The following is a 144,179-nucleotide window of genomic DNA, read 5'->3' on the forward strand; positions in this document are numbered from 1 at the left end:
TCTTTTTACTCTTATTATTAAAGTGTGATTTAATTGTACTTCTGCCTGATTTCAAGGTTTCTGACAGTCTTAACCCATTTCTGGATACTTTTTGACATGTGTTTTCGGTCATTGTGCTGCTATAAGACCCATGACTTCTGACAGAGTCCAAACTTTCTGACATTGGGCCCGACATTGCACCTCAGAATTCTTTGGTAGTTTTCAGATTTCATAATGCCATGCACACAGTCATCCAGTGCCTGAAGCAGCAAAGCAACCCCAAAACATCAGGTGACCCTCCACCATGTTTGACTGCAGGGACTGTATTGTTTTGTTGGCCTAATTTATTTTTTCTAAAAACAGTAGATTGATGGGCTTTACTAAAAAGCTGTAATTTTGTTTTGTCTGTCCACAGCACATTCTTGAAAAAAGGATTTTGGCTGCTTCATTTAGGTTTTGGCAAACTCCAATCTGGCTTTTTTATGTTTGTGTGTCAGCAGTTGGGTCCTCCTGTGTCTCCTACCATAGTGTCTCTTTTCATTCAGATGCCTGAAGTTCAGCTCAAATTTGTCTGGAAGTTGATCAAGGTTCTTTATCCACAATTCCAACAATCCTTTGTTGAAATCTTTGATCAATTTTTCTCTTTTGTCAAGGGAGATTAGCTACAGTGCCATGAGCTGTAAACTTCTTGACAATGTTGCGCACAGTGGACACAGGAACATTAAAATCTCTGGAGATGGATTGTAACCTTGAGATTGTCCATGCTTTTCCACAATTATTGTTCTCAAATCCTCAGACAATTCTTTGCTGCTCTTTCTCTTCTCCATGCTCTGTGTGGCACACAGAGACACATAACAGAAAGGTTGAGTCAAATTATAAATTATATATTGTTAGCACTTGTTAATTGATACAGGTGAGTTTAATCACAAATTAAAGGAGCATCACAAACTTGGAATGTAATTTTTTCTTACAATTTTGAGAAGGTGCTAATAATTTTGTCCAGTCCATTTTTGGAGTTTTGCGTGGAATGTGTCAGATTTGTCTTTTTGTTTCTTCACTTTTTTGTGTCATTCCAATTTTGGCCATGACTGTATAGAAGTGGTAAAAATACTGCTTCTATATATAATTCTCAGCTCCCACCGAGCAGGAGACTGGATGGGCTAACCCATCAGCTTATTCCTAGCCCCCAAGTGTACTGTACATGTCCAGATCATTATCAAAAGCATCAATAACACTATGGCTTCAGGATCAGACTGAGGGGTAGGCAGAAGAGGCAACTGCCTTGGATGCTTCAGCAGGAATGGGTTGCAAAAAGTACAGAATCTCCCACCTATGCTGCTGAAGTAGTTTACAGCTTTTTCGGTGGGGGACACACTTAGACCTTTTTCACCTTGGGTGTGAAAGGACCTTATCCCACCACTGTATGGTTTACAAAATAAGCTACCTTTTATATGGACAATGAGAAGACATGCATGAAATACAAACAAGGACAAAGAAGTCATTGAACAGCTTGGTTGGACTTGGAAAGAAATCTCCATTAATATAAAACAAGTGTGGGCTTACTTCCAATCCTCCCAGGCAATTTTTAAATTATTATGCCATCACGAATTTTAACATTTGAAGTCCATTAGTGATAGATATTTGAAAGCTCTCCAGCACCGTTTTCTAGTTAATGGTCCTTTTTTGCTTAAGAAATGAGCCATGCAATCACAGAGATCTGACCAAATCAATCCCAACAAAACACAGTGGAATTATTTATCAGAAAGTGTATTTCGTAAGAACTGTCCTTATTGCCACAGAACTAGCAATCGCATCCAGATTAGCACTGAAGATGAAAAGTAAAACTTGAAGTGAAACTCACAGTAAAAAAAAAATTAAATAGATGAGTAAAAAGAAAAAATCAAGGATGCCCATTCTCCCCTCTTAATTTCGTAAATATACAAGAACTGTATTTGCGCATGGTGAGATCCAGCCCTGACATGGCAAAGCGTTAGCATACATCACCCCCCGGAAAGTTGCAGCCTAATATTCTTAAAACCTTATTTCTGCTTATAGTTTGTAACTGTAAATGTACATAGGGACAGCCATGTTTGTTGATTAGGAAGACAGACTGGACTTTCTGCTTTGCATTGCTGTGCAGGTTTTATATACTGTTCTTCCCCCAGTAAAAGCATATGAATCACTATGGGTAGATAAAGATAGAGCAAAGTAAAAGTATTCTGCTTTGAAGGAGTGTTTTTTCGGATTTGAACTTCAGACTGAGACGGCCAATAAGGGATCAGTCACTGCTCTGACTAATTCACTTGTGTTTAAGTTTCAACTTGAGCTATTGGGGTCTGTAAACTACAGTGTTTATAATAGGGAAGCATCTAAGAGCTTAAAAACTTGAAATCTTTAGCTCCAACCGCTGTTTTAAAACGATAATGCAAATAGTAAAGTGGATGTAAACCCAATTCATGAAATTTGACCTGGGCACATCTATATGTAGTGTTTACTTATCTCTCTCCAAAGCCCTGAGTCCCATGTCTTTCTGCTGTATCGTTCTTCTGTTATCCGCATGATAACTTCTGACAAGTTCTTCGAGACAAGAGATAAATCCAGCCTGAAATTTGTGTCAGGGGTGGGTGCTATAAATAGATTAGCAGAGAGCTTGTCTTGTTACAGCACAGCTCTGAAAGTATCTCTGTTCTTCTGCCTATGTGGAGCGAGGGTGTGTGCCTTTCCTCCAATCAGCTGTCACTCAGTGTAAGCCAAGAATACACTCTTACAGCTGAATAAGGAAGTGGAAATTCTAACTTGATGCAAGAATTCTAAAGAATATACAAAGGGAAAGACAGCAGATATGCATGTAAAACTTAGGTAGGGAGATTTGTTTCATCCTTGTGTATCATCAGAGGCTGTTCACTTCACTGGGTATATGTAAGGATTTACATCGACTTTAAATATTTAATATTTAAGTATTTTTAAATTGTATTTATTTTACATGAATAAATAAATTATGTACATAACTGTGATACATTCTTTAAAATATATTTCTACATACATCTCATGTAAGTACCTGAATCTGTCTTCATATCAGCCTCCCTTGTGTAGCTGCACTAAAATTAGGAGATGGAGTGTCAGCATTAGGAGCCAATCAGGCTCTGCCGCATATACCGGTGCTGACAGGAGGAGAGAGCAAAGTGTTGACTGAGAAAGCTGATTTCTTCTCAGTACATGGCTTCTTAATACCTAATCAGCAGGCTGCATGTAAGAAAGTGATCATTAAAGTGTTTGTTACCCCAACATTTCATAATCCGGATATGTGTCTGCTGTACCATTTAGGCTTTCAAAACCTCTCCCAAATGGTGGAACTTGAATGCTAGTAACTGATGTTTAAAAACGTCTGTTTCGGAGCTTTTACATAACGTGTTTTGCGGTATTCATGAGCGTTTGCGTTTAGAAGCGCTTTTGACAGATAACAGATTTTACACATTAGTAAACCCTACCAAATGCATTCAATTCAGGAAAAAAGTCTCTCTCTCTCTCTCTCTCTCAATGCCTATAGACAAAAACACTTATAAACACAAGTTACCACGTTTGGATGCGTTTTAAAAACATTCAGTGTTTCAAATGCCCCTGAACTAACGTCCTGAATGCATTTTTTTTGCTTTAAAAAAATGCTTCTAGCCTCAACTGCCTGGAAGGGAATATAAACAAGCACATGTGTACATGTACTGATAAGATAACAGAGGAGAGTTCAGAGGCTGCTGAAAAAAACGCCCAACTGCTTCTAAACGTTCGTTTATCAGCTGAAGTGTACATGAGGCCTTAATTGTATGAAAAAGTATCCTCTTCTCTTCGTATTGTTTCCTTTATGTGAAATCCCTGGTGTTCCTCCCAGTCCCTCTGCTTTCCTATTAAAACCTGACCACACTAAGCACGAAAGCACAGTGCAGTCAGTTCCCTAGCTATACTGGGAACTCAGCCTGCTCTCCTCCAATAATCAGACTTGTCCTGGCATGCCCCCCCTGCACAGCCATTCACTGGGAAGATCAGTGTGCTGTTGCTTCACCTCCCCCCCATGTCGTATGCAGTTGAGAACAGAGGGAATGCGATCACTTATAAAAAAAGAGAAAATATATATATATATATATATATATATATATATATATATAAAATTATATCTATACACAAATGTTTTGCCTTTCATTTCTATTTTAAACTGAATGGGTTGATTTACAAGGTGATCATTTACAATGACTTTAAAAGTAGGGTACTGTGGTGATGCCTTCTTAGCACACGTTCACACGGTTGGAGATTTTGCCAACCAAATCCGTCGGATTTTGCCCGTCGGATTTAGTCCGACGGATTGTGTCCGAAACTGTTGCATACACACGGTCGGGCCAAGTTGGCGAAAAATCCGATCTTTCAGAACGTGATGACGTAATGTCGTTACGATGGGACTACATTCAGGCTAGTAGCCAATAGCTTTGATGTAGGAATTTGATCTGAGCATGCGTGGCACTTGGTCCGATGAAAATGCTCTACACATGATCGGATTAGGTCCGTCCGGCCCAGTTGGTCGGGAAATATTTCCAACATGTTGGAAAATTGTATCGGACGGAGATTCGGACGGAATCAGTCTGATGCATACCACACACAGTCGGATTATCTGACGACACGGTCCGATAAGACTCATTCCGACAGATTCTCCGACCGTGTGTACAAGGGCTTAGAGGGTGGGTTCATGACTCCCTACACTCACAGTATGCCCTCTGTCTTCTGGGTTGAATGACACAGGGCATTACTCAACCTGTAGAACTGAGGGCATCTAGAGGTGGAATTGAAGTAGTGCAGAAGTCAGTGCTGAAAAGGAGGTGAGTTATAGTTTTTTTGTGTTACAACACTTTGGGCGTCTTAAAAGAAAACAGCCCAAAGTTGGGCTTTGAGAAAAACTCAATGAAAATTACTTTGTTTAGCAAATCACTAATTTTCTTTTCTTGTTGCTCCCTCATGTTATATGAAATTGTCTGCAGTCTGAACCTTTGTTTGTTACACGTGTGCACGAAAGCCACCAAACTGCTGCAAGTCATTTCTTTGCTATGGCAATCACTTGATAAATGGAATCCATAACAAATGCAGCACATGAATGAGATACAGATGATTCTAATAAAAAATAATATTATTAACTTAAAATGTTGCAGGGCTGTATGGAGGAGAAAAGAGTGGCGGGGCTGGTGAAGTACAAGGCATTCGAGGACAGGCACCAGTCCTTTGTTTTATTCCTTGAGAATTTGGTAGAATTGAGCCCAAAGATTTATACCTTAGCCCTTGTACACATGGTCGGACATTCTGACGGAAAATGTCCGATTGGACTGTGTTGTCGGATAATCCGACCATGTGTGGGCTCCATCGGACTTTTTCCGTCGGAATATCTGACCGACAAAGTTTTAGAGCTGGGCTATAAATTTTTCCGACAACATAATCCGATCGGACTTTGTCCGTTCGTTTTGTAGAGAATTCCGATCGGACAAAGTGCCACGCATGCTCAGATCAAATTCCTAGACCAAAGCTATTGGCTACTAGCCTAAAAAATGTCATCACGTTACGAACGATCGGATTTTCCGACAACTTTGTCCGACCGTGTGTATGCAACACCAGTTTCGGACAAAATCCATCGGACAAAATCCGATGGATTTTGTTGTCGGAATGTCCAACCGTGTGTACAAGGGCTTAGATTTCTGAAATTTTCTGAGAAAATTAAAGTTTTGTCTGATAGGAGACTGAAGTATCGAATGTCTGCTGACAAATAGGGCCCATTTATACTGACCAGCTCCATTGCAGTGCAGCAAACATGCGTTGCGTTAAGACAGCTCATTGATTTGAACAGCTATCTTATGCACTGCAAAAGACCTAGACTCATACCTGCACATTTTTTGTATTGCAACAAGTGGTAGCGCATTACCATGCATTGCATTAAAACATAATTGGGTTGTGAAGGTGCGTTGGGGTGCCATTTGTTACAGTGCAATGATGTAAAGGAAATTAAAGTGACAGAAAATCCAATATCTTGCTTGGGCTTCAGCACACATTAATGGCTAGTTTACACTTGATTCTAAACATCGCTTTGGACAGGCTTTGTTAACCTCTTCAGCCTCAGAAGGATTTATCCCCTTCCTGACCAGAGTGTTTTTTGCGATTCGGCACTGCGTTGCTTTAACTGACAATCATGCGACGTGGCTCCCAAACAAAATTGGCGCCCTTTTTTCCCCACAAATAGAGCTTTCTTTTGGTGGTATTTGATCACCTCTGTGGTTTTTATTTTTTGCGCTATAAACAAAAAAAGAGCGACGATTTTGAAAAAAACACATTATTTTTTTACTTTTTGCTATAAAAAATATCCCCCAAAAATATATAAAAAAACATTTTTTCCCTCAGTTTAGGCCAATACGTATTCTTCTACATATTTTTGGTAAAAAAAAAATCGCAATAAGCGTTTATTGATTGGTTTCCGCAAAAATGATAGTGTCTACAAAATAGGGGATAGTTTTATGGCATTTAAAAAAAAAAAAAATCCTAGGAATGGCGGTGATCAGCGATTTTTATGCAACATTTTGGCAGACACATCAGACAACTTTGACACATTTTTGGGACCACTGGCATTAATACAGCGATCGATGCTATAAAACTGCATTGATTACTGTAAAAATGTCACTGGCAGTGAAGGGGTTAACCACTAAGTGGCAGTGTAGGGGTTAAGTGTTCCTAAGAGAGTGTTTCTAACTGTATGGGGGCGTGGCTGTGTGTGACACCACACCGATCGCTGCTCTCGATGACAGGGAGCAGACGATCACTGTGCTGTCACTAGGCAGAACGGGGAGATGCTGTTTACATCGGCATCTCCCTGTTCTTGAGCTCTGCATCACGATCACGGGTATCCCCACAGTGATCGAGTCCGCGGGACCCGCGACCACGGCCACGGAGCTCTCGGCAGGTGCACACAGTGGGCAATTCAAAGTAAAGTACTTTTCCCAGCCTTGTCCGGTTAAAGCTCTCTAAATGCCAGTCAAAGCCCCTGTCACTAAATTAAATGGTTAGCTTACAGTTCTGTTTACACCTTGCTTTTGCTTTACTTTGTTTTGCTAGGGATTTGTTTAAACCCCATGTAGCTTTAGTGGTGTTTCAAAGCGTCTTCAAAGTCTCCATAGAATCTATGGCAAAGCTAGCTTGAAGCCCCACGGAAGCCTTACAAAGCCTCATCAAAGCCCCACCAAAGCCCCATGAAAGGATCATCGAAGCTCAATTGAAGCCCTATCAAAACTCCACCGAAGCCTCATCGAAGCACCAAGCAAAAGCAAGGTGTAAACAGGACTGTAAGCTAACTATTTTATTTAGTGACAGGAGCTTTGAGTGGCGTTCAGCTTTAACAAAGCGTGTCTGAAGCCATGTTTCCATGTTTTGAAGCAAGCCCTGTTTTGATGCAGACTAGCCATAAGAGTGGAAGAAATTTGTGTGCCCATTGAAAATTTTCTCATCAGTTTAGGCCGATATGTATTTTTCTACATATTTTTGGTTAAATAATAAGCGTATATTGATTGGTTTGCGCAAAAGTAATAGCGTCTACAAAATAAAATATTAATGGCGGCAATCTGCGATTTTTATCAGGACTGTGACGTTGTGCCGGACAGGTCGGACACTTTTGACAATTTTTTGGGACCATCGACATTTATACAGCGATCAGAGATAAAAATAGCCACTGATTACTGTATAAATGTCACTGTCAGGGAAGGGGTTAACACTAGGGGGGCGATCAAGGTGTTAACTGTGTTCCCTAGGTGTGTTCTAACTGTGGTGGGTGGGACTGACTAGGGGAGGAGACCGATCAGTGTTCCTATATACTAGGAACACACGATCTGTCTCTACTCCCCTGACAGGATGTGCATTTGTGTGTTTACACACACAGATCCACGTTCCTGCTCTGTCATGAGCAATTGCGGGTGCCTGGCAGCAGTGGCGTCACTAGGGGGTGGCTTTTGGGGCTATAGCCCCAGATTTGGCAAAGGTATTGAATTTATTCTTCTCCTCAGTCTTCACAAAGGAATCGGGTGGCTTCAGTAACCAAAACTGCAGTGTTTATCCTCATGACACATCACAGGAAGCACCCTCATGGCTAACAGAGGACAGAATTAGAAATAGACTTGAAAAACCTAACATTAATAAGTCACCGGGACCAGATGGCTTGCACTCGAGAGTCCTTAGGGAACTCAGTCAAGTAATTGCTAGACCATTGTTCCTAATTTCTACTAACAGTCTACTGACTGTAATGGTACCAGCTGATTGGAGAAAAGCCAATGTAGCACTAATATTTAAAAAAGGGCCAAAATACATCCTTGGGAATTACAGACCAGTTAGACTAACATCAATAGTATGCAAGCTCTTGGAGGGGGTGATACACAAGATTTTAGTAATGAAAACAGTATCATTAGCAGTAATCAGCATGGATTCATGTAGAATCATTCTTGCCAAACCAATCTATTAACCTTCTATGAGGTTGTGAGCTGCCATCTAGATAAAGGAAGGCCCGTAGACGTGGTGTATCTGGATTTTACAAAAGCATTTGCTACAGTTCCCCATAAACGTTTACTGTACAAAGTAGGTCCATTGGTATGGACCATAGAGTGAGTACATGGATTGAAAACTGGCTACAAGGGTGAGTTCAGAGGGTAGTGATGAATGGGGAGTACTTGGAATGGTTAGGGGTGGAATGTGGGGTCTGTCCTGGGACCAATCCTATTTAATTTATTCATAAAGGACCTGGAGGATGGGATAAACAGTTCAATCTCTGTATTTGCGGACGGTACTACGCTAAGCAGGGCAAAAACTTCTCCGTAGGATGTGGAAACCTTGCAAGAAGATCTGAACAAATTAATGGGGTGGGCAACTACATGGCAAATGAGGTTTAATGTAGAAAAATGTAAAATAATGCATTTGGATGGAAAAAATATGAATGCAATCTGCTCACTGGGGGGAGAACCTCTGGGGGAATCTAGGATGGAAAAAGACTTATGCCGCGTACACACGGTAGGAGAATCCGTCGGAATGCTTCTTATCGGACCGTGTCGTCAGATAATCCGACTGTGTGTGGTATGCATCGGATTGATTCCGTCCGAATCTCCGTTGGACCCAATTTTCCAACATGTTGGAAATATTTCCCGACCAACTGGGCCGGTCGGACATATTCCGATCATGTGTAGAGAATTTTGATCGGACCAAGTGCCACGCATGCTCAGATCAAATTCCTACATCAAAGCTATTGGCTACTAGCCTGAACGTAGTCCCATCGTAACGAAATGACGTCATCACGTTCTGAAAGATCGGATTTTTCACCAACTTGGCCCGACCATGTGTATGCAACAGTTTCGGACAAGATCTGACGGACAAAATCCGACGGGCAAAATCGGATTTGGTTGTGGAAATCTCCGACCGTGTGTACGGGGGCTTAGAGATCCTAGTAGATGACAGGTTCAGCAATGGCATGCAATGTCAAGCTGCTGCAAACAAACAAAGCAGAATCAACAGAATACTGGCATGCATTAAAAAGGGGATTAAGTCAAGAGATAAAGCGATAATTCTCCCACTCTACAAGACTCTGGTCCAGCCGCACCTGGAGTATGCACCAGTCCTCAGGAAGGATGTGCTGGAAATGGAGCGAGTACAAGGAAGGGCAACAAATCTAATAAAAGGGACTGAAGGATATTAGTTATGAGGAAAGGTTACGAGCACTGAACTTATTCTCTCTGGAGAAGAGATGCTTGAGAGGGGATATGATTTCAATATACAAATACCATACTGGTAACCCACAATAGGGATAAAACTTTTCTGCAAAAGGGAGTTTAATAAAACAAGTGGCCACTCATTAAAATTATAAGAAAAGCGGTTTAACCTTAAACTACTGTACAGAGAGGGTTCTTTACTGTAAGAGCGGTAAGGATATGGAATTCCCTTCCACAGGTGGTGGTTTCAGCGGGGAGCTTCAACTATTAGATAATCACCTGAACGACCGCAACATATAGAGATATACAATGTAATACTGACATATAATCACACACATAGGTTGTATCTTTTTTCAACCTCACCTACTATGTAACTACAGCGCCTTGCAAAAGTATTCACCCCCTTGGCTTTTTACCTATTTTGTTACATTACAGCCTTTAGTTAAATGTTTTTTTTTTTATCTGAATTATGTAATGGATCAGAACACAAAATTATAATATATATATATACACATAAAACTATTTTTCAGAAATAAAAAACTGACAATTGGCATGTGCGTATGTATTCACTCCATTTGTTATGAAGCCCATAAAAAGCTCTGGTGCAACCAATTACCTTCAGAAGTCACATAATTAGTGAAATGATGTCCACCTGTGTGCAATCTAAGTGTCACATGATCTGTCATTACATATTCACACCTTTTTGAAAGGCCCCAGAGGCAGCAACACCTAAGCAATAGGCACCACTAACCAAACACTGTCATGAAGACCAAGGAACTCTTCAAACAAGTAAGGGACAATGTTATTGAGAAGTACAAGTCAGGGTTAGGTTATGAAAAAATATCCACATTTTTGATGATCCATAGGAGCACCATCAAATCTATCATAGCCAAATGGAAAGAACATGGCACAACAGCAAACCTGCCAAGAGACGGCTGCACACCAAAAACTCACGGACCGGGCAAGGGGGACATTAATCAGAGAGGCAGCACAGAGACCTAAGGTAATCCTTGGGGGGGGGGGGGGGGCTGCAGAGTTCCACAGCAGAGACTGGAGTATCTGTACATAGGATGACAATAAGCCGTACGCTCCATAGAGTTGGGCTTTATGGCAGAGTGGCCAGGAGAAAACAATTACTTTCAGCAATAAATCACAATGGCACATTTTGGGTTTGTGAAAAGGCATGTGGGAGACTCCCACAATATATGGAGGAAGATCCTCTGGTCTGATGAGACTAAAATTTAACTTTTTGGCCATCAAAGAAAACGCTATGTCTGGCACAAACCCAACACATCACATCATCCAAAGAACACCATCCCCACTGTGATATATGGTGGTGGCAGCATTATGCTGTGGGGATGTTTTTCAGCAGTTGGGACTGGGAAACTGGTCAGAGTTGAGGAAAAGATGGATGGTGCTAAATACAAGGATATTCTTGAGCAAAACCTGTACCACCTGTATCACCTTCCAGCAGGAAAATTACCCTAAACACACTGCTAAAGCAATACTTGAGTGGTTTAATAGGAAACATGTAAATGTTTTGGAATGGCCTAGTCAAAGCCCAGACCTCAATCCAATAGAAAATCTGTGGTCAGACTTAAAGATTGCTGTTCACAAGCGCAAAACATCCAAATTGAAGGAGCTGGAGCAGTTTTGCAAGGAGGAATGGGCAAAAATCCTAGTGGTAAGATGTGACAAGCTCATAGAGACTTATCCAAAGTGACTTGGAGCTGTGATGGCCTGCAGAAGGTGGCTCTACAAAGTATTGACTATAGGGGGTGAATAGTTTTGCACATTTTACTTTTTCTGTTATTTTGACCTATTTGTTGTTTGTTTCAAGGGTAGTACTCTTGATAAAGTCATGTGACATGGGACGCAACGTGTCGGGAGAAGCCAGTGATGACATCTGATGTGTCTGTATGCAGCACAGTGGATGCGGTATGAGGATAGGAATTTCCCATGAGCGTATAACTGTTTGTATTAAGAGCTGGTATTTCACAATTATGTGAGTGGATCCGCTTGTGCTCTTGATTGTGTGCTATATATGTTGATCATTGCGCAATGATTTATTTCCTTTATTTTCATGAGAACAATAATTTAAACAGTGAAACTGTCAGGTGGAGCAGGATGAACAAGCAGATCACTATTTATGCTGTGTAAGTCTGCTGTGAGTGGTTCCCTGCTGAACTACACCGAGGAAGAACCTTCTTTCCCTGTGAACCATTTTTTTTATTCATAATCTGTGACTATTGTGATCTGAGTAATCATTTCTGAATCTGGAGGGGTGATGTATGTCTACCCCCAATATTGGTGTTTAAAGACCTCTACATAATACTCATTGAAGACATTTCCATATTTATTTGTTTATTATTAGTACAATTTACTTGCTATTATCACTTTATGCACTTAGTATCAGTACTCTACAGGTGTTTGTGCGCTATATTAGAAAGTTAATTGCAGTGAACTATTACTTGATATCCATTATTTTATTTTATGTGTCAGAACGCTATGAGAATGGTTGTAGCGTAATTATTTGGGTGTTTTCAAATTTTACTCACTGTTTACTCACTGTATTTAATTACTGTATCAGCGCTTTAGTACACTTCTTGCAGTTGCTGAGTTGTTTATCGTTGTAATCTCTCTGCCTTATATCCGACACTAATAATAAAAAAAAATTTCCCTCTAGTTATGAACAATCTATGGAGAGACTATGGTCCCTTTCATTGTTGACTTCTCCTCCTGAAAATGCTAGCAGCCTGGCTGATTGTGCTACTTCCATACTTTCTGGTGCACAAACATGGAAACAAAGATCAAGATTGGCATAACTGGCTTCATTCTGTCTTTCTAATATATGTTTGTTCCAGGTCAAAATCTTAGAAACTATTGGAACTAGAGACAGCCAGGCTACTAGCATTTGTAGAAATAGGCCAGCAATGGCACCTCCCGTATTTCTTTTGGTTTCCATTAAATCCACTGTGCTGATTTGCTTTACCATCCTGCCATCTAGTGGCCACAGTCAGGTTTGCAGGTCTTCTTAATAAAAGTGTTTAAATTATTGGTGGTCAATTTACTGTGGCCTCCGACACCCCTTAATTTTCATTATAGGTAGTGCTACAGAGTGTACACTTTGAGTGTACACAATCTGATTGCATGATTCATTTAGATCTAGCAACATTATGTAGTGCAAGAGACTGATTAGATATATTGTAGACTGGCGGCTGGTGCTATAATTTTGGGGGGGCAGCAAACACTTAAAAAGTCTACAGCATGAAATTATCAGCCCCTGATATTTACTGACAGTTGTGAAAAAAAATCACAGATTTTTTTACAAACTGTCAGTAAATTTACTGGCGGTTGGCAACCCTGGTGGACAGGCCCCCACTGGTAGATTGATAGGATAGATTAGGCAGGTCCTCATGTTTTTAGATTGATTGATTTTTTAGAACTGGGTTGATTGTATTAAGATTGTATGGTCAGATTGTAACATGTATGGAGAGCCTAGAAGTTTTGTTATAACTGATATGTCCAAAAAACAGAATGCCAGTTGATCCTGCCAGAAATGCAGTGAGCTTAATTCAGTGATGCTTCTGTGCCCTCTGCAGTGTTATCTTAGAAGATAACTCCACTTTCATGGTAAAAAAAAAAATTTGCAAATAAAAAAAATAATATAGTGTATACGCTTGCGTCAGAAGCCATATTGTATTTTAAGGTTTTTAAAAATGACCTTTCCTTTTCAATCTGCAGTGTTGTCTTTTTCAGTAAAATACAATGTGGCCACCTAGATGCGTTCTGTACACAGTTGGGGTACAGAACGCCCTCCAGAAATGGCATTTCCTGTTTGTCAGATTTTGAGCATCCCCTGACACAAACATTTTTGGTGAGATTCTCTAAAAGGGAAACCACATCTAAAGGGATGCAGGCTCTGACACTTTCCTCATTAGAGACCTGCAGGTGCAGCAGCTGATTGATAATTATAAAATCACCCTCATACAGATTCACATGGACACAGACAAACAAACAACTATTTCTTCAGAATAACAAAAGGTAAGAATCTGCAACAAAGTTTGTTAAAATCCTTGGAATGTACATAGATCACCAAAAGGGGAATGTTTTTTTTCTCAACAAAAGTGGGGTTAGTCTTTAACCACTTGCTTACTGGGCACTTAAACACTCTTCCTGCCCAGACCAATTTTCAGCTTTCGGTGCTCTCACACTTTGAATGACAATTACTGATTTTTTTTGTCCTTTTTTTCCCACAAATAGAGCTTTCTTTTGGTGGTATTTGATCACCTCTGGGGTTTTTATTTTTTGCGCTATAAATGAAAAAAGACTGAAAATTTTGAAAAAAAAACACATATTTCTTTGTTTCTGGGACAGAATTATGCAAATTATTAATTTTTCTTCATAAATTTTGGCCACAATTTATACTGCTACATATCTTTGGTAAAAATAACCCAAATTAGTGGATATTATTTGGTCTTTGTGAAAGTTAGAGAGTCTACAAGCTGTGGTGCAAATCGCACAAAATTGATCACATCTGATGTACTGGTGGCCTATCTCGCTTCTTGTGACCCGAACAAGTCAGGAAAGTACAAATACCCCCCAAATGACCCCTTTTTGGAAAGTAGACATTCCAAGGTATTTAGTAAGAGGCACAGTGAGCTTTTTGATGTTGTCATTTTTTTCCCACAATTCTTTGCAAAATTAAGATTTTTCATTTTTTTTTCTCCACAAAATTGTCATTGTAATAGGTTATTTCTCTCACATGGCATGTGTATACCACAAATGACACCCCAAAAAAACATTCTGCTACTCCTCCTGAGTATTACAGGCTTTTTCACAGCCTGGCCACATAGAGAGGCCCAACATGCAGGGAGCGCCATCATGTGTTCTAGGAACATAAATTACACATCTAACTTGTTGACTATTTATTACACTTTTGAAGCACCAGGACAATGACACGTGACACTGATGACAGATGGCACTGATACGTGGCAATGATGACACTTATACGTGGCACTGATGACACGTGGCACTGATGACAGATGGCACTAATATGTGGCACTGATGACACGTGGCACTTATACGTGGCACTGATGACACGTGGCACTTATACGTGGCACTGATGACACGTGGCACTGAAGACACGTGGCACTAATACGTGGCACTGATGACAGATGGCACTAATACGTGGCATTAATACGTGCCACCGATGACAGATGGCACTAATACATGGCACCGATGATGCGTGACACTGATGACAGATGGCACTGATAAGTGGCATTGATGACACGTGACACTGACAACAGATGGCACGTGACACTGACAGGTGGCACTGATGACAAATGTCACTAATACGTGGCACTGATGACAGATGGCACTATGTGGCACTGATGACAGATGGCACTTATACGTGGCCCTGATGACAGATGGCACTGGGGACAAATGGCACTGGGGGCAGGTGGCACTGGGGTGGATGGCACTGGAGCGGATGGCACTGGGGCAGGATGGCACTGGGGCAGGATGGCACTGGGGGAGGATGGCACTTTTTTTTACTTTTTTTTTTTAAATCAAATCAAAGCAAAGCAGCTGCAGCCGTTCATCTCTCCCCTCTCACACTCTGTCTGTGTGAGGAGGGAGAGCGGCGCTGAGAGATGATCTCATATGTTTACATATGAGATCATCTCCCATTGGACACGCTGATCGCGCTGTAAACGGCCGCTGTGATTGGCCGTTTACAGCGATCTGTGTTTGCCTGTCCCCGGGGGACACGGCAAACACAGAACTTCCCTGATGCGCGCCCGCGGCGGCGCGCATTGCGGAAGTAAACATTAGGACGTCCAGGAAGGCCACCCGGACTAAAGCGCCTGCTCTACGGCCGTCATTCGGCTATAGGGTGGGCGCGAGGTGGTTAAAGCTCAACTCCAGGCACAACAAAAAAATACCCTTGCAATGGGGCTCCCTGGCAGTGCAAGGGTAAAATGATCGTTAAGTCTAGGGTTGCAGGGATAAGTTGTAATACTTAGCTGATTCCTGGTTCTAGCAGGATCCCTCCAGTTGTTCGACTGGTTCTACAAAACATTCTCTCTAAGGAGCTCCCGGTTGTGGTCGCACTTCTGCGTCCTCCTTTTCAATCCGGAGCGCTGGAGCCTGCTGGAGTGGGGAGTTAGGCTGGAGTTATACATTATATAATGTATGGCGAGCCTAAAGACTTGTACACACGATCGAATTTTCGGATGACTGAGCGTCCGTTTTTTGTGGCATGCTAGTCTCATGTCGAAAGTGAAGAGGTTACTCACCATACGCAAATTCTTGTATCACAGGATACAACTTCAGAAGTGACGTAATGTGTTGACTAGTTTTGAATGTATTCTTTAGTTTCTGAGCATGCGTAGTCTTCGGCTTACGATTTTTTCATACGCAAACCGTACTAATTAAATGAAAATCGGACTGTGAGTTCACATACGACAAAAATTTTATAGTCTGCACACAGTTTTTCTCTGACGAAAAACTTAATCGGCTGTCGAAAGCACCATACTAATGATCTGAAAACTGCAGATCAATCGTTCGATGGGTTGCAGGAAAGAAGTTTGCACAACTCCCCCATCAACACAAACAATGTAGACAGGGAAATCCCTCCTAACGAGAAATTGTCTTCTCCCAGCGGGGCGGGTGGGGGAATCTGTCTCTGCCAGGAGAAGAAAGTGATTATTGCTAGGCTATACCAGCCCCTTCGATAATTGCAAGCAAATCCAGCAGGCTGGTTGTACCCAAGTTGATTCATCAATCAACTTGGTACATTCAGTTGCCCACTAATGGTTCAAATCTCAGCCGGTTCAGCATTCAAACCATGAATGGCCAGCTTTAGGGTAGGTAATATAACTAGTGTCTCTAAACCCTAAACATAGAGAGCATTTAACCCTTGCAGTGCGGGCAAAGGGGGGGGGGAGAGGGGAAAGTCACTGCAAGGGTATATTTTGGGTGGCCATACATTATGCAATTCTCTCATACAATTTTCCTTTAGATTTATGAAAACCATACTGTAAGGGAAAAAAAGTATTTGATCCTCTGCTGAATTTGCATGTTTGCCCACTGACAAAAAATGATCAGTCTCAAATTTTAGTGCTAGGTTTATTTTAACAGTGAGAGACTGAATAACAACAAAAAAATCCAGAAAAACGCATTTCAAAAAAGTTATAACTTGATTTGCATTTTATTGCGTTGAATAAGTATTTGACCCCTTCTCAAAAAAACATGATTTAGTACATGGTGGCAAAACTCTAGTTGACAATCACAGGGGTCAGACGTTTATTGAAGTTGGCCACCAGGTTTGCACACATCTCAGGAGGGATTTTGTCCCACCCCTCTACAGATCCTCTCCGAGTCATTAAGGTTTTGAAGCTGAGGTTTGGTAACTCAAACCTTCAGCTCCCTCCATATATTTTCTATGGGATTAAGATCTGGAAACTATCTAGGCCACTCCAGTGGTTGTAAACTCTCCCCCACAACTTTGTCCTATGTAAATCAGCATAAAAAACCATAATGAACACTGCTTGTAGATATCTCCTTACTTGCTTAGTATTGTTGTAATCCTCTTCGTTCTTTAGAATGACGTCACTGAGCATGCCCAGATCTCCCCTGATTTACGGCACACTCTCTGTGTGCTTATCTATCTGTTATCAGGACTTCCTACGGCACAACACTGAACTTGCAAGAGGCTGCATAATCACTCAGATCTTCCTCCTACACCCCCCATGTGACCATGTGACATCACATGCAGTATAAACCTGGCCATTACTGCAGTCTTATCAGCTGAAGCTGATAAGACTGACAAAGGCAAACATTAGACAATCACAAGTAAATACTATGAAATAAAACAAGTCAGCTATGAACAGGGAAGCAGGGTTGCCATAGAAACGTTGGACTGAGAAGGAGGCTTGGTTAACAGTACAGGAAGTGCTCAATGTTAGGGTGGAAATACACTCTACTGTGGACCCAGGAAACAATACTTAAGATGGCGCTGCCTAACCCCTGGAAACAAGGTTTTTAAAGTTTCTTTAAACAGTAAGTAATATGCGATTTGGGTTGGATTACAGTGGCTATAGTTTGATAATTACTTATTATAATAGACTAAATTAAAAGAAGCATCAGAGTGGGAGAGTTTACTTCCTCTTTAATGTGCTTCTTCTTGAGCCACTCCTTTATTGCCTTGGCTGTGCTTTTTGGGTTATTGTCATGCTGGAATACCCATCCACGGCCAATTTTAAATGCCCTGGCTGAGGGAAGGAGGTTCTCACCCAAGATTTGACGACACATGGCCCTGTCCATCATCCCTTTGATGCAGTGAAGTGGTCCTGTCTCTTTATCAGAAAAACCCCCAAAGCATAATGTTTCCACCTCCATGTTTGATGGTGGGGATGGCATTCTTGGGGTGATAGGCAGCATAGGCAGCATTCCTCTTCCATCAAACACAGTGAGTTGAGATGATGCCAAAGAGCTCGATTTTGGTCTCATCTCACCACAACTCTTTCACCCAGTTCTCCTCTGAATCATTCAGATGTTAATTAGCAAACTTCAGACGGGTTTGTACATGTGCTTTCTTGAGCAGGGGGACTTTGCAGGCGCTGCATGATTTCAGTCCTTCACGGGGTAGTGCGTTACCAATTATTTTCTTGGTGACTATGGTCCCAGCTGCCTTGAGATCATTGGCAAGATTCTCCCATGTAGTTCTGGGCTCATTCCTCACGGCTCTCATGATCATTGAAACTCCACCAGGTGGGATCTTGCATGGACCCCCAGACCGAGGGAGATTGATTTTGTGTTTCATCCATTTCTGAATAATCGCACCAACTGTTGTCACCCTCTCCCTCGCTTGGCGATGGTCTTGTAGCCCATTCCAGCTTTGTATAGGTCCACAGTCTTGTCTCTGACAACCCTGGACAGCCCTTTGGTAGGGATGAGCTCGGTGTTTGAGTCGAGCATTGTGGCCAATTATAGCTCAGGGGGGTCTAGTACACACCCCATACTATAGAAGGCCGCCAGTACGGCGGCCTTGTATAGTGTGTTGCGGCGGTCAGGGAAAGAGCACAATAGGCAGGGACAGTGTCTGTATTGCTTGGGAACCTAGCGCTTGTTCAGTGGGTGTTGTATGCCTCCTGCACAGTATACACCTGAAGCTACCCTTTATGACTGTTTTTCTGTTTCTGTAATACAGGCATCTGCAGCAGTTAAAGTGGGTGTTGTGTGCCTCCTGCACAGTATACACTTGAAGCTACCCCTTATTGCTGGTGTTGTTCTGTTTCTGTAATACGGGCATCTGCAGCAGTTAAAGTGGGTGTTGTGTGCCTCCTGCACAGTATACACTTGAAGCTACCCCTTATTGTTGGTGTTGTTCTGTTTCTGTAATACAGGCATCTGCAGCAGTTAAAGTGGGTGTTGTGTGCCTCCTGCACAGTATACACCTGAAGCTACCCCTTATTGCTGGTGTTGTTCTGTTTCTGTAATACAGGCATCTGCAGCAGTTAAAGTGGGTGTTGTGTGCCTCCTGCACAGTATACACTTGAAGCTACCACTTATTGCTGGTGTTGTTCTGTTTCTGTAATACAGGCATCTGCAGCAGTTAAAGTGGGTGTTGTGTGCCTCCTGCACAGTATACACCTGAAGTTACCCCTTATTGCTGGTGTTGTACTGTTTCTGTAATACAGGCATCTGCAACAGTTAAAGTGGGTGTTGTGTGCCTCCTGCACAGTATACACCTGAAGCTACCCCTTATTGTTGGTGTTGTTCTGTTTCTGTAATACAGGCATCTGCAGCAGTTAAAGTGGGTGTTGTGTGCCTCCTGCACAGTATACACCTGAAGTTACCCTTTATTGCTGGTGTTGTACTGTTTCTGTAATGCAGGCATCTGCAGCAGTTAAAGTGGGTGTTGTGTGCCTCCTGCACAGTATACACCTGAAGCTACCCCTTATTGTTGGTGTTGTTCTGTTTCTGTAATACAGGCATCTGCAGCAGTTAAAGTGGGTGTTGTGTGCCTCCTGCACAGTATACACCTGAAGTTACCCCTTATTGCTGGTGTTGTACTGTTTCTGTAATACAGGCATCTGCAGCAGTTAAAGTGGGTGTTGTGTGCCTCCTGCACAGTATACACCTGAAGCTACCCCTTATTGTTGGTATTGTTCTGTTTCTGTAATACAGGCATCTGCAGCAGTTAAAGTGGGTGTTTTGTGCCTCCTGCACAGTGTACACCTGAAGCTATCCCTTATTGCTGGTGTTCTGTTTCTGTAATACAGGCATCTGCAGCAGTTAAAGTGGGTGTTGTGTGCCTCCTGCACAGTATACACCTGAAGCTACCCCTTATCGCTGGTGTTGTTCTGTTTCTGTAATGCAGGCATCTGCAGCATTTACAGTGGGTGTTGTGTGCCTCCTGCACAGTATACACCTAAAGCTACCCCTTATTGCTGGCGTTGTTCTGTTTCTGTAACACAGGCAGGCAGTTGCAGTAATTACAGTACTGTGTCATCTGCTCAGTGTGCACCTAAAACTACCCCAATTACTGGTTTTCCCATCTCCCTGCAGGCTATTACTATGTCTGGAAGGCCAACAAGAAGAGGCAGACAGTCACGAGCCAATAAAAGAGGGCAAGCAGGCTCTGTGTCTAGAGACAACAGTGCTGGTCGTGGACGCCGTGCATCATCATCAGCGTCTAGTGGCTGGACGTGTTGAGCCGCATTATGCCAAAGATTTGGTAGAGTGGATGACCAAGCCCTCCTCATCCTCTCTCTCCCAGGCTCAGGGTACTAGTAGAGCAGCTGCCAACGCGTCCTCTTCCCCGTCTCAATGTCATCAGTCACTCCTTCCCTAGACCCACCATGTCCTCCTGAGGAGTCCCCCGAACTGTTTGAGCACAGTGTTGGGTACATGCTCCAGGAGGATACCCAGCGTTTTGAAGGCTCTGATGATGATACCCAGCTAGAGGAAGGCAGTAGCATGAGTGCAGAGAGAGGGGATGCTCAAGAAGGACAGCAATCTGGCAGTCATGTTCCATCAGCTGCAGCATACTGCCAGGTTTGCTCCCGTGATGAAGAGGGGGGGATGATGAGGTCACTGACTCCACGTGAGTGCCTGATAGGAGAGAGGAGGAGAAGGAGGCACATCTCCAATGAGGCAGGATGCCCTCAGGGGGCCAGCTTAAGGGCAGCACACCGACTGAATCACACCACAGAGCTCCGCCTGTGCAGGGCACTGCCTATGCGCATTATTCCAAAAGTTCTTTGGTGTCGCCCTTTTTTAAGACCAGTGCATCAGATCGCACCGCTGCCATTTGCAACATATGTCTCAAGCGTATCTCGCGTGGCCAAAACATCAGCCGCTTGGGCACCACATGCTTGACCAGACATAAGTGGACCTGCCATGCAGCTCGTTGGCAAGCATACCTTAAAGACCCACACCAAAGAACAAAGCGGACCTCTCCTTGCTCCTCATCAGCTGGGATCTCCAACCCCATTAGACCTTCAGTCCTCTTTGAAACCTGCACTGAGAGGAATGAAGGTGTAGAATTAGGTGTGTCATAGCCAAGTACTTGCGGGCACTCTGCTAGCTGTAGACCAATGTCCGATTGTAGCAGGCAAATTTCCCTACCCCAGCTGCTGGACCGACGAAAGAAGTTCACTCCCAGCCATCCACATGCTCAGCGGTTGAATGCTAGCTTAGCTAAATTTCTAGCACTTCAACTGCTGCCTTTTCAGGTGGTAGACTCGGCCCCCTCCCAAACGCCACTTTTTCTCACGGAAAGCGATTCCGTCTCTCTACCGGCACGTGGAAGGCAATGTCCATGCCTCGTTGAACAGGGCAGTCAGCGGTAAGGTGCATATTACCACTGACTCATGGTTCAGCAGGCATGGACAAGGATGTTACCTAACTTTCACGGCCCATTGGGTCACTGTTCTGGCAGCTGGGAAGGATGCAGGACAAGGTGCAGTAGTGTTGGAGGTTGTTCCGCCACCATGCCTCCAAAATGCTACTACAGGTTGTGACACACCTCTCTCCTCCACCCCCTCCTCTTCTTCTTCCTCCATGACCTCTTCCAGTGCTTTATCCTCGGAACCAGCGGTGCTCTGTAGGTGTTCAAGGGGCTACTCAAGTATGCAGGCAAAAAGATGCCATGCCGTGCTTGCGCTGGTTTGTTTGGGGGACAGGAGCCACACTGGGGCAGATATTTTGTCAGCTCTGCCGGGGCAGGCCGAGAGGTGGTTTACGCCACGCCAGCTTAAGCCAGGAATGGTGGTTTGCGACAATGGCACCAACCTCCTCTCCGCCCTCTGACAGGGACAACTGACCCATGTGCCCTGTGTGACTCACGTCCTTAACCTGGTGGTACAGCGGTTCTTGGGCAGGTACCCGTGCTTACAGGATGTCATGAGGCCGGCCAGGAAAGTCTGTTTGCATTTCCGCTGATCATATAATAGCAGTGCTTGGCTGGCTGAGCTCCAAAAGGAGTTGAACCTGCCCAAGAACTGCCTTATATGTAACATACCCACCAGGTGTAACTCAACGTTGGCCATGCTGCAGCGGCTGCACATGCAGCAGAGGGCCATCAATGAGTACCTGTGCGACTACCGCACCAGAACAGGGTCAGGGGAGCTCGGTTTTTTAAGGAGGAGGACTTCTTTGCATCTCAAGGCCCCCTTTATCCAGACAGTGTTCCTGCAGTCCCACCCATCACACAGGACGAGGAGGAGTAGGATTGTGTCAGCATGGAGGTGGAGCCTGGCACTCAGCATCAGCAGTCTTTTAGGGATGATTTACTGTCCCTTGAAACCCGTGGACTTGTACGTGGCTGGGAGGAGGTGGCTGCGAATCATGTTGTCCTTAGTGACCCAAAGGACTCCGGACTGAATGCCTCAGCTAACCTACACTGCATAGCCTCCCTGATCCTGCAAAGCCTGCGGAAGGATCCTTGTATTCTTTGGATCAAGGAGAGGAACCATTACTGGCTGGCCACTCTCCTTGATCCACGATACAAGAGTAAGGTTGTGGACCTTATCTTACTGTCGCAGAGGGAGCAGAGGATGAGACATCTCCGGGAGGCCTTGCAGAAAGGTCTGTGCAACACGTTCCCAGAGACTGGGAAGTTACAATCTACTGGTCCTGGACAACGTGTTGATGAGGCTTCGGTCAGTCACAGAAGGAGCGGTGGAGAAGGTGGCCGTCTGACCGATGCATTCAGACAATTTTTTAGTCCGCAGCCCCAAGGTATGATCGGGTTCCAGCAACCATCGCCAGCGTGTGATCTACATGGTGGAGGAATACCTAGGGGCAAGGTCAGACTTGGACACCTTTCCCACCGAAAATCCACTGGCTTACTGGGTCTTGAGGATGGATCACTGACCAGAGCTTGCACAGTATGCAATTGAGCTACTGGCCAGTCCTGCATCAATCGTTCTTTCGGAACACACCTTCAGTGCTGCTGGAGGCTTTGTAACCCATCACAGGGTGCGCCTGTCCACCGACTCAATTGATCGACTGACCTTCATAAAGATGAATCAGTCTTGGATCACCACCAGCTACCAAGCACCTGAAGCTGATGTAACCGAATAATTTTTTTTGAAATATCGCATCTCTTCAAGCCTATGCTGAGTGACTGTCCTGTTATGTTGACTGACTATCCTCTTCCTCCTCAATGATCCTGCTGATAGCTTAGAACATTTTTGGTGCTGGGTGACGCCACCAGTGGCTAAGGCCTAATTTTTCAGCCCCTGTGTAATTACAATTTATGATGCAATGCTTTGCAGCAGGGCTCATTCCTGCACTCCAACTAGAGTATCTGGGAGAGGTTGCAATGTTGTGGCACCAGCACCAGTACCTAAGGTCCAATTTTTCAGCCCCTGTTTAACAGGGGCATGTAATTACAATTCTTGATATAATATTTCACAGCAGGGCCTGTTCCTGCGCCCATCGAGAGTAACTGTGAGGACTTATAGTGTTGTGGCACCAGCACCACCACCACCACCACAACCGCCAAAGGCCCAATTTTTCTACCACTGTTCAAGAATGGCATGTAATTACAATTCTTGATATAATCGTTCACAGCAGGGCGCTCCAGCGCCCAATAAGAGTCACTTTGAGGGCTTGCAGTGTTGTGGCAAGGCCCACATTTCTGCAGAGCATATAGGGCAGGCCCCTACTTTCAAACATCCAACTTACAAACGTCTCCTACTTGCAAACGGAAGGAGACAACAGGAAGGAAGATGAAAAAAGACGGATGGCAAAAAAAAATTATACAGGGGTGATAACCCTTCCCTATGTTTTCCAAAAAATAGATTTTTTTGACTGGAGCTACACTTTAAAAATGTACCAGTTCAAAATTACAAACAAATTCTACTTAACACAACAAACCTACACAGTCCCTGTCTTGTTTGCACCGCCTGTATACTGCTGTTCTGAGTATATAGGGCTTGGGGACCCCACGCCTTTACTTTTTTTAATTTGGGTATGGGGTTCCCCTTAATATCCATACAAGACCCAAAAGGGGCTGGTGATGGGCAGGGGGGGGTCGGCTACCCATGCCATTTTTCTCAATGATTTTCATCCATATTTTGCCGGAACCAGATATTACATTAAAACCGCAAGCAGTTTTAAATGACTTTTTTTTCTGTTAAATGTCATTTTGTGCAGGGACTGTTCTAAGCATGGGAAACATGTACCACTTCACAGGCATTATATGGACACCCCCCAGTCACTTTAATCGTCATTAAAATCAGTGCTCCTGAAAAAACGTCCGTTTTAAAAAAAAAAAATGGCATTGATCCATGTCCCCTGGGGCAGGATCTGGGTCCCCAAATCCTTTTTAGGACAATATCTTGCATATTAGCCATTCAAATTAGCACTTTTGATTTTGAACGTTCGAGTCCCATAGACTTTAATGGGGTTCTAAATTTCGTACGAATTTTGGGTCCGTCGAAAGTTCTTGTGCGAACCGAACCGGGGGTGTTCTACTCATCCCTACTCTTTGGTCTTGGCTGAGGTGGAGAGAATGTAATCTCATTGATTGATTGCTTCTGTGGACAGGTGTCTTTTATACAGGTAACAAGCTGAGATTAGGAGCACTCCCTTTAAGAGAGTGCTCTAATCTCAGCTCATTACCTGTATAGACACCTGGGAGCCAGAAATCTTGCTGATTGATAGAGGATCAAATACTTATTTCACTCATTAAAATGCAAATCAATTTATAACTTTTTTTGAAATGCGGTTTTTCTAGATATTATGTTGTTATTCTGTCTCTCACTGTTAAAATAAACCAACCATTAAAATTATAGACTGATCATTTGTTTGTCAGTGGGCAAACATACAAAATCAGCAGGTAATCAATTACTTTTTTCCCTCACTGTTTAATATGAGGTCAAACCAGGGGCATAACTAGAGCATTTGGCACCCGGGGCGGATTCTATATCTGGCACCCCTCCCCTCATCCTGCACCCCCCTTCACTGATCATGCCTGTATGCAATCAGTCCCCTCACACCTGTACACTCAGCCCCTTCATCACATGTCTACGCACTCAGCCCCCCTCACACGTCTACGCACTCAGCTCCCCCAACACACCTGTACATACCCAGCTGCCCCCCCACACACACACCTGTACACACTCAGCTGCCTCACCCCCACACACTCACACCTGTACACACTCAGCTGCCCCCCCCAACCAAACACACACCTGTACACACTCACCCCCCCTCAACTACACACACCCCTACCTGTACACACTCAGCTGCCCCCCCCCCCCGTACACAAACGACATCCTACTTTCACTTGTACTTACAGCCCCCACTTGTAAGGTGGTCTTCCTAGTCCCAGGTTCTGTTTCTACATGTCCCTGTGCGACACAAGAGGAGCTGCAATCCAAAATATAGTACATACAGGGGATGCACATGCACAGGGCTGGTGCAAGGATTTTTGACACCCTAGGCGAAATCTCATTTTGCCGCCCCCCCAATTCGCTTCAGCCCTGACTCCACCCCCTTTGCCCTGCCCATGTATACCCCACCTTTTTAATGAAGTGCCCATCAAATGGAGCCTTTACCAGCGCCCATCAATCTAGCCACACCAGCACCCACCAATGAATGTTTGCTTGCTTCCATTCATTTGGGAGTCAAGACACAAACACAGTCCTCAACCGCTGCTGCCCCTTTAACACTATGCGAACAAAGCAGTGGCTGCCTGCAGATGCTGAGACTTAGTTGCTTGCTGCAGAGAGAAGAGAGTAGGAACATCAGTGGCCGGGCGTCCCTAGGCAGCAGTGCGTCCTAGGCAGCTGCCTAGTTTGCCTAGTGGTAGCTATGGCCCTGCGCAGGAAGCAGCTAGATGGGGCAGTAAACAGCCCCACTGTGAGCTGAATAACACAGAGGAGCAGCCACTGCTGACACACATGAATATAGAGAACCAGCCACAACTACAGTGCACTCGCCCTGCCTTGTCCTGTCTCTGATAGCTGGTCTGAAATCCCGCCCAATGTGTGGCATCCAGTCCCCATCCCCCCTACCCCCATGGGTCACCCAGTGGTGTATTTGGGTTTTGTGCTGCCCGAAGCCTGACTAAACTCATGCACCCCCTAATTTAAATTTGACCCGCCCCTTCCTGTCAAGGCCACACCCTCTTTCTGTTTAAAACCATCCCTGAAATTTTCCAGTAGGGACACTAGTTCTGAGGGCCTTGGGGGCAATGGATTCCTTTAATTTGCAGAGATTTCCTCTCACTTCCTGTTTGGCTATGGGGCAGGAAATGAAGGGAAAGCTCTGTAAAGCCCCATACACACTATCAGTTTTTCTGCTGAGTTTTTCCTTCCGATTTACCAAAACCATATAATATGAGGTCAAACCTTAGGGGTTTCAATTTGTGTGCAATCAGGCAGGCCCTTGCACTACATGGTTTTGGTAAACCTGAAGGAAAAACTCAGCAGGAAAACTGATAGTGTGTATGGGGCACAATGGGACAGGGATGGCAAAAAATAAACTCACAGGTGCTATAACCCTCCCTTACTCTATCCAAAATAAAGAAAAAAAAGTGTTGCCTCTAGTTCTGCTTTAAGCACAAATTTATGGAGAGGACTAAGAGAATATAACCATGTCAGTGATGTAGTAGAAAACATATAGCACAGTGATGAATGTATGAGGTCCACGCATTGAGTAAAGAAAAGATTGAGGCAGGGACAAATAAATCCCTCTTTTTATTTTTCTCATCAGCAATCAACAGAAATAAAATGAAGCTTACTTAAAGCTGGAGTCTGCCGTTTTTTTTTTTTTTTTTAAAGCCAGCAGCTACAAATACTGCAGCTGCTGACTTTTAAAATAATGACACTTACCCGCCCAGCGCGCCCACGATGTCGGCACCCGAAGCCGATCTCTCGATCTTCTCTCGGGTGCTGCCGCCTCCATCTTGGGTATGGGAATCAGGAAGAGTCGCGCTGCGCAATAAGGATGGCCCCCGCTGTCTCTGGGATCCGTGTGTTTCCCAGCAGCGGGGGACCTTCCGAAAGGGGCGTAGATTCTGCGGAAAGGGGCGTACCTTCTGCAGATATCTATGCGGGAAGTGGGTGCAGATACCTGTACTGTACAGGTATCTGCACCCCCCTCCCCCCTGAAAGGTGCCAATTGTGGCGCCGGAGGGGTAGAGGGTTCCAATGAGCGGAAGCTCCACTTTAGGGTGGACCTCCACTTTAATATGTACAAATGACACAAAGGATTTCAGGAGAGTCCTACTACCTACCTGCCAGGTATAGATGACCACGTCAGTGTCCCTTGTGTCTGCACCATCACTAAATTAAAAGTCCTTTGCCAGCTAGGTAAGTGGCATGCAAGTTTCACCCAAATAATGTAGCTTTCCTTCTACCCTGGGTACCCCATGCAATATAATTTAGTCAGCTACTGTATAAACATTAACACCTACCATCTATATAGGTTAGCAGTAGCTGATATCTATGGTAAGTCACTATAATTTATGGAAACTCCTCTGCCAAATGGAAAATAAATAAGCTTTCCTAATATTTAACTGTCATATGAATCATTGCAAGCTTGAAAGCCCTAAGGGGTTCCTAGTGTATACAGTATATACACTGTATATTAGACGGTGGTGGCTGGTGAAGTTTTATAATGGTGGGGCGACAGATCCTGCCCTTCCTTTTTGACCCCTCCCACTTGGTGAAAATGGGTGTGGTTTCAGTGAAATAGTGGGCGTGGCTCTAAGGTGGTGTGGTTAGTGTCTGAGATGAACGAGGGATGGATGGAGATTGAGAGAGGGATGGAGGGACAGCAGGCCCAGATCCTACACAACAATAGAAATATGTGTATTCTAGAAAGTTTAACAATCAGCAGATAAAGATATTACAAACACCTAATGTTAGCACTTCCATCATCCCGGCACCATGGTTGTTATGGTTTCAGGATGATTGAAGCTCATTATTTCTATTATAACATTGTAATATAAAATGAAATCATTCAACTCACCATAATGCAGAATTAGTGGGAGCCCTGAGCATGTCACTAGCCACGTCACCTGCTACCAGATGCCATCAGGTGTCCCCAGCGGAGTCCCTCCTTACATGCAGCCTGTGTCACATAAAACGCAGCCTGTGTCCCACCAAATGCCGCAGCCTCTGTCACCACCAAATTGCAGCAGCATGTGTCACCGCCAAATTGCAGCAGCATGTGTCACCGCCAAATTGCAACAGCTTGTGTCCCACCAAATTGCAGCAGCATGTATCACCATCAATTGCAGCAGCATGTGTAACCAAATTGCAGCAGCATGTGTCCCACCAAACTGCAGCAGCATGTGTCAACATCAATTGCAGCAGCATGTGTCACCATCAATTGCAGCAGCATGTGTCCCACCAAATTGCAGCAGCATATGTCACCACCAAATTGCATGCAGCATGTGTCACCATCAATTGCAGCAGCATGTGTCAACAAATTGCAGCAGCATGTGTCCCACCAAATTGCAGCAGCATGTGTCAACATCAATTGCAGCAGCATGTGTCCCACCAAACTGCAGCAGCATGTGTCACCAAATTGCAGCAGCATGTGTCACCATCAATTGCAGCAGCATGTGTCCCACCAAATTGCAGCAGCATGCCTCCCACCAAATTGCAGCAGCATGTGTCACCATCAATTTGCAGCAGCATGCATCACCACCAAGTTGCAGCAGCATGTGAACCACCAAATTGCAGCAGCATGTGTCACCACTAAATTGCAGCAGCATGTGTCACCATCAATTGCAGCAGCATGTGTCACCACCAAATTGTAGCAGCATGTGTCACCATCAATTGCAGCAGCATGGGTCACCACCAATTTTCAGCAGCATGTGTCACCATCAATTGCAGCAGCATGGGTCACCACCAATTGCAGCAGCATGCATCCTGCCAAATTGCAGCAGCATATGTCACCAAATTGCAGCAGCATGTGTCACCACCAAATTGCAGCAGCATGTGGCACCATAAATTGCAGCAGCTTGTGGCACCACCAAATTGCAGCAGCATACGTCCCACCAAATTGCAGCAGCATGTGTCCCACCAAATTGCAGCAGCATGTGTCCCACCAAATTGCAGCAGCATGTGTCACCACCAAATTGCAGAAGCATGTGTCACCACCAAATTGCAGAAGCATGCGTCCCACCAAATTGCAGCAGCATGTGTCCCACCAAATTGCAGCAGTATGTGTCCCACCAAATTGCAGCAGCATGTGTCCCACCAAATTGCAGCAGCCTGTGTCACCATCAATTGCAGCAGCATGGGTCACACCAAATTGCAGCAGCCTGTGTAACCATCAATTGCAGCAGCATGTGTCACCACCAAATTGCAGAAGCATGCGTCCCACCAAATTGCAGCAGCATGTGTCCCACCAAATTGCAGCAGCATGTGTCCCACCAAATTGCAGCAGCATGTGTCCCACCAAATTGCAGCAGCCTGTGTCACCATCAATTGCAGCAGCATGGGTCACCACCAATTTTCAGCAGCATGCATCCCACCAAGTTGCAGCAGCATGTGCCACCACCAATTTGCAGCAGCACGTATAAGCATCAATTGCAGCAGCATGTGTCCCACCAAATTGCAGCATGTGTCCCACCAAATTGCAGCAGCATGTGTCACCACCAAATTGCAGCAGCATGTGTCACCATCAGTTGCAGCAGCATGTGTCTCACCATCAGTTGCAGCAGAATGTGTCACCAAATTGCAGCAGAATGTGTCCCACCAAATTGCAGCAGCCTGTGTCACCATCATTTGCAGCAGCATGGGTCACCACCAATTTGCAGCAGCATGCATCCCACCAAGTTGCAGCAGCATGTGTCACCACCAATTGCAGCAGCATGTATCACCATCAATTGCAGCAGCATGTATCACCATCAATTGCAGCAGCATGTGTCCCACCAAATTGCAGCAGCACGTGTCACTACCAAATTGCTGCAGCATCAGTCACCATCAATTGCAGCAGCATGTGGCACCACCAAATTGCAGCAACATGCGTCCCACCAAATTGCAGCAGCATGCGTCCCACCAAATTGCAGCAGCCTGTGTAACTATCAATTGCAGAAGCATGTATCACCATCAACTGCAGCAGAATGTGTCACCATCAATTGCAGCAGAATGTGTCACCATCAATTGTAGCAGCATGCGTCCCACCAAATTGCAGCATCTTGCGTCCGACCAATTGCAGCAGCATGTGTCCCACCAAGTTGCAGCAGCATGTGTCACCACCAATTGCAGCAGCATATGTCCCACCAAATTGCAGCAGCATGTGTCATCATCAATTGCAGCAGCCTCACATCAAACAAGCAGTGTGTTGTCCTCTCCAGCGGTGTCTCCTGTGGAGAGGTCCGTCCTCTCATACTTCCTGTTTCCTCTCTCCTGGGCGCAATTGGAGGGAGAAAACAGGAAGTGACATCAACTCAGATGTCATTCAAACCGCCCGGCCGTAGTAATATATACTACGAATGGGCAGAAGCTACTCGGCGCTTCAGAAAGCGCCGCAAGGCGGGCTAAACTCCCGCAAATCAAGTGCCACCTCTGCAATCTTGTGATTGCATAGATGTGGCACTTCCCAAAGGTGTACTGTGTCTGGCGTCCAAACACAGTGCACTTAAGGACCTTTTTTTTATTTTTTATTTTTTTTAAAGGGCCAGCTTTAAAAACTATGTGATGCATAGTAGCTCATTATGCTTTCCCTTTGCAGGCAAAGGGAAAGTAAAACCCATCAGCAATCTTCAGGCTTAGAATGATTTTTTAAGCATGTGTGAAAAAAACACAAAAGTGGCTCTGGCAACAAAAGGGTTAAAGCAGTATTAAAGCGGTAGTAAAGCCGCTGCCTTTTTTTCCCCCCTATGCCTGTAAGGGAAATGGCATAATGATCTAGTATGTACCGCATACTAGCTCATTATGAAATACCTACCTTAGAACGAGCGATGGTATCTCACCCGATCCACGCCGAGGGAGCTGACATTTTCCCTCGGCATGTCTTCTGGGTATTGCGGCTCCAGCGCTGTGAGTGGCCAGAGCTGCGATGTCGTCACTCTTGCGCATGCATGCGGGAGACTTCTTTCCAGCAAGGTCCAGCGTTTGCCGGACTTTCAGACGAGAATACCCGGACCGCATACGCCGTTGAAGTCATCGGCTCAATGCAATGGGAATATCTCCGAAACCATACAGGTTTAGGAGATATTCTTTTTACCTATAGGTAAGCCTTATTATAGGTAAAAGTTTAAAAATTGACTATACTACAGCTTTAAATGCTAACAAAAAAAGAAAAGAAAAAACTAAGAATGGCTCCACCATTTAAGTTTATCTAACCTGTCCTTTCACTCTTGTGGACTACAGAATACCTTCCCCCCATGTTACAGTGATGGAAGAGAGTTTATTTTTTATTTTTCTGTTTTTCTTATTTACAATACATACAATTATATTTTTATACATGTGTCTATAAAAGAAAAGCATATTATAGAGATAAACTAAACTTTTTACTCTGTCACCCTGTAGGCATTTCAGTGGTATAGATTAAAGCTAAATTAGAGGGTGCAATCATACAAAGAAAGAGTACAGAGAAATAATTCTCATTGGAGCCTACAGATACAATGGTAAATCTGTAATCTGAGCTGTAGGCTTATAGAAGAGCTGGAAGCGGAAGGGGAAGCAACTGACGAGGTGGCCGAGTGGTTAAGGCGATGGACTGCTAATCCATTGTGCTCTGCACGCATGGGTTCGAATCCCATCCTCGTCGGATTGTCTTTTCCTACATCTCTTGACACTGATATTTTCTCCCACACTTAGATGTTCAGGAGCATTTATTTATTATATAGTTAAAAGTACTCATAGTTAGTATTAGGCAAGAATCTATGTTGCATTGGGACTGACTTATAAAAACTAGCTTTATTGTTTCACTTTGGCTGCTCTTATAAAATGACTCAATGTTGCAAATTGCAATTACAAAAACAAATAAAATAATGTAATATTATTTGCTGCATTGCCATCTCTGAGCCTTTGGTCAGTCGGCCTGTGCACTGAATGAGATGCTGTATGCAGAGCAGAGTTTTGTGCATGTGGATTTTAATTGTAAGCTCTTTGGTCCAGTACACACTGCACTCTTTTTGCAAGAAATAGTGAAAGCTAAAGCCTAACTCTGACCTCAGGACCCCCAACTGAAGTAGCTCCACCCACAACCCTATAACAAAAACTTTACACGTACATTTTAGGGACTTCATAAAGGATACCTTAACCGCTTCAATACAGGGCACTTTTACCCCCTTTCTGCCCTGGCTAATTTTCAGCTTTCAGTGCTGTCACACTTTAAATGACAATTGCGCGGTCTTTACTGTATCCATATGAAATTTTAGTTATTTTTTTTACATGAATAGAGTTTTCTTTTGGTGATATTTAATCACCACTTTTTTTTTTTTTTTTTTTTTTTGCACATTAAACAAAAAAAAAAGACTGAAAATTGTTTATCCACTTCAGCCCAGAAAGAATTTATCCCCTTCCTGCCCAGAGCACTTTTTGCGATTCGGCACTGCGTCGCTTTAACTGACAATTGCGTGGCCATGCAACGTCATACCCAAACAAAATTGACGTCCTTTTTCCCCCAAAAATCGCGCTTTATTTTGGTGCTATTTGATCACCTCTGCAGTTTTTATTTTTTGTGATATAAACAAAAAAAGTTACAATTTTGGGGGGAAAACATTTTTTTTGCTATAAAAAATATCCCAATTTAAAAAAAATAAAATAAAAAAAAAAACACATTTCTTCCTCAGTATTCTTCTAAATATTTTTGGTAAAAAGAAATAAAAATATCGAAAAAAAAAAAAATGCAATAAGAGTTTAATAAGAATTGATTGGTTTGAGCAAAAGTTATAGCGTCTATAAAATAGGGGATAGATTTATGGCATTTTTATTATTACTTTCTTTACTAGTAACGGCAGTGATTTTTTTTATCAGGACTGGAAAATTGCGACAGACACTTTTTACACTTTTTTTGGGATCATTGACATTTATACAGCGTTCATTGCTAAAAAAAAAAAATGCACTGATTTCTGTATAAATGTCACTGGCAGGGAAGGGGTTAACACTAGGGGGCGGTCAAGGGGTTAACTGTGTTCCCTAGGTGTGTTCTAACTGTAAGGGGGAATGTGGCTGACTAGAGGAGGAGCGAGATTGTTGTTCCTACTTAGTAGGAACACACGATCTGTCTTCTCTCCCCTGACAGAACCGGATTTGTGATTTTACACACACAGATGCCAGTTCTCGCTCTTTCACGAGCGACCCTGGGTGCCAGGCAGTCATCGCACCCGCCAGGCACTCGGCTCGGCTCCAGCGACCATAATCGTGGAAGTGGCATACTGTATTGAAATGACAATACTGTATAGTATAAAGTACAGCTACTCATTCACTTGCTTCATTTCAACCACAGATTCACTTAATCCCCTTCACACCTTAGCATTAATTTACCGCAAACTGGCACACATTGAAATGTGACTTAACTTGTGTTCCAGTAAGGCAGGCCATTATTCAGCAGTTACCATACCTAAAGATAATTATTAACACAACATATGTGCATTGCATAATGTAGAGTGGTGTGTGATGATTAATGTGAGATAAAACATGCGTTTTACCATGCGTTTAGGGCAATATAGAAGTGTGAAAGGGGCCTCAAGGAAACCTGAACTGAGGACACATGTATGACATAACTGCTCAACCCTCCTGAAAATACCACAACCCTGGCTTTCACACTGACCCAATGGTTTCAGTATTTTCTCAGTCACTGACCTGGAACTAATAAGCAGAGTAGGCATTCTGTATGTTTGTTCTGGGTCAGTTATAAGTACAACGTATTGAAGCCAAAGTTGGCCAGGCAAATTGTATTTTTAGAAAGTCATCAGTAATGCTAGCATCTATTCTTCTCCTAGTACAGGTCTGTGGACCTAGCATTGAAAAAAAAAAATAGGATTTGTGTACTCAGCATAGGACCTTTCCTTGGATCTCATTGAAGGACACAGGAAGCCTTCTACTGCCAGGTTATACTGTTGCCTACAGGAGGATTGGACAATGGCAAACAAAAACTGTAGGCCTACCCAGAGTAACTCCTCCTGCTCCCACAATGCCACAGTTTTGTAGCAAAGTATTACCAAGAGTATGATTATAAATAAAGACTGCCGCAACTTGTATTCCCGCAATATTTACCACTGTCTGGGTGCCTAGGCACTACATTAGAGCACAGTCACTAGAACACTCAGCTGTACTAACCTAAAATACAGCCATGTCTCAGCGATAATGTGAACCACGGAATCTCCAGAAGACCCCTGCAGCTACACCATACAATGGCAGTACAAAATTGTTAGCCATACCTAATGTATATGTTGGTAAGAAAAATAAGCTGAAGCAGGTAACCACTGTGCTTACTACTATATACCTAGTATGGGTTCACCCCCCCCCCCCCCCGTACAACTGGCATTTGTTTGTTTGGCATATTAGACAGTACTGGCCCCATTACACAGTTTTTGGCCCATAAAGCCCATCTTCAAAAACCCACTCCAGCCGGAATAACGGTGCCTCAGAAAATTCTCATTGGTCAGCATGGTCCCGTGGCCAGCACTGATTAATGAGCACTCACCATTGCAAGAAATATGCTGCTATGCAGCCTCCAGTGCTATTTTCTGGAGTTCTAAAGAGCTGGACTGTTACACCTGCTGGAGAGAGTGATGGAAGCTTTCGATCATATAAGATACATGTACTGAGGACCTTGTGAATTAAACCTTTAATAAACAGATCATATCCTATGAAGAGTGTTGCGTATGAAAACAGGAACTGTCCCCATAAAATTTGGAGCCTGTGGTATAATTCAACTCTTACCCTAAACTCAGAATGACCTACCCTGTTCCAAAATTCATAACTATTGCAATCACATTTGCCTCTCTCTATGTCAGATACTGTGTGAGCACAAGAAAAATAAAATAAAAAATCCAGATGATTTTGCATATTCATCATACCTGTACCTATTTATACAATTTAATACTTACAAACAACTGTTTGAGTTTAATAATCAGTTTTTTATAACAATCTGTAATGAGGAAATACTGCATGAATTGCACACCAACAACCAATCTGTATTACTATCAGTAGCTATTTAGCCATCCACCTCTTACAATGGGACTGTTCCCAGCTGGAAGTCATGCACACACACCTGCAATTCTGATGTACTGCTTATGTGTGAAAGGCAATATAGTGAGCAGGTAAGTAGTCATGCAGATAAACTCTCAGGAAGGAAGACAGAGTGGATGATGCTACTCCTGACCAGACCTCCTGAAAACAGGCAGGACAAATGAAAACAAAATAATCCGCAGATAGGGGAAGTGGAAATTTCAATTACTGAGATGTTCAAATGCTGATTGCATAAATCTTCAGTTAAATAATAACAGCTCAGCTTGTTTAATTAAATAAACTCTTCCACCTTCTCCATTGCTGTCCCTTATCCACTTCTACTCACCTTTGCTATACCTCCCTGACGATCTGTCAAATATCTGGTGGTCCTGATCCTCTCAGAATGCAATGCTTGTCCCTGAACAGCCAGGGAACAGGCCTGAACACCGTCAACTGAAAAGTGGCAAAAGTGTTGTCAACCCTGCATAAGTTCTGACACTATATGGATCTTACACAGGGTTTAACTGTAGTTGAGATTTAGAGAGCAGAGAAGGTAAATGTGTTGGTAATGGAGTGAGCTAGTAAGAGCCTGGATGGACAAAATACATTTTTTTAAGCTACACTGTTTTATAAAACTTAATGCAGCACTAATCTTTCAGCAGAAATGAATGGATACTCCTATTTCAAGACTGCTAGTGACTCCAGTACATTGAGTTCCTTGCCTATTAACCACAACTTAGTCAACCTGCAGCTTTTCAGTTGTGGACCTGAGGAACCAAACATGGCTCCCAGCATTCCTTTTTATTGGATTTTCCCTACCACTGTTCCCATCTATGCAATGGACAGGAAGTAAGGACAGTAAGCAGGAAATATATTTACCTTTACTGGTAGAAGGAGGTGACTAGAAAGATATAAGCACAATCTGTCTACTCTCACACCATTAATGTAATAGAAAAAAAGAGGGGTAGTAGGGAAATTGTTGACTGCCACACTGTGCTGCCATCTTGGCTCATTGCAAGCATTCCTCGTTCCATTATACTTTGTTCATTCTTGTATATCTTTAGATAAATGCTTCAGCCTATAAAAGTATACAGTATCCTTGATAGTTTGTACAATCGCGATTGGCTTACAGGCTTCATGAAGGTCCACCTCCAGCTTTCGTAGTCACCAACTTGAAGACCATCATCCCTTTCACATAAATTAATTTGTGACTTTAACTTAGTCTTGAGTTTGTGTGTGGGTTAAGATCCTCTGACTATTTCTCATTCAGACTAGCGTTGGACTTATGAGTCTCCGAGTCTAGATGATATTTGTCTTCTGCATCCAGTGATGTCTCCTGGCTTTGAATGGTTCCATATTCCATGCTCTGCATCTGTAAGTGATCCTTCTCTCTCAGGACATTTTTATCTCCTATTTCTTCAATATAAGTACCATCATCCTCTTCATCACTGTCCTGAATAACAAAAAGCATATTTAGAGAAAAAGTGGACAATCATGCTTCTGAATAATTACCAGCTTGTATTGGAAGTTTAGGCCTCTAATTAGCTTTTTAAGGATGACAAAAGTTGGCCATACATGGGGAGATGGGTCTGAAATAATTTCTCCTTTGAGCCAACTGAAGGCCTAATCTGACATATCTGATGATCGGATTGAATAGAGATTGTTGGAAAGACTAGAAGCCCAGCTTTAAGAGGCAATTTGACCTTAGAGCAGCCGTAATGCTGCTTTTAAAAAATAAATGGCGGCTCCTGCACATGATCCGATGGACGGATCGGCCTCAGGTGCTGACATCACAGGCTCCCTGGACAGATAAGTGTCCTTATTAAAAGTCAGCAGCTGCAGTGTTTGTAACTGCTGACTTTTGAAAAAAAAAAAAAAATTGTGGCTGGAAAATTAATGTCTATAAGATGTATTTAAAGAGGGAGTCCACCCGAAAAAAAAATATTAAAAGCCAGCAGCTATAAATACTACAGCTGCTAACTTTTAATAAATAGATATTTACCTTTCCTGGGGTCCAGCGTTGTCGGCAGCCGAGGCCGATTGATCGCTCGGCTCTCGGCTGCTGCCGCCGCCATTCTCTGTGAGGGGATCAGGAAGTGAAGCATTGCGGCTTCACTTCCCAGTTCCCTACTGTGCATGTGCGAGTTGCGCAGCGCAATGCGAATGGTCCGCGCTGTCTCTGGGACCTGTGTGTGTCCCAGCAGACAGCGTGCCGGGACAGGAAGAGGCATAGACTCCTGTTGGAGTCTATGCCCGGAAGTGGGTGCAAATACCTATCTTATACAGGTATCTGCACCCCCTCCCCCCTGAAAGATGTCAAATGTGACACCGCAGGGGGGGAAGGTTCAGATGAGCAGAAGTTCCACTTTAGGGTGGAACTCTGCTTTAAACTGATGTTTTATATCTGTTTTTAATTAATTATATGCTTTTTTTTTTCTTTGACGAATAAACATTTAATATAGGGTTCAATGGCAGGATTTCTCAAAACATTTGATCTTTTTAACTAAAACTGCAAACAGAGCTTGTCCTAATAGGTAGGCAGGGAGGGGGATGAAGGAAGAAGGAATATTTGCTAAAAATTATTTATAAGAATGTAAATTTTTTGAGCGCTAAAGGCTATATTCAGCAATGCAGTTACGGATACAAAATTAGAAAAATAATTTATAGCCCCCCACGACTAGCTAGAAATAAAAATACAAAATATTTTTTACTCAGCAATTCATATTTACCCTACTTTTAAAAAAAGGTTCTTAAAATTTGTATTTTAGCCCTGACCATAATGCATCATATAAAAGGAAATATATACAAAACCACTAAACATGATCTTTAACCACTTAAGCCCCGGACCAATTTGCAGCCAAAGGACCAAGCCCCTTTTTTGCGATTCGGCACTGCGTCGCTTTAAATGACAATTGCGCAGACGCTCGATGTGGTTCCCAAACAAAATTGGTGTACCTTTTTTCCCACAAATAGAGCTTTCTTTTGGTGGTATTTGATCACCTCTGCGGTTTTTATTTTCTGCGCTATAAACAAAAATAAAGCGACAATTTTGAAAAAAAATGCAAAATTTTTTACTTTTTGCTATAATAAATATCCCCAAAAAATATATAAAACATTTTTTTTCCTCAGTTTAGGCCGATACGTATTCTTCTACATATTTTTGGTAAAAAAAAAAAATAAAAAAATTGGTTTGCGCAAAAGTTATAGCGTTTACAAAATAGGGGATAGTTTTATAGCATTTTTATTATTTTTTTTTTTTACTAGTAATGGCGGCGATCAGCTATTTTTATTGTGACTGCAACATTATGGCGGACACATCGGACATTTTTGACACATTTTTGGAACAATTGTCATTTATACAGCAATCAGTGCTATTTAAATGCACTGATTCCTGTGTAAATGACACTGGCAGTGAAGGAGTTAACTACTAGGGGGCAGTGTAGGTGTTATGTATGACGTTATGTGTTTTTTTATTGTAGGGGGGCGTGGCCTGGCATGTGACATCACTGATCGTCCTTCCCTATAAAAAGGGAACAGCCACACAGTGAAGCACGGGGAGAGGTTTGTTTACACAGACCTCTCCTCGTTCTTCAGCTCTGTGACCCGATCGCGGGACACCAGCAACGATCGGGTCCGCTGGTCCCGCGGCCACAGTCACGGTCACGGAGCTCAGCGGCGGCACGCTCCCGACCCACGGCTGGGCACTTAAAAAGCAACGTACAGGTACGTGCTTGTGCCCAGCCGTGCCATTCTGCTGACGTACAATCGGCATGAGGTGGTCCTTAAGTGGTTAAAAAGACACATGTATATGATGCATCTTTATGAAACAAAGTTTTCACTAAGAAACACACAGCATAAGAATGTCTGTAATTGGGCAGTACAGCAAAAACACGATCTACATTGCCGACCCTTTGAACGTTTTTTGTCAATCCTGTGTCCCCTGAGCTTTGCCATAGGCTTTCAATGTGTTGGGTAGCTAAACTTGCCAACATTGAGACAAAGGAAGTTTAAATGAAGAGTCAATCTTCCTAATGCAGAGATTAGGGAATTCATATAGGCAAATTTTGACCAATGTAACAGGTTGTTCATTAGGATAGTTAGAATTGTGTGCAGGTAGTCAGAGTAGCCTGCATTGCAAACCACGGCCACTTTTCCCTAGCTTGGCACTCCAGATAAATTTCAAGCTTCACACCTGCTAACCAGCTCAGCCCCTGGCTTGACACACAAGGCTGCTCTGCAAGTGTCACCTCAGCTGGCTGGAACCCTGACTTGGCCACCACCTGAAGTTACCCGATTCTCCACCGTGCCCGTTCGGTGAGAATACTGCTTCGGTACTTGCTTCAGGTACTCACTGTGGTCCCTGGTAAAAGGTGGTTGGTCCTTTAGTGGCGACAGCTTCCCTTCTACCTCCGGCAAGTACAGGTTCTCCGACTGGCAGAAACTGCACTTTTGGTTAGACCTCAAGCCGCAGTCCCAACCCTGCGCTGCCCTCTTACTTCTACATAGGCCCTCACACAGCTTAGCAGCCCAACTCCCCCGGGATAGGCCCGCTCTCCAGCCTAGCAGCCCAAGGCGTATGACACACATCCACCCAGACAGCGGTCCAGGTGGCACAGAACAGAGATCATCTGACCTCAACTGACTATATAGGTTCTCCCAGCAGGCCAAGGGATTCAAGAAAACCCCCGTATTCAAGAAAACCTCCGTCCATTGGCTGAGATACCCCATATACCCATAACCTGACCTTGGGTTGCCTTTCTTATATCTAGTACCACCAAGTTCCCGGCAACCTAGTGGTAGAAGAGAAAAAAGCAACAAGGCCAAACTTAGGGACAAATCAATAGATCTCTATCAATTAACTGTAGCCAGGGCTGGTGCAAGGGTTTTTGACACTAGGCGAAACCTCATTTTGCCGTGCCCTGGCTCCACCCCCTTTGCCCTGCCCATGTATACCCCACCTTTTTAATGAAGTGCCCATCAAATGCAGCCTCACCAGCGCCCATCAAATGCAGCCTCACCAGCGCCCATCAAATGCAACCTCACCAGTGCCCATCCAATGCAGCCTACCAGCACCCATCAATGCAGCCTACCAGTGCCCATAAATGAATGTTTGCTTGCTTCCATTCGGGAGTCGTGACACAGACACAGTTCTCCACCACCGCTGCGCCTCTGACACTATGTTGCTTGCTGCAGAGTGAAGAGAGTAGGAACTCCAGTGGCCAGGCACCCTAGGCAGCAGTGCCCCCAGCAGGTGCCTGGTTTGCCTAATAGCACTAGCCCTGACTGTAGAAGCTACTCCTGACAAGGAATTTGGCGAGGAGCTCCCTGAACCCCAGGGCGTTACAATAGGAAAGAGGGAGCTCAAGTTAGAAGTTTTTAGTCTAGTGAAGTTTACTAGAAGTTTAATGATCAGGCAGGAGGTGGGGAAGTGGCACTGATCCTACAGAACTGCAGTTAATGGAAAATGTGGTTTTGTGTTAGGAAGCGGGATTTGGGCTAGTAGGGATGATTGGAGGATTTTTTTTTTGTTTAATACATTTCTATTGAAAGATATGAAACAGTTTACAATAAAATAAGGTTACATTTCCCCAGACACATTCAATAAACACAGATCTCTACATGAAGTAGGAATAACTTGTGGGATCAGTTTCATACACTTGGCGTCAATGGGACTAAAGGCCGGTCATTTAACATAGACCAGTACATCTCATTGGTTTGGTAGAGTACTAAATGCAAAAACCCTTGCCATACAAGGGCAAAAACGTACCACATTATGAGGACAACAAAATAGAAAACTGTATATAAAAGAAAGATTGAGTAGCAAGAGATAGCAAGAAAAAGATAAAAGAAAGTGAGGTAGATGAGAGGGGGAGGGGGGAAGGTTATCCTGCCTCAGTAAGACACAACTTGTACAGTAAACGACTAGTCGACAGTTTACACCGTTTGAGATATGATTTCCGCATATGTAGCTGAACCATATCTTCTTGGATAGTTTGGATTTATTTCTAAGGGAGTAAGTAATATCTTCCATATGGTATATGTGATCTACCTCCATTAGCCATTGGCGTAATATAGGGATGGTCCGTTTCCAAAGACTGGGTATAAGCACCTTGGTTGCATTCAAAAGGTGGGCGTTATGGATTTTTTATATTGTCCTATTGATTTGCCTGTACAATTAAACAGTATCACCCCTGGATAATTTGTGATTGCAGAGCCCTGAATCTCTTTGATTCAGTACAATATAATAGCCCAATATGGGCAGATGCATGGGCAGAACCACCAGATGTGAGCATGCGCCGCCTGTTCTCCACATCCTCACCAACATATCGCTGATATGGATGGAAAGACTTTGTGAAGCACCAAAGGGGTATAGTGCCACCTTGTCAACATTTTATAGTTCCCTCTGTAGTTTGAGGATATTGCAGAGATGTGGGTTAGTTGAAGGATCCTCGAACGTTGCGTTTCTGAGAGAGAACTTTGTAGGTCTTGTTCTCATTTAGATAGGAATGTGGTCTCCACTGATGGGTTTAGGGCCAATAATGCCTGGTGGATGTAGGAGATAGCTTTCTCGGGTGGTTGATCATCCACAAGTAATCTCTCCACTGGAGTTAGATCCGAAAGGGAGTGTATTGGTTGTGGTAGAGATTTGACCAACCTGGATAGCTGGTGGTATTTCCACTGGTCCATGAATGAGATTGTGGGAGATGATAAAAGTGTGAATATAGGTAAGATACCATTGGTCGTTGTCACTTGGTGGAGTAAGACTGGGGATGTGGAGATCCAGTCGCTGAATTTAGGGTCAAGGTTTCTTGGAGGGAAATAGTCATGTCCCGTTAGCTACATTATAGGAGAATTGGGACACTTATGTGTTTTACACAGTGAGTTCCAAATCACAAAAGGAGGATTTGGTAAGTGGTGAAGTAGACAAGGATAGTTTACAGAATTTACTAGGTATCCAGATCAGAGGGAACAAGTCCAAACCGCTTAGGTTGAGTTCCAGTTGCACCCATTGTTTAGATTCCTTCTGGTATTTCCAGTCTGATATCCTATTCAAAATTATTGCTAAGAAGCAACTCTTAAAATCCGGTAAAGCTAGACCCCTTCTCTTTTAGGTTTGATGAGCAGTTGTCTGGCAATTTGGGGATGCTTCTGGTTCCATTCATATTTGCATATTATAGATTGTGACACTGAGAAGAACCCCAGGGGGACCTTGTAAGAGATCATCTGGAATAAGTAAAGCAGGCGGGGCAAGATGTTCATCTTTACAATGCTAATTCTCCCCAGCCAAGAGTGAGCCAGCTGGAGGTCCGCTCTAATTGAATTCAGTAAAGGGATGAAATTTACACAGAATAGAGAGGCTGGGTTAGGTGTAAGGAATATTCCCAGGTTTTTCAGTGAGTGAAGTTGCCAGCTAAAGGGAAAGGATGGTTTCAAATGTTCTGCTGTTTTATGCAAGAGAGATGTTTAGTATTTCCGACTTGGATAGGTTAATTTTAAATTAGAGAGGACTCCAAAATTTTTGAAGGCCGACATCAGGTTGGGAAGGGAGGTGTTGTGAATTCATGAAGAAATACATTTAATATTCGCTGGCCGAGATGAGGGATTTCAGTATTTTATTGAACTGTGACCTCTTGGAGACCTTTAAAGCAAAGTACAAGATCTCGCAGGTTTTTTTTTTCCAAATGTTGAAAGGATTAGTTCTTGTTAAACTTTTACAAAACCTGTGTTTAAAAAAGAAACTCGCTGAAACAATGGTATCTTCTGTCACCAAATAAAAAGCTGTTTACTTATTTGGTTGGTTAGAGTGAGAAGGCCAAACTTGCATAAGTATTTATCACATGGAAATAACCCTTAACTAGAGAACCCCATTGTACGTAAGTAAAAGACTATTTGGACAATATACAACCGTGCAAATAGCTGACGCCTCATCCAAAAACATATTGAAGGACACAGCTAACCCATTTAATCATTTATTGGAAGCTCAGAGTTCATCCCAAAACATGCTGTAAGATTCATCTCCCAGTATCATCTATATTTTTCTAAGCCATTCAATTTATACATAGGTCACAACTGAGATTATAAATTTAGTATCTAATGATCTAAAGAACTTTGTCATAAAGAGATTATATATGAAAGTGTGATCATAAGTAGAAGTGTTTTAGCAACAAATTAGTATTATAAAAAAACATATAATCATGATTAGAATTGTATAAGAATTTAACCAATGTTTAGATAAACAAATATTGATTGGATACCCAAATTATACATGGATCCATATAGATAATAATTGTATGTGATATTGTTTGTGATATATCTAACCTGTGTCCTTTCTAAACGGACTAAAGATTAACAGATATACAGTGATATGCATATATATCACCAATTTATGCAAGTAATTATTGGAAATTTATGTTAAAGCGTATTCTACATTATGCCATAATTCTTGAACACTCGAATATATTCGTTAGAACATATAAGTAACGAACACATATTACAGAATTAGAAAAATATTCACTTAAAGAAATAAAACACCAAACATGGGTGAGACACCTGGTGGTGGAAGGTGCTATTACCTTAAAATCACGAGACTCCCGGGAAAGCTAACCATTAAGTCTGCCGGCCAATGAGGGGGGAACACATACCCTCTGGGCAGAACTTAGTATAATTTTATAATCCTTTTGTTAAAAAGGATATTTAAGAAACTAGAAGGAGGAAAAAAAGGAGGAAGCTCTGAGGAGAGCTGGGGGGAGAGAGTCAGGGGGAAGCTTAGGAACCCCCCTGAGAAGGGACACTGGAAGACATGCATGAATACACATTTTACATTCATGAAGATCCCTGCTCCTTGGAATGTTGAAGCCACGGCAGCCATCTTAAAATTCCTGGTAACTAATACTCCACACTAATAGCCATATTGGAAATGGGTAAATATATGTTTATCTTCTATTCTATGTTCTCTTAAATATTGATTTTTTTGAATGTTCTATTATTGAAAATATTTCTCCCGAATCAATAACCGCCTTTTAGATTTTTCTCTAAATAAAATTTTTCATACATTTCTTTTTGCATAGATGCCAACTTTATTGACAAACAAATGTCTAATTTATTTCACATTGTTAACCACTTACTTACCTGCAGTATAGTAACGGTTGGACGTGTGAAATACAGACATTCTGTTTAATTGTCAAGTATCAAAAGGTTATTGATTCTACCGAGAAATGATAATGGTGATAATTGTGTCCAAGGTACTACTACGCCCAGTTTTAGGGTGTTTCCAGTAATTGTCAAAATGATCAAGTAATGCAATCTGTATTTTAATATTTCATGTAATTATTTGTTTTCTGTCAACCAATAAATGTAACTATTTTGTATGATCACTCGTCTCCGTGAATACGTTTCACATATATAGACTGTGTCATATAGACTGATTCTGTATCTTAAAAAATATCTTCGTTAAAAATTACTTAGTAAATATTGTGCGGGAAAATGTCCTTAAAAGCACAACATATATAAATGGAGGCACTGCGTGAGATAACGTCGATATTTTGTACAGGATCAATCATAGTTACGGTGGTGACAGAAATAATATTTTGCATGAAATTATTAATTATTAACTTTTAAAAAAATATTTTTGCCAAGAAAAATGTCTGGTCAAAGTGAATTTTATTTTGATGGGGATTATCAAGAGTCAGCCCTTAGTGGTAATATGAGTACTCAGACAAAATGGATACAAGAACAGGAAATGTTGGATATAATGTCAAAAAGTAACATGATAAATCATGCCGAAAAAAGTTTGTCTAATGAGAATGGTCTAGAAGCACTCATTGAAGACCTTATAAACCACACCCGTCAATCAATAAAAGACGTAGGGAACGTGGAAGGTCAAAGCATTGAACTCACAGACAGCTCATCTGAGACAAAGGAAATAGAAAGGCCTGATCACATGCATTTTGAACCAAGCACTAACCTGATGTATCTTTATAGTGAGTTTAAACGTCAATATACCCAACTAGAGAGTGATATCTTAGAATCCCAGTCCCAGTTAATAGGAGGGGAATGTGAGCTCACAAAAAAGCTAAAGGAGATTAAAGACAAGGCAGATTATTTTGATGAGGCTATAGCGAAAATGGTGAAATATGAAACAGAACAGTTACAAAATGATGTAATAATGCTGGACGAATTTCACCAATTAAATAAAAAGTATAAACAATCAAAAGAGAAGGAGAGGTTCTTAATTAAAGCAGAACAGATGCACAATAATACAATAATAATGCTGTACAAATGTTATCAATTAAATAAAGAAATAATAAACAATACAAGAGAGGAGAAGGAAAATTTTCTGCAGGAAAACGAGTCTCCTGAAGAAAGTTGCCGAGTAATATGCAGTAGAAATTTAAAAGAAGAAACAAATCAGCTTAGGTCAGGACAGGAATCCCTAATTAAGCAACCAGAAGAATTAAAAGAACAAGGGGAGTTTATGCCTCAGGATAATGCTCAGATGCTTAAACCTGAAAGTATAGAGTCTGACAATACTCCAAAATATGACTCTCAACCTAAAATTTGGGAGTTACATAATGAAAAAGAATTAGGAAAAGAAACTATATTCTACCCCAAGCCATCTGTAGAGCAAAGGGGGGTAAAAATTGAACCACCACATGAAGGTATGCCTAATCAGTTTTCTTTGGGATCAGAGAAAAATACAGGCACCCCTAAACAGGACGCCTCAGAAATAATACAATTTTTAAAAGATGCTGTCCCGGTGTTTAAGGAAGAGGGATCCATGCACATTATTGACCACATTGAAATCTATGAAAATGCTTTATCAGTTTTAGGCCTAAATGATGACCAATCTAAGATTCATTTCTTACCGTGGGTATTTGAACCCAAACTCCGTTCATTCTGCGAAGATGTAATAAGTCTGTGGGGTACTGCCTGGCAAACAATTAAAAACATCTGTCATCTAGGATTTGTCCCACATAAAAATGTTAACGCAGCTAGAGTGGATATACACAATATCACACGCACCAGTGATCAAAGCCCCACCGAAGTTATGGCTGTGCTCAAGGGTGCTGTCCACTTAGCAGAAAAGGAGCCAAGTTATAATGAACTTGAGTTTGAACCCATGTTCTTCAAGGCCCCGCCTACCCACATAAAAGTGAATTTGGCGAAAGACTACAAAGGGGGGTGTTCACTGGAGTCTTTGGTAAAAGAGAGTAACAATTTGTACTCTATCCAACAAACTGGTGAAAACAATGGAAGGCCTGAAAGCCCTATAATGAAACTTGTGGATGAATTTTATGTATCTCCTCAATCATTACAGCCCAAAACCAAGAGAAAGAGATACGCTGATATAGTCAGAGAGATGCTACCGAGTCTCCCCAGCGGGAAACCAATGTCCCCACCCATCAGAAGGGGGGAGCAGAGACCACCCTTTAGAGGGGGAGTTAAAAGACCACCTCAGGAGTCTCATCCAAAGGATCCAGACCCAAGGTTTAGGAGAAACTATAGGGTATATCTCCAACGGGTCAGATTTAAAACTAAGGGTAGACACCCTCACCTTTACCGGTGTAATGGACTTCGGGGGCCTACACAGGTAAATAGGGAGAAATTACAGGGTAAGACACCCCAAAATCCCCAGAACAATAGGGAACAACTAAGGCCCAGACAACTATCCCAGAATCAAGACAATGTTTCTGATGTGGATATGTCTGATAAAATTGAGCCAGTAGTCCCCAGAAAGTATAGAAACCGGGTCCCACGAACAAATTCTGATCAGCCTGTAAGCAATACGGAAACCAAAATAGACAAAATTATGGATATGTTACACGGTTTCATTGCTATACGGAACGTGAATAACACTTCTTCCAGGGACAAATCCTGTGGCCAGCCCAAGGGCCACAGAGCCTTTTAAGCGCCTATGTTAAAATAAATCAGAGGAATGCACTGAATAAAGATATAGGAAGCAGAGGTTCTAACACCATGTTTTTCCCCAGGTTACAGTAATGAGGATCCTGAAATCCCTACCGAGGGATTGTGGTTGTTAGATATTAACTATTCTCCTATTTTTCAGTGGTCACTTCATTCCTCTGACATAAACAGGTCGCTCCAAACAGCCCAATTTCAAGAAGTCCCGAAGACGGTAATTCCAGAGGAAGACCGAATCCTAAAGACATAAATATCAGGAGGCCTAAATGGTTTGATATTTTGGTAAAAGATGAGGAGTCACCCGTATAAGGTAGTTTGATTGCCTCAAATGAGTTGTATTGACACCCCAAAGGGGGAAGATTTTATCTGTTTTATTCCTCCCAAGTAGAAGGTTGACTATGATGTCAAATATTTTGATACTGACAGTAAGTGTCACATGTCAAACTGAAATGTTTTTAATTGTTATTATTCCAGAACCGCTACAATTAAGCTAAAAAAAAAATGGTTCTGAAGAACATAAGTCAGTCAGAATTGTCTGGTATCCACAGATATTAATAAATGGCCTCATGATAATGAGCCCTGGAGCTTGGTCTCCCATAGCCAATGTGTCATACCTGGTCTTGATTTCCAGAGTGTTTAGTTAAAGGACTGATAACATAATGGGAAAGAGGAGGGCTCTGAGGAAGCCCAGGATACCAACTTGACACTGAGATCTCAAACACAGATCATGTAAAAAAAAAAAACTTATATATCTTTTCTCATGGAATCCATTTTCATTTACAGGACTAAGATGTCCATGAGCCGGTCAACAGAACCGAGAGTCCAACATGTGTGAACATCCAGAGAAGGAACCGTATGGGGGATCCAGGGATACCACTGATGGCCAGTCTACATGGACGGAACCCACCAGGACGGCCAGGACTAAAGGTGCCCGGAATGGTCCATTTCCTGCCAATCAACAGATGACGGTCCTGAGATGCACACATCGATCACAAACCCATTTTGTTTTTCAAAGAGTTACACTCATCTGCAAGTGTCTATACCTCTTAATTATATATATCCATAATCCGGATCCATCGTCACAACTCAACTTACGAGGCCCGAGCAAAGCCATATTTCTTCAAACTGTTGCATTGGTGAAGTCTTTCAAACGACTTCCGGCATTTGAACACTTCACAAGGGGGGCTTTGTTGTGAATTCATGAAGAAATACATTTAATATTCGCTGGCCGAGATGAGGGATTTCAGTATTTTATTGAACTGTGACCTCTTGGAGACCTTTAAAGCAAAGTACAAGATCTCGCAGGTTTTTTTTTTCCAAATGTTGAAAGGATTAGTTCTTGTTAAACTTTTACAAAACCTGTGTTTAAAAAAGAAACTCGCTGAAACAATGGTATCTTCTGTCACCAAATAAAAAGCTGTTTACTTATTTGGTTGGTTAGAGTGAGAAGGCCAAACTTGCATAAGTATTTATCACATGGAAATAACCCTTAACTAGAGAACCCCATTGTACGTAAGTAAAAGACTATTTGGACAATATACAACCGTGCAAATAGCTGACGCCTCATCCAAAAACATATTGAAGGACACAGCTAACCCATTTAATCATTTATTGGAAGCTCAGAGTTCATCCCAAAACATGCTGTAAGATTCATCTCCCAGTATCATCTATATTTTTCTAAGCCATTCAATTTATACATAGGTCACAACTGAGATTATAAATTTAGTATCTAATGATCTAAAGAACTTTGTCATAAAGAGATTATATATGAAAGTGTGATCATAAGTAGAAGTGTTTTAGCAACAAATTAGTATTATAAAAAAACATATAATCATGATTAGAATTGTATAAGAATTTAACCTATGTTTAGATAAACAAATATTGATTGGATACCCAAATTATACATGGATCCATATAGATAATAATTGTATGTGATATTGTTTGTGATATATCTAACCTGTGTCCTTTCTAAACGGACTAAAGATTAACAGATATACAGTGATATGCATATATATCACCAATTTATGCAAGTAATTATTGGAAATTTATGTTAAAGCGTATTCTACATTATGCCATAATTCTTGAACACTCGAATATATTCGTTAGAACATATAAGTAACGAACACATATTACAGAATTAGAAAAATATTCACTTAAAGAAATAAAACACCAAACATGGGTGAGACACCTGGTGGTGGAAGGTGCTATTACCTTAAAATCACGAGACTCCCGGGAAAGCTAACCATTAAGTCTGCCGGCCAATGAGGGGGGAACACATACCCTCTGGGCAGAACTTAGTATAATTTTATAATCCTTTTGTTAAAAAGGATATTTAAGAAACTAGAAGGAGGAAAAAAAGGAGGAAGCTCTGAGGAGAGCTGGGGGGAGAGAGTCAGGGGGAAGCTTAGGAACCCCCCTGAGAAGGGACACTGGAAGACATGCATGAATACACATTTTACATTCATGAAGATCCCTGCTCCTTGGAATGTTGAAGCCACGGCAGCCATCTTAAAATTCCTGGTAACTAATACTCCACACTAATAGCCATATTGGAAATGGGTAAATATATGTTTATCTTCTATTCTATGTTCTCTTAAATATTGATTTTTTTGAATGTTCTATTATTGAAAATATTTCTCCCGAATCAATAACCGCCTTTTAGATTTTTCTCTAAATAAAATTTTTCATACATTTCTTTTTGCATAGATGCCAACTTTATTGACAAACAAATGTCTAATTTATTTCACATTGTTAACCACTTACTTACCTGCAGTATAGTAACGGTTGGACGTGTGAAATACAGACATTCTGTTTAATTGTCAAGTATCAAAAGGTTATTGATTCTACCGAGAAATGATAATGGTGATAATTGTGTCCAAGGTACTACTACGCCCAGTTTTAGGGTGTTTCCAGTAATTGTCAAAATGATCAAGTAATGCAATCTGTATTTTAATATTTCATGTAATTATTTGTTTTCTGTCAACCAATAAATGTAACTATTTTGTATGATCACTCGTCTCCGTGAATACGTTTCACATATATAGACTGTGTCATATAGACTGATTCTGTATCTTAAAAAATATCTTCGTTAAAAATTACTTAGTAAATATTGTGCGGGAAAATGTCCTTAAAAGCACAACAGAGGTAAGGGGTTGCTGGACATAAAATAGTATGTCATCCACGTACGCTGCGTACTTATGCTCCGTGGAGCCCATTTTGATTCCATGAATGTCAGGGTTGCTTCATATCGTTGAAAGGAATGGTTCCAGGGAAAGGGGACAGCCCTGACGAGTGCAGATGTGCAAGGTGAAGGAATCACTTAGAGTGACGTTATTCCTTGGCTGAACTGTGGGGGAGCTGTAAAGGGCTGAGATTCTTGTTAACATGGACGGGCCAATGCCTATGTGGGATAATGTCGACATCAGCTACTCCCAGTCCACCCTATCAAACGCTTTCTCAGCATCTGTAGATAGGAGAAGGGTGGGCTGAGAGAACCTACGCACGCAAGAAATCGGGGACAATGTTCTTAGAGAATTGTCCCGGGACTCTCTACCTGGGATGAATCCAGTTTGGTCCCTTGATATCCATTGAAGAACCAGGGGCAGGAGTCAGAGCGCAATGGCTTTAGTGTATAATTTGGCATCCAAATTTAATAAGGAGATAGGTCGATTACTGCCACAAAGGCTGGGGTCTCTGCCTGGTTTAGGGAGTACAGTGATGTGAGTGTGGAGAGTCTCTGGTCCGATGGCACTGCTTGTAGAGACCGACACAGAAAAAGCAAGGGTCCCAAAAGAGAGGCACCCAAAAAAGTGAGGCTCACTGAAGGGCAATACACCAGAATCTCTAATCAATCCTTCTTTATTGAAAATTAATAAATATTAAATTTAATGTAATTTACACAGTACAAAAATATCTCTAAAACACGCTCTAAGGCAGGATCAAGGACCACTATAAGAATAACTAACATGAAAAACTGTTACCAAACAATGCATTCATCCAGTAGAGGCACAAGAAATATATATAGAGAGTGTCAGCAGTGAAACAATCAACCGGTCACTTCCGGTCGGACGCCACGCTGCGGCTAGAATCCCCGATCAGGCTATGAGCTTACGGCTAATATACAGGAAGACGTCTGTTTAAGTCTTGGCCAGTAGTGGAACCAGCGTGCGCATGGCTGTAGCCTACAGAAGTACCATAGACTGATGCAGTACACTATGGGTGATTATACATCGGCAGAGCGGGATAGTATGAATTCAGTCCTAGCCCTGTAAATACACATTACTTCAATTTCCAACGTTGGAGGCTATGAACATTATTGGTATGTACACCATCCATTACAAGAGATTGTATTTGTGGGAGGACCAGTAAGAAGCCTATCACTGTTGAACTGCCTGATGTCCAATGAGAAATGATACGTTGACTAAAAGTAGTCTTTGACTAATTGACTAGTAGTAGTAATAGATTTTGACTAAGTTTTCGCGCTGATTGTTTCACTGCTGACACTCTATATATATTTCTTGTACCTCTACTGGATGATCACATTGTTTACACTGATTGGATCACTGCACTATATGGACGATTGTCCCTGTATGAATAATTAATGGCAAATGATCCTGAGTGACTTTAGTCATTTAAATTTTTTGGATTCCAGATAGTGGTGCTACCATGCCCGAGGCTTTACAGTTATTGCTGTCCTCCTGGCTATTTTTGTCTTTTTTTTACAGTAAGCTATGCCCATTGGGCTCAGAATTAATCTGCTCACAATATACATATCTTTACAAAATTTTATTCCAGCCTTCCACCAAGCCCCCCACCCAACCCCCACCCTAGGTTTCTCCTCTATGTCGAATATCCTACCCATTCCGCCCGTAATCGTTCTACAATACTTCTGCCATCCTTTCGACATATCTTGATGTTTGTTGGTATTTTTCCCAAACTTTCCATCTCTTTACAAATCCCGTTTCTCCTGGTTCTCCACTATGCTTTAAATACTCCAGATTATAAATTTTGTTGATTTTACTAAACCAACTTTTCAAAGAGGGAGTCTCTGGGTTTTTCCACTGGCAGGGGATTAAACTCTTTGCAGCATTTAGTAGACATGGTGTCAATGATAGCCTGTATTGTTTAATAGGCAAAGTGGTCCCATGAAGCAGGCGTACCCTAGGGTCTTCTGGGATATTTAGACCTGTGATTTCTTTGATTATTAACAAAACGGTCTTCCAGAAAACTTTAATTTTAGGGCATGACCACCAAATGTGGATCATAGAGCCTGTTTCTGAGCATCCCCTCCAGCATAGGTTGGAGAGCCCTTTTTGAAATTGATGTATTCTATCTGGGGTTATATACCACCGGGCCATACACTTGTAGTTCATCTCCAATAAATGACAGTCTGGTGAGATTGCATGCGGCATCTTTAATATCTTATTAATCTCAGCCTCCGTACTTCTAGTCCCAATCTCTTCATCCCATTTTTTAATGTATGCGGGGGGGGGGGGTTCCGATATTTTTAAACCACTCAATATTTTATATACCTTCGCAATCCCTCTCCTTCCTTCAGTCGCCACACGAAACTGCTCTAATGGGAGCAAGCTATCTGCTGATCTAATCAGATATGGGAGGGATTCCACAAAATGTTTCAGCTGGGCGTACCTCCACCAATTTATATCTAACACCTCTTTTTTCATCTTTAATTCCTGAAACGGGCAAATTTTGACTTTATTAATAATATCTTTTAATTGTGCCTCCTTATTTCTAATCCACCCTCCAAATGTCCTATCTTTCCCCGGTGCAAAATAATTAGTGTCACATAAGGGTATTAACGGGGAATTGTGATCCCATTTTTGTTTTTTATGAACCTATCCCACATTACCATTGTGGTCCGTGTGATTGTGTGTGTGAACATCTAAATCTCTTAAATTTGATGGAATCCATATCACTTTACCTAATGAGACATTACTTATCCATCCCAATTGCACCACTCGTGCCATTAAAATTGTATATTAATAGGTATTAATATCCGGGAACCCCCAGACCCCTTTGAGTCTTATCTCTGGAGAGTATTCCCAAGCTTATTCGTGTTTTTTTATGCCACCAAATAAACCTGCGAAATAGCAGATTTAGTTTATTAAAATATAATTCAGGCATCGGAATTGGTAACATTTGTATTTTATATAATATTTTAGGGAATATAATCATCTTTAAGCAATTTATCCTGTTAATCCAAGATCTGTCTAGGGGCCATAGTGTTTAATTCTGTTTAAATATCGTTTATTAACGGAATAAAATTTTGTTGACATAACATATCATGTGTAGGTGTTATTTTTAACTCTAAGATACTTGATTTCCTTATCCCGCCAGGTAAAAGGAAAATTCTGTTTAAGCATTTGAACCTCCTGTGGGGCAACATTTATAGTCAAAATTTCAGATTTTGAGGGGTTCCTCTTGAAATTTGAGACTTCACCATACATTTTTAAGATGTTCAATAGGCTCGGAAGGGTTGTCTTCTAGCTGGCTCGAGCCTCCGGGGAAATTGGTGCGGATCCTATTTTGCTATTTAGCCTCTGTTGATGCATATTCATTAGCATCAGCTTGGATCGGCACCAATTTCGCCGGCGTCCGGACATGTATGTGTTTTTTGTTTTAGGTTTGATGTAAGCACTGTTTATGTGTTCATGTTTCCACTATTCGATCGGTAACAGTTTTTCATGTTAGTTATTCTTATAGTGGTCCTTGATCCTGCCTTAGAGCGTGTTTTAGAGATATTTTTGTACTGTGTAAATTACAATAAATTTAATATTTATTCATTTTCAATAAAGAAGGATTGATTAGAGATTCTGGTGTATTGCCCCTCAGTGAGCGTCACTTTCTTGGGTCGCCACTCTTTTGGGACCCTTGCTTTTTCTGTGTGCATCTTGATAGAGGTTAGAGGGCAGTCCCCTGTCACCAATTCGCAGTACTTATTACACGCATAATCAGTAGACCTACTTTTGTTTATTTATTGCCTGTAGAGACCGAGTTGGCATAAGACGTTAGTCGGGGAAGCAATATGTCCACGAAGGCGCGGTAATAAGCTATTGTTAGACCATCAGGGCCCAGTGCTTTACTGTTGGCCATGGTCTTAAGTGCCACTCGTAATTCCGAGGCAGTGAATTCCCCTTCCAGGGCTTCCAGAGCAGGAGCAGGGAGTCTTTCAAAAGGTTAGCTTGTGTAAGGTACTTCTGAATGAGGAATTCCCTAGTCTCCCTATCCGCTGTATTATTGCAAACGTGGTAGAGCTGCTGGTGGAAGGTTCGGGATTCTTTTGCCATTTCCGCAGTTTCATGCACCAGGGTATCTGAGGTTGTCTTGATTTTGGCTATAGAGGATGCTTATTTGTTCTGCTGTAATGAGCGAGCTAGAAGCCGTCTGGGCTTATTACCCCATTCGTAGAAGTGTTGGGCAACTATGCAGAGTTGGGATTTAAGGTCGTAGTGGAAAAAAGCTTTTAATTCTTCTCTCTTCAAAGTCAGAGAGTGGTAGAGTGACAGTGAATGCAACGTTTTGTGGTTCTTCTCTAGGGCTCCAATGTCCTTGATTAGCTGCGATTGTAGATGTGTTCCCTCTCTTTTTCCTAGAACCTAGTTCTATGAGCTTCATACGTAAATGCACCTTATGAGCTTCCCAGAGTACACCAGGTGACACATCTGGGGTCATATTGTCCTTAAAATTTAGAGAGAGTTCATCTCAAATCTGCTTTTTGTCAATGTCATCAGAGATAAGGGAATCATTCAACTTCCATTTTGTGGATTTTAAGGGTAGGAGAAGGGATTTTGAATTTGAGACTAATTGGGGCATGGTCTGGAAGATCATCAAGGTTTCAATGTGGGAGTGTAGTGTCAAAGCTAAGTGGTGATGGTCTATAAAGAAATAATCTATCCTTGAATAGGAGCAATGGAGGTGTGAATAGTGAGTGTAGTCTCTCTCGTGGATGCATCACCCTACAGATACCCATGCGTTGAGCATCATGGAATCTTGTGCGGATAAAAGCTAGGCGTTTGAGAAGGATGCTATATCTACCCTGAGAGGTGTCCACGATGGGTTCCATGGGGGTATTAAAGTCCCCGGCCAAGAAAATGTATCCGCGAACAATGTCTTTCAATTTAGTTAGAGTGGTAGCTAAGAAACCCACTTTATCATGGTTGGGGGCGTAAACATTTGCTAGAGTGCAGGGCATGTTACAAAGGCTGCATTTCAAGAAAAGGCATCTTCCAGAGGGATCACTCAAAGTGGTTTCTAATGTAAAGGAGGTTCCCCTTCAGAATTCAATGGCCACCCCCATTGCCTTATTAACATCTGAAAGGATGTAGAGCCACATAGGGTACTGTTGTGAATATAGCTTGACTGAGGTAGTATGAGTAAGGTGAGTTTCTTGCATAAAAAAAGAAAGTCTCCCTGCAAGCGATTAAGCAATAAAGGTTATGTCTCTTACTGGGGGCATAAAGTCCCCTCACATTGAGGGAGATCAGGTTTGTCATAGCTATTGTAACCATCGGGGAGATTAGTGGTAAATATACAACCGAGGTGTCTGAGGTAGAGGCAGGGGAGGGAAGAGGGTCAGGAAAGCAGGAAGAAGAAAAAGGGCAGAAAAAGGAAACGAGAGAGCATAGAAGGTCAATTGAGAAACATTAACTGCCATACATACATGTCCATTGTATGCACGCAAAGCATATCACCCTAGTGAGGGCAACCACACACGGGAATAGGGCCAAACGGTGCCCCGTAAGGGGGGTAATGCAGCCCTGGGTCTCAGACAGTGCATGCCAAACTAGTGCGTGCACCATCTGAGTGCTCCAGTGCCGGCACTGAACAGAAGACAATTCTGCAATATTAAACGTTAGTTGCAGGTAAAGACATGAAAGTGTGCATCTTACAATTAGCAGTAAAAAGGCACAACCAGGTCACTGACAAGCGGAGAGTAAATTGTCCAACTGAACAGAAATGACAGCAGGAGTAAACAAACATGTGATACTTGCTTGCGGTATTCGGAGGTGGAAACCCCACTGGGGGGGAATCACATCTACGGTACAGGGAGTTAGCCCATTTGTGGTGTAGAGCTCGGTGCAGCAGAGTGGTGTTTCAGTGCCACTTTCTGACAATTCACTTCAGATTAGGGATGAGCCGAACACCCCCCGGTTCGGTTCGCACCAGAACTTTCGAACGGACCCCAAATTCGTACGAACGTTAGAACCCCATTGAAGTCTATGGGACTCGAACGTTACTGTCCTAAAAAGGGTTTGGGGACCTGGCTCCTGCCCCAGGGGACATGGGTCAATGCCTAAAATGTTTTTAAAAATGGCCGTTTTGGCGGGAGCGCTGACTTTAATGATGATTAAAGTGGAAAAAAAATGAAATATTCCTTTAAATATGGTGCCTGGGGGGTGTCTGTAGTATGCCTGTGAAGTGCCACATGTTTCCAGTGTTTAGAACAGTCCCTGCACAAAATGACATTTAACGGAAATAACGTCATTTAAAGCTGCTTGCGGTTTTAATGTTATATCTGGTTCCTGCAATATGGTTGAAAATCATTGAGAAAAATGGCATGGGTAGCCCTCCCTGCCCATTACCAGCCCCTTTGGGTCTTGTACGCATATTAAGGGGAACCCCATACTCATATTAAAAAAAGGAAATGCGTGTGGCCCCCAGGCCCTATATACTCAGAATAGCAGTATACAGGCGGTGCAAACAAGACAGAGACTGTGTAGGTTTGTTGTGTTAAGTTGAATCTGTTTGTAATTTTCAACTGGTACATTTTTAAAGTGTAGCTCCAGTCAAAAAAACTATTTTTAAGCTTTTTGGAAAACATAGGGAAGGGTTATCACCCCTGTATAATTTGTTTTGTCGTCCATCTTTTTTCATCTCACTTGCTGTTATCTCCTTCCGTTTGCAAGTAGGAGATGTTTGTAAGTTGGATGTTTGAAAGTAGGGGCCTGCCCTATATGCTCTGCAGAAATGGCGGAACAAGGTGTTGGTTTTGCCACAACATTGTAAGCCCTCAAAGTGACTCTTGGTGTGCGCTGGAGCGCCCTGCTGTGAACGATTATATCAAGAATTGTAATTACATGCCATTGTTGAACAGTGGTAGAAAAATTGACCTTTGGTGGTTGTGGTGCTGGTGCCACAACACTATAAGTCCTCACCGTTACTCTGGGTGGGCACAGGAAGGGGCCCTCCTGTGAAATATTATATCAAGAATTGTAATTACATGTCCCTGTTAAACAGGGGCAGAAAAATTGGGCCTTAGGCACTGGTGCTGGTGCCACGACACTGCAACCTCTCCCATATACTCTTGTTTTATTGCAGGAATTAGCCCTGCTGCAAAGCATTGCATCAAAAATTTTAATTAAACGCCCCTGTTAAACAGGGGCAGAAAAATTGGGCTGATGGCATCACCCAGAACCAGATATGTTCTTCCAACATATCAGCGGAGGAGGAAGAGGATAGACAATCAACATAACAGGACAGTCACTCAGCATCAGCATAGGCAGTCTTGAAGGGATGTGATATTTCAAAAAAAATTATTCGGTTACATCAGCTTCAGGTGGTTGGTAGCTGTGGGTGATCCAAGACTGATTCATCTTGATGAAGGTCAGTCGATCAACTGATTCGGTGGACAGGCGCACCCTGTGATCGGTAACAAAGCCACCAGCAGCACTGAAGGTGCGTTCCGAAAGAACGCTGGATGCAGGACAGGCCAGTAGCTCAATTGCATACTGTGCAAGCTCTGGCCAGTGATCCATCCTCAAGACCCAGTAAGCCAGAGGATTTTCGGTGGGAAAGGTGTCCAAGTCTGACCTTGCCCCTAGGTATTCCTGCACCATGTAAATCAGACGCAGGCGATGGTTGCTGGAACCGATCATACCTTGGGGCTGCGGACTAAAAAATTGTCTGAAAGCATCAGACGGCCACCTTCTCCACCGCTCCTTCTGACCGATGTCCAGGACCAGGAGTTTGTAACCTCCCAGTCTCTGGGAACGCGTTGCACAGACCTTTCTGCAAGGCCTCCCGGAGATGTCTCATCCTCTGCTCCCTCTGCGATGGCAAGATAAGGTCGGCAACCTTACCCTTGTACCATGGATCAAGGAGAGTGGCCAGCCAGTAATGGTCCCTCTCCTTGATCTGAGGAATACGAGGATCCCTCCGCAGGCTTTGCAGGATCAGGGAGGCCATGCAGCGTAGGTTAGCTGAGGCATTCGGTCCGGAGTCCTCTGGTTCACTAAGAACAACATGATCCGCAGCTACCTCCTCCCAGCCACGTACAAGTCCACGTGTTTCTTGGGACTGTAAATCATCCCTACAAGACTGCTGCTGCTGAGTGCCAGCCTCCACCTCCATGCTGACACAATCATCCTCCTCCTCCTCCTCTTCCTCCTCCTCATCCTCTTCCTGTGTGATGGGTGGCACAGCAGGAACACTGTCTGGATAAAGGGGGCCTTGAGAGGCAAGGAAGTCCTCCTCTTCCTGCCTCTGTTCTGCCTCAAGTTCCCTGTCCATTATTCCACGCAGCGTATGCTCCAAGAGGTGGACAAGAGGTACAGTGTCACTGATGCATGCACCGTCACTGCTCACCATCCTTGTGGCCTCCTCAAATGGTGACAGGACAGTGCATGCATCCCTGATCATGCCCCACTGGCGTGGTGAGAAAAAACCAAGCTCCCCTGACTCTGTCCTGGTGCCGTAGTCGCACAGGTACTCATTGATGGCCCTCTGCTGCGTGTGCAGCCGCTGCAGCATGGCCAACGTTGAGTTCCACCTGGTGGGCATGTCACATATAAGGCGGTTCTTGGGCAGGTTCAACTCCTTTTGGAGCCCAGCCAGCCGAGCACAGGCATTAAATGATCGGCGGAAATGCACACAGACTTTCCTGGCCTGCTTCAGGACATCCTCTAAGCCCGGGTACCTGCCCAAGAACCGCTGCACCACCAGGTTAAGGACGTGAGCTACACAGGGCACATGGGTCAGTTTTCCCTGTCGGAGGGTGGAGAGGAGGTTGGTGCCATTGTCGCAAAGCACCATTCCTGGCTTAAGCTGGCGTAGCGTCAACCACCTCTCGGCCTGCCCCTGCAGAGCTGACAAAACATGCGCCCCAGTGTGGCTCCTGTCCCCCAAACAAACCAGCGCAAGCACGGCATGGCATCGTTTTGCCTGCGTACTTGCGTAGCCTCTGGAACGCCTACGGAGCACCGCTGGTTCTGAGGACAGTGCACTGGAAGAGGCCATGGAGGAAGAAGAAGAGGAGGGGGTGGAGGAGAGAGGTGTGTCACAACCAATAGTAGCATTTTGGAGGCGTGGTGGCGGAACAACCTCCAACACTACTGCACCTTGTCCTGCATCCTTCCCAGCTGCCAGAAGAGTGACCCAATGGGCCGTGAAAGACAGGTAACGTCCCTGTCCATGCCTGCTGGACCATGAGTCAGCGGTAATATGCACCTTACCGCTGACCGCCCTGTCCAGCGAGGCAAGGACATTGCCTTCCACATGCCGGTAGAGAGCCGGAATCGCCTTCATTGAGAAAAAGTGGCGTTTGGGGACCTGCCACTGAGGAACCGCACATTGTACAAACTCACGGAAGGGGGCCGAGTCTACCAACTGAAAAGGCAGCAGTTGAAGTGCTAGCAATTAAGCCAAGCTAGCATTCAACCGTTGGGCATGTGGATGGCTGGGAGTGAACTTCTTTCGCTGGTCCAGCAGCTGGGGCAGGGACATTTGCCTGCTATAATCGGACGTGGGTGTACCGCTAGCAGAGTTCCCGGAAGCACTTGGCTGTGACACACCTAATTCTACACCTTCATTCCTCTCAGAGCAGGTTTCAGAGAGGACTGAAGGTCTAGTGGGGTTGGAGATGCCAGCTGATGAGGAGCAAGGAGAGGTCCACTTTGTTCTTTGGTGTGGGTCTTTGAGGTACGCTTGCCAACGAGCTGCATGGCAGGTCAACATATGTCTGGTCAAGCATGTGGTGCCCAAGCGCCTGATGTTTTGGCTAGATACGCTTGAGACATATGTTGCAAATAGCAACGGTGCGATCTGATGCACTCGTCTCAAAAAAGGCCCACACCAAAGAACTTTTAGAAAATAACGCGCAGAGGCAGCACCCTGCACAGGCGGAGCTCTGCGGTGTGATTCAGTCGGTGTGCTGCCCCTAAGCTGGCCCCTGGAGGCCATCCTGCCTCGTTGGACATGTGCCTCCTCCTCCTCCTCCTCTCTCCTACCAGGCACCCATGTGGAGTCAGTGCCCTCATCATCCCCTCCCTCTTCATCGTTGTAGCAAACCTGGCAATATGCTGCAGCTTGTGAAACATGACTGCCAGATTGCTGTCCTTCCTGAGCATCCCCTCTCTCTGCATTCACGCTACTGCCTTCCTCTAGCTGAGTGTCATCATCAGAGGCTACAAAACACTGGGCATCCTCCTGGAGCATGTACCCAACACTGTGCTCAAAGAGTTCAGGAGACTCCTCAGGAGGACGTGGTGGGTCTAGGGAAGGAGCCACTGATGATGACATTGAGATGAGGGAAGACGATGCGTTGGCAGCTGCTTTGCTAGTACCCTGAGACTGGGTGAGAGAGGATGAGGAGGATGAAGAGGGCTTGGTCATCCACTCTACCAAGTCGTTGGCATGTTGCGGTTCAACATGTCCAGCTGCCGAAAAGAAGGACAAGCGTGTCCCATGGCCACGTGCTGATGACAATGCACCGCGCCCACGACCATCACTGTTGTCTCTAGACACAGAGCCTGCTTGCCCTCTTTTATCGGCTTGCGCCTGTCTGCCTCTCCTTGCTGGCCTTCCAGACATGGTAATGGCCTGAAGGGAGTTGGGTAAAACAGCAGTTGGGTAGTGTATATTGTGCTAGAGGCACACAACACCCACTAACTCCTGCAGATGCCTTTATTATAGAACACCAGAGATAAAGGGGTATACTGTAATGGAGTCACACAACAACCACCAAGCCCTGCAGATGGCTCTATTAGAGAACAGCAATAAAGGGTAGATACAGGTGTATATTGTGCTGGAGGCACAAAACACCCACTAACTCCTGGGGATGCCTTTATTATAGAACACCAGCAATAAAGGGGTATATACAGATGTATACTGTGCTGTGCTGGAGGCACACACAACTTCCAATAACTCCTGCAGATGGCAAGTGGGCTCAAATAGAGAAGAGCTATGTAGGTGGATATAGCGGTGTGTACTGGGTACAGAGCACGCACAAGCTCCTAACACTACTGACTGCAAGCTCTATTATAAAAGATAGATCACTAGCTATATAGGTGAGGTGAATATAGCGGTGTATACTGCGGTCAGGGCACGCAGACAACAACCACTACAGAAGAGCAAGATCGAAAATCGACCGATAACGATCGGTGTATACTGTGTTGAAGGTACACAGAACACCCACTAACTGCTTCAGACGCCAACACACTACACAAGGCCGCCGCGCTGGCGGCCTTATATAGTGTGGGGCGTGTACTACACAGCCTGAGCTATGATTGGCCACAGGCATCCTGCCTGTGGCCAATCATGGCTCTCCTCGCTGCTGGCGCTGTGATTGGCCAAGCATGCGGGGTCACAGTGCATGCTTGGCCAATCATGAGCCAGCAATGCACTGCGATGACGCAGTGCATTGTGGGCCGTGAGTGCCACACGAATTTGGCGCTAACGGCCCATAACGTTCGCCGAACGGGCGAACAGCCGATGTTCGAGTCAAACGTATGTTCAACTCAAACACGAAGCTCATCCCTACTTCAGATGTATTAGGAAGTGCAGGGATGGCATCCTGCCAACCAGGGAGTTCGAGGCTCGATGCTGAGCTCCATGCAGAACTTGTCCAAGTTCTCTAAGAAGCGGAGAATAGCTGTTTTACCACCTCTGTTAGCTATGAGGGCGTCAGGGAACCCCCGTCAGTAGTTGATAGAGTGCAGCTTATCTGTTAGGGTTGTTAGTGCCCTCTGGCGTTCCAGGGTTTTCCTAGCCAGGTCAGGGAAGAAAGACAGGGTGACTCCATCAAATTCAAGGGTGGCAGCTTCTCTTGCCTTCCTCATGATGAGCACCTTTTCCACAAAAATAATGGACCCTGCAAGTGACATTCCTCAGGGTGTCCGAAGACAAGTTGCGGGCTCAGAGAGCCCGGTGAACTCTGTCCAGCTTCAAAGGGTGATCAGCCGGATTGCTCAGTGTGCTGTTAAAGATGCCGCGGATTGAGGCGGGGAGGTCATCATTCCCTGTCGTCTCTGGCAGGCTTCTGATCTGTATGTTGTTCTGCCCGTTGCGGTTCTCCTTGTCTTTAATTTTGTAGAGAGTCATTCAGTGGGCTATGGCGAGATTGCGGTTAGTAGCCTGCAGGTCTCTAATGGCCGCTGCATGTCTATCAAGGTATTGTTCCAATTCCTCCACTCATTCCAGCACTTATGCTAGATCGGATCGAACCGCAGACACTTCTTTTTAATAGCTTTCTCAAGGCCAAGAAGCATGAAGGCCAGGTCTGGCTTGGTGGGGAGACCGCTCACTAGCTCTGAAACTCCTGAGTGTCTGGATGGGCTCCTATGCCCTCCCGAGCCAACAGAGGATACTGGGGAATGGCGTGTGGAATCAGGCCTATGACGGGAGGCGAAACCAGCGCCTGAACCACCCGGCGAGCGGCCTAGGCAGCACGTCTCAGTGAAGTCCTCTGGTTCTGTGGCTAGGAAGCGCTTGATGGAGCCAGTAGAGGGGTTCTTTTTAGGCAGGGTCTTACCCGTTCGCTTTCACATACTGTCCATATGAGGTAGGTTGCCATTTATTGCGATAAAGGCTGTTATAACGAGTGCCAGTGCCGGAGCTTACAGGAGAAGCATCCTCACTGCTTCATGTCAAAACCATGCCCCTGATGATTGGGGGATTTGTGTTAGGAGAAATGGGGGGGGGGAATAATTGCTAGGACAGGGGTTTTTTGCTGAGAGGGGAATTTCGAGGGGGGTGGGGGAATTTATGCTCAGAAGGAAAATTTGGGGGGGGGTAGAGGATTTGTGCTAAGGGGGTGGTTTGGGGAGGGGGAGAGGATTTGAGCTGGAAGGGGGAATTTGCACTGGAACAGGGGCATTGGGAAAGTTTGGGGGAGAATTTTGGCTTGTGAAGTGTGAAGTTTAGTGCTTACATTCTTTTGGAGGGGAGGGAGATGATTTTTGCTGATACATTAAGCTCATACATTTTGAGGGGGGGGAACCATTTGGCAACTTCGCTTGAGCACTAGATGACCTTGTCACAGCACTGCTTTGTAGCCATATAAACACAGCAGGGACATGTAGAGTATGACCATTAAAACAGTTTGGCTGAAGAAGACTATCATTTTACCTCTTCCTGTGCTCTGTTGTATTCATCAATAGCATACTGATATTTGGGAGAATTCAGACCAAACAGGTTTGCCAGTTTTCCTCCAAGGAAATCACATGCTGCAAGACATAAGACAGAACGTAGCTATTAGCCACATACAAGCTTTTTTTGCAGTTACAAACTCCATGTTGCTCAGGGTTAAAAATGGCAACCAATGGTGAGCTTCTGCTAGAGTGTGATCAATGGATGACCAGCTGTATATACACCATAACTCCCCCCAATTTCAGATTATTTTGAGGGGAGCAAGAATTAGAGGGATAATTTAACCAGTTGTGGACACAGACTTCAGTAGGCTGTTGAGAAGAATATGTTTGGGCTCTTCTTTCAGATCCATCACTACTGCTTCACAAAATGTAAACAAGGAAAGAATAGGACTTCTAATGAAAATTGTACAATCACAGCTTTTATTTTGCCCCTGCCCCTAGCAAATCTTGTTAGGAACCTTATAAACTCCATCTATATCCTCACTAATGTCTATTCCTGCAATGTTGCCACCACCACCAGTAGACCTATTCTTATACAACATCTAATCCTCCTTAGGCTTATATCACACTTCTGATCCTATAGCTTGCAAGAACTAAAATACACAAGAACATCATTCACCTGCTTTTTATACATATACATCGCTTGTTGCAAAAAAAATGCTTCAGAATGTAAGTCGCCAACAAGAGGACAATACCTCGCTTATACAGCTGGTCTGGGACAGAGGCTTTTGGAGGGGACTGCAGGCTAGCTTCTTGCCTACTGACTATGAGCCCTGGCTTTTTAGGGAACACTACTCTTTATGAGGTGTATGTCTGGGGGATCTGTGAAGTGGTCATGTTAGTTTGGATTCAAATCCATGTCTCCCCAAGACACACAGACACTCCCAGGGTCCCTGTATAGGGCCTAGCTGTCTCATTGCCTATAGTGACTGCTTCACACTGTGAGACTCAAAACAGATGGTCAAGCCACCTGTCTGGGGTCGCCTGCTATAGTGTGTTTAAAGTAACTAGGTCTAGTGTGTCTCATAAGGGTTTTTCACCCATTGTTAACTTTGCCACTTAACACACCTATTGTCTGCTAGCAAAACTACTGTAGGGGATGTGTTTATACTTATAATAATGTGTATTGTACTTTGTGAGCTCAATGCCGGCAAGTCTGACCTGGAATGAGACTGCTGAGTGTCCAGGTGGCTAATTAAACTAATTAAACAATGTTTATAGTACATGTTGGTTGTTGTCTAGCTATGGTAATTATATTCCTGTGTGCAGTTTGTATTGTTCCTGTGGGGTATATATTCTGTGTAAGTTTGTTTAATGAGAGTTCCAGTTTTGTAGCTAAACTAGTCCTGGTCAGTTCATGGTTGCAATAGGTGGCTATAATATCTGATATCTATGTTCAGACTGGAGGAAGCGTTATACTTACGGAAGCACCCAAGTGAAGTGTGGGACGGTTCCATCACAGATGACACCTCGCTTATCTAGCTGTTCTGGGAGGAACAGTTCAGTATTTCATCTCCCTGCTGTGTCTTCTATGGAGTTCCTGTGAGCAGCATCCCAATTGGATGGCAGCCTTATTGGGATCTGTCCTCATGTAGAGTAATATTTATGATATTCCCAAAGTATGTGCAGCATATACTGTTGTACAGGATGCCAGACTTTGAGATCATGGTGGAGAAACCACTAAAAACACAATGACCTGGGCTACACTGCTGTTGAGGTTACCAGGGGCCAAGTCCATTAGTTGGGCTAGCCATGGACATAGCAACATAAATTAGTCAGGTTAAAAAGACACAAGTCCATCAAGTTCATAAAAAAAAAAAATGAATTAAAAACCCTGCATTTTTTAAGCCCATTACACCTGTGAGTTCAAGTAGCACACAATCCATATGTTGTTCGGTCATGCTGCAATTCATTTTCATGGGCACCCCAACACACTAAGGCAGCACACCACAATGCACTACCGTCCAATGCACTAGAATGAAAAGATGTGAAAGGGCCCAATAGGCAATTATAAACCTAAAGAAAAAAAAATATATATATATATATATATATATATATATATATATATATATATATATATATATATATATATATATATATATCTTATTGCAGATTACCAATCCTTAAAACTTTTTTTCTTAGGCTTGTACGTGGGGTACAGCATGGTGTGGCAGCAATATTTCACTCAATTAGGTGCAATAGAAAACTTGTATTGAAGTAATGCAGCAACAGTTCACCACAAACCTGGTTGAAAGCTGCCCAACCGGGTGCACTCACGGTTTCAAGCAAAACAGAGCAGGTTCCAGCTGGCCTGACAGAGAGGTACCTTTCCCTACATTACCCACTGGCATAAAGCACACCAAACCCAGGGGACAGGGTCTTAAATAGACTTTGGCACACCTAAGATGGCCACCAGAGTTACATAGTTAGTCAGGTTGAAAAAAGAAAACCATCGAGTTAAAAAAAAAAAAGAATATATATATATCAAGTTGTTAGTACCCAGTTATTATGTACATTTAGGAAAGAATCTAGAATCTACTGAGCTGGACAAAACCCATCTCTGGAGGGAATCTAATCCACATTTTCACAGCTCTTACTATGAAGAAACCTTTCCGTATTTGAAGATTAAATCTCTTTTCCTCTAGGCATAAAGAGTGCCCCTTGTCCTCTGTGATGATCTTAAAGCGAATAACTCAACACCAAGTTCATTATATGGACCTCTTATGCATTTGTACATGTTGATCATACCCCCCTTACTCTCTTCTTCTCAAAAGAGAATAAATTCAGTTCTTCTAATCATTCCTCATAGCTGAGCTCCTCCATCCCCTTTATCAGCTTGGCTGAACTGCATATTCCAGATAAGGGCCAACTAATAATTAGTATAGGGGCATAATAACATCTCTCTCTTAATACAAGAAAGAATCTTGCTTCTTTTAGAAACCGCAGCTTGGAATTGCATGCTATTATTAAGCTTATGATCTACCAAAACCCCCATATCCTTCTCCGTTATGGATCCCCACAGTTGTACTCCCCCTAGTATGTATGATGCATGCATATTCTTAGTCTCCAAGTGCATAACTTTACATTTATCCACATTAAACCTCATCTGCCACGTAGTCGCCCAATTAAACAGTGCATTGAGGTCAGCTTGTAAATTGAAGACATTCTGTAAGGACGTTATTCCAAGTCTGACTATAAATATATTAAAAAGTAAAAGGTCCCAACACTGAACCTTGGGGTACACCACTGATCATAGACCATTCCGAGTATTAATCATTAACCACTACTCTCTGAATTTAGTCTTTTAGCCAGCTTTCTATCCATTTACAAATTGATCTTTCCAAACCTGTAGACTTTACACATTAGCTGTGTGTGGGAAACTGTGTCAAACACTTTTGCAAAATCCAAGTATACCATGTCCATAGCCACCCCACTGGCCAAGGATTTACTTGACTCCTCATAAAAAGAAATCAGATTTGTTTGACAACTTCTGCCTTTCATGAATCCATATTTTTCTTAAAATATTTTTTCCAGAAAGAACTTGTCTATGTGGTCTTTTATTAAACTCTCCAGTATCTTCCCAACTATAGAAGGTAAACTAACAGGTCTATAGTTACTTGGTAAAGAATTTGATCCCTTTTTAAATATGGGCATCACATTGGCTCTACACCAAGCCAGTGGTACTATTCCAGTCATTAACAAGTCCCTAAAAATTAGATACAATAGCTTTGAAATGACAGAGCTTGATTATTTTAGGATCGGTGGGTGGATGCCATCTGGTCCAGGTGCTTTATCCACCTTTATTCTGTCTAAAAATTTCCAGTACATATCACATTTGAGCCATTGTGGAGCATTTGGGGCTGTGTCAATACCATTCTCATTATGGACTTGAGCTACCCTATGCTCCTTTGTATACACAGAGCTGAAGAAAGTATTTAATAAAATTTGCCTTTTCTTTGTCCCCATTCACACACTCTAGATTATTTTGTAAAGGGCCTACATGCTCAGACCTTTCCTTTTTACCCTGTCTCTTCGAAAGAGTGCATAACCAGGAATATTAATAGCCAAATTGATCGCTGCCACAGTGACACAGGAAAACATAGAGGAACCCTGTTCATCATGTATCCCTCCCCCTCTGCATTGCCTCTGCGGTTGAGCTCCACCTGCAGTGGAAACAGCAGACTTGTACCACCAGGTTGTTTTTCAACTTTCTATAATGGAACCAGCTGCCAAGCAAAAGCGGCAGTTAGAGAGATGAGACAAACCATTTATCACTGACAGGAATGCTTACAAGGGTCAGTTTTTATTCATTTATGTAAACCCTTTAACTCAAAAGCAATAAAAAAAAACTGCGTCTGTAACTGCTTAAAAAGTGTTAGCTGGAGTTTGGCTTTAATTTGTTAGTAAAGTCCTTCTAAATCTTGGTTCCCTACCCGTGTGCTAGTGCATTGATCTCTACCCTCTCCACAAGTTAATAATGCTGCTCTCAAAAAAATAAATTAAAAAAAAAATAAAATAAAAAGCACTGACTAGGCTATGAGAAATATTGCTGGTCCGAATTTAACATTACGGATATGAAGATGATTACTCATGACATGTGTAGTATGTAACTATTATTTATTTATTATTATTATTTATTATTGTTCGGAGGTGAATATTGCTTCCTTCATATATTTGTACTTCTATGGACATAGTTATGTATTGGATTGATATAGTATGTAACTTTTGATGTCTAGTAATAAAAATGTCTTAAAAAAAAAAAAAAAATAAAAAAAAAAAAAAAAGCACAATGCTGCTGTCCAAGGTGTCTCCTCTATCCAGAATGGCGAAACCTGAAGGCTCCATTCACACTTGTGCGACTTATTATGCAACTTTGGACATCAAAGTTGCATGACAAGACGTTCCCCATGTTTTCCAATGATACCCATTCATATATGCTCAACATAAAGTTGCAACAACTTCAAAGTAGTTCTTGCACTACTTTGGTCTGACTATTATGTAACTTGAGGGCTATAGATATCAATGTTAACCCTCAGAAGTTGCATAAAATTCGTTCCTGAATGTTATACAATGCAACTTGTGTGCAACTATTGCCCATTATCACTGGTCAAAGCCAAATTCGTATCCAAGTTGCACCCATCCAAAGTTGTGTCAAAGTTGCACTCCAAAATTGGTGCAACTTTCGAGTCATACAAGTGTGAATGGAGCCTAATACAAGAATATTTTGCTGGCCAGATCACCAGGTGAAAAAAAAATAAAAAAAAATAAAAAATAAATGCAGCCACCACTTTTAAGGATTGGAAGCTACAGTGTGTTACATTTTTGTTTTTTAGTTTAGCTATACTGTGAACCCATACCTGACCCAGGTGGCTAAATACATAAGAGTGCCAAGTCCACAGGTCCACTGTTTTAAATATTTGTGACACCATACACATAGCACCCACTTTCCATCCACCAAGAATCTCAAATACAATCACCAACAATTGCCAGAAATTATTGAATCTATACCCCACAGGTTTGAACGATTAGCAGAAAACAGTAAAGCCTAGTACGCACTAGTAGTTTTCTTTTCGTTCAACCCAGTGGGCTTGAGCTATTGTGTTCTGACATGGGGACACCCTCCCCCACCAGAGTACTCCGGTCAGCCATTGGGTGAGAGCACTGATCAGGAGCTGATTGGCAGACCTTTTTCGGTCATACCCCTTCGGACTGGCTGCCGTATACACAGGCTATTGAACTAGCCAATGCCATCCCGTATTTGGTCTGTTTGTACTAGGCTTTACTGCGAAGCTGAAATTGGACAATAAACTAACACCTTCAATATAGTTTATTGAATGGGCAAACTCACTACAAAAAAAAAACCCTATGCATTTTAAAAGCAATTACATTTTTTGGATGGGTTCGATCGTGGCAATTTAAATCCCCTCCTTTTACAGTCAATCAAAAAATTTGATTTGATTATTTTACATCTCTAATTTGACCAGAAATGGGTCCTTCAAGGGACAGAAACAAGAACCCAGGAAACTAAGCCTTTTGTATGCTGCCAGTACCATTCCTCTTAGATCACAGTTAACTAATCACTTCAATAAGCGCCTTGTTTTTATTGAGATATGTGGTTCAGTATGCTGGCCTCTGGATTTATAGGCCGTTTTTGGTAATTACACCACATGCTGCTTTTGAGGTCTTTGTGGAGTTGGCCTTACAGTCAACAGCAAGAAGAGCTTGCCATATCCATTTCATAGCAGGAAATATAAAAGTACACCAAACATTAGAAATAACCATTTTGGCATTCTACCAAATGGAAGGAGCAAAGTTCAGCAAGAGTTCTTCACTATAATAGGCAGCAGTTGAAAAAGTCAGATAATCTATTAGTGGAATGGGTCACGTGGGCACTATGTAATTTCCAATTATAGTGAGTTTATGTGATCTCCTAAAGCTGAACTGCTAAATGCTCAGAAGAAACCCCTATACAAAAGCTGTTTTTCCAAAGTATTTGTGTTTTAGTCTACTCAGTACTAAGATTTACACAGCTATGCCACACAGCACACCCTCATCTGGCAAGGCAGGAGACCTGTTTTTTTTTCTTGCTGCAGTTGATAAACACTTACAGGTCTTGTTCCATCCCCCAACCTGTGATTGGACAGTACAAAGAGAAGTGGAAGACTGTTTAACTAATCTTTCTGTCCTTTTACTCTCTCCTGTCAGTATGTTGCTTTTTAATCACATGACCACTTCAGCACACCCAACTTGACTTATTATTCCTCTTCTAATCTGATACAAAGTCAAAATCAGGTACTTACACTACATACATTGAAAAAAAAACACATTAATGCCGCGTACACAGACGACCAGACTTTGACGGACTAGGTCTGACGGTCTTCCCGAAGGACTTTCGGCAGAGGTCCGACGGACTTTCTGAACGAAATGGACTTGGCCACACAAGACCGGACAAAATCTGTTCGAAAGTTTGTTTTGAATGTGATGACGTAAACGGCACTAAACATGGAAGTTCAATAGCGAGTAGCCAATAGCTGCCCTTGCATCGTATTTGGTCCGTCGGACTAGCATACAGACGAACGGTTTTCCCGATTTTTAGTATGTCAGACTTGAGTCCATCGGATAGATTTGAAACATGTTTTATTTCTAGGTCCGTTGGATTTTTGGGAAAAAAAGTCTGCTGGAGCCCACACACGATCGAATTGTCCAACGGATTCCGGTCTGCTGGACCAAGTCTGCCGGAAAGTCAGATTGTGTGTACGTGGCATTACACATTTTATTTAATACAGCTCTGCATTAATGGAAGTCTTGTATATCTGCCTGGAGTTTAGCTTTAATTTACACTCAAAAACGTGTGAAATGGTTCCAAAGGAGGCAAAACTTTACCCATCTAATTACTCACTATAAAAAGCGGTGGTGGCAACCCGAATTATCCAGAACTGTACGTATGTGATCCAGCTCATCTGCGTCTGCCGAAAAACATAAGAAAATTGTTACTACGTGAAATAACAGTTCCCAGAATTCCATGCGGGTTGATTATTATCTATCTGTACTGCTGGGTCTAACAAGACGCCGATGTAAACATTAGTCAGGGAAACGATAGTACATTTTCAGTGGGGACACACATTAAAAGTTTGGTCCATGTGATATTTTGGTAGATGCTGGAAATGAAAGTATATCTAAACTCAAAAATACAAATGTAATATATTACAATTTACTAATCTTTAGATGTGGTGGCTGCATTTACTTTTTTTCACCTGGGGATCACCAGCATTAACACACTTCCTGTCATAGGGTAGCTACACTCACTCCTTCACTGCATCTCTGGAGGAGAGTGTAGCAACCTTTGGACATTAGCATTGTCAACCTGTGTAGAGGATGGTGTTAGATGGACTATTCCTTTTTTTTTGTGTTTACACTTTAACTATATAAACAGAAGCTGACAACTGTAATCACACCTGTCCGTGGGAAATGGTTTGTTTCAACCTTTTAACTGCCACTTTTGCTGGACAACTTGGTCTGTAAAGAAAGTTGAAAAATAAAAGACTTATTGGCCGATCACCAAGTAATAAAACTATGTTACGGGGGGCTCCGAAAACCAAAAACTGAGGTGTTAAAATAGAAGTATGACCAAAGCTTCTTTGACCATACTTCTCTTGTGGGCTACAGGAGTACACTTACTTTTTTCTCCTGTGACCAAGAGTCAGCTTAGAACGGGATGTTCCTCACTATTAGCAGAGCTGTACCAGGTTCAGGAAGGATCCCAACAATATCATTGGTTTCCACCCTGCTGCCTAATTGACAGCTGGCTCCACCTTTCAGCACATCACTGAGAGCGAAAGCCAGCTGTACCAACCTCCCCTCCCAGGCTGGTGCTGCAGTGTGCGCTGGAGGAGCAGAGTGAAGAGCGGCGACTGCGGTCACCGCTCTCCACTTGGAGCAGGTTGAGAACGGAGTGATCAGCAGTCATGTGATCGCTCAGTTCTCAATATTAGAGTCAGCGTGGGAAAGATACAGCAACACACAGATCCGTGGTCCATTCTAGCTTTGTCAGTTTGCCTCTTCTGTCCATCAGACTTACAGGACAGCACTAAGCAGGCAGAGTCAGAATGATATCCATACCGTGTCCACATTCCGAAAATCGATCCTCTGATCTTCCTCCTCCTCCTCCTCTTCTTCCTCTGTGCTGTACTCTTCTAGCACCTCTCCACTGGCAAAATGGATTATCCTTCTGGGGAGCCTCTTCTTTTCCACGTCTGTCAGCTCAACTTCCTTCTGTCAGATAAATGCACACCGACAATGACATTGGAGGCCAATATATTTCAATATTATAGGTCACCAAGTTTGAAAAGCAAAAATACCTTTATCTAAAGCTCAGAGAAATGAGCAAAACAATTGATTAATCACTGAATAAAATATCAAACGCGTCAACACATATGGTATTCTTCTGGACTGTGAGATGGACCGAAAATATTGAAAGTATAATCTATCAGTCATAGATCTTATGATGGACATATATTGATTGTTCAATGCAGCTAAACTGAACACATTTAATTTAAATTATAAACCAAATAAGCATTATTTGATCAATTACGTAGCTATCGACAGAGTTTGCCAAGTCTATTGGCTGCGGCATACATTTCCTGATTGCTTCTGCACAGGCCAAAAAATAATAATCGGAGAAATCTCTCAGAAATAAGGATGAGCTCAGGCGTATTCGCATACTCAACGTGCAGAGTTGTGTTGCGCTAATCACAGGCAGTAAGACATTGCCCCTATGTGCGGCTGCAGAGATTGGGAATGCCTCACTGCCTGTGATTAGCGCAGCGCTGCGCCGACATCCTGGCAGGCTCTGCAATTGGAGTATACGAACAGGGGTGGACTGACAACTCATGGGGCCCCCGGGCAATAGGAGATTATGGGGCCCCCAGGCAATAGATTATGGGGCCACACAGTATACACACACACACACACACACACATACATACCGTATACACACACACACACACACACACACACACACACAGAAAAGGCACTGGAGAGGTGGGGCAGCTATAATCTTGGGATTTAAAAACAAAACAAAAAAAAAACAGTTTTTTTACATACCGGTTTTATTGAGGCTGGCAACCCTGATCGGGCCCCTTGGTGGCATGGGGCCCTCGGGCAGTGCCCAAGTGCCCGAATGGTCAGTCCGCTCCATGCCTGAGCTCATCCTTACTCAGAACATAGATTTATATGATCGATTGTGCAGATTTCTGAGTTCTCAGTCCGCATCAATCACCAATTGCTACATGTATGGCTGACTTACAGCTTTACCATAACTATGTAATATGAGCATGGAAGGAAACAATCCATCCAATTTGAATCTAGGCCCTAATTCAGCAATATACCACACAATGTTTTGAACTAATCCAGCTGTTCTTTCAGAATTGAGAGCATTGATGGCAAACTTACTAGATATAGAGGGGCCTCAGCTGTGGCCCCTGACATCCCCAAGGGGCCGCACATAATTTGCACTATAGGTAGTGCTACAGGGGATTGTCAGAGACTGCTGTCACACTGCTGGCAATGTTCCTTTCAATTTTCTAATTGTTAGTGGGATCACATTCACATTTTTTGACCACAGGGATGACAAAATTGATGGAGCAGGATGGAAAATGTTTCTTAAAAGAATTTCTTAGTGTATGGCTTTCATTTGGCAACATCCATTTGTTCAAAATGTAAACGATATTTCGCAGTACTTTCCAAAGACATTCGTCAACCTGTCGACTGTATTGAGAATTTCCATTCAAAAATCTACTAGTGTATGGCTAGCTTTTGTAAATTTTGTGTTTTGTTCACAGTTCCCTTTCACTTTATAAGTATGCCTGATGCTATTGGTTGCCTTGGCTGTTGCACAGGAAGGTTCATATAACAGCCTCCAGCCTACAACACACCTGAAATCCATTGAAGATCTTAGGAATTAAGACCCATTGATAATGAAAACATTCCTGTTCATAGATTAGGACAATTACAGGATGATGAAAATGGTAATGACTAAATTTGACATTATGAAGATACATTAGTACAGGGACTTCGTACGAACAGTCAAATAAAGTCACATAAAGATATGTGGGATTTGGCCTCTCCTTTTAGCCCAGGTTCAGCTGAACTCACACAATTTCATTCCCGCATGTCAGTCTAGACTTTGGGGGTGATTTCAGAGACATCTGTGCAGGTTTCTGCACAGATGTCAATGGAAATCGCACCCCGAAATTGCCAAAAGTAGTACAGAAACTACTTTTGGGAATCGGTGCAGCGCCACAAATGCAGCATCGCACCGATTCAGACGCTACCATTTCCAGCAAATGCCGGCGCTTTCGCACGCCGATTGACAAATCGCATCAATGTGAACCAGGGCTTAGTTCCCCATTCACACTGGAGCAATCTGACATGTTAAATCACATGCCAAATCGCAGTCTGTTGCTGGCAAAGGCCCTGCCCCAATCAGTGCGGCGCAGACTTTGTGGCATCGCACCGATTTCCAAAAGTAGTTCCTGCACTATTTTTGGTGACTTTGGGGGCAATTTAAATAGACATCTATGCATGAGAACCTGCACAGATGTTTTTCAAATCGCCCCTGCACTGAAATGCATGTTTGAAAATGTGCGAGTTCAGCTGAACTCGTACGATTTTAAATCCTCCTTCAGTGTGAATAATGGCTGAAAGTTGATCTTAAGGTATGATCTTAAAGCAGAGTTCCACCCAAAAAGTGTAATCTCCGCTTATCTCCTTCCTCACCCCTCTGGTGCCACATTTGGCACCTTTCGGTGGGGGAGCAAGTATCTGCTCCCACTTCCGTGTAAGGGCGCTGCAGTGACCTATGTCATTTGCGGGCCCTCTTCCTTCCCCCGCTGCCTTCTGAGAGACACACACAGGTCCTATAAGACAACGGGACCATTCAGAAAGTGCAGCGTGACTCACGCATGTGCAGTAGGATACAAGCTGTGAAGCCTCAAGGCTTCACTTCCCATTTCCCTTAGTAAGGATGCCGGCGCCTGCACCTGGAGCCGAGGGACGGCTCAGCTTCGGGTACCGACATTGCGGGCTCCCTGGACAGGTAAGTGTCCTTATATTAAAAGTCAGCAGCTACAGTATTTGTATTGTAGCTGCTGACTTTAATTTTTTTTTCTCCCCAAGATGGAATGCTGCTTTAAGGCTTTGTTCACACATGGCATACTACAGTGTACACCCATGTGAGGGCTGTGTGTACCCGCATGGGAATGCACACGTTGTCAGCTGGAGATGGGGAATACACTTTTGCAAACTGTCAACTTTCAGATAACTGTCTCTGTGCAGATAAATGTACATCTAAGGCCGCGTACACACGGGCGGACTGTTCGCCCAACCTTGTCCGCTGAACAGTGTTTGGGCGGACAGTCCGCTCGTGTGTGGGCTTTCAGCGGACAGTTTCAGCGGACAGTTGGACGGACAAAGTCTTTCGGAAATTCCGAAAAACTGTCCGCTGAAACTGTGTTTGAGCGAACAGTCCGCCCGTGTGTGGGCTTGTCCGCTGTACTTTCGAAATGAGCGGACTGTTCCCGCTCGGAAAGTCCGCCCACTTCGAGCGCGTGTACCGGTAGGCGGGGCCCGCGAAGGAGACGTCGCGGGCTCCGCCGCCTGGAATGGGCTTAAAGGGGAACCCCAACGCCGAAAAAAATCGGCGTGGGGGTTCCCCCCAAGTCCACACCAGACCCTTGTCCGAGCACGCTACCCGGCCGGCCAGGAAAGGGGGGCGAGCGAGCGCGCCCCCCCTCCTGAGCCGTACCAGGCCGCGTGCCCTCAACATGGGGGGGTGCCTTGGGGAAGGGGGGGCCGCGCGGCCGCCCCACCCCAAAGCACCTTGTCCCCATGTTGATGAGGACAAGGGCCTCTTCCCGACAACCCTGGCCGTTGGTTGTCGGGGTCTGCGGGCGGGGGGCTTATCGGAATCCGGGAGCCCCCTTTAAGAAGGGGGCCCCCGGATACCGGCCCCCCACCCTATGTGAATGAGTATGGGGTACAATGTACCCCTACCCATTCACCTGTGAAATAAAGTACAAATAAAAACACAACACAGGGGAAAAAAATATTTTATTGCACAGCCGGGGGTCTTCCGTCTTCGGGGGTCTTCTCGCCGGACTCCTCCGCTATGTGTGTGTAGCTCTTTTGCTAGCGGAGGAGTCCGGCTTTCTTCCTCCCCGCCGCCGGCCTCTTCTCCCGACTTCGGGGGTCTTGTCCCCCTCTTCGGTTCTTCTGCCGGGCCACCGCGCCTGGTCCGGTGGCCCGGTCTTCTGTCGCCGTCTTCCGTTCTTCTGTCGCCGCCTTCGGTTCTTCTGCCGGGCCACCGCGCCTTCTTGTAGCTCTTTTACAGGCGGTGGCCCGGTCTTCTGTCGCCGCTGTCGCCTTCCGTTCTTCTTCTTGTTCTTCTTGTTCTTCTCCAGGAGATGTTGACACGTCGCTCCCTCCGGCCGGAATGCCAGAGCCGCCCTGCGCTGTGACTTATATAGTGACAATGGGGCGGGGTCACATGGTAGATGTCACATGGGTTGGTCACATGGGTTGATGTCACATGGGGACTATGACATCGTAAGGGGGCGGGGTCACCATGTGACATCAACCCATGTGACATATACCATGTGACCCCGCCCCATTGTCACTATATAAGTCACAGCGCAGGGCGGCTCTGGCATTCCGGCCGGAGGGAGCGACGTGTCAACATCGCCTGGAGAAGAACAAGAAGAACAAGAAGAAGAACACGAACGGAAGGCGGCGACGGCGACAGAAGACCGGGCCACCGCCTGTAAAAGAGCTACAAGAAGGCGCGGTGGCCCGGCAGAAGAACCGAAGGCGGCGACAGAAGAACGGAAGACGGCGACAGAAGACCGGGCCACCGGACCAGGCGCGGTGGCCCGGCAGAAGAACCGAAGAGGGGGACAAGACCCCCGAAGTCGGGAGAAGAGGCCGGCGGCGGGGAGGAAGAAAGCCGGACTCCTCCGCTGGCAAAAGAGCTACACACACATAGCGGAGGAGTCCGGCGAGAAGACCCCCGAAGACGGAAGACCCCCGGCTGTGCAATAAAATATTTTTTCCCCCTGTGTTGTGTTTTTATTTGTACTTTATTTCACAGGTGAATGGGTAGGGGTACATTGTACCCCATACTCATTCACATAGGGTGGGGGGCCGGTATCCGGGGGCCCCCTTCTTAAAGGGGGCTCCCGGATTCCGATAAGCCCCCCGCCCGCAGACCCCGACAACCAACGGCCAGGGTTGTCGGGAAGAGGCCCTTGTCCTCATCAACATGGGGACAAGGTGCTTTGGGGTGGGGGGGCCGCGCGGCCCCCCCCTTCCCCAAGGCACCCCCCATGTTGAGGGCACGCGGCCTGGTACGGCTCAGGAGGGGGGGCGCGCTCGCTCGCCCCCCTTTCCTGGCCGGCCGGGTAGCGTGCTCGGACAAGGGTCTGGTGTGGACTTGGGGGGAACCCCCACGCCGATTTTTTTCGGCGTTGGGGTTCCCCTTTAAGCCCATTCCAGGCGGCGGAGCCCGCGACGTCTCCTTCGCGGGCCCCGCCTACCTGTACACGCGCTCGAAATGGGCGGACTTGCCTCCGCCTTACGTGGGCGAGTCCGTTCATTTCAAAAGTTGAGCGAACTGTTTGCCCAACCTTGTTCGTCAAACAGTCCGCTCGTGTGTGGGCATGTCCGCTCATGCAAATTTTGAGCGGACTGTTTGATGAAACTGTTTGCCGAACAAGGTTGGGCGAACAGTCCGCCCGTGTGTACGCGGCCTAACACCTTGCTGGGAATACTGTCCAATGGGGGTTCTTAGCTTGACTGCAAAAGAAAAGAATCAAAGAGCAATTCATAAAAGGTATACCTGCGACTAAAGGACGACTGTAACTCACCATTATGGCATTTCCGTCAGACATGTCTGCAGTCTACTATTTCTTTTTTCTTCCTAAAGTCAGGTGGAAAAACAAGAAAATCAAGATGTGGGAGGATAACTGGTAACAAAGTTCCTGGGGGGAGGAGAGAGGACAATGTGAGGTTGACATACAGGTAAAGTCGGACAATTGTTACAACAAGATTATGCATACCAACAACTGAACATGCCAAGTGTGACATGTTTGGCTGGCTTAAAGCTGAACTCCGGACACAAAAAACTTTCAATTAAATATATTCCTCATCAACACAAATTATATAAGTCAACAACCTTGTGTGCAGCACATCCAGATATTACCTGGTAAAAGTAATAGTGACATCATCACTGTGCTGTACATAGCCTGCTGTAGAGAGCAGAGCTGTGAGAGAGACCCAGCAGTTCCACCAACTACAGGCTGCTTGCAAAAACTACAGGAGGGGGCGGAGACAAGACCAGTCACCCTGCACAAGGAGAGAGAGCAGCAGTGACCGGTCTTTTTTACAGGAAGATTCTGCACAGAGGGAAAAGTTCACACCGGATTACTAAACAGGTCTGGAAGAAATACACAAACACACCAAGAGTCAAGTAAGAATACACGTCATTGACTTGACTTGAGTATAATTTTTATGTGAATTTTTTTTTCAATATACTAGGTTTATAAAAAAAAAAAAAAAAAAAAAAAAAAGGAATACATGTCTCTGGTATTTAGACAATGGGCTCTATTCACAAAGCACTATCTACCGCTTTAAGATCAGCGGTAAAATACCTCAGAGTTTTTCTAAAAAAAAATTGTAACCGATTAAAAAACTACTACTAAAATAGTAAATGGAAACTTCCATTATTTAAAGGAAACTTAACTACAACTCATCTGCTGTCAGATGAAAATGGCATATGTCCCCCCAAAATCCATACCAGACCCTTATCCAAGCATGTAGCCCGGTAGACCAAGAAAGAAGGGGGGAGCGAACGCCCTCCCATAACCATACCAGGCCACATGTCCTCAACAAGGGGGGGGGGTGCTTTGAGGGGTATTACTATACCATATTGATGAATACAAGGGCCTCTTCACCACAACTCTGGCCCAGTGCTTGTGGGGATGCGGGGGTGATATCAGTATCTGTAAGCCCCTTTACCAAGGAGGCGCCCAGATTCCAACCCCCCCCCCCCCCATGTGAATGAGTATGGGGTATATATTACCCCTACTCATTTACTGGAAAAATGGGCAAAGGAAATAAAAATAAGGAGACAAGTTCTTTAATAAAAATAAAAAAAAGCTGTTTTCCATGAAACAGAGAAGCCGCACACCAATGACATAACATTCTGCCAAATGTTATTGATTGGACACCACTTGTTGCCAGTCCCTACCCGGAAACCGCCCTTCTGACATGTTTCAAACTTACAGGTTTAGTCATAGAGATGAAGGTGGTCAGAGGAAAAGATATTTAAATATCAACTTTAACCACTTATCTATGAGTCCTGGTTCACACTGGAGCGTTTTGACATGGGATTTGACATGTCAAATTGGCGGCAATTGCCATCAATGGCACTTTCCTAATCGGTGCAACGCCGTATCTGCGGTGCTGCGGTGCTGCATCGATTTCTGCAGTTTACATTGACTTCTGTGCAGAAACCTGCACAGATGTCTCTGAAATTGAGGCTGAAATCAGGACTGACATGCACCCCAGAGACTTATTTTGCACAGAAATGTTATATGAGGTGTCTCGCACCGCAACAGTGTGAACCCAGGCTCAGTGTATTTTTCCTGAAGATATGCAGTTTGATAACTAGCTGCTCAAATATTGTGCGGCATTAAAAATTGCAACTACCACCATTTTATTCTCCAGCGTCTCTACTTTCAGAAATTTTTTCGGGGAGGTTACAGTAAATTCTAGCAAAAAAAAAAGACAGGATTTAACATATGTGCAAAAAAACTAAAAAGTTGCTCCATTAGGCAAGTGGTTAATCAACACACATTACTTTTCTTAAGGGGATAAATACCAAATATATGTATGACAGCAAGTACATAATTATCCTTGCTCTAAGGCTATGGATTCCATGCAGGCACCATTAATTGTTTTCCATATTTATGTGGTGCTTATATGGAATCCATAGCCTTAGAGCAAGAATAATTATGTACTTACATTCATACATATATTTGCTGTATGTCCCTTTAGGATAAAGTCATGTTTGTTGATTGAAGGCTGTTTTTAAAAAGTATTATAAAACATTCCTACCCGCACCTTGTGTTTTTCCCCTGCGTAACATGTGCATTTGTAATGTAGTTTCATGGTGTTATTTGTAGAGTAAATCTTTATATTTCGGTGTCAGAAGTTTCTGTTCGTGTTCAAACATGAGGGGTTTGGCATATCACTGCACAAATGAATGCATGATCCCTGTCTGTAGTCTAAGAACTGACACTTCCTGTGAAGAAACTTCATATCCCACAATTCCTGTGCAGGGCCTTCTTATCGCATGAAGATGGTGCTGCCATAAGACCATACAACAGGATTTGGTCAGAATCCATACAATAGACAAACAAGATATTTGGAGGGCACACCCTAAAAAAATAAAATAAAAATAAAAATAAAAAATGCATAAAAATGGTTCTGCCATAAGACCATACAACAGAACAAAAATATTACAGTGCACAGATGCAAAACTAACATTTACTTTCAGCAAGGCTTTTTAAAAACACCTAGACATTTTCAAAAAACATTATCAAAAAATATGTGGATTTGGTCACACTATATTGCTATACGGTGCTTAAGCCCACTTACTGCGACAAAGTACCCCATAATTAGTGGGTCCTACACTATCCATAGACTAGGAGATTCTGCTTCTCTGAAGCATGGGAGCTATACTGCTCTATATGGGAGAACATGGAGGTCTCCACCATGACACAGGTGGTCACTAATGAGAGGTACTTACTGAGGGAGTGGGGTGCTCCACCCAACAGGATTTGGTCATAATCCATACAATAGACAAACAAGATATTTGGGGGGCACACCCTAAACAAAAAAAATGCATAAAGATGGTGCTGCCATAACACCATACAACAGAACAAAAATATTACAGCGCACACATGCAAAACTAACCAAATCCTGTTGGGTGGAGCACCCCACTCCCTCAGTAAGTACTTCTCATTAGTGACCACCTGTGTCATGGTGGAGACCTGGTGTTCTCCCATATAGACGAGTATAGCTCTATGGTGTGACCAAATCCCCATATTTTTTGATAATGTTTTTTGAAAATGTCTAGGTGTTTTTAAAAAGCCTTGCTGGAGTTATATGTTAGTTTTGCACATGTGCGCTGTAATATTTTTATTCTTATCGCATGGGCGCCCCTGGGCCAGTGGTGTATTTTGGTTTTATGCTACCCTAGGCAAGGCTAAAAACAGGCCCCCCCATCTAAATATGCCCCACCCCAGCCGCTTTAAACTTGCGCACACCTGTGCAAGGCCGCCTAGGGGCACACGGCTGCCTAGCCTAGTAGGGAGGGTGCAGGCCAGCCTGGATGGATCATCCTGTAGTTCGCTGGGCCCGGTGACAGCTGTTGCTCCAGAAAAGTGCTGCACTGACTGCGTGAGTGTCACTCCCTGTGCATTGCTGTGCAGGCCTTACACGCAAACACAGCCATCTCTACAGTCAGCGCTGTCCGTGCGCAAGTTGGATTGGCTGACGTTTGCCAGACCACGCCAACCCCTATCGTGAATACCATGCCAGCCAATAAGGTGCTGAGTGTAATTTCCTCCTGCAGTCCCACCCACAACAGAGCAGAGGAGCCTGCGCAGTCCCTGGCTGTCCTACACGGTGTAGAGGCTGGAGGTGAGAAGGTACAGTATGGCCTGTAATAAGCATTACTGCCTGTAGACAGACAGTTTACAGTCTGCAGTCATATTCAGAATTCCGTGTAGTCAGTATTATGGCATGGATATAGATATTTATATAAATAAGAAGTGCAGTGCTAAAAATATACTTGCAATATATAACAGGTGCAAAGATTACTAAAGTGCATTCACTGTAATAGTGTATGAACAATATAGGAAATCAATAGCAAAATATTACATAAAAAAGAAATATGCAAAAAAATAAAACAAAACATGTACTAATATAAGTGCCATTAATTGTGTAGAACCTAAAATTCAGCTAGAGATGAATAAATACCAGTGCAATATATAAAACATAAATACCAGTGCAATATATAAAAGGGTGCAAATCTCTGAAAAAAATTATATGGGACTAAAGTCCATGTGATGATGATCAAACACCCATCACCAAAGTAAAAATGGAGGCTTACCAGAAAGCCTGCGACCCCCTCTTACTCAGAGAGGTCATACGGTGCTTGACTGGATCTCTGATCCACTGAAGAAAAGCCCAGGTGCTCTCTCTGGTATCCTTAATTGGTAAAGCAAAAGTCTCTCAACAGACCAGGAAGTAGTGGAAAAAACCATCAGTAGATCAGATAGCTGAAGTATTTATGGAACAAAAGACTCCACATAGTGTGATACTGTATCAGCTTCGAATTTAATAAAAAGTAAGGCACTTACATTAGATTAGTAGAATGCAAGAAGATAGATACATAAATCCAAACAAATCCCTTGTAAATGGCCAGATAGCTATTTCGCAAATGCACAGTAGCGTGTGTACAGTCCCGACGATCATCATCAATGACGTCACCAGGGATGTAAATATTTTATAGCATAGACAACAATTGGATACTGGATTGTGGGGAAAGATTGGCATTGGTAAACCCAAGACATACTGCAAGCAGGTACCAGCAACTACATATATAACATGCACCCTCATTAATAGTCCAACTGTTACAAGCTAAAACAAGGACATTGGGCAGTGGCAGACATACATAGTTGCTAAAGTCCCCTTGGTTGGCAAAATGTATAATCCAGCCTTTGTGGGTATGTAGCACCCTCAAGTTTAGGCAGGGTTGCTATCAAATTTAGTTGCCTTGGCCAATTGTTAGGAGATCAATTGATTTCCCCCTAATTCTGGAATTACTGCACTTCTCTCTTCTGTCACTAGGTGGCATGGTATCTGGTGACGTTGGATAAGACAAGGATATAGCCAGTACAGATTATGAATGAATGGGGTGTCTCAACCAATTGGCAGGGGTTTCTTTAAGTTCCTTGGCCTGCTGGGAGAGCCTATTTATTTGGGTGGATTCAGGTGATCGGGGTTCTGTGCCACCTGGACGGCTGTCTTGGTGAACGTGTGTTATGCTGCCCCAGGCTGTTAGGTGGAAGCCTGAGGCCTATCCTTGAGGCATCTGGCTGCTAGGCTGTCTGAGGGCCTATCCAGAAGCAGGAGAGCAGCGCAAGGTTGGTAGGCTTGTAGTCCAACCAGAAGTAGTGGTTCAGCCAGACAGGGAACCAGCTGTGATCGGAGGTAGAAGGGAAAGTTGTTGCCACTAAGAGACCATTCACCTTGTTATGGGAGACCACTGTGAATAAGCTGACACAGCGGGACAGCAGAAGTGACGCTTGTCCACATTTCCACATCCACATTTAAAAAAGCCCCATCTGACCTTCCTTTTAGTTAACCACTTGGGATCCGCGCTATTGCCAAATGACGGCATTAGCGCGGATCTACTTTTCCGGGACTACGTCTATTGACGTCGTCCCGTGTACGAGCGGCCTGCGCGCCCCCTGTGATCGACGAGTCCATGAGACTTGCCTGATCACCGATCCGTGCAAGGGGTCGATCCCGACCCCTTATCACGTGATCAGCTGTCAGCCAATGACAGCTGATCATGTGATAGAACGGAGCCGGTAATCGGCTATTATTCCTCCTCGCGCTGACAGCGCGAGGAGAAAAAAAAAAGCCGATCACCGGCGGCCGTGATCGGGACATCAGTCCCGATCACGGCCAGCAATACAAGCAACCACCTGCCCCCTGCCAGTGCCCACCTGCCCCCCGCAGTGCCATCCTGAATAAAAGTAAGTGCCCCCGTCAGTGCCACCCAGCAGTGCCCATAGTGCCCACAGTGCCACCCAGCAGTGCCACCCACAGTGCCACCCACAGTGCCCACAATCTGCCTCAAAGGTGCTGCACCCCAGTGCCGCCCATCAGTGCCCAGCAGTGCCGCCCATCAGTGCCCAGCAGTGCCGCCCATCAGTGTCCAGCAGTGCCACCTATCAGAGCCACCTATCAGTGCCACCTATCAGTGCCCATCAGTCCCATCTATCAGTGGTACCTATCCGTGCCACCCGTCCGTGCCACTTATCCATGCCACCCATCCGTGCCATCTTATCTGTGCCCATCTTTGCCCATCAGTGCCGCCTTATCTGTGCCTATGAGTGCCGCCTTAACTATGCCTATCAGTGCCCACCAGTGCAGCCTATCAGTGCCCACCAATGCAGCCCATCAGTGCCCACCAATGCAGCCCATCAGTGCCCACCAATGCAGCCTATCATTGCCGCCTAATCAGCGCACTTCAATGAAGGAGAAAAGTGACCCGTTTGCAAAATTTTATAACAAACTATTAAAACATGATTTTTTTTTTTTTTTTTTTGCATCTTTTTTTGTTTGTTTAGCAAAAAATAAAACTCCGAGCTGTAACTAAATACCACCAAAAGAAAGCTCTATTTGTGGGAAAAAAATGATAAAAATTTCATTTGGGTACAGTGTTGTATGACCGCGCAATTGTCATTCAAAGTGCATCAGCGCTGAAAGCTGAAAATTGGTCTGGGACTGAGGGGGGTTTAAGTGCCCAGTAAGCAAGTGGTTAAAGAGGCCATGGTAGTCTGGTGAGTAGGAATTTCACTCACATCCACAGGGTTTTTTCGCATGAAGTTTGCCATTGGTGATGGTGTAAAGATTGAAGTTGCATCACAAAAGATTTATGGACTTTTGTTTTTTGATGAAATATTTAAAATCACTGTTATTTCCGCACTGAATTAATTATTAATCAACCACTTCAGCCCCGGACCATTTTGCTGGCTTAAGACCAGGCCACTTTTTGCGATTCAGCACTGTGTCGCTTTAACTAACAATTGCGCGGTCGTGCGACGTGGCTCCCAAACAAAATTGACATCCTTTTTTTCCCACAAATAGAGCTTTCTTTTGGTGGTAATTGATCACCCCTGCGGTTTTTATTTTTTGCGCTATAAACAAAGAGAGAGCGACAATTTTGAAAAAAACGCATTCTTTTTTACTTTTTGTTATAATAAATATCCCCCAAAAATATATAAAAAAAACTATTTTTTCCCTCAGTTTAGGCTGATACGTATTCTTCTTCTACATATTTTTTGTAAAAAAAAATCACAATAAGTGATTATTGATTGGTTTGCGCAAAAGTTATAGCGTTTACAAAATAAGGGATAGTTTTATGGCATTTTTATAAAAAAAATTTTTTACCAGTAATCGCGGCGATCAGCCATTTTTATTGTGACTGCGACATTATGGCGGACACATAGGACATTTTTGACATGTTTTTGGGACCATTGTCATTTATACAGCAATCACTGCTATACAAATGCAGTGATTCATGTGTAAATGACACTGGCAGTGAAGGGGTTAACCAGTGGGTGGCAGTGTAGGGGTTAAGTGTTCCTAGGGGCGTGTTACTAACTGTTGGGGGCTGGGCTTTCTTTTAGTGAACACTGATCTCTGCTCCAATCAAATGGAGCAGAGATCTGCGTCACTTGTTGCTAGGCAGAACTGGGAGATGCTGTTTACAATGGCATCTCCTAGTTCAGCCGCCCCGTGAGACGATCGCGGGTATGCTCGCGGCAATAGAGTCTGCGGGACCCGCGGCCAGACTCACGGGGGTCCCGATCGGCATGCGAGCGTGCCGCTGCCGGCGTGCTTGGGATGGCAGGGCGGCAAATTTAAAGGGACGTACAGGTATGCCCATTTGCCTGCCCGTGCCATTCTACCGATGTACATTGGCGTGCGCCGGTCGGGAAGTGGTTAATTACTATTTAGCTAAACACCATGCACTTTATATATGCACAAAATTTAGTACAATCTATTAAGTTCACAGCGTGCCCTATTACTATACACCTCAAAGCAATTAACAGAGATCTCACCATGCAGTCTATCCTCACATTATCCCCAGTAGAAGTCCGTTGGGACGAAACACATCAGGCTTGCATTACTCGCTCCCCACATTGCTTCTAGTCTTTTTTATTCTTTGATTACAACCTTTGTACTCATCTGTCATCGATGTTTCTACTTTTTATGAATAAATCCTCTTTTTGTCTCTCAAAAGGTGAAAAGAAAAAACTAACAATCACAGTGCAAAAATCACCTTGTGGCGCTACAAAGAATAAACACTGTTAAATAGCAGTGTACTACAATGCCCAAAACTGAGCTGCGTGAAAATTATAAACGCATGTGCATAAATGCATTACAATAAACAATGAAGTAAAATGTGATTAAATGGCAATCAGAAAATCGCAATCAAAAAATCGCATAAAGGTGATAAAGTGAATATGTGACAAAACATAAATAAAACAAATAAACACAATATTTTTCTGCTACAAATAGTGCTCTTAATGGAAATGTGCAGTTCCAAAGTATAATTAATCTTAAAGTTCGATCTTCAATCAGACACAATTGTTGAAGAGTAAAAACTGTGATGGTAGCATTAATTGAAAAAACTCCTTTTCCAGTGAAAGTTCTATAACAAAGTGTCCATAAATCGCAAAGCCTCCACTGCACCCTTGGTGTTCATGCCCCCCTTGTTTAGAACACTCACCCGCAGTATTGCCCAGCACTCTCGTGTCGGGCAAAAATCGCTTATAATGTATACAGATGATAACTGTTTCTCCAGCCAATTCTTGTGAAAAACTTCGCAGCAGAGGGTAATCAATTAATATCTCAGAGTTACCTCAGGGAGACAAAAGAAACTTCCCATAGTGCAAAATTGCAAAACTATTTTTAATCTCAATAAAAAACTCGATTAAAATCACACTCACATGGATCCAATTAAAAGCAGGCACTTCAGATAGATATTCCACTTAACAATTAGGAGATCCTTCACTCATAGGCATTGGTGAGCACACTGGAAGCAAGCTAAGTTCATGTCAAAAAGCACCGTCTCTAAACAAGGTAGCTGTGTGGTACCTGACAGCAGACAACCCAATTTGAAAGCAGCGCCAAATAGTGATATCCAGTCCTTCAACTTGTGTGTTCTCCTTCCTCCGCCTTCTCTCTAGCCTTTTACTGTGTATGCTGGTCGCCGTATAGCCACGCCCCCGACATGTTTCGTCCAATAGACTTCCTCATGGGTTAATTTTCACGCAGCTCAGTTTTGGGCATTGTAGCGCTACACTGCTATTTAACAGTGTTTATTCTTTGTAGCGCCACAAGGTGATTTTTGCACTGTGATTGTTAGTTTTTTCTTTTCACCTTTTGAGAGATATATTTAATTATTTAAGTGGCAGCTGGGGAGAGGGTGGTGTTTGAGCGCTGTTATGATATACTAGACGGGTGGCCATTAATAGTGTATCTTGAGTAAATCCTCTTTTTGACCTGCACCATATGGAGCATTTCTATTTCTCCACATTTTATCCTGGCTTGATTGAGAGCACCCTTCCACCTACTATTAGTCTTCAGACAGATCCTTCATTGGTTTCCAGTTCCATCCAGCTTGGCGAATCATCTGAGTCCTAGGCTTCCGGCCAACACGTTATTCCATTGATCTATCCTCGCTGACAAGTGGATCCACCATGTTTGCATCGATCCCCCTCCGGGTTCCAGTCTTATCCTGGTTGGTACAGCATCTGATTCCCAGGCTTTCGGCCAATACAAGCTAGATTGACCCTTTGTCACTGGCAAGTGGGTCCACCTTATCTGGTAAGAGTATATATTTACATCTCTTTGATAGAAGAATTTTCTGTTTTGACAGCTCCACGGCCAGTCTTATTTCATCTCATCATATCAGTATTATCCCTACAGAAGATTCTGAGTCAGCTACTTGGTGGACACTCATCTAGGGAAGTTCATTAAATTGGTGTTTCTATTTGTTTTTTTATTCTTTGGACTTTTATCTCCATTGGAATTTTTTGTACAGCCTGTTGTATTACTGTCACACTGTTCTATGAGAAATTTTAGCGCTAAATTTTGTTTTCATATATCATCACATTAGAACTCCACATTTGTGATGCAACACAAAGGAAAGACAAGGCATGTATTGGACTCTGCATGACCCAGAACAAAAAGTTGTCTATTACTTTGGTAAAGAGGGATCAATCAGCTATAACACTAGAAACTGCAGCCACAACATGAGTTACCGTAGTTAAAACAACAAAAAAGGTTCACGTGTACAGCGCCTTTAAATATCTCCCCCCAGAACAACTTCATCTCTATGACTAAGCTTTTCAGGGTAAAATGCGTCAGTTAGGGGCAGTTTCCAATTCGGAACTGGCAGTAAGCAGTGTCCTTTCAATAAAGTTTGAAGGAAGGAAGTGATGTCATTAGTGGATGTCTTTTCTGTTTCCTGCACATCGCCTACACAGAATGAGGATGAGTTGGCACAGCCAGCACCCAGTGTATCCCCAGCAGTAGAGGGGAACATTGGCTTTTGGAGCAGTGGGTGTTTTTTTTTTTTTAACGCAATGTGACTGCACCTTAACGTGTGTTATATTAAAGTTTACCTGAAGGCAAAACTTTTGTTTTTGTTTTGGATAGACTGGAGAGGGATTAGAAGACCTGTTGGTTTTTATTGTTGTCTGTGCCCCCCCAGGGAGATTCACCCTCTCTATTTGTTTACCGTTATCATTGAAAGTGATAGCAAAAGAAAATCCCACATTTTGGGTTGTTCCCAGAAAAGTAATAGCAGGGAAATCTTCCAATGGGGACACTAGTTCAGGTGACCTGGGGATCCCCAAGGAATTCCTTTAATTTTCAGGAACTTCCTGGTTTGGCTATGGGACAGGGAGTGAAGGAAAATCTCCCCAATGGGACACAGCTGGTGAACAAAAATCTGACAGGGGTTATAACCCTCCCTTGCTCTTTCCAAAATGAAAAAAAAAAAAGTTTTTTGCCTATAGTTCTACTTGAAAGTGGAGGACCACCCTAAAAAAAAAACATTGACATTTGTAAAAAAAAAAAAAAAACATTTGAAAACGTTTTATCTTACCAGAAACCCCTGTTGCTAGTCTTTCTAATCTGCCTCTTCCTACTCCACAGTGATCTTCGGTCTTCTCTCCTCCTCACTTTGTCTTCTGGGTAATGGGGCGCGCTGTGTTCTGGAAACTATGTGTTTCCTAACACAGCGCGTCCCATTCACAAAGCGCCGTGCGACTCATGCATACGCAGTAGGAAACAGGCAGTGCAGCCGCAAGGCTCCACTGCCTGTTTCCCTTAGTGAGGATGGCGGCGATGGGACCCGAGAGCCGAGGGACGGGTCGGCCTTGGGCGGCCGACATCACGGGCGCCCTGGAAAGGTAAGTGCCCTTATTAAAAGTCAGCAGTTACTTTTTTTTCTAGCTGCTAACTTTTAAAAAATGTTTTTCCCCGCTGGAACACCCCTTTAAGGCAACCCATTTAAAATGAATGTGCTGCCTAGGCACCCTAATGTACTAAAAGTCGTACCGGACTTCACCCTCTCTATTTGTCCTAGTGAGCTGACCATTGTCCCAGAGACAGTAAGTGAGGAGAAATCCAAAAATGTTGACAAGCAATTAGAACAAGTTCTGGTGACAACTATCTAAGATGGGAGTTTCCCCTCACTTTGGGGTGATTTTCTCTCCTGTTACACCTTCGGGAAAGGAGTTGAAGGGAAATGGCCCCAATAGGTCACAGAAATCATAAGCCCTGACAGGGGAATTGTCCAAAATGCAAGAAAATGTTTTTTGTTATACGTTCATTTCACCCATCGAAACCTGAAATATGAGATTTGGCGGACTGTCCCTTGAAGATGTGTAAAGAAGAAAAATTACCTGTATAGTCTCTGGTCTGATCTCAGCAGCTTATGCTCCAAGTTATTACACGTAGATGGTGTATAAGTATGTTAGCAGTGTTGTCCTCTCCTGACGGTGCTCAGTGCAGTATGATCCTGGGCTGGACTCTTGTTTAGTTTTAGGGCAGATCTGCATTTCCTGTACATAGTCCTTATTAGAACCAAGTCCTGGCACACGGGTGAAAGGGAGTTACATGTAAACTGTTTGCAGAGCTTAAATAATGTGATTAGAGAGATTGTGTCAAGAGCTGGACCGGGCTTAAAGGGAAACGTGTTCATTTTTGAAGTATGACACTATGTTTTATTAATTTAAAAGCCTTCTCTTAAAGTATAGCATATACACACACACACACACACACACACACACACACACACACACACACACACACACACACACACACACACACACACACACACACACACACACACACACACACACACACACACACACACACACACACACACACACACACACACACACACACACACACGAATGGCAATTTGTGTTATCAAGCCGTTGAACAGGTGTACCTAATAAAGTGGCTGGTGAGTATATACAGATATCTATATATATATATATATATCTGTATATACTCACCAGCCACTTTATTAGGTACACCTGTTCAATGGCTCGATATCACAAATTGCCATTCACAAGGTTGTGTGTGTATATTATATTATATATATAGATAGACAGATAGATATCTATATATATACTCACTAGCCACTTTATTAGGTACACCTGTTCAACGGCTCGATAACACAAATTGCCATTCACATGGTTGTTAGTGCCAGACAGGCTGGTCTAAATATTTTCAAAAACTGCTGATCTGCTGGGATTTTCACGCAAAACCATCTCTAGGGTTTACAGAGAATGGTCTGAAAAAGAGAAAATATCCAGTGGGTGGCAGGTTTGAGGACCAAAAAAAGCCTTGTTGATGTCAGAGGTCAGAGGAGAATGAGTAGAATGGTTCAAGATGATAGAAAGGCAACAGTAACTCAAATAACCACTCGTTACAACCAAGGTATGCTAAATACCATGTCTGAACGCACAACACATCGAATCTTGATGTAGATGGGCTACAGCAGCAGAAGACCACATCGGGTGCCACTCCTGTCAGCTAAGAACAGGAAACTGATGCTACAATTCGCACAGGCTCACCAAAAATGCAAAATAGAAAAATGGAAAAACGTTGCCTGGTTTTATGAGTCTCAATTTCAGCTGCGACATTCAGATGGTACGGTCAGAATTTGGCGTAAACAACATGAAATCATGGATCCATCCTGCCTTTCATCAACGGTTCAGGCTGGTGGTGGTGGTGTAATGGTATGGGGGATAATTTCTTGGCACACTTTGGACCTCCTAGTAGCAACTGAGCATCGTTTAAACACCACGGCCTACCTGAGCATTGTTGCTGACCATAGCCATCCCTTTATAACTTCCAGCAGGATAATGCACCATGTCACAAAGCTCAAATCATCTCACCACTGGTTTCTTGAACATAACAATGAGGTCACTGTACTCCAATGGCTCCACAGTCACCAGATCTCAATCCAGTAGAGCACCTTTGGGATGTGGTGGAATGGGAGATTCACATCATGGATGTGAAGAGGACAAATCTTTAGCAACTGTGTGATGCTATCCTGTCATTATGGACTAAAATCGCTGAGGAATGTTTCCAACACCTTGTTGAATCTATGCCACAAAGAATTAAGGCAGTTCTGAAAGCAAAAGGGGGTCTAACCCGATTCTAGCAAAGTGTACCTAATAAAGTGGCCGTATGTATGTGTGTGTGTGTGTGTGTGTGTGTGTGTGTGTGTGTGTGTGTGTATATATATATATATATATATATATATATATATATATATATATATATATATATATATATATATATATACAGCAATATTTGCATATTACATATGCAGGTTGTGCTTTCTGCTTAAGTTTAAGTTCATCTTTTCATTAAAAATTAAAAGGTGAACTAACTCCAAATTCCATGCCCACCCTAGATGAAAGTGTTTTTAAGTTATTTTCTAAGAACATCTTGTAAGTATAAGAATTTAATGAAAGCTATTGCTCAAGGTACTTTCTTTTTGTTTTATAGCATTTTAGGTTGGAGGATGTTTGGGTGGAGCCCAAATTCAATAGTACAGGCTCAGGGGAGAGAATATACAGTATCTCACAAAAGTGAGTACACCCCTCACATTTTTGTAAATATTTTATTCTATCTTTTCATCTGACAACACTGAAGAAATGACACTTTGCTACAATGTAAAGTAGTGAGTGTACAGCTTGTATAACAGTGTAAATTTGCTGTCCCCGCAAAATAACTCCACACACAGCCATTAATGTCTAGACCGCTGGCAACAAAAGTGAGTACACCCTTAAGACCTCTTTCACACTGGGGCGTTTTTCAGGCGTTTTTTATGCGCTTTAGCGTTAAAAAAACGTCCGAAAGAAGCTGCAACTGCAATCTCAATGTAAAAGCCTGAGTGCTTTCACACCGAGGCGCTGCCCTGGCAGGGCATCAAAAAAAGTCCTGCAAGCAGCTTCTTTGCAGCGCTTTTAGAGCGGTGAATACAATGCTCCTAAAGCGCCCCTTCCCATTGAAATCAATGGGAAGTGCCTGTAAAACGCCTGAAAAACGCTATTGGCAGCAGCGTTTTGTGGGCACTTTTAACCCTTTATTTGGCCACTAGCAGGGGTTAAAAGCACCCCAATAATGCTCGAAAAAAGCTGGTAAAGCGCTGCTAGTTTAAGCGGCGCTTTACGAGCATTTTTCGGGCGCTGACATTGTGAAAGGGCTCTTAAAGCACTTGGGCTTTCACATTGGGACTGCAGATGAGGCTTCTTTCAAGTGCTTTACAGGCGCTTTTTTTTAACGCTAAAGCGCCTGAAAAACGCCCCAGTGTGAAAGAGGTCTAAGTGAAAATGTCAAAATTGGGCCCAGAGTGTCAATATTTTGTGTGGCCACCATTATTTTCCAGCACTGCCCTAACCCTCTTGGGCAAGGAGTTCACCAGAGCTCACACCTGAGACCTTGTAACACTAACTAATCATATGACACCGGGAAGTGAAAGTGGCTAATTGGTCCAATTTGGACATTTTCACTTAGGAGTATACTCACTTTTGTTGCCAGAGGTTTAGACATTAATGCCTGTGTGTTGAGTTATTTTGAAGGGACAGCAAATTTACACTGTTATGCAAGCTGTACACTCACTACTTTACATTATAGCAAAGTGTAATTTCTCCAGTGTTGTCACATGAAAAGGTAGAATAAAATATTTACAAAAATGTGAGGGGTGTACTCACTTTTGTGAGATACAATATATATATATATATAAACTTTTTTTGTTTCTATTTATTCTGTTCATGCCATCAAGCAATAAAGCTATCCTTATCTGTCTCCATGCAAAGTACATTATTAAAACATTTCTCAATGTTTTTTAGTTACATATTATGGCCTTTAGGCGTCAGTGTTGCTTTACTAAAAAGCTGTTTAGTCGTTGCCTGCTGTAGAAGGTAGGTGGGGAGGAGACATCTGGTGGCTAGAAGATGCATTTCATTTATGGGATATACATTTTTATTTATAGACTGTATGGATCCTGGGAAGCTGTAAAATGTGGAACAACCATTAAAGTCTTTCATGGCTACACAGGGAGATATCAGAAACTTAACAAAAAACATCAACTGACTTCTTCAAGATTATCCAGCAGATTCTGAAAGTTCACATCTCAATCTTGGAATTTTATTAAAAGTTTGAAAGTTGATTCAAGGAGAAATTATAAAGAAATATAGAAGATGCCTTCTCCCAAAGTGATTACATCTTTCTTAAAGCTGGTTATAGATGGGTAGACATTTTTACGAAACTTCTTAGGAAAAGAAGGTTTTAAGAAAGTTTGTTTTTGTAAACATTAGTGGGTCAAATCAATGTTCATTTTAGTGCCAGGGTGGAAAATTTTACATGAACAAATTTCTAACATTATATATGATTTTTATTTGGTAAAGTCCATTCATTCCAAAATCGAATGTTATAAACAATCAAAATCTTCCACACGACAAACAAATGTTCTGAGAATGTTCTTACAAATTTTTCTAAGCCTTTTGTTAATAATTTTCATATGAAATTCTATCAATCTATGACAAGCTTTAGTTTTGCTACCCCCTTTACCCCTTTAAATACATGGTTACCCCTTCGCACATCCCCCCCCCCCCCCTGCTATTGTTCTTTCTCTCTGCTTCCCCTTTAATGCTTCTCTTTTCACCCTCTCACCTTTTGCAACCCCTATACCATGTTCACCCCTTCTTCCTCTAACTACCCCCCCCCCCCAAATGCATTCTTCACTAACACCTTGGCAGGAGAGGAGGATTTTATATTTTTGTTTTTTTAAAGATAATATTCTTATTGAATTTATAAAGTTGCAAAAAACCCAAAAAACATGGTACATTTGTGCAGAAAAAAGTGTACAAAAAAACAATTAGTGTTGAAAATATTTTTATTGAAACATTTCAAGTAAAAACAATAAAACAGTAAGGCTCGGTTCACACAGGGGGCGACAGGGGGCGACATGAGGCAACGCGACTTGCCGTGCCGCGACCTGACAAGTCGCCCCCGTTCTGTACTACAGAACCGTTCTAAGAGGAGCGACTCGAGTCGTTCCGACTTAGAAAAAAGGTTCCTGTACTACTTTTGGGCGACCTCGGGCGACTTACATTGACTTCTATACAGAAGTCATTTGCAAGTCGCCGCTGAGGTCGCGGCAGGTCGCCGCGCGGCAAGTCGTGTCACCTCGTGTCGCCCCCTGTGTGAACCGAGCCTAACCATCATGAGGCAAATGCAAGCAGGAACAGTAACAGGAGTACATTTACGGGGGGCCGGTTAATGACTATCGGCCACAGCCGGTCCCAGATGGGAAGCTTGGAGAGTAGGGAAGACGGCCTGCTCTCCGATCCATGAGGCCACAGTAGTGAAAAATACTCATGGGTTACTACATGAGACAATATTTAATCAATGACATAAAGAAGATAGAAAGAGAGAGAGAGGAGGAAAGGGAGGAGAGGAGCAAAATAAAGAGGAACAAAGTGGTAGAGGGGAAAGCTAGATAGCAAGAGGAGAGGAGAGGGGAGGTAAGGGGGGGAGGGGGAAGGGGCATGGGGAAGGGGGGTAGGTAAGAGAGAGCCCACAATGTCCTTATGCGTTCAAGATTTGGTTCTTTAAGGCGTCAGAGGAGGAGAAGCGGAGCCAGATCGACCATTGAGATATAAATTTGGTGTAAGACCCCTTTCACACCACACCGCTGATAGCGGCGGCGGTAAAACGCCGCTATTTTTAGCGGCGTTTTACCGCCGGATTTGCGGCGCATTTCGGCCGCTAGCGGGGCGCTTTTACCCCCGCTAGCGGCCGCGAAAGGGTTAAAACCGCCGGCAATACGCCGCAATAGCGGCGTTTTGCCGGCGGCATTACAGCGCTGCCCCATTGATTTCAATGGGCAGCAGCGGTGGAGGAGCGCTCCTTCACCGCTCCAAAGAAGCTGCTGGCAGGACTTTTTTCTGACGTCCTGCCAGCGCACCGCTGTAGTGTAAAAGCCCTCGGGGGTTTCACACTACACACAATGGTGCAGCTTCTTTAGGGCGTTTTGCAGGCGCTATTTCTAGCGCTATAGCGCCTGCAAAACGCCCTGGTGTGAAAGGGGTCTAAGTGTCATTGTCCAGTGCCAACATCTCCTCCATTCTCATGGTGTCATTCATAATCGATACCCACCGTGACAATGGGGGAGTATTCGTCGTCTTCCAATAAGCAGGTATCAGTTGTCTAGCAGAGGACATAAAAAAGCGGAGCAATCTCTGTCTCTGCGATGTAATAGACCCGGGCAGTATGGAGAGTAATGCGATTTTCGGAGAGATAGGATCCGGCTAAGAGATTATAACATTCAAAAACCTGCGTCCAGAAGGGGCGGATCCTCTCACAGTCCCACCAGACATGCATATAAGTTCTGACTGAAGCTTCACAGCGCCAGCAGGTGGCTGGTGTAGACGGGAAGATTTTGTGTAAAGTAGCAGGGTCTCTGTACCATCTGGACAATAGCTTGTAGTTCTTTTCTTGAGAGTAGCAGGAGATGGTAGACTTATGTGTGAAATGAAAAGAGGTTTGCCATTCCGGCACAGAGATGTCTTCACCCAAATCCGCAGACCACAGCCTAGTGTAATGTGGGAGTTGATCATGTGCTAAAGTCTGCAGTAGGTTATATAAGGAGGATAGTAGGTGTTTGGGAGTTTCTGGGAGCGAGCACAGTTCCTCGAAGTTGGTGAGCTTGCGATGTATTTGAGAGGAGGAGTGTAGGCGTTTGGTAAACGTGGACACATGTAGGGCCGTGAGCCAATCTCCGGAGTCTGCCGCGGGGACCGAGGTCCCCTGAGAAGGATGCACAAATGTGCGAGCTTGCGGCCACTCCGTACGCTTAAAGGGTCCTAGGGAGGCTGCCCCCGTACTTTGTGGTAAGGCAGGATGGTCAAAGAGGGACATCAGGGGGCCCGGATCAGAGGAAAGGGTGGTGTTTAGCCCTGTCATATACCACAGCTTCAAGGAGGCCAAGGTCAGTGGGGATAAGGAGGTCATACGAGAGTAGTCTTGTTTGTATCCCCATAGAAGAGCTCGGAGATCTACAGGAGAAAGGTCTTGTTCAACGGACACCGAGGCCTTGCAAGGAGGACGGGGGAACCATTCTATGATGCGGGACATATGAGCAGCTGTATGGTAGGTCTCAAAGTCAGGGAGGCCCGTTCCTCCCATAGTCTTCGGGAGTGTAAGCAATTTAAATTTAACTCTGGGGAGGCCCCTGTTCCACATGAATCTGATAGCTAGCGAGCGTAGGGAGATAAAAAATGATTTGGGGACGTGGATGGGGATCGTTTGAAATAAATACAGGAACTTGGGTAGAGTGTCCATCTTTAGGATATTAATCCTTCCGAACCAGGGCAAAGGAGATCCCCCCCACTCCTCAAGGTCCTTCCGTATACGGTTAAGCAGGGGAATATAATTCAGGGAAAACAAATCAGCTAGGTTGGAGGGTATAATGACCCCTAGGTAAGAGATCCCCTTGGTTTGCCATTTAAATGAAAAGTTGGACTTTAGAAGGGACAGCGTGGAGGGGGTGAGGGATATGTTGAGGGCTTCTGTCTTAGAGATGTTGATCTTAAAGTTACTATGGATACCAAAACGTTGAAATTCTCTGAGTAGGGATGGTAGGGAGGTGTGTGGATTCTGAATATACACAAGGAGGTCATCAGCATACAGGGAGAGTTTGTGATGTGCAGACGGAGTTTGAATACTGAGGATGGAGGGGTTTTGTCGTATGGCACAGGCTAAATGTTCAATGATGATGACAAAGAGGAGGGGGGACAGGGGGGCAGCCCTGTCGGGTGCCGTTTGCAATATCAAAGGGGGCTGATGTGGTTCCGTTGACCAGGACCGCAGCTGAGGGTCGTGAATATAGGGACATAACTTTAGAGATGAAGGGAGCTCCGAGGCCAAGTTGTTCTAGAGACAGCTGTAGAAACCTCCAACTGACCCTATCGAAGGCCTTTTCAGCGTCGAAAGATAAGAGGCAAGCTCTTAGGTTTTTTACGTTGGATCAGGGAAATAAGATGTATCGTCTTGGTGGTGTTGTCCCTTGCTTCCCTGCCAGGCACAAACCCCACTTGATCATTATGAATAATTTTAGGCAGTAGAGGGGACAGACGGGTAGCTAGAACTTTTGCGAATAGCTTAATATCTATGTTGAGCAGGGAGATGGGCCGATAGCTACTGCATTGGGATGGTTCCTTGCCCGGTTTAGGGATAATAGAGATGTTAGCAGATAAAGAGTCCTTGGAAGGGAGGTTAGAGCTGTCTACCGAATTAAAGTCTTTTGTCAGAAGGGGTGCAAGTTGGGGGGCAAAAGTTTTGTAAAACCGGGGTATAAAGCCGTCAGGGCCCGGACATTTTCCCACTTTAAGGGCTTTGATAGCCTGTAAAAATTCAGAGGTAATTAGGGGCTCATCCAAGGCCGTCGCGTCCACAGTGTCAATAGTAGGTAGGGCGGTCTCCAAAATATAAGCTTGCGTGGGGTCAGAAGATGGGGGGGACCTATCTGGAGGGGTTGCATGCGGAAGGTTATAAAGCTGTGAGTAGTATTGCCTGAAGGATGCAGATATCCCAGAGGTGTTAAATGTTTTTGTATGGTCCGATTGAACGATGAAGGGGATAGAATGTTGCGGGGGTCTAGGATGGATAACCCTAGCCAGGTGTTTACCACATTTATTTGCCAGTGAGTAGAAATGGTTCCGCACTTTATCCCTGGCAATCGGGGAGTGCACGTCTAGGAGCTGGAGTAGGTCCCTGCGGGCGTTGGAAAGCTGAACAAAAACAGCAGGATCCAAATCCTTTTTGTGAAGGGGTTCGAGGTCCGCAATGGTAGTAAGGAGTCTGCGTATGTCATGGGCTCGGGCCTTTTTAAGGCGAGAACTGTGTTGTATAAGGGTACCCCGGAGCACACATTTGAGTGTGTCCCATTGGTTCATAGGGGAGGTAGTGTCAGTGGAATGGTCACCTATAAAATCTTTAATGGCTTTAGAGACATCCGCCATACACACGGAGTCCCGCAGCAGGTTGTCGTTAAGTCTCCAGCTCGCTCCCCGGCGGGTAGCAGGGGGGCGGACCAGAGTCAGGTAGATGGGGGCATGGTCGAACCACAGAAAGTTACCGATCGACGTTTGGAGAGGCGTGTCTAGTAGTGATTGTGATATGAGAAAGTGGTCACATCTACTGTAGGAGTTGTGTGCAATTGAGAAGTAACTGTAATCCCTTTCCGTGAGATGCTGGATTCGCCAGGCATCCACCAGATGGGATGAATGTAAAAGTGATTTAATGCGTGTCAAGGTGGAATAAGGAACGGAAGACTTACCCAAGGATGTGTCTGCGGATGGGGAGAGGGCAATATTGAGATCACCGCCAATAATGAAGGCTGACCCTCCAAAGGAGGATAGTCTGGTGAGGACCGAGGAGAGGAACCGAGCCTGACCCACGTTCGGCATGTAGATGTTAGCCACTGTGAAAAGAAAATCATTTAGTTTCAGTTTCAGAAACATATAGCGACCCGAGTCATCTATGAGAGAGTCTAGAACCTCCGGGTTAAAAGATTTATGAAAGGCAACAGATACCCCTTTAGATTTGGCCTGAGGATTAACACTGTGAAACCATTGCGAGTAATACCTATTGCGCAGGGCTGGGATAGCTACCGCGCGAAAGTGTGTTTCTTGAAGCAGCAGAATTTTCGCACGCTTCTTGTGAAAATGGTAGAGTGTCTGGCTCCGCTTCTCAGGCATGTTGAAACCTCTACAATTAAAGGAGGCAAAGGTTATGGAACTGTCACTAGCCATGGGGGGGTCGTAGGGGGGAGCTCAGAATCAGCATGATAAGTGCCACCATGGGCGAACCCTGTTGGGGTAGGGAACGGGAATAGAGGTAGGGCAGGGGGGGCAGGGGGAGAGGCAAAGGGTGGAAGGGTACAGGCAGAGAGAAGACGGAGGGAAGAAAAAAAGGTAAGAAGAGAGAGAAAAGACAGTATAACAACCTTGTATAGGGAGTAGCAAGAATTATAGACATGGTCACCCGCTCCCGGTAAAATAAACAGGGGTACATGGAATACAATAGCTGTAAACATCAATCGTGGGAGACAGGCCCAAGAGGTCATGTAAAAAAAAGTAGTGAGTAAGACAAAAACAAAAACAAAAAAGGCCACTAGGTGGCTCCAAAAAGTAAGCAGCATGTAGAAAAAAAGCCTATCATAAAGGCAAAAATCGGTGCCCCCCACAGTGATCATGGGAACACCGTGGGGCGCACAGCAAAAAATAAAAATAGAAAAAAACAAACAAAAAAAACCCGTAGGGGGGGGGTAAGGGCGCGGAGCAGAATCACCGAGCCGGGCAGCTCCCAGCACCCCGGCCCCACGGGTAAACCGGGTTCAGTTGCGACCTAAAAAGTAAACCAAATAACATAACAACGTAAATTATCTTAGCGGTCATCAGTAAATGCGTCAGTAAACCGGCATGAAATAGAGACATCTATGAGGCATAGGGGAAAGGATATGTAACAGGCCCCAGGGAGGGGATAGACCAAACATAGCAGCAACTGTTAAGTATGGCAAGGGCAACCCAGGGGGGGCTGCTGCAGATAGTGGGGTGCAGGGACAAGTCCTGAGATCATTCCATAAACGGGCAAAAAAAAAGGCATAACAGAGCACCCCAACTGTAAGGATATGGGGGGGATGCACAGCAACAGAGGACATAAGAAATATACAAAAAACCTGCAAACAAAAGGGTTAATCAGCAGCAAAGCTATTTGACCCGTTCGGGTCCAAGCACATCACGGGGGAGGACCCCAGAGGTGGAGAGAGAAAACAGGCCCGGGTGGGCCCACAGGATCAGGTCAGTCGTTGGGGTCCTGAGGTAGCGGAGATCGAGGGGTGCGCCTGCGACCCTGCTTCTGCCACTGCGGGGTGTAGGGTAGACCAGGGGTGGTCGGAGCAAATGGCCAATCGGGCAACGTGACTTGAGGCAGTTCAAGCGTACTGAGAAATGTAGGCAAGTCCCCCAATGTACGAAATATGGCGGTTTTACCCACGTGGTGCACTCGAAGATGGAACGGAAAACGCCATTGGTACTTGATCTGCCTCGCTTGTAGTTGCGTGAGGGGTCTCAGGGATTTCCGCATTGCTAGTGTTTGGCGGGAGAGATCAGGAAGGAGCATGATAGGTGTTTCGTTGAATAGAATCGACTGCTGAGTGCTGGCAGCCCTCATAATGTCCTCCTTTATTTTGTAGAAATGGACACGGCACAGAGTGTCACGGAGGAAGGAGGGGTCAGGGGTGCGGGGACCCGACGTGCGGTGTACCCGATCCAGTTCAATCGGGTCATCTTTGGGGCGTTGAAGTATTTGATTAAAGATAGCCGTCACAGCAGCAGGTAGATTCTTGGGGTCAACCGACTCGGGAATCCCCCGTATACGTATGTTGTCGTCCATGTCCCATCCATCTCCTGATCCCAGGGAGGCATTCGAACGGCTTCTGGTAAGCCTGGGGGAGAGGGCAGAGTCCTCAAAGTGTGAGAGCTGGCTGTGGGGACGCACCTGAGATTGCAGGGCTGATTCAGAGCGCGCCGGGGATGGAGGGGCCGGCGTCCCTTTAGATGCTGATCGATGCTGTGAGGACAACCTGCCATGGCCAAAATAATCATCCAGGTCCCCTCCGTGGTGGCGGCCATTGCCGCCCTTGTGTGCTTTGAGCTTGTCTTTCCCCATGGAGCTACGTTTGGTCCGGTTTACTGTCCGAAATGAGGGCTGTGGGGCCGGGGGAGCCGGGAGCTGAGTGTAGGTCCGACCTACCTCTCCATATGTCAGGTCAGGCCCTTATAAGTGAAAGTCTAGATCATTTAGGAGGGGCTTGCATGCGGTAAGATGCGGTCATGCGGTAACAATCATGAGATCAAGATGAAAGCCACCACAGTAATTCTGGGAGGTATTTTGGCTTATTATCTGAGAGGATTGAAAGGCCATCCAGGTAAAATCAATGTAAAGTTGTCAGTCCCCTGCTGCATTAAAGTAAATGAGTACACATTGATAGCCAGAGCAGGGTCTGTAATCAGAGGGAGTATGATGCTGCAGGGGATGCTTGTAACAAGGATGTCTACCTGAAATAGTGGGCCAGGAGAGCAGGCCGGGTGTTACAGACAAACGTGGGTGGAGGACCGCAGGTAGATATTGATAAAGCAAGTCTCCGTGAGGGGGGGGGGGGTGGGAAGGCAATCATCAGGCCAGCGCAAGGAGGCAAACCGCGGCCGCAATTGTAGGCCGGAACGGCCGTGGAGCACTGTCCGGGGCAGCAGTTGTAGGAGACCCCGGGGATCCTTAGGCCTCAGTAGGCCGCACTAGGCCAGAGCCGGTCGCGGGCTCCCCGAGGACCGCGGAAGTCCGAAACTGCCCCAAATGAGACCCGGGCGAGGGGGGAGATGACAGGAGGGGACCGATGGCAGCCCCTTACCTCTCCCGCCGGTGTGGCTTCGGCGTCCTCAGGCGATCCCGGAGGCCAAAGATGGCGGTGGCCGGCGGAGGATTCAGCGGCAGGTCCGGGCGGCCGGGAGCCTCAGTGCTGGGAGATAAGTGCCCAGATCCCCGTGGCGGCACAGTGCGGTCCAGGTAGGGCAGTTTTGGAAGCAGATTGTGTGCGGTGGTGGGCGGATGGCGATGGATAGCTCCGTGAACGGCTGGAGCTCCTCAGCTACACGTCCGTCGCCATTCGCGTCAGCCAAAAAAACAATTAATAACATTGCTTAGATCAATTCACAGTGTTATTAACTGGAACTAGGTCACGCATATGATACAATATAAGCAGACGTACCATTTGTCAGAACAAAGTGCGTAGCAATCGTGAATATACAGTTAGGTCCATATATATTTGGACACAGGCACAATTTTAGTTTTTTTCAGGAATTTACCAAAATGTAATCAAGCTATAGTTATATCATGGATATGGACTGAAAGTGCACACTCACAGGTTTAATTTGAGAGTATGTATATCCAGGGCCATCTTTAATATTGATTGGGGCCTGGGCAAACATTTTTTTGGGGTCCCCCCAAAGCCCCACACTCTGAGACATACAATAAATAGCAACTAGACTCAAAATCACTTCACTGCAGCAGATCAGGCAGCGATTGGTTTCCAGAGGTTACAGCACACATTACGACTCAGTGATTAGTTGCTAGAGCTTACAGCACATCATTTCTGCTTGCTGATTGGTTGCTAGAGGTTACTGCACATCCTTACCGCTCACCAATTGGTTGCTAGAGGCTACTGCACAGCATTACCCCTCACCTATTGGCTGCTAGAGGTTACTGCACATCATTATTGTTGCTCACTACTTGGTTGCTAGAAATGACAAGAGATCATTACTGTTCACTGATTTTTTGCTGAAGGTTGCTGCGCATCATTACCACTCACTGGTGCTAGAGGTTACAGCACATCATTACAGCTCACTTGTTGGTTGCTAGAGGTTACAGCACATCATTACAGTGCAGTGATGAGGGGTGAGCTATGTACAAAGTGCAGGGTTGAGGGGTGCGCTGTGCATGGAGTGCAGGGCTGAGAAGTGTGTAGAGTGCAGGGCTGAGGGGTGCGCAGAGTGCAGGGCTGAGGGGTGCGCAGAGTGCAGGGCTGAGGGGTGCGCAGAGTGCAGGGCTGAGGGGTGCATGGAGTGCAGGGCTGAGGAGTGTGCGTAGTGTAGGGCTGAGGGGTGCGCTGTGCTCGAAATGTAGGGTTGAGGCATGTGCAGTGTTGCGGGCGGAGGGGTGTGCAGAGTTGCGGGCGGAGGGGTGCATGGAGTGCAGGGGTGCGCGGAGTTGCGAGCGGAGGGGTGCGCAGAGTGCAGGGCGGAGGGGTGCGCAGAGTACAGTGCAGAGGGGTGAGCCGAATTGCAGGCGGAGGGGTGCGTGGAGTGCAGGTGTGCATTGAGTTGCAAGTGGAGGGGTGCGCAGAGTGCAGGGCGGAGGGGTGCGCAGAATTGCAGGCGGAGGGGTGCTTGGAGTTGCGAGCAGAGGGGTGCGCAGAGTGCAGGGCAGAGGGGTGCACAGAATTACGGGTGGAGGGGTGCGCAGAGTGCAGGGCAGAGGGGTGCGCAGAATTGCGGGTGGAGGGGTGCGCAGAGTGCAGATCAGAGGGGTGTGCAGAGTGCCGGGCTGAGGGGTGCACTGTGACCGAGTGCAGGGGTGCGTAGAGTGCAGAGCTGAAGGGTGCGTGGCGTGTGGAGTGCACTGTCTACACCCCCCCAGTACAAAGCTCTCTTCCCCAGTTTCGGAGCCCCCCCCTCCTCTCCCACCACAGAAAATATCAAAGAGCTGCAGAGTACTCACGGTGTGTCCGTGCAGGCTGCCAGAGGAGGAGCTTCTCTCTGTACAGCTTCCCCGCCCCTCCCGCCTCTGCTCTCCTGTAGAGTTCGGCGCTCGTGCAGCTTCCCCGCCCTCACTCCTCTGCTCTCTCATAGAGATCGATGTGTATAGAGGAGGGAGGGGTTTGAGCGGCCGCGGGGAGAGGAGTGTTGTTGCTTGTAAATACAGAGATATCGCTTTTGTATTTACAAGTTACAGAACTGAGCAGCGCCGGAGGTGGCTGAACTCCGGCTAAAACAAAACCCTGGCGGCACCACGGGATTAAAGGGGCTGCTTGGGGCCCCCCAACAATGACTGGGCCCTGGGCAGCTGCCCCTTTTGCCCCGCGGTAAAGACGGCACTGTGTATATCCAAATCAGAGGAAGGGTTTAGGAATTGCAGCTCTTAAGAATAGCCAGCCCCTCCCCCCCTTTTTTTTTTTCAAGGGTCCAAAAGTAATTGGACAATTAAACCAAAAGCTTTTTCATGGCCAGGTCTGGGCTGCTCCTTTTGTTATGTATTTATCAATTAAGCAGGTAAAAGTTCTGGAGTTGATTCTAAGTGATGTATTTGCATTTGGAATCTATTGCTGTGAACCTACATCATGCGTTCAAAGGAGCTGCCCATGGAAGTGAAACAGGCCATTGTAAGGCTTCAAAAATTAAACAAATCCATCAGAGAGATAGCAGGAATTAGGAGTGGCAAAATCAACAGTTTGGTACATTCCGAGGAAAGAAGAACGCACTGTGAGCTCAGCAACATAAAAAGGCCTGGATGTCCATGGAAGTCAGCAGTGGTGGATGATTGCAGGATCCTCTCTATGGTAAAGAAAAACCCATTCAATACATCCAGACAAGTGGACACTCTCCAGGAGGTGGGCGTATCATTGTCAAAGTCTAAAATCAAGAGAAGATTTCAGAAGAGCTAATACAGAGGGTTTACCACAAGGTGCAAACCTGTCAGGTCACCTTGAGGCGAGGTGACAGATGCACACCGTAGGGATCAGGAGTGCACCGCAAGGTTGTGGACCCTACGGCTGACTGCTGCGGACAGGAGACAGATCCCACCAGGGTTAGAGCGTAAGATTCCCTGGGGCGCGGAGTCTAAGAGCCAGTAGGTGTTCACCAGAGCCTCTAGAGGTGAGGATGGACTGGGCTGAAACTGGCTCCAGGTCGCGACCCCCAGGGTCCCCCAGCTCTCACCCACAGTAGGCAACCGGAGGATAGGGATAGTGAGGGATAGAGCCAAGGTCGGGGCCACAAGCAGACAGGAATAGTCAAGGACACGCCAATAGGTCAGGATCACAGGCAAACAGGGATAGTCAAGGACATGCCAAAGTCGGTAACGGAACAACAGAAGAGCACACAGCAGGTAACAGGAAGCTAACACACAAAGGTTGATAAGCAGGGTTGGCCTGCAGTGCACAGGTTAATATAGAGTCCTCTGATAGGAGCTAGGGCAGAACCATGCCAGAGGATGGATTACAAAAGCAGTCAGGTGAGGGTCGGCTGGTCTCTAGAGATGAACACATGGAAACAGGTAAGCAGACAACTCTATTGCATACCCATGACAAAACCATTCATATGCATGAAGAATAGAAAAGCCAGATTAGACTTTGCCAAAAAAATCTAAAAAAAGCCAGACCAGTTCTGGAAAAGCATTCTTTGGACGGATGAAACTGAGATCAATCTTTACTAGAATGACAGGAAGAAAAAAGTATAGAGAAGGCTTGGAACAGCTCATGATCCAAAGCACACAGCGTCGTCTGTAAAACATGGTGGAGCTAGTGTGATGGCATGGGCATGCATGGCTTCCAGTGGCTCTGGGTCATTGATGTTTATTGATGATGTGACAGAAGACAGAAGCAGCTGGATGAATTCTGCAGTGTTTAGAGATACAGTATACTGTCAGCCCAGATTCTGCCTGATGCAGCAAAGTTAATTGGACGGCGCTTCACAGCACAGATGGACAATGATCCAAAAAACACTGTAAAAGCAATCCAGGAACTTTTGAAGGTAAAGCAGTTGAATATTCTGCAATGGGGGAGTCAATAACCTGATCTCAACCCAATTGAGCATGCATTTCACTTGTGGAACGCAACACTAAAGGCAGAAAGACCCACAAACAAAGAACAACTGAAGACAGCTGGGAGGAAAGCCAGTCTTTAGCAATGTCCATGGGTTCCATACAGGAGGAAACCCAGTCCTTGGCAATGTCCATGTATTCCAGACTTCAGGCAGTCATTACCAGTAAAGGATTCTCAACAAAATATTAAAAATTAAAATGTTCTTTATCATTATATTCATTTGAGCCCCTTAAAATGGGGGACTGTGTATAAAAATGGTTGCAGTTCTTACAATTTGTACTTGTTATTTATGTTCAACCCCTTGACTTAAAGCTGAAAGTCTGCTCTTCAAATTAATTTGGATTGTTTCGTTTTAATTTTATTCTGGTGGCATACAAAGTCAAAAGTATGAAAAATTGTGCCTGTGTCCAAATATATATGGACATAACTGTAGATGGATAGTAATTGATTTATTACGATACTGAGGCCAAAGTCAAGGGGCTCACAAGCCCCAAACCTAATAAAATACTTTCTGTCTCTTCCTAAGCTCAAAATGTGAGTTTATATAGAGGCAGGGAATCATTAACTGATTTCAACCAATGTGGTAGTGTGAGTGATACCAACCCCATTCAAGATAGTAAAAGAGATTTTTATAGCATAAAAGTACAGTATACGCAACAATGTGTTGGCGTTTGAAGGGAGTGTCAGGTCCCCAAATATAACCCCAAATATACCCAGGAGGCAATTCTTAGGATCCAAAATAACTGGTAGGCCCAATGCAGAGGAGATAAAAGAGCCTACGTTTGACCAGAATCCCTGGACTACTGGGCAATGTAAAAAGTCAACTAACTGGCCACAACCCCTAAAACACTGCTGAGGAGAGTTCTTTTTTTTTTTTAAGATACGATTTTATTGCTATTTTATATAGTACAATATTAACAACAGACACAATTAACCTTATGCAAAACCCCTCTCTGTGTCTGTGATGGCTGTGGGCTGTGGGCTCATATAAACAGGTTAATGCCATTGTATGTACGAAAGGGAAAATCGCACATATAGCAAACACAAAATGTAAGTGTTTACTAAAGGATTATACTCCCCCCTAATCCATACCCCAGCTCCTAATTTACATGCAGGGCGCTGGGCATATGGATTCCAATGGGAGTTTTTTTTTTCGTTTTTTTTAGAAGCACACAATTAGAGCTTGAGGCGCCCCGAGCCCAATGACTTGTGTGACAATAGCAAAATAATATTCGCTATTGTCTTCCTGCTTCTCCTCCTGTCCAATGCCTGGCTCAGAAAGCGGGTCCTGAGACCAGATTGGCTGAGAGGAGAAGTGATCTTATTGGCCGTTGAGGAGGAGGAGGGAGGAGACGCAGGGGAAGCTGCACTGCCGTGAAGCAGAGGAAGGAGGAGACGCAGAGGCATGCTGCCCGGAGGAAGCCTGCGATGGGGTAAGTGCGGACACTGATTGACTGACCGGGGGGTTGGCGACAGACAGATTGCCACCCCCCCAAAAAAATATACCACCAGCCACACTGATGTACAGTGAAAAATCTGTTTCTTTTATTCAGCTAAAGAAGAAGAATGTGGTATGTAGTACTAGCCCCGAAGGAGCCGCTCAGTAATTTGCACAGAAAGGACTCCCCAATAGTTATTCTGCAGCCAGGCACATGGTCACAGTCACTCTTTAGCTCAAAGAACAGTCCAGGAGTTTTCTTTTTGGTGTTTTTATTTAATTTTTGAATGGGAAATGAGTGGGATACTGCAAAACTATGAAACTATGTACAAGAGGACACTTGTCATCTTCTATAGAACTATTAGCCAGTAGCAAACCTGAGGAAAGTAATTTTCCTCTGGTGGAAAGTCCAAGCAAAGTTCTTTCACTGGCAATTAAATAGACTAAGCTCTTCAGGACACTGGACACTATGTGCCTTTTACACACACAGATGAATCTAACACGAGGGATGGCCTCAGGCCATAGTCTCTAGGATCTCTTTCTCCAGTCTGTAAATGCCCTTCGAACGTTGGTTGCCTCCTTCCAACATCCTTTGTGACAGGATATTGGACGACAGTCCCAAAGTCAGCTCTCTGAAGCTCTCTTCCAGAGAGCCTTCCAAAGCAGGCCTCCAGTTAGCCCACCCGAGGCCTCAACATCCTGCAGGCACAAGGCAGGATGAACTAAGGGGACAAGGTCGGTTAGTTGATGTTGTGATTACTAAAATGCTTAATTGCACAAGATATTACTCATGCCTATAGGTCTTGTTTCCTGTTCATTTTTTCATAACCCCTGCGTGGGTGATCAGCTGTCTTGTTATTTTATCTTTTTTAACAACAAGGTTGGTTTTATTGAGAAGACATCATATAACAATTTGTCATTCAAACAGTACAAACAGGCGTGTACAATACAGGAGTGGCTTACTAGACAGCAACATCGGTTTCAGACATCAGGTGAAACAGTGTTACAGAAAGGTATACAAATGGCTAAAACAAGCAAATTACATTACTGGAGGGGAGGGGTGCGGGGGAGGGGAATACCCGGTCAAATTTCTGCGGACACCCTCTAGCCATGTAAGTCAATTTATATAGAAGAAGGACTGCGTTAACCGTGGCATCCCAAGACTCCACCGTGGGAGGAGATGGTGATATCCACTTCCGAAGGATTTCCCTCCTGGCGTAAAACACCAGGAGTGAAATCAGCAGCTTGGTGTACCTTGGTCGTTGGTCATCCTCATGGACACCTAGGAGGGCCAGCTCAGGTGACATAGGTAGGGTTAATTGGAGACGGACATTGATACACTTAAAGACGGCCAACCAGTACCTCCCAATGCGGGGGCAATCCCAGAACATATGCAGGTAAGTGCTTCAGAGGAGTGACACCTGGGGGACTTCGGAGATCTGTGGGGGTAAATCCTGTACAGCCTCTGCGGCGTATAATACCCTCAATGCAAACATTTGGTATGAACCAACCTGTCCTTGGAAGATATCAACAGCCTAGACCCATCCTCAAAACAATCCTCCCAGGTTTGCCTATCCAGACTAGGGATTTCCGCGTGCCACTTGTCCCAGAGGGTTTTCATCCTAGGAGAGTTTGTCCCCAACAGGACCTGGTACAGTGTAGTGAGAGTCTTCTTGAGGTATTCCTGTGCCAGGGTTGCCTCAACGGGGTCCGTTTGCAGGGTTATAGGTCTAGGAAATTGGGCTCTGGCCGCATGCCTCAACTGGTAATACCTGAAAAGCATGCTACCAGGGAGTCCAAATCTCCTCACTAGGCTCTGGAAGGGGAGCAGGGAGCCTGCCCTGAAAACGTCCTGGAGAACCCTAATGACATACCGGGCCCACAGCTGCAGGTCCGGAATTGTCCCAAAATGGGCAATAAACGGGTTCCCCCACAGCGGGGTGTAGGGTGAGTGTTGATCCCCTCTTAGAAATCTCTTTCTGGCCACCGCCCATACCCGTAAAGTTATTTTAGTGGAGAATGGGAAGAACCGATAGGCCCTGGGCCCTCTATACACCAAGTTACCAAGCTCCGTCAAGGAGCCCAAAATAGCCGCCTCCAGACCCACAGCCGCATTAGCCCTAGACTGTTCAAACCACCACCTCACTGTCACCAACATCGCCGCCCAATAATAAACTTACAGATTTGGCATAGCCAGGCCCCCGTACCGAACCGGCAGATGTAGGGTAGACCTGGCCAGCCTGGGGGACCGTCCTCCCCACAGGAATGTGCCAATGTACCCCTCCAGCTCCCTAAAAAAGGAACTAGGGAGCCACACCGGGCAGTTGCAGAACATGTAATGAAACTTTGGGAGGTATATCATTTTCAGGATGTTAATCTGTCCCAGTAGGGATAGTGGGAGGTCCCTACACCTAGTGCAGTGCTCCCTAAATTTCCCGACTATGGGCTGGAGATTAAGGCGACCGAAGGCCCGGAGGTCCCTCGTCACTACAATACCCAAGTACCTAAACTCTTCTACCCACAACAGGGGAGATGGTGCCTGCAATGCTCGGGCCTGGGGATCTAACGGGAAGAGGACGGACTTAGCCCAATTGATTTGGATCCCTGAATACTTCCCAAATTTGGCAAAGATATCTAAAGCCACCTGCAACGAAGCCCCCGCATCATGCAAGTACAATAGAGCATCGTCCGCATACAGCAAGATTTTCTCCTCCAGAGGGCCAACCCTGAGCCCCAGCTGTCTTGTTATTTACACGTGCAACAATAAAAATGATTGTACCAGAAAAATATAAACACAAAAACATCAGAAAGCCGCAGCACACAAAGCTACTACCTTCATAGGATAGCAATACCAAATGTGCGATGCTATAAATAGTGTTAAATGCTAATTCAATTAACAACACTGCAATATTATATGCATAGATGGATTATAAAAGCATATATCCAAAATGAATCAAAAGTGGCAAGCAAATAAATAATAATGTGATAAACACATGCAGCTCATAGGAATATAAAAATAAGACCAAATAGTCAGGGGTCAAGTCCTGGGGAAAAAAGTGTGGGAACTCCCACCCACCCAAGATCCGCTCGCCCACCAAAAAAAGATGATACACTCATAAGCATGAATGCTTCAAAAGTGGTATGTTTCATCCAATTTTCGTATTGTGTGTATGAGGCTTAAAGAGGAGCTGCACCTTTAAAAAAAATATTAAAAGCCAGCAGCTACAAATATTGCAGCTGCTGACTTTTAATAAATTGACACTTACCTGTCCCAGCGATGTCGGCGGCAGATGACAAGCAATCACTCGTCTCTCCGCTGCCACCGCCGCCATCCTCCTGTCAGGGAATCGGGAAGTGAAGCATTGCGGCTTCACTGTAAAGAAAGATTACCCTCGCGCCACAGTAATTATAGAAAAAGGAAAATACACAAACAAAAAAGATTATGGTTGCAGCAAAGCACCGACAGGGGTTCAAACCCTCCCCTGAGTGAGTAAAAAACAAATGTATGAAAGTGGTGTTGCGCTCCTTAAATAAATATAGCAGTAAATATGTGAAGTACACAATGTACAAAAAAATTAAAAGTGAATATTCCTACAAACTATAAACGCATGATTTAGCATCAAAAGGTGCATTCAATAAAGTGCATACAAGTGCTCGGGTAGATATATAATATATCCAAAGTGCACAGATTGCAGTGATAGCAGGATCTGCAGCGTGATTAAAAAACACTCAATAATCTAATATCAAAAGGTGCAACAAGGAAAAAATACATATATGACAATAAAATCATAAAAAATAAATAAATTATATAAAGTATATTTCACAGTCCGCATTAAATCATGCACTGCAAAAAATATATTAATCCACTCTATGTGCAAATATCTGGTAATCCCGTGAGTGAGAAAAATATATATAACAATAAAATTATAAACAGATTAACTATATTATATAAAATATATTCCACAGTCCGTATTGAATCATGCACTGAAAAAAAGTCCACTCTGTGTGCAAATATCTGCTAATCCCGTGAGTGAATCTTTATTCCATAGGTGATAGCGTGCAAGGTGTCCACACACTGGTAGCAATGGCTACCTTACCTTACTGCTGTAAGGGAACAGCATATATCCTTTTGAGCAGGTGGTAGATGTAAACAACAATGGATGCCCCCCTCTCTCGGTCCTCAGTCAAAGGTAGCATATGCATCCATAGGAGAAGAGAAAATGCTAATAGTGAAGTATGTAATGCAATCCGAACTTTATTTTTTAAAAGGACACAGTCCAGGGTACTCACATTTAGCATAAACCATAAATGCAAAAAAACTTTACACGAAGCGACAGCATCAAACGAACGAGCAGGTAGTGTGTACTACGAACGTCACTTCCGGTATCCTCCTAGTCCAATCCTACGCGTATCGTCACTTGGACATGTGACTTCATCAACATTCCCTGATGAAGTCACATGTCCAAGTGACGATACGCGTAGGATTGGACTAGGAGGATACCGGAAGTGACGTTCGTAGTACACACTACCTGCTCGTTCGTTTGATGCTGTCGCTTCGTGTAAAGTTTTTTTGCATTTATGGTTTATGCTAAATGTGAGTACCCTGGACTGTGTCCTTTTAAAAAATAAAGTTCGGATTGCATTACATACTTCACTATTAGCATTTTCTCTTCTCCTATGGATGCATATGCTACCTTTGACTGAGGACCGAGAGAGGGGGGCATCCATTGTTGTTTACATCTACCACCTGCTCAAAAGGATATATGCTGTTCCCTTACAGCAGTAAGGTAAGGTAGCCATTGCTACCAGTGTGTGGACACCTTGCACGCTATCACCTATGGAATAAAGATTCACTCACGGGATTAGCAGATATTTGCACACAGAGTGGACTTTTTTTCAGTGCATGATTCAATACAGACTGTGGAATATATTTTATATAATATAGTTAATCTGTTTATAATTTTATTGTTATATATATTTTTCTCACTCACGGGATTACCAGATATTTGCACATAGAGTGGATTAATATATTTTTTGCAGTGCATGATTTAATGCGGACTGTGAAATATACTTTATATAATTTATTTATTTTTTATGATTTTATTGTCATATATGTATTTTTTCCTTGTTGCACCTTTTGATATTAGATTATTGAGTGTTTTTTAATCACGCTGCAGATCCTGCTATCACTGCAATCTGTGCACTTTGGATATATTATATATCTACCCGAGCACTTGTATGCACTTTATTGAATGCACCTTTTGATGCTAAATCATGCGTTTATAGTTTGTAGGAATATTCACTTTTAATTTTTTTGTACATTGTGTACTTCACATATTTACTGCTATATTTATTTAAGGAGCGCAACACCACTTTCATACAATTGCGGCTTCACTGCCCGGTTCCCTACTGCGCATGCGCATCTGCGGCTAGCTTGTCCCGGAAGTGGGTGCAGATACCTGGATTATCCTTGGAAGACAAGGATTACAGCTAGGAACCCATTACCTTATGCTGATCTTGATTGTTAAAGGGGAACACGCAATTAATCTTTAAGGGCCTATCATTTAAGGTGAGTGACCATCTTTTCCTTAAGTGGTGGATATATTACACTAGCATGGTGGATTTCAAGTGGTGTTCATATTAAGAATCACCTTCTTTTTTTTTCTTTTCTTCATTGGATGACATTTTAGACACATTAGCAGGTGATGGGCTGACATTTTATGGACTTTATTATTAGTTTGCATATATATATCATTTATTTTGTATCAAATTGGATATATCATGTATACATATAGTATTATTGCAGTGTTAACTGAATTAGCATTTTACACTATTTACAGTGTGGTCCTGTTTGGTATTGAAATGAGTTGGATTTATACCTGGAAATGGACAATACAGGTTACACTGAAATGGCATCAGACATTTGAATATTGACATTCTTCTTATCGGATAAACAAAGAAAATTAAATAAAACATCCTCAAATAACAATCGGTGAGTTTGCTATTCAAATAAGCCCAAGACTGTTTATTGCACAAGTTCCGTCTCCTCGTTTGCCACAAGAAAACCAGGAATAACAGTTTTTGTGGCTAAGGTGGTTTTTTGCTAATGAACTACTGTATATTGACACTAAGCAAATCATTTAGGGCCCGAAGGTCTGTTGGTAACATCTGTTTAGGACACATATGCTAAATACAGGGCCTGTGGCCCTTGCAGCTCTCCTGCAGCTGTGGCACCCCCTTCATTTCCACATCACCTTCGTCTCAGCAGTTGGCAGTAGAAAGGACAGAACTCCACCACCAGATCTGTGCAGCTGTGGAGAGGCTCATCTCTGCCACCCCTCATCTCAGCAGTTGGCAGCAGACAGGGATGACATAACTCCTCAGATTCTGTGCTTCTCTGTACAGCCACAGCACCCCCTAGTCTTGATCTCTTCTGGTCACAGCATCCAACAGACTCTGGCAGTTGACTCTAGGCCTCCTCTGGTCCTCCTCCAGACCTTGTTCTTTCTGCTTCCCAGCACTGCCTCCATCATCGACTTCTGATGATGGGGGCTCTTGGCTCTTGACATCTGATGTAAAGGGTGGTCTGGACATCTAGTCTTACACATACAACTGACCCTTTGAGGGCAACCATAATGCTGATGCGCCCCCTGGTTTAGGAGGATATGTAAGTGGAAGGGACATGAGAAAGAGAGGTGTGATTCAATACCACATCGGTGTCCATCCCAAAAATTAAATTTGCTCACGTGTAGACTGGGTGGCAGGGATTTTACAGGGCACCAAATTCAACTGCATGAAAAGCATAACAAATGTTATTGAATAAAGATTAAAAACACAGGCTTAAACATTCCATCTCATATGGTTAGTGATAATGACATCAAGCCACACATGTTGACTTTATATACATCCTCATTTCCTAAACCTCTCTATTATAAACAAACGAGGGCTATATATAATATCCATATATTATGAGTTGAGTCCAACTGGCCAACACATTTCAAGATTCATATTCTTCCTTAGGGACACCGAGAGGACCTTGATATAAAAAAAATAGAAGAACCAATTGCTGAACTCCGGACACCAAAATCCGCCCGCTTGTGTAGAACTTATAGAAAAATTGACAGCTAGACTATATGATTGTTTCTTTTTGGTATTTCACCAACACGATGTGCTATCCACCATTCCCAGTGAGAATAACATCATCCCTAGCTATCACCAATGCACCGGGTGGATGGGACTTCCGGGACATGTCACTTCCGCCATCTTGGAACGCAGGTGGAACACAAACTGGTGCATCCATGTTGATTTTAAAGCTGGAACTGCTTTATCCTAGTGTAAGTGCAATTTTACTTTGTTCTTAAAAAATCATTCACATACCACACCATGAGAGTCCCCTCTTCTCTTTTCCTTTTTATGCTGACTATATAAAGGTGCAGGAGCGCCATATTGGGGGTTAGGTTCTGGATGTCCTCTCTACATTCAAGTCTTTGGCCAGATGCAAGTGGATAGAAGAGTGTGCTGAACCCAGAACTTGCCAACTAAAGATCGCCAAATGCTGTTCTTGACTTCCTGTAATAGAGGCCAAGATGTTCTGGTGAGTAAGCTCTATTTACACATGTTGACAGAAAGGAAGCACAATCATTCACTCTGGTGTAGAAGTATGATGTTTTTGCCTGGATTCACTTTGGACATTTTTGTTTCTTTTTGGAATTAATGGATAATGGATAATGTTCACTGTTTATGTTATGTTGGTGATAGAATTGGCATATTCACATTTTTTGGTGTAAGCATTTACCTGATTAGTGGCACAAATTGTTTTATTTATTCTGTATTACTTTATTTTTATAGATGTTCTATATTATTTTATTTTGCTAGCCAACATAATTTTATGGTAAATTGGGAGCGCAGTTATCAACTATTTTCTTTCTGTTATCTCTGGGGACAAAAGCCATGGAGAAATGGTTGAAAACGAACGGCCCTTATTCAATCGGGGGGTAAAATTTACCAATCCTCAGGGCATAAACATGTTAACGAATACATTGACACAATCGGCATTTCGTTTTCCAAACATAGAAGCAGCCCCAGCCGCATGTGAACAGATAAATGATTCCTTCAATGCATCACAGAATGTTGTCTGTGTTTTCCACATTGAATCATCTACAGTAAGCTCTGTACCAGTGTGAATGAACTCAAAAAAATTACAATTACTGATTCTAAAAGTGCCTAAAGTTCTGCATGGTTCATGTGGGTTCGCACCTTGTACCAACTTGTCCCTTATGAAGGGGGTCCGGGAAAAAGTGATCACCAGTTTAATGGGAACTAGTTTCTCAACAATCTGGTCTGTGGTTTGCAAATGCCAATTTTTGGAAATGACTTTATAATGTTGTTTGGAGACTGTAAGCCCACGGATTGTGTCCGAAACTGTTGCATACACACGGTCGGGCCAAGTTGGCGAAAAATCCGATCTTTCAGAACGTGATGACGTAATTTCGTTACGATGGGACTACATTCAGGCTAGTAGCCAATAGCTTTGATGTAGGAATTTGATCTGAGCATGCGTGGCACTTGGTCCGATCAAAATGCTCTACACATGATCGGATTAGGCCCGTCCGGCCCAGCTGGTCGGGAAATATTTCCATGTTGGAAATTTGGATCGGACGGAGATTCGGACGGAATCAGTCCGATGCATAGCACACACAGTCGGATTATCTGACGACGCGGTCCGATAAGACTCATTCCGACAGATTCTCTGACCGTGTGTACAAGGGCTAAGAGTGGTTTGTTCTGTTTTCTGAATCTTATTTTTATAAAGTAATTCCTTGTGTGACTGTACCTTTGCTCTATTAAAAGCTAATTTCAAACATTTGTGACTGTAGCCCCTGGCCAAATAATTATCATGAAACAGGTCAGCTTGTTCAAAACAATCCCTGTCTTTGAATCAATTTCCAATTAATCTTTTAAAATGTCCATAGCGAATGGATCCAATGAGAGGATGTGGATGAAAACGTGTGGTATGTAGTAGATTGTTCCTGGCCATTTCCTTCTGATATGGATTACTATTTAAATGTCCATTCAAACTCAAAGAAATCTCCACATCTAAGAAAGTGATCCTAGATTAGTGATAGGACATAGTAAAGCTAAGATTGAAAGGATTAGAATTCAATCTGACCAAAAATTGTTTACCTGGAGGTAATGGAAAAGATCTTGCTGCAAAAGATCTTGTATTCATCAAGTACTGTACATAGGGATTATGCAGACTTCATCCTTTGTGCTTTGGAACACATCCTGACTTATAATATTTTTTCTTTTGCTGGCTCCCACAAAGTTTAGAGTGGAAACGGATCACGCCTCATTGATCACCCTCCATTGAACTCGCTCCCGCAACCTCGAGATTATCAGGGCACATATTCCACGGGTTATCATCACTCTATTTTAATCTAATGCCGCGTACACACGATCGGAATTCCGGCCAGAAAAAGACCGATGAGAGCTTTTCATCGGAAAATGCGACCATGTGTATGCTCCATCGGAATTTAGTATCCGAATTTCCGCCAGCCAAAAATTGATAGCATGTTCTCAATTTTCCTGACGGAAAAACTTTCGGAAATTCTGATCGTGTGTATGCAATTCCAACACGCCAAAAATCACACATGCTCAAATTCAACTACAAGACGGAAGCTATTGGCTACTGGCTATTGAACTTCCTTTTTCTAGTCCCGTCATATGTGTTGTACGTCACCGCATTCTAAACGATCAGAATTTGGTGTGACCATGTGTACGCAAGACAGCTTGAGCGGAATTCCGTCGGGAAAACCATCAGAGCTTTTTCCGACGAGAATTTCGATCGTGTGTACGCGGCATAAGACGTTTGATCGACTGATTCTTGATAGCCCCCCGCACATCCTTTACAGGACATCAGAGAAAAGGCCTTGTAAATACCTGGGTGCGGTTCCAAATCCATCACTAATAATCTTAGTGATAAAATATAATTTAATGATTACTTGGCATATTTTCCCCTTCTGAGTTTCATTGAACATATGTTATAATTGTGTATGATAGATTGGTGGCATTATATCCTATTCATGAGCATCATCTTCAATTAGTCAGTCTTAGTAATTAAGTGAAGCTGTATTGGCTTAACCAGTAGCAAAGACTTAACCTCTTTCATTCTACTGCAGAAGAATCCGAGGGGAAGGTCTGATAGTGCAGACCTTGTTGTCTGCTAGTCGAGTCCAAATTCTTTCTACTCTGAAAGGAGGTGATACCTACTGAATGAGGAAAAAAAACTTCAATTCATCTCAGCCTGGGACAAGGAGTTCCTAGGTCTAAATACTTAGTCATATTGATCATTATTCTAGTCCGTGATAAAAAGTAAATGTGTCTATGTCAGTGGTTCTCTACCGCAGTCCTCAAGTACCCCCAACTGGCCATGTTTTCAGGTTTTCCTTTACTTTGCACAACTGCTTTAAATCAAAATCAATGACATGGTATTGATAAGGGCTATTCTTTCTAAGGGAAGTTCCCAAAACATGGGCCGTCGGGGCCTGGGGGTACTTGAGGACTGAGGTTGGGAAACACTGATCTATGTAATACGATAAAACAAACTGATACAGTATATGTTATAGTTAGTGACTTGATTGTTAAATACATTTTTATTTATTTTATCATTCTGTAGTCTATACTTTCATACAATTTTATTGTGCTTAAAAACCTCTACAAGGAGTAACTTTAAAGCTGAGCAGTGCTGGCAAAATACATTAAAGTGATACGTGACCCCTTGTTTGTGATCACATATGGTTTACATCCAAGTCGCTGTTACATTAAATATAAATGGTAAATTAGAATCAGCTGTTGGTACGCATTATTCCTCTTAAAATGCTTTGTATATTGGCTGGACAGGATGGTCATCCCTTAAAGAAGATGAGCTAGAAATTGAAAATAATTCCAAACAAGTCCAAGACTTGTTTTTATTTTGGGGGGTAGTAAAGCTTCAAGTCTGAAGATACATTCAAATGAAGCAAGATTTCTTTGTTATGTACCTACAGAGTGCCTACTGCATATTACCTATGTATATGGAATAGAACTCTAGAGATTGAGGAGAAAACGTACTGAATACATGCAAACGGCGCTGTGTATACTGTAGTGTAGTGCTAGATCTGTTTGGTGGATTTGAGATAAAACATTTTTTATTCCCATTTCATATGAGAATCTCAATTTCTTACTAACTTCTAACAATCCAGCATGAGTAAGTGTAAAAGCTTATTGTATGTGTATATACCTCCCAAATTTCTGAGATTAGAGGGAGGAACACCTTTAAAATTCTATGCATGGAGGAACAAAACCTCTGTGATGCTCCCCCAGCCCACCCTAATACTTACTCAAGCCCCATCTTGATCCAGCAATGTGTACGAGAGCCTTGACTCTCTGGGGACTCTCCTTCCTCATTGGCTGAGAGAGAAGTGGGTACCACTGGCTCCTGCTACTGTCAATCACATTGAGTTAGCCAATGAGGAGAGAGGGGCAGGGCAGAGTCACGGCTCTGCGTGTGAACGGACACACGTAGCAGCAGCTCAGGAGAGAGCCTTGGGAGCCTGCAAGCAAGCAGCTTGCTATGGGGGCATTTGGCAGGAAGGAGGGGCCAGGAGTGCCAGCGTGGGAGCTGTGTTGGAATGGGATATGTTATCTATGTTGTTTGAAGGAATGCACTATACACTGTATATTTGGTGCTAATTACTGTTTAATTCCTACTCTGTTTTCTACAAATGGTGCATGGAGCAAGCTGTCGGAGGTCTTCTCTCGGGTCCAGATGTTCTGCAGGCCATACTAATTTATCTCCCTTGGCTATGGCCCTCTTAACCCTAGTTTCCTGGAATGTCTTAAACATTCCTTGGTGTTTAATTCCCTTAAAACATACCACCCAGATGTCTGTATATCACAGGAAACTTTTCTTACTGGTAGCCGGGTTCTAAGTCTTAAAAAATCCTGGGTGAAGCATTACTATCACACCACTCATTCCTCCTATGTCAGGGGGGTGAGTGTGCTTGTCCATAAATCCCCTTCTTTTGCACTAGTGGACCTGCATCTGGACCCTAAGGGAAAAAGATTTGTAATTCTTCATGCTTTCGTTGCAAACAATGGCAGCTGGTGCTCAGAATTATTTGGGGGGGGGGGGGGGCACAAACAAACAGAAAAAAAACCATCAATTCCAGCCACTGTGCCCATCAAACGCAGCCACCGTGCCCATCAAACGCAGCCACCGTGCCCATCAAACGCAGCCACTGTGCCATCAAATGCAGCCACTGTGCCATCAAACGCAGCCCCAGTGCCATCAAATGCTGCCACTGTGCCATCAAGCGAAGCCACTGTGCCCATCAAACGCAGCCACTGTGCCAATCAAATGCAACCATTGTGCCTATCAAATGCAGCCATTGTGCCCATCAAACGCAGCCACCGTGCCATCAAATGCTGCCACCGTGACATCAAACGCAGCCACAGTGCCATGAAATGCAGCTACTGTACCCATCAATTGCTGCCAGTGTGCCCATCAATTGCCGCTACTGTGCCCTATCAAATGCTGCCAGTGTGCCCATCAATTGCTGCTACTGTGCCCCATCAAATACTGCCAGTGTGCATCGCCCGGCACTTACCTGTCTCGCAGTGGGTCTTCCGTCTTCTCTATCAGGCGTCCAATCACAGCACCTGACGTTTCAGCCAATCAGGTGACAGTTAACACATCCGAGCACCTGACTGGCTGAGAGGCGGTTCAGTGTTAGCAAAGTGAATTCCTTTGCTTTGCTAACACACAGCTGAGTGAACAGCTGTAATTACAGTAATTGTAATTACTGTGTGTGCACCCACAGCGGTGTATAATTCAGGTTTTTATAAATCAGGTTTATTATACACTGCCATGGGTGCACATACAGTAGTATGTCCTTACTGCTGAAGTCTGCCCTTATTTATTGCCTCCTCGGCTGCTGTTCTCTCCGGACCAATCACCCGTCCCAGTGCTGCCCATAGCCCGCGGCTCACCATCTTCTTCTTCCACCAACTTGTAACGCCATCCCCGGGCAACAGGAGTGGCTTCCTCATTGGAGCAGCCATTGATCTCTGGCCCCCCAGCCGAGTCCACCCACCCTGTTGGTTCTGGCTGGCTCCCTCACTGATCGTAGCACCTCCACCCCAGTTTCCGGGATCCATCCTATGAGATTATGACCTCTCTTGGAGTCCTGCAGTGTGTTATTCCATCAGCCCAGCCAGTGTTCCTCTGGTTCCTCTGGATTCCTCCTATCACTCTTATGGTCTCCCTCCCCAGGTAATTCTCTTGGTCCAGCTTTGCTTTTAAAGGGACATTCCTGGACATCTGTATGCCTTGGATTCTTTTATAATAAACAAATATTTTTTTATACATTGGGGAATTGTTTTATGCCTCTGCCAGGATTCAGCGTTTTCCTTTTGTTGTGTTTTTTACTCTGTACGTAGCATCCTCCTGAGCCCTGCACTCTGTATGTAGCATCCTCCTAAGCCCTGTACTCTGTACGTAGCATCCTCCTGAGCCTTGCACTCTGTGCGTAGCATCCTCCTGAACCCTGCCCCCTGCACATAGCAACCTCCTGAACCCTGCACATAGCATCCTCCTGAACCATGTGTAACGATACCTCTGAAGGAGCTGCTTTTGTTTGTTCAGTCTGATATTCTGCCTCTCGACCCCAAAGAACTGTCCCAGCCCCTCTGGTGCACCTAGTAATGTGATTAGTGGAATAACACAGTAGTAACACACAGACACAGTTCTTTTCTCTCAAGTTTACTTGGACCAGAGAAAGGTTTAAAGTGATATTAGTCAGCGAAGTCCTGTATAAGTAGCTGGGACTTGGTTGAAACAATTTCTGTATAGCAATAAATTACAATTAGCAACAAAAAAGTAACACCAGTGAGTACGGTGTTAAACAGTAATACACAAATCTTTAAGTAAGCTAAGGATAATTGTAGATATTAACATCACTAAAGGTGAACCCCGGGCCAACCTATAATACCTCAAAGTCTATTGGGAATAATACACTATAGGTATACGTGGCGTGTTCCCTTTAAGAGCAAAAAATAAGTGTCCTAAAAGGGATACCTCACACTCTTCACCAGCATGTTGGAGCTCTAAGAACAAGTGTCATTTGATGTAACAGAGTGATAAGGAACAGGGTAAGATAGCTGTCTTGTGGTATAAACTCCTGTACACGATCCGGGTAACAGATATCTCTGCACAGTGTTCAAATGTGTAATTTATAAAAGGCAATGAGATTCCTGGGCACGAGCCCCCTCACCAATCCTGTACACGTTCAGCGATTCTCTGAAGAGCAATCAAATGATTCTCCTAATCGTAGATGTGTTGCAATGGCGTTCAGTCTACTGACCTGGTGAATCAGCCGATTCCGTGGCATACAGCATTACTGCAGAGCGTCCTTCTGAAAGCAGATGGCGTCCTGACCCTCTGGATTGGAGCTGTAGGCTGTGTGCCCCTTGGTAGACCGCAATCCCTTCACACAGCAACAGGATGGTGTTCTCACAATGGGATCCAGGAAGCAACCACTCTTGAGCCTTGTCTGCAGATCATTTTATAGTCTCTCCCATCATCCTCTGCTTTTCATGCAATGCAGGCTGGGTTTTTTAGTTCTGTGTCTTTAAAAATCAGCGAGCAGCTTTGTGCTGGGACTTTATATTCCAGACTATTTTTCAGTTGCTGCTTGTTAAACCCCATTAATTGGTTACTGTAGCTGCTCCTACAACTGGCTTCCTTCCTCCTGCCAATAGGAACACAGGGGGTGAACAGACTTGCCTGTGTGTGTATGTGTGAGAAGAGGAAGGGGGGGGTGAAAAGCGCATGCAGCTGCTAGCAGGCAGCTCTCTCCTTAGTGGATTCAATCAGCTTGGAGAGGAACCTGCTACACATGCATCTAGCATCCTCCTGAACCCTGTACCCTGCACGTAGCATCCTCCTGAACCCTGCACGTAGCATCCTCCTGAACCCTGCACGTAGCATCCTCCTGAACCCTGCACATAGCATCCTCCTGAATAGTGATGGACAAACTTCCGACGGGACGTTTCGCGAACGCGCCCGATAGTTCGCGAACCGGAACGTTCGCGGCGGGCCCCATTGGCCTCAATGGGAGGCGAACTTCGCAAACTTACAGGTCAAATTTGCAGCCACAAAATAATTAATAGCTGTGCAAACATAGTCCCACCACATGGCCAATGACATAACACATGTATGAGGTGAATCTGGGATCGACAACTACAAGCATTCTTTTTTTATATGGGAAATTGTTGTGACAATTCAGGACTGTGGAGCGCATGAAGGAAATGGAGGAGAGGGAAGGTCAGGGACCAGGGTAGGCAAAGAAAAGGGTGCAGGAGATGATCACCAGCAGCGTGACATACAGCAATGACACCTGCACCGTGATAGAGTCATCTGACAGCAGCACCGTGATAGAGAGCACTGACATCAGCAGTGTGGCATACAGCAATGACACCTGCACCGTGATAGAGTGATCTGACAACAGCACCGTGATAGAGAGCACTGACATCAGCAGCGTGACATAAAGCACTCACACCAGCACTGTGGTATACAGCACTGACAGCAGCACCGTGACAGAGAGCACTGACATCAGCACCGTGACATAAAGCACTCACACCAGCACAGTGATATACAGCACTGACAGCAGCACCGTGATAGAGAGCACTGACATCAGCAGCGTGACATAAAGCACTCACACCAGCACCGTGATATACAGCACTGACAGCAGCACCGTGACAGAGAGCACTGACATCAGCACCGTGATATACAGCACTGACACCTGCACCGTAAGCAGCCCCAGGAGGAAGTCAGCATAGCACAGGGATGGTGGGAGCCCCTCATAATAAGTAGACCCAGGAGTAAGTCAGCACATCACAGGGATGGTGGGAGCCCCTCATAATGAGCATAGCACAGGGATGGTGGGAGCACCTCAAAATATGCACAGCAGAGGTATAGCCCCAGGAGGATGTCAGCACAGCACAGGGATGGTGGGAGCCCCTCATAATAAGCAGCCCCAGTAGAAATATGACACCGCTCAACCTCTTCAAAGAGGAGGGTACGGGCATATAGTACGGTGTGCTTTTTTTGGACAAGGAAGTGAGCCAAATGAAGAAAGAAGGTCTCTGTGCTCGATTAAAAAAATTGTTTATAGACATATACATGGTCTATTGGTCACATGTGTTGAATTCCTCCGAGATCCATGCCTCATTCATTTTTAGAAATGTGAGGTAGTTAACACTGTCGTGAGCTAGGCGAGTACGCTTATCGGTCACGATCCCCCCTGCTGCGCTGAACGTCCTTTCGGACAGGACACTGGACGAGGGGCAAGCCAACAGTTCCATTGCAAATTGGGCAAGCTCTGGCCAGAGGTCAAGCCTGCCCACCCAGTAGTCCAGGGGTTCATCACTCCTCAGAGCGTCCACATCGGCCGTTAACCCGATGTAGTCAGACACCTGACGGTCTAGGCGTTCCCTGATGCTGGATCCGGATGACACCTGTTGATGGGTCGGCTGAAAGAATGACCTCATATCCGAAGTCACCAACACATCTTCAAACCGGCCTCTTCTTGCAGGCGCTGTTGGATTGGTACCCGCAACTCCTTCTCTGGGAGTGGGAATTGCTCCTCTGCCAGCGCACGCAAAAGCAGAATGCAGCATTTCTCGAAGCAAGGCCTGGAAGTGCTGCATTCTGACAGCCCTCTGCGACGGCGGTAACATTTCCGCCATTTTGTGTTTGTACCGGGGGTCCAAGTACGTTGCCACCCAGTACTGGTCCTTGACCCTTATGCTTTTTATACGGGGGTTCCTATTAGAACACTGGAGCATGAAGGCCCCCATTTGCACTAAAGTGGAAGCGGTGTGGTGGTCTGGCTCCTGCTCATCATCCAGGATAATGTCGTCCTCTTCATTCTCTTCTCCCCATCCACGCACAACAGGGATCCCAGAAAGGTTTAAAGCATGCTCTTCTTGCTCCTCCTCATCCGCCCCGGCACCATCCTCCTCTGACTCCTCTTCAGACTCCTGTTGTTGACTTGTCTCAGATAGAGTAGCCCCCCCTGGGAATTCATCCAGCATTGCGACTTCCTCATCTTCCCGCTCCTGCTCCTCCACAGCTTGATCAATGACACAACGCAATGCACGCTCCATAAAGAAGGCATAAGGTACCATGTCACTGATGGCGCCATGGCTGCGACTGACCAGTTTGGTGATCTCCTCAAATGGCCGCAGAAGTCTGCATGAGCAGCCACTGGCGCGGTGAAAAAAAACCCAGCTCCCCAGAACTGGTTCTGCCGCAGAGTTCATACAGGTAGACGTTAACTGCACGTTTCTGCTGGAGCAGCCTATGAAGCATATAGAAGGTTGAGTTCCATCGCGTCGGGCAATCGCAAATAAGACGTCTGACCGGCAGATTGTGTCGCCGCTGAATGTCAGCAAGGCGAGCCATGGCCGTGTAAGATCTTCTGAAATGGGCCGAGATTTTCCTTGCCGGCCCAAGATGTCCTGGACCCCAGGGTATTTGACAACGAATCGCTGCACGACCAAGTTTAAGACGTGTGCCATGCATGGCACGTGCGTGATTTTGCCCTGTTTCAATGCGCTAAGCAGATTGGCACCGTTGTCACACACCACTTTACCAACTGTCAAATTGAGCGGTGTTAGCCACTGATCTGCCTGTGAACGCAAAGCTGAAAGGAGTGCCGGGCCAGTGTGGCTCTTGGCTTCCAGGCACAACAGACGCAGCACGGCATGGCAACGTCTCACCTGGCATGTCGAATAGGTTCTGGGGAGCTTGGGCGGCGCAGCGGAAGAGATGCTAGCAGCGGAAAAGGAGGAGTCAGCTGAGGAGGAGAGGGAGGAGGATGGAGTAGGAGGAGGAGAAGAAGAGTCAGGCCTGCATGCAATCCGTGGCGGTAAAACCAAATCTACACGGGTGCCACGGGTTACATGCTTGACGGCCGTCAGAAGGTTCACCCAGTGGGCAGTAAAAGTGATATACCTTTCCTGCCCGTGTTTGCTAGACCACGTGTCTGTGGTCAGATGTATCTTGGCACCGACACTGTGTGCCAGAGATACATTCACTTGCCGCTGAACATGGCCATATAGCTCTGGGATGCCCTTCTCTGAGAAATACTTCCTTCCTGGGACCTTCCATTGTGGTGTTCCAATGGCCACAAATTTGCGAAAGGCCTCCGAGTCCACCAGTTTATATGGCAGTAGTTGGCGGGCTATGAGTTCTGACAAGCCAGCCGTCAACCGTTGGGCAAGAGGGTTATCCGGCGTCATCATTTTTTTACGCTCAAACATTAGGCCCACGGAAGCCTGCCTTTTTGCAGAAAAACGTGAGCTTGGCGTGATGGAAGGTGGAGTGGAGGACAATTGTGAGGAGAGAGGAGAAGGAGAAGTAGAAGACGAGGCTGGACGGTGAGAGCCTGCAGTGTGGCTTTGTGTGTTCCGTTGCTCCCACTCGGCTCGGTGATGGCTGCCCATGTGCCTTCTTAAGGCGGTCGTCCCTAGGTGAGTGTTGGGCTTACCGCGACTAATGCGTTGATTGCAAAGATTGCAGATGGCAACGCTGTTAAAAAAAGCCCACACTGCGGAGCCATGTGCCGGTGTCCTGGGAGCGCGAGATGTGACCGTACATGATCGATGACTCGCTCCTGATACATTTGCAGTCTGCTTTGTCCCTTCTGTGCAATGTAAGTTATTCCTGCTTCTCCTCCCTATCTGCTGGTCCATATCTCCCTCTGAACTCCCCTCCCCCCTTCCTCTCTTGTGGGCACCCACGTAACATCACTAGACACGTCATCATCAACGTCACTTTCCCCACCACTATAAGTAGAGATCTCGGAGTAGGCAGCAACACCGGGGACCAACCTCCTCCTTGGGCTGATCTGGGTACTGTCGTCAGACTGCTGAGTAGCGGTTGTTGCTACCTCCTCTTCCTGATCCAATACCAAGAGTGGCCGCGCATCAGAAATGTCCTCTTGATATGGATCGGAAAATAATTCCTGTGACTCAAGCGGAAGGTATGTGGTGGTGTTGTTGGTGGTAGTGTCTTTGGGGGTGCACATAGCAGAGAGTGAAGAAGAGGGTGCAGATCGAGAGGATGAGGAGGGTGCAGAAGAGTAAGGCTGAACGAGCCATTCAACCAAGTCTGGTGCGTCCTTTAAAGTAATTGAACGTACCTTCTGCAACTTCCCACTTTGGCTCAAGCCTGTTGCTCCTGCCCTACCCCTACCACCCCTGCGGAAGGGCTTGCCTCTTCCTCTGCCTGTCATTTTTTAAATGACCCTGTGACAAAACTCTCAGTCCCTATACCGATGAAGGACTGCTGCGGTATAGGGCAGCGGTCAGCAGTAGTGCACCTCAACCCTATGTATTGTGGACCGATACCAGTCCTTATAGAATAGCAGACTGTACCTCATTCAACCCTATGTACTGTAGCACCCTAGACAGACCAAGTTACCAGTCCTTATAAGGACTTTTGTGGACCAAGTAGGTTGTGTGTGAGTGATTAGCAGACTGTACGTCAGTCCCTATACCGATGAAGGACTGCTGCAGTATAGGGCAGTGGTCAGCAGTAGTGCACCTCAACCCTATGTATTGTGGACCGATACCAGTCCTTATAGAATAGCAGACTGTACCTCACTCAACCCTATGTACTGTAGCACCCTAGACAGACCAAGTTACCAGTCCTTATAAGGAGCTTTGTGGACCAAGTAGGTTGTGTGTGAGTGATTAGCAGACTGTACGTCAGTCCCTATACCGATGAAGGAATTCTGCAGTATAGGGCAGCGGTCAGCAGTAGTGCACCTCAACCCTATGTATTGTGGACCAATACCAGTCCTTATAGAATAGCAGACTGTACCTCACTCAACCCTATGTACTGTAGCACCCTATACCTTACCAGTCCTTATAAGGACTTTTGTGGACCAAGTAGGTTGTGTGTGAGTGATTAGCAGACTGTACGTCAGTCCCTATACCGATGAAGGACTGCTGCAGTATAGGGCAGCGGTCAGCAGTAGTGCACCTCAACCCTATGTATTGTGGACCGATACCAGTCCTTATAGAATAGCAGACTGTACCTCACTCAACCCTATGTACTGTAGCACCCTAGACAGACCAAGTTACCAGTCCTGATAAAGAGCTTTGTGGAACAAGTGAGTTGTGAATGATTTGCAGACTGCAGCAGAAGGGCAGCAGTCAAGTATAATATTCTTTCTATATTTGGAAGAAAGAATATTATACGTGTACAAGCCTATTACCATACCACTGATACCAGTCCTGAAAAGAACCTTTGTGGAACTAATAGTAACAGCTACTGATTAAACTGACCCTCACTGCCTCACACACTGCTTCCTGCCTGTCCCTATATAAACTGACAAAACAGAGGCTACTGGAACAATAACTGGAATAGCACTTTTGTGGACCTAATAGTAACAGCTAATGACTAAACTGACTGTCCCTACAGCAGACACAGCGTCCTGTCCCTTTCTCTAAACTGACAAAAGACACTCAGGCTGCTGCAACAATCACTAGCACAGCAAACCTATATACACCTAACACCTATACCAGTCCTGAAAAGAACTTTTGTGTACCAAATAGCTAGCGATTTGGGTCACTGTAATCTCTCCCTGCTCCACACAGCAACCTCTCCCTATAGTGACAGAAGAAAGAATGTAAAATGGCCGCCAGATCGGGTGTATTTATAAGTTAGGGGGAATGTCCAAGTGTCTATGTGCTGTAATGTCTCAATTGGCTGTCCTGTACCCCATGATGGATGTGTCATCAGGTCAAAGTTCTTTTACACAGTAAACGCGGAAGTCCGCCGGGCGAACGGCGCCAATAGTCCGCCGAACGGGCGGACCGCGAACAGCCGAAATTCGCCGCGAAACGACCGCCGGGTGAATCGTTCGGCCATCACTACTCCTGAACCCTGCACATAGCATCTTCCTGAACCCTGCACGTAGCATCCTCCTGAACCCTGCACATAGCATCTTCCTCAACCCTGCATGTATCATCCTCCTGAACCCTGCACATAGCATCCACCTGAACCCTGCACATAGCATCCACCTGAACCCTGCACATAGCATCCACCTGAACCCTGCACATAGCATCTTCCTGAACCCTGCACATAGCATCCTCCTGAACCCTGCACATGGCATCCTCCTGAACCCTGCCCATAGCATCTTCCTGAACCCTGCACTTAGCATCCCTCCTGCAACCTGCATGTAGCATCATCCTGCACGTAGCACCAGCATACAGGGGCACACTGACCATCAGCATACAGGGGGCACACGTAGCACCAGCACACAGGGGCACACTGACCACCAACATGCAGGGCCAGTGGTTACCAGTATACAGAGAACATAACAAATCAAGTAAAACTACCATGCAACTAAAAAAATCTAAAAGCAATAAGAGAATCTTGTTAGATGGTTCCCTCATCTAACGCGAATCTATGAAAAGCAAAAAATGCAGCTCTGCCCAACACTTCATCTATAAAATTGTACAAATGGACTTATAAGTGCAATGGTAAAACCTATAACACCCCTTTCACACCAGGGCGTTTTGCAGGTGCTATAGCGTTATAAATAGCGCCTGCAATCCGCCCTAAAGAAGCTGCACCATTGTGTGTAGTGTGAAAGCCCCGAGGGCTTTCACACTACAGTGGTGTGCTGGCAGGACGTCAGAAAAAAGTCCTGCCAGCAGCTTCTTTGGAGCGGTGAAGGAGCGGTCTGTTTATCGCTCCTTCACTGCTGCTCCCCATTGAAATCAATGGGGCAGCACTGTAATGCCGCCGGCAAAACGCCGCTATTGCGTCGTATTGCTGGCGGTTTTAACCCTTTCGCGGCCGTTAGCGGGGGGTAAAAGCGCCCGCTAGCGGCCAAAATGCGCCGCAAATCCGGCGGTAAAACGCTGCTAAAAATAGCGGCGTTTTACCGCCGACACAAAGGGCGGTGTGGTGTGAAATGGGTCTAAATTAATATCCAGTGCAAATCAACCAATGTATTGCAATATAGTAGTGATGGTGTCACTCCTCTGCAAAAATATTTTGAGAAATTGCAGAGTTTCAATGTGCAAATAATGGTGAAACCCCCTACATACAATAATAACATAGATGCAACTCAACCAGTGTATAATAAAATGTAAAATATGTACATCAATTATACATTTTATTATAATTTATTTTATTATAATTATATATAGAGGGTTTCACCACTATTTGCACATGGCAGCTCTGCAATATTTCTTACAGAAAGGATGACACCATCACTACTATGTTCTAATACACTGGTTGATTTGCATCTCTGTTATTATTATTGTATGTAGGGGGTTTCACCATTATTTTTCACATTGAAGTTCTGCAATTTCTCAAAATATTTTGGCAGAGGGGGGTGACACCATCACTATTATATTGCAATAAATTAGTTGATTTGCACTAGATTATCATTCATAGGTTTTACCATTGCACTTATAAGTTAATTGCAGAATTGTATACAGGAACTGTAGGGCTGCGCTGCATTTTTTGGCTTTTTATTGGTATACAGAGGCCAGGACATACTGATCACCATTGTATGCCATAAAGAAACCTCCACTTGCTGACCACGCCCACTTTCTGGCCACATCCACTTTTTGGCCACGCCCACAGGTTTGTGGTAGCACACTGCATTAGCACCGCCACTTTTACCTCAAGCACCACCATAGCACCCCCAAAAAAAAATGTATCCGGAGTCGCCCCTGCCCCAAGTGGATTTGAATTTTGCCGCCCCCTCCCTCTCTCCAAGTTTTTTCTCTATATTATTTTCTTAATACTTGGTAGTCATATCCCAAAAAATTCTAAGAAGTATCTTTTTTTAATCTCATGGGCAAAATGTGAGAAACCACGTATATATCATAAAATAAACACAACATAAACATAAACACATGCCACATTCACAGAATCGCACTCCCGCATGCCCCCTGGGGCGCCCACCCGGGAACATCCGTGACCGCATCACGGATCACGGTAAATGGCCGCAGATAGCAGTTGTTTACCACGTGATCGCTCCGTCCAATGACGGAGCGATCACTTGTAAACAAACGGGTGATTGACACCGGTTTCTCAATCCCCTCTCTGTACCGATTTGTACAGTGTGAGAGGAGAGGGGAGAGAGCAGATGGCAGTAGCACTGTGGGCTGGATCTGTAGTGCCCACAGCGCTGCTCTGTGACAATTGCAGTTATAATACTCAATACTCAATACTGCAATACTCTGCAATACCCTGCCATACTCTACAATACTCTGCAATACCCAGCCATATGCTGCAAAACTCTGCAATACCAAGCCATACTCTGCAAAACTCTGCAATACCCAGCCATACTCTGCAATACCCTGCAATGCTCTGCAATGCTCTGCAATACCCAGCCATACTCTGCAATACCTGCCATACTCTGCAATACTCTGCAATACCATGTCATACACTGCAATACTCTGCAATACCCTGCCATACTCTGCAATTTCCTGCCATACTCTACAATACCCAGCCTTACCCAGCCATACTCTGCAATACCCTGCCATACCCTGCAATACTCTGCAATACAATGTCATACACCGCAATACCCTGCCATACTCTGCAATTTCCTGCCATACTCCACAATACCCAGCCATACCCTGCCATACTCTGCAATACCCAGCCATACCCTGCCATACTCTGCAATACCCAGCCATACTCTGCAATATCCAGCCATACCCAGCCATACTCTGCAATACCCAGTCATACTCTGCAATACCCAGCCATACCCTGCCATACTCTGCAATACCCAGCCATACTCTGCAATACCCAGCCATACCCAGCCATACTCTGCAATACCCAGCCATACCCAGCGATACTCTGCAATACCCAGCCATACTCTGCAATACCCAGCCATACCCTGCCATACTCTGCAATACCCTGCCATACCCTGCCATACTCTGCAATACTCTGCAATACCCAGCCATAGTCTGCAATACCCTGCCATACTCTGCAATACCAAGCTATACTCTGCAATACCAAGCCATACTCTGCAATACCCTGCCATACTCTGCAATACCCAGCCACACTCTGCAATACTAGGTGATACCCAGCCATACTCTGCAATACTTAGCTATACTCTGCGATACCCAGCCATACCTAGCCATACTCAGCCATGCTCAGCTGTACTTGGCCTCTGCATGTGGCCAGGTTGTGGAAGTCTCACACATGTGGTATCGCCGTACTCGGGAGGAGTAGGAGAATCTATTTTGGGGTGTCATTTTTGGTATGTACATGCTATGTGTTAGAAATAGTGTATAAATAGACAACTTTGTGTTTTCATCCTTGACATCGTGCGGGTATATCTGAATGATGCCTGTAGCTGCATCATTCAGATATATCTGCACAAAGTCAAGGACGTCAGCTTTTTCAGCCGGCGATTCCCTACACCATAAGAATGATCATATCATCTGTTACGCTGCTTGATCGTTCTTACGGGAGGCGAGAGGGGACGTTCCCCCCGCCTCCCACCTCCCTCCGGTGCGTCTACCGACTCGCCGCTACGATCAAAGCCAGGATCGTTTTTTTATTTTTTTATTTCAGGCTTCCCAGCCTAGAGGTGCAATTTTGAAGGGTGATATGTTATGTATCTATTTACTCGGCGTAACTTCATCTTTCACATTGTGCAAAAACATTGGGCTAACTTTACCTTTTTTATTTTTTTAAAGCACAAAACTGTTTTTTTTTCCAAAAAAATATGCATTAAAAAAATTGCTGCGCAAAAGCCCAACGGTGATTAAATACCACCAAAATAAAGCTCTATTTGTGTGAAAAAAAGGACAACAATTTCATATGGGTACAGTGTTGTATGACTGAGTTATTGTCATTCAAAATGTGAGAGCACCGAAAGCTGGAAATTGGTCTGGTTAGGGAGGGGGTTTAAGTGCCCAATGGTCAAGTGGTTAAAGGACCCCCAGATATCCTTGTTCTGCATATTAGGGGAAAAGGCCTGTGCACCACCCCCATGAGAAAGCTGAGGCGACTCGCCCCAATGTGAATGTAATCTGGTCAGAATTTATCCTGCGCTTCATTATGAGGGTAGGCAAGAGATGATAAGATGTAAGACAGTGTGTGTCAACCATGTGATTTCCAAAACTGCTATACAATGGTTTAGTTGTGCATCTCATAGATCTGGAAGATCTGGAAAATGTTTTTATTTCCAGCTGGATGGCATTTGTCTCAATGAGGTGGAAGGAGATATATTTAAAATGGAATTCTGGGATAACCCTAACTACTCTTAAAACTGTCCCCTCACTCTTACTAACACCTGTGCTTACTAACCTGTGTAAGAAAGATGTGTATACTTACCTATTTTCAGGCCACTTTGGTCTGGGCACCCGATCTCCCCTGCGTCAGCCAGTGGCAACTGCAGGAGAGAGCACTCTGACAATGGCTAGTAATGGCAGAAAAGATATTACCCATAGGCTTCAATGGCCCATATATGTCGGTGCTCCCTCCTCTTCCCTGCAGAAGTGCTATCTGGCACAGGGAAGCTGGATCACGTGCTCAGACAGAAATGGCCTGAAAATAGGTAAATATATAAGTACATCTTTCTTCCACAGGTTAGTAAGTATAGGTGCTGGGAGGGAGGTGACCGTTTTAAAGTGTTACTAAACCCACAACAGTAAAAAAAAGTCTGTATATGCAGTGAAGCATGCTTTTTATACAAGGAAAATTTTCATACTTGTCCGATCTAATAATATCGGATGAACTGCCATGACCGGCTCTCGAAAGCTCTGAACTAACAATCCGATTACCGTATGAGTGCGTCAAAAGCGGTATTTTTCCTCCGATTTTTGGATCGTGTGTATGGGCCATTATGGTGGTCTGAAGTGGCCAGTGTTCAATGGAGGGGCGTCATCTATAATATATTGCTAAATTATCAGGAAGTTATTGGTCAACATTAAGGATGAGCCGAACACCCCCCGGTTCGGTTCGCACCAGAACCTGCGAACAGACCTAAAATTTGCGTGAACTTTAGAACCCTATTAAAGTCTATGGGACTCGAACGTTCAAAATCAAAAGTGTTAATTTTAAAGGCTAATATGCTAGTTATTGTCCTAAAAAGTGTTTGGGGACCTGGGTCCTGCCCCAGGGGACATGTATCAATGCAAAAAAACTTTTAAAAACTGACGTTTTTTCAGGAGCAGTGATTTTAATAATGCTTAAAGTGAAACAATAAAAGTGTAATATTCCTTTAATTTCGTACCTGGGGGGTGTGTATAGTATGCATGTAAAGGGGCACATGTTTCCCGTGCTTAGAACTGTCGATGCACAAAGTGTAATTTCTGCAGGAAAAAAAGTAATTTAAAAGCACTTGCGGCTATAATGAATTGTCGGCTCCCCATAATACAGAGAACAGTCATTGATAAAAAAAATAAAAACGTGGGGTTCTCCCCAAATTCAATTACCAGGCCCTTCAGGTCTGGTATGGATATTAAGGGGAACCCCGCATCAAATTTAAAAAACAATTGCGTGGAGTTCCCCCCAAAAATCCATACCAGACCCTTTATCCGAGCACGCAACCTGGCAGGCCGCAGGAAAAGAGGGGGGACGAGATAGCACCCTGCCTCTTAAACCGTACCAGGCCACATGCCCTCAACATTGGGATGATACTTTGGGGGTCTGTGACCCCTCAAAGCACCATGTCCCCATGTTGATGGGCACAAGGGCCTCATCCCCACAACCCTGGCCGGTGGTTTTGGGGGTCTGCCGGCGGGGGGCTTATCAGAATCTGGACCCCTTTAACAAGGGGAACCCCAGATCCCGCCCCCCATTTGAAATGGTAACGGATACATTGTACCCCTACCATTTCACAAAGAAAGTGTAAAAAATTGTTTAAAAACACACAGACACCATTGGGATAAGTCATTTATTAAAAATTAAAAAAAAATTAAAAAAAGATCCAGTGGTGGTAATCCACTCTTGGTATCCAGCAATGGCTGATCATCTCTCCCGATGGTCCAGCGCAGCGCATCCTGTCTCCACCGGAGACACTGCGGGAATCCCGGCAGCCTGACAGGTCTGAGCTGAAGAGGACGGGGCCACCCGTCACCTGACCCCGCCCCCCTCTGACGCAAGGGGAAACCTGGGCTTCCCCAGTGACATGTGGGTGACCCCGCCCCCTCTGATGTAACAGAAACCTGCGTTACATCAGAGGGGGACGAGGTCACCCACTTTTATTGTTTCACTTTAAGCATTATTAAAATCATTGCTCCCGAAAAAATTGCCATTTTTAAAACTTTTTTTTGCATTGATACATGTCCCCTGGGGCAGGACCCAGGTCCCCAAACACTTTTTATGACAATAACTTGCATATAAGCCTTTAAAATTAGCACTTTAGATTTCTCCCATAGACTTTTACAGGGTGTTCCGCAGCTTTTCGAATTTGCCGCGAACACCCCAAATTGTTCGCTGTTCGGCGAACGGGTGAACAGGCAATGTTCGAGTCAAACTCGAAGCTCATCCCTAGTCAGCACAATTTTTACTAATGTTTACTTAGTAGAGTGTAATTTAATTAAGTTCTTAGGTCATCTGCAACAGGATTTAAGTATTGTGCAATGTTTTTGTTGTTGGTCATTATGAAGTTTTTATACTGTCATCTATTTTAAATGTTACAATGGCATGCTAAGCTGTGGCCAATACACATTAAACTTTTAATCCATTTGAAAAACAAACATGAATGTGCAGTCTGGTAATTTGTAAGAAGGAAGTGGAATGTTTTTTGAATGGGAGAGGTACTGTAAATCTTGCATCAGTCTAGGAATGCTCTGTGTTGAGATACATAAGGCTGCATGATTGGAGCCTAGTTCTTTTGGGAACTGGGTTATAATTTAGGTCCCTTTCACACGATAAGCTACCTCGGATTTGCCTTTTTTCAGGCAGATCGGAGCGGGCCACCCATTGACTCCTATGGGCAGACGAATGTCAGCAGAGATGTATCCGCTGACACCCGTCTGCCAACCAATCATAGGGTCTTTAAGAATCAAGACCCTATGTTTTCCTTAAAAGATAACATAGGGTCTTTATTCAAGATTTTATACGTGTCGCCATCACTCAATAGACGACTCATTTCACTTTGGTAATATTCTTTACTAAGGATAACCAAACCTTCCGCCTTGTCTGCAGGATGTATGAAAATCTCTTTACGTCCTTCAAGAGATTCCATACCCCGCCTGACATGTAAGGGATCAGTTATTTTCTTAATCTTAAGCTCCTCCAAATCCTTTGTAACCATGTTTTTAAACACCTCCTTAAATTTGTTTTCCACATTGAGAGGATTGAAAATCGACTTATTCCGTAAAGTTGAATGATCACCCGCTGTGTACCGCAGACCTTTACCTGGGTTGGATAAAAAATACTTTTTCATGTTGAGAGTCCTAATATACTTCTGCAAACTTACATATGTTTGAAATGTATTAAGGTTTTTGACAGGGGCAAACTTAAGGCCCCTTTCAAGCACCCTAATTTCATTGTCATTAAGTGGAACACCGTTTAAATTATAAATTCCTGTTCCTTTTGAGGTTTGGGTCTTTTTTTTTAGTCGCCTACCCCCTCTACTTCCTCTCTTTCTTTTATTTTTCTTAAAGCGCCAGTACCGGGTGGTGTGTGTGTGGTGGTGGTTGCCTCCACCACTCCCCTTGATTGGGTTTGTAAACAGGGGGACCCTGCCCCTGTCCCTTGTGTGGTCCTAAAAAAAAAATCTCCACCATATGGAGTTTGATCTCTTTTAGAGGCTCAAATCTATTTTGTGTAGGAATTGGTCTATCATGGGGAAAGGTATCACTTCATTGGAGTGATCCCCTCTATCCCCATATTGTCTATTGTCTCTCCAATTAGAAGAAGAGTTCTTGTAATAGGGAGAAGAGGAGTAGTAACCCTCAACCAAAGCCGGTGGAATATGGTTACCTCCTCTACCTCTTCCTCTTTTATTTTTTCCCCTCCTGCTATTCCCTTGGAAGAGATTATTTCTTTGAGGAGAAAAATATTCAGTTTGTTGAGGGAAAGCATATTCATGAACTGGTTCCCTTCTAAGTACTTCTACTGCTGTATCCTTAATAATAATATTAGGAGGGACATTTTAACAAAGAAATCACTCAATTCAATCATGGAATCTTCATCCAACAGACCATCTTTAGGAGGTACCTCCCATCTTAATCGTCTGGGGATGAGTTTGGCTGATAAATACTGCTCAAAAGATGTGATGTCCCACCATGTCTTGATCTTTTTTTCAAAAATATGACCCAACTTTTTGAAAGACTAAGACATATTAATGGATTCATTGGATGAATTCCTAGAAAAACCTCACTAATTTTAACTTCAAATTTTTCTAATTATTGAAAAACTTGGATAAACAAACTCTGGTTTCTGGTCAGGCTGGTGAGCCTAAAAAAGATGATTATAATTTTAGGATGACACTAGATCAGGGATATGCAATTAGCAGACCTCCAGCTGTTACAGAACTACAACTCCCATGAGGCACAGCAAAATTCTGACAGCCACAAGCATGACACCCAGAGGCATGATGGGACTTGTAGTTTTGCAGCAGCTGGAGGTCCACTAATTGCATATCCCTGCACTAGATTATAATGCTCAGCACAAAAAGTTTTAAAAAATTGTGTTAAGGAATTGGTCTATTTTAAAACAGGACAAGGTCCTTGGTCCAGTTTTACCTGCTCGCCCTCAATTTATTTACAAGAAAGCACCGTCTCTGAGGGATCGTCTTGCTTCTAGCATTTTAAATCCGCCCATACCCTCTGAGAACAGATTGTTCTCTTTTTTTTTTTTTTTTATGCTTGCGGATGATGCATTCCTTGTAGGCACTCCAAAGTGAATATCAAGAAAAAAAAAAAGTTTTTAGCTTCTGCCACTAATAAAGAATATGATATTCAACAACTGATTATGTGTGACACTATAGGAGTGGTCTATATGATAGTGCGCATGCGGGTTACAGTACATAGGGAGAACTTCAAGACCCTTACATGTTCGCTTGGCAGAACATATTAATAATATCAAAAAACACTTTACTACCCATAATGTATCCCACCATTTTAAGCAGTTTCACCATCAAAGCCCAAAGGGTCTTAAATTTTGGGGGATTGTGTAACGAAGAATTGGAGGGGTGGCAATATCATCCACCACTGAGTCGCAGGGAATTGTACTGGATATATGAGACTAATGTACTTATCCCAGGAGGACTTCATGTCGATTTTGATATTGATTGTTTTATCACCGATCAGTGACTGTATTTATTTATAGTTATTGTTTTAGTATTGATGGTTGCGAGTGACGTCATGTGTATTTAGTATTTCTGGTATTGGTTATTCCGATGTCAGATTTACTGTATGGTCCGTAAATATTTTTACTATTTTTTTTTATGTTTTAATATTTACTAAAGTATATTGTGCATAGTACTCTTTTTCGTAATATTATGAGAATATTGTGCACAGATCATTTTTTTTTTAACAGCAAGGTTGGTCTTTATTGAGAAGACATCACATAACAATTGACAGACATAGATAGTCTTCCTATAGGAGCCAGGAATAAGCATTGTAAACAATTGAACAACGTTCAGGTAAACTGTACACATCAGCATTTCGAGATTACATACACGTTCAAAGTATAAATACGCTAGGATGTCAAATCAAAACAGTATCCCCTATCGGGCCCGGGGGGGGGGGGGGGCTGCAACCACCCTACACCAGAGTCTCACCAGTCCGTGCCTTCGCCCCTTTCCCTGCATCTCAGGATCCTTAGAACTGTTCTGTCCAGGGTGCCCATATCCGGTCAAATTTCTGGGGGCATCCTCTGCTTGTGTAGGTCATTTTATACATGGGTAAGACAGCATTAATAGCGGATTCCCATGATTTAACTTTTGGGGGGGAGGATGACGCCCACTTCTTAAGGATTTCCTTCTTAGCATAAAAGAGCAACATTGAAACTAGTAGCTTCGTATTTCAGGGGCTCTGGTCATCCTCGTTGATTCCCAACAGAGCTAATTCGGGCAGAACCGGAAGCGCCAACAGAAGGCGGATGGTAATACTTTGAAAGACCTCAGCCCAAAACTTCTCAATAAGGGGACAGGTCCAGAACACATGCATATATGTACCGTCAGGGGATTGATATCTAGGGCAATTGGGCGATCTATGAGGGTAAATCTGGTGCAGTCTCTGTGGCGTGTAATATATTTGATGCATCAATTTGGTTTGCAGTAATTAATCTCGAGAAGAGATCATCAGTTTAACCCCATCTTCAAAGCACTCCTTCCAGATTTCCCTGTCCAAACTAGGGATCTTGGTCTTCCATTTTTCCCACAGGGCGTTTATTTTGGGCGACTCAACTCCCAGTAAGGCAAGATACAAGGTAGAGTCTTTTTGAGGGTTTCCTGAGCTAAGGTTGCTTCAATGGGAATCCGTTTTAACACTTATAGGCTGGGGAAACTGAGCCCTGACCGCATGCCTCAGCTGAATAACATGTTACACGGAAGTCTAAATTTCTTTACTAACCCCTGGAATGAAACAAGTGTCCCTGACTGGATAATGTCATGAAGGATTTTAATCCCTTATTGGGCCCATAATTGCGGGTCCAGTATTGTCCTGAAATGTGGCAGGAAAGGATTACCCCATAATGAGCAGAGGGAGAGTACTGGTGCGGGCGCAGGAATCTTTTCCTGGCCGTTGCCCAAACTTTGAGGGTCACTGTAGTGGGGCCTGGAAGCGTGGGGTAGGCAGAGGGTCCTCTATACACTAGGTTTCCTAATTTAGTAAAGGAGCCCAAAATAGCGGCCTCTAGACATGTAGCTGTATTGGACCTGGAATGTTCAAACCACCATCTCACCATGACAAATATCGCTGCCCAGAAATATATAAATAGATTGGGCAGAGCAAGACCCCTGCAGTGCACCGGAAGCTGTAGTGTTGATCTAGCCAATCTAGGGGAGGATCCCTTCCATAGAAAGGAGCCTTTACACGTGTCAAACTCCTTAAAAAAGGAATCTGGAAGCCATACCGGGCAATTACTAAAAATATAATTAAATCTAGGCAGATATAGCATTTTAAGCACATTGATTCGGCCTAGTAGATTAAGTGATAAATCCCGCCATCTAGAGCAATGTTCTCTCAGTTTTGTGACAATGGGCTGAAGATTAAGGCGACGGAAAGCCTGGAGGTCTCTAGTTACAGTAATACCAAGGTACTTAAATTCCTCCACCCATAGCAGCGGAGTCAATGCCGCCTCCACTCGGGCCTGAGGGTCTATTGGGAATATGACTGATTTTGACCAGTTGATCCTAACCCCCCGAAAAACACCCAAATTCATTGAAATTCTCCAGTGCTGCCTGCAGAGATGGACCCGCATCATGTAAATAAAGTAACGCATCATCTGTGTATAAGGAAATTTTCTCCTCCAGAGGGCCAACTCTAAGCCCCTGAATGCTACACGACTCCTGTATCAGGATAGCCAGTGGCTCGAGAGACAACGCAAACAAGCTGGGTGACAATGGGCACCCCTGCCTAGTGCCCCTCTGGAGGAGAAAAAAATCTGAAATGGTGTCTTTAGTGCGGATTCTGGCCTTTGGGGATTTATAAAGCAGCCCCAACCAGTGTAAGAATTTGGGACCAAACCCAAAGCCCTTCAGGATTTCCCAGAGGTACTCCCACTCCACGGAGTCAAAAGCTTTCTCTGCATCAAGGGAAGCTATGAATCTAGTGCCTCCCTTGTCGTGGGTGGTGTCTAGATTAAGAAAGAGTTTACGGATGTTAATATCTGTGCCCTTCCCCGGCATGAACCCCATCTGATCTTGATGTACCAAGCCTTCAATCACAGTGGCCAGTCTGATAGCCAGGATCTTGGCCGGTAATTTAGCATCAACATTTATCAGTGATATGGACCTATACGAGGCACATTCTTCCGGGTCCTTATCGGGCTTGGGCACCAATAACACCACTTCAGACATAGATTCTGGGAGCGAACCTTGCGAGGCAAATTGTGAGAGAAGCGAAGGCAACTTGGGGGCTATCAACTTTCAAATTCTATGGGTATCCCGTCTGGGCCAGGTGCTTTTCCTGTCTGCATATACCCCATAGCCTTCTGGATCTCCTCCAAGGATATGTCCTCTTCCAGTGCCCTGCTCTGATCTGGATCTAGTTTGGGTAGCGGAATCAAATCTAAATAGTCAGATAAGGCTTGGGCAGTATAATTCACCCTAGAGGAGTACAGCTCCCAGTAATACTGCAAAAATCTATTACTGATTGTCCCTGGAGTGGTCAGAAGTATGCCATCCGCGTCCCTCAACCTTCCCACATGAGTCATTGCGTATTGGCCTTTGGCCAGCCAGGCCCAGAGCTTTCGATTTTATCCCCATACTCGAATACTCTTTTGGCGCTAGCTAACATGGATTTCTTGGTTAAATATACCTGTAACAGTGAAAGTTCCCTCAGGGTGTGTTGCCAGGAGACATAATTTTCCCTATTCGAGTCGAGGACATATAACCACTCCTTTTCCTGGGCCTGCTCCTCTAATTGCCTCAGAGACTGCCCAGTTGTCCTCTTTCTATGTGCTATCTTCTTAATGTACCTGCCCCTCACCCAGGCCTTGAACATGTCCCATGTTACCAGTGGACCAGAGGAATCCACATTACACAACCAAAAGTTGCACAAGGCCTCCGGCATCTGCTCCTGAATCTCTGTAACCATAATCCAGTATTTGGATAACCTCCACAGCCTCAACCCCCCAAGCGAGACCCCCTGAAACGTGACCAATAATGGGGCATGATCTGATATACCATGGGAGAGGATCTCAGTGGAGACCGTCTCTCGCAGGAGGTCAAGGGAGGCAAATGCCATGTCTATGCGGGACATTGTCTGATAGGTGGTGGAGAGGCAAGTGAACTGAGCATCCGAGGGGTGGAAATGGTGCCAGAGATCCGTCAGGTGGAAGGAAGACGCTCAACTGGAGAGGCCGGGGGCAGCACCAGGCGAGGGCCTTAATCTATCCACCTCATTGGACATGACTAAATTGAAATCCCCCACAATCAGCACCCTACTCACATCATACTGTACAATGATTTGCATCAGCGTATAAAGTAATGTAACATCAACAGGGGGAGGCAGATATATTCCGATTATTAGAAATGGAGAACCTGCTATGAGCACATGTACTAGAACATCCTGACTGCTATTAATTGGAATGCCAGAGACCTATGCACCAGAACACTGACTCCTCTGGCATAACTAGAGTAAGAGGCATGGTAATGGGCACCAATCCAGGCTCTCTTCAAACCCAGAATCCTCGCATCCAACAAGTGGGTTTCTTGCAGAATGCATACCTTGGGGCTGTGCATCTGTATATATTTAAGCACTAGGGACCCATTTATGGCCGAGTTAACGCCCCTGATGTTCCAGGACAGAACCGTAAAGTTAGCCATATTTCTCACTTGGCCATGAAATAGGGATGGTATAACCACCCCGGATACCCTGACCCCTTTAGAGCAATAGTTAGTCACGTCAATATAATGACGGACGTGTAGAGGCGGCAGCATTCGTTCCCAACGCACCGAGGGGGGCCAACTCACACCCCCTGAGTCCACGAACACCATCCGGACACCATCAAGAGGTACAGCCACCCACCAACACATCCACCAGCCTGGGCACTCGTATATAATAATAGACCAACCCAACCACAAAACACAAAAAAAACATAATGCAATAACAGAGATACCAACATTATGCAAAAACAACTATGGTCGGCAACCGCCAACCCCCCCCCCCCCCCCCACCCCATGCATCTCGGAAACATAAGATGCATTTCGGATACCCAACACCCATAGTCTTAGGGCAACAATGGGGGCGCTTAGCCAGGAAGGGACAAGTCTCTTCTGCTACATCCAAAAATAGAAGGGAAAAAAGAAAAAAAAAGAAAAAATATTAGCAAAATGTCAGGACTAAACACAGTACTGTAATAGAGCCAGTGGAGTGAGTAGTGTGTAGCTCAAGTTATAATCACCTGACTGAGCAGAGGCACATACTTAGGAGTCGGTTGCTGAAACAAATAGACAAACTGCAAACAAACTGAAAAAAGCTCACAAGAATGATAAGGCATTATTCGGCATATGTCCCAAGAAGCTGGAGAGCTCACCTCTGTATGGCAGGCATCATCACTGTCACTTGCATCTCCTCTGTTCGTCAAGAAGGCAGGGAAAGGCTATGCTGAGCTCAGCAGGGGGAGAAGTCCCACTCTCCAGTAAAATTAGCACTAGATGAATGTCCACTAAGCCTGCACCAAATAGTGCAGATATTCACTGATATTCTTTGGCACTACAGAGGCAGTGTTTCCATCCAAGCAGCAGCTTCTTTAGGGTTAGCAAAGAAACGCACCGTCTCCACATCCACAAAACTCAGTTTTGCCAGGAACAAAATGCTGTATTTGAGCCCTTTGGATCTCAGTGCAGCTTTGATGCTGTCGAAGGAGCGGAGCTGTCTTTGGGTTTCCATCATGTAATCTGTAGCTCCCTATTTATCTGGTGTGCACTTTTTAAAAATCGATATAAAAAATAAAACAACAACAAAGAAGGGGGGAAAAAAAGAAAATCTCAAAACTTGTTTGGATCTGACATAGACCCTTAAGAAATTACCATCCCCCTCAATAACCATTTCCAGAGGGGTCCTATATAGAAACATCATAATATACATATAGTACTTTTTTTTTGTTATTAGAAACCAATATTGAAAGTAATTTAAAAAAAGAGATTAACATTTGCCCATGTGTTTCACCCCAAAAAAAAGACAAAAAATAATAATCAAACATTAGCCTAGGGAATAAAATATAGAGAGTCAATTCTGTAATTTTTACTGGACTCTCTCCCCTGAGTCTATATTTATGTATAAGATCAGGCTAGCCACTTCCCATCTGTGCTAGAGAGAGATAAGAAAAAGAAAAAATGGGGGGGGGGGGGGGGGGAGTGAAAAAAGTCCTTCTTCTTATTATATTTTACTTATGGTGTCTATTCAGCTATTCAGTAGCAGCTTGTGGTTTATCAAAAAAATGTACAACTTAATTTGCCACTACTCTAAGTTTAACAGGATATAGCATTGAATATGACAGTTGCAGGGTCTGCAAACTTGTTTTAACATCTTGAAATTTAACACACTGTTTTTGTATTTCTGGTGATAAAATCAGGAAGAACATAACTTTAGTTCCATTAAAAAGATCTTCCTTCTGACTCTTCTAGGAATAAAATCTCTATCTTGTTGATTGAGCAAGTAGATTGCTCAATCAATCAGGGAGGTTCCTGCTGGAAAAGGCCTACTAGGTCCTCGGTGTGCTCTTTAAACCAAAAAAGACATAGAGAGATGTTCTTTCCCAATCATCTCCCATAGCCAAGTTTCTGCAAATTCTGTGGGGTTCGCTCCCTCAAAATGCTCTGGGAGACCCACCAACCTGATATTATTATGATCTTCCAACCTTCGAGTATTGATATCTGATTTTTTTCATTGCTTCTTTAATATCTATACTTAATGGCTGTG

The 144,179-nt window shown here is 44.2% G+C and overlaps 1 protein-coding gene and 1 non-coding gene across 3 annotated transcripts; one reads left to right on the forward strand and one right to left on the reverse strand.

Moving 5' to 3' along the window:
- Positions 1-31,906: 31,906 nt before the first annotated feature.
- TRNAS-GCU (transfer RNA serine (anticodon GCU)) lies at positions 31,907-31,988 on the forward strand. Its single transcript has one exon. It is a non-coding gene; the product is annotated as a tRNA-Ser (tRNA).
- Positions 31,989-35,252: 3,264 nt separating this feature from the next.
- On the reverse strand, positions 35,253-90,208 carry FAM177B (family with sequence similarity 177 member B). 2 transcript variants are annotated; one of them, XM_077485841.1, is made up of 6 exons: positions 90,045-90,208; positions 78,126-78,178; positions 72,325-72,477; positions 71,105-71,171; positions 63,683-63,780; positions 35,253-36,851 (listed from the first exon to the last, which is right to left on the reverse strand). In XM_077485841.1, the coding sequence occupies exons 2-6, from the start codon at positions 78,147-78,149 to the stop codon at positions 36,654-36,656; spliced, it is 540 nt and encodes a 179-aa protein (XP_077341967.1). In that variant the 5' UTR covers positions 78,150-78,178; positions 90,045-90,208; the 3' UTR covers positions 35,253-36,653. The 2 variants fall into 2 exon arrangements, with proteins under 2 accessions (XP_077341967.1, XP_077341968.1); XM_077485842.1 differs by lacking the exon at positions 90,045-90,208 and adding an exon at positions 78,461-78,485.
- Between the last annotated feature and the right edge of the window lie 53,971 nt (positions 90,209-144,179).

Source organism: Lithobates pipiens, unplaced genomic scaffold, assembly GCF_037356315.1.
Source record: "Lithobates pipiens isolate NorthernLeopardFrog02 unplaced genomic scaffold, aLitPip1_a1.2 Scaffold_18, whole genome shotgun sequence".
Lineage (NCBI taxonomy): Eukaryota > Metazoa > Chordata > Amphibia > Anura > Ranidae > Lithobates > Lithobates pipiens.

What these genes read in the sequence shown, in the direction of transcription:
- FAM177B (XM_077485841.1), bottom strand. Translation starts at nt 78,149, where the DNA reads ATGTCTGACGGAAATGCCATAATG. An exon ending in ATTTTCGGAATGTGGACACG is followed by an intron (nt 71,172 to 72,324) that starts GTATGGATATCA and finishes GTTTTTCGGCAG; the next exon opens with ACGCAGATGAGCTGGATCAC. An exon ending in TGCCACCACCGCTTTTTATA is followed by an intron (nt 63,781 to 71,104) that starts GTGAGTAATTAG and finishes TATGTCTTGCAG; the next exon opens with CATGTGATTTCCTTGGAGGA.